The sequence below is a fragment of the Halichoeres trimaculatus genome, unplaced genomic scaffold (genome assembly GCF_033239565.1).
Source record: "Halichoeres trimaculatus isolate MK-OKI-2021-1 unplaced genomic scaffold, fHalTri1.1 fHalTri1_scaffold_17, whole genome shotgun sequence".
Classification (NCBI taxonomy): Eukaryota; Metazoa; Chordata; class Actinopteri; order Labriformes; family Labridae; genus Halichoeres; species Halichoeres trimaculatus.
In genome coordinates, this window is record NW_027437195.1 from 31,413,972 (window position 1) to 31,552,993 (window position 139,022).

The following is a 139,022-nucleotide window of genomic DNA, read 5'->3' on the forward strand; positions in this document are numbered from 1 at the left end:
TTTGGGTTTTATGACTGAAAGTCGTCCCTCTGGAGGATGTGTTTATGGATTTACTCTAACATCTCCTGGGCTTCTGTGAGCTAGTCTGACTGTGACCACGTGCAGGATCTCTGGCCTCTCAGAGGCAGGAGAAGCTTCCTGAGCTGAGTGTCCTGTTTGATGCAGAGCAGGTGGACTCTCACCTGGAGGATCAGCGTCCTGCGGCGGACTCAAACACAGATGTTTGTGTGTGAGTGCCTCTTGTTTTGTTGACCCTGCTTCCTGCACTGCTAACAACAGGGATTAGGCGTTATTGGATTGGTTACAGGTGACGTGGGGAGACATTGTTGGACAGATTTGGATCCGTTCCCGAGTCAGCATGGACGCCGTGACGCCAGCAGACGTAGGCAGAGAGAACAAGACGTGCGAAAGTAGAGCAGGAATAGACTCAGACCTGGACCCACGTGATGCAGGTCGGAGGAGGTTTCTGCTCATGGTTTACCTCCTCTGTGGGTTATTTTCTTTATTTCTCTTGTAGAAAATGATAAATGTGGATCTGTTTTTCCTCTTGTAGAGATCCAAACTGTGGGGATGTGAAGGAGATGTGATCAGAGCCCTGACGCAGAGGTCGCGCCCTGATCTGAAACGAGCCCGGCCTAAAGTCACGGTGAAATAAATAAAGAAAAAGTGTTCAGATAGTTTCCTTCAAACCAAAACACTCAACCTGAGACACACACAGTGACTGGAGGATGTGGAGCTGACTGGTAGGACTCGTCCCTGACCTTGACCTTTGACCCCCGTCTCCCTTGGAGCACAGTGTGAGGCAGTAAGCTAAGCTCTGAGCTCCTGTTTTTATGAATGGAGCGACTTAATGGCGTTGGGGTAGTAATAACTCATAATAGGCTATAAAAGGAGGAGCTTATCAGCGCTGAACTCCTGCCTTCAGCCTCCTTAATGAGCCTTGGAGGCGGTGGAGGAGTTGTTGTTAGCATGAGATAGGGATAATCCTTTTAGGCAATGCTTTACCAGGAATAAGTCCGTCAACGCTTCCTCCCTCAGACTGGAGCGGCTCGTACAGCGAGACACACACTGCTCAGCTCCACTGGGAAGGCGATACACACCCATCGACTTTGCCCACCAGGAGATCCAGATACCTGCGTCCTTCAGGGGGGAGGAGGGGGGGGTCTGCCCGGGATACGGAGCGAGCCTGAAGCGAGATGGAGGGCTTCAAGAAGGCGCTGAACGGCGTGGTGTCGCTCAAAGTGCGGGAGTACGTGAAGGACTACTGCAAGAGGAACGGCTTGCTGACGCTGTCGGTCATCGCCGTGGTTACGGGCTGCGTTCTGGGATTTCTCCTGAGGTCGCTCAACCTTTCCACTCAGGTATGGATGGAGACGCAGGTGGAAACTCAGAGGAGGCTGCAGTAATCTGTTATGTAACGCTGCAGCAGTGTTTTCAGCTTTTTACACTTTAGACTCTTTAACTTCACTTTCAGGAGACGCAGGAGCTCGAGTCCCGACAGTGATTGATGTGATGTAGGAGAGTTTGAGCTCTCAACAGTTATTTTATTTTAGTGGAGAGTGAACTTCACGTCAGGTTACGACAGGCGTCAATCCAAAACTTCCTCCACCTCCTCTGACGGAGGAACCAGTCATCTCGTAAAGCAGTCGACCAGCGTCTCATCAGTTTCCCTTCACAGAGAGCAGAGTGATTTCACCACTTTAACCCAAAGATCAAAGATAAAAACTGAAACTTCAGATTATTTTGTGACATCAGACGGTTACTGTTCAAAGCTTTTTGTCTCCTCCAATGACAAAGTTGTGTCCCGCTCTGACTCTGCCTCTGATTGGTCCAGACCTTAACGAGGAAACGCAACCAATCAAAGGATTTACATCAAGGACGTTTGTTTGTTGTAATTGGATTGAACTGTGCCACCATCACAGGGCACAGAAATCCAGCTACACCGTAACAAAACTCAGAGAGGCCTTTTTCAGTCTAACGAATAAAAACCCTGATCTTTCCCTCCAGGTCACAGGGTTAAAAGTCATCCAGAGACCCTCTGATGTAGATCTTGGCTGATCAGCAGCAGATGACGTGTTTTGGCAGAAACAGGATCGATGGTTAGTCTGTGTGCTCGTTGTGACGAGAGCAGTGGATTAAACAGCATCAAACTGCAGAAACTGACAGTAATCTAACTCGTTCTTGGCTCTTTCTGCGTCATGAAGGAAGATTACCAACGTGTGGAAAAAACATGTTTACTATCTGAGGACAGACAGATCCAGGGACCAGAAACATGGTTTATGAAACAGTTTGAGGTCTGAGGTGACTCTACAGCCACAATCAGACAAAGAAAGGGGTGTTTGGTTTTAACTAATGAATATTTCAGTCTAAGTCAAAGAGAGCGACTAAGAGACGATCAGTTTGGGAACAATGAGTGTAGAGACGTCATCAAACTGGCTCAGGACAGTCGCTCCTTCAAGCCTCCCTTTCTGAGATCTTCACCTTTAGCGTGGGCTGAGATTGATCTGCAGCTAAAGTTTGGCAGAAAATATAAAGTTATCAATCAAGAGGATTATTTTTTACTAATCTAATTCTCTGTTGACATGTTGTGTCTGAAACTGGAGCAGGAAAAGACGTCGATTTTTGTTTTGCAGAAGTTTTCTTTGGGACGTAGAAACTGGACAACCAGGGCTAAGCTAAGCTAAAGGAGCTAATCGACGATAAACAGGATTTAATTTTTATGCCGTCGTTTGATGAGACACAGGAGGTCACAGCATTACATCAGACTGTGATGGATGACCATAAACCTGCCTGTACGGTCACCTCCTGTGAGCCAGGGGCAGCGCTATGGGTGGGTCCAAGGGTCCCAGGCCCTCCCACTTTTCTTATTTTAAACTTTACTTTTTTTAATAGTTTTTTAAAAATCTATCGGCAAAACTAAATAAATAAATGATGATCAAGACAGTTATGAATATCCTGCATCAGATTATATGGGCGGGATTTGAACAGGGGGGTTGGTACCATGGAGAGCAATCGTAGGTAGATCATAAAAAACAGTCAAATATTAAAGATGCAAAAAGAAACCAAACATGAAACCTGAAACCTTGGCTCCGCCCCTGCTGTGAGCTAACTATCAATAATCCAGATTACAAAGATCTGTTGTTGAGATGCTGATGATAGCTATGAATTATTCCCCAATCTGTAAAAATGTGTTTTGAACCAAAAAAGGAGGAATTGAAAAATTAAATCTGTTTCCTGTTTTCATGTCAGTGAGTGGTGGTGCTCATGGGAAATGTAGTTGTATTCAGTGTAAACATGAAAACTCCTCACGGTGCCTTCACCTTAAACAGCTTTCTGAGGGCTTCAACATGAAGGACATGAACTCGTGTTCAGCTCTCAGCTGCTCCGTGCTCCAGCTGTTTCAGACAATAAGATAAACTCTGAGAGATGAACTTTAATAAACTCTAAGTTTGATTTTTTCTCTCACACAGGCTAAAATCTACTTCTCCTTCCCCGGAGAGCTGCTGATGAGGATGTTAAAGATGCTGATTCTGCCTCTCATCACCTCCAGGTGAGTTTCTAAAAATCAACTCAGAGTTAATTTTCTTTATAAAGTTGTTTTTAGTGTTTTTGAGCATTTTGAGTTTTTTTTTTTTCCTTTTTTTTGGAATATTCTTTTCTTGGAGGTATTTTCACTGATGATGTTGATGATTGGTTGATATTTTTGCATCCAACCCTCTCGGTAGATAACTGTTTCACGGACTACACGACACGCTAATGTTCACATGAGAACAAAGAACAGAAATAAAATAAACAGAAAACCACAGAAAGTGAAAAACTTAACGATTTCCTCCAGTTTCTGTTAAAGTCTAAAACAGAGTTTTTTAACTCCTGGATCAGTCCGATAACTCTGGTTTTCTGCTCAGTCTTATGTCCGGCCTGTCGGCCATGGACACCAAGGCCAGCGGTCGGCTGGGCGTCCTCACCATCACCTACTACCTGTGGACCACCTTCATCGCCGTCATCGTCGGCATCGTGCTGGTGCTCATCATCCAGCCCGGCGTGGGCTCAGAGATAGACGGTCACCACGCGCACTCAGGGCCCGTGATGACGTCGGCTGACGCTCTGCTGGATCTCATCAGGTTAGTGTCCACAGACACAGACACAACCACTGTGAAATAATCCATAGACCACTCCAAAGAGGTGTACACGCGACTCTTCCTGACCGCTGACACCACCAACACATCTTTCCTCATGTCAGAAACTCAACACACTAGAGATGCCTCCTCTGGGGACCAGGAGTGTCTACGTTATCAGACGTTGAAGCTGCTCCTGGGTTTTTCTCTGAGTATTTCCCGTCTCTTAAAGCCAGATTCAAACTCAGAGCCTTCCTGGTTTATTCTCTGGGGACCATAACTACGCTTACACATATTTTTATGGTTATATATTGAACAGTTATGGAACCTGGATCAAAGTCTGGGACATAGAGATGAGTTTTCTGACAGCTGTTGATCAACCAAAAGTATCCTAAGAGTGTTACCGTCCTCCAGGCTAAAGGTTTAAATCCTGCAAAAAGAGTAAGAAGTTTGTTTTGTTATATTTAAGAGTATTTTAAGACCTTTTAGTAAAGAGAGGAGGAATGTCATCCTTCAAACACACCTGTGACTGAACATGAAGCATCCAGGTGAGCGGCTGTGAGGATGCAGCAGGTTAACGTCCTGCTCTCCTTTGGAGGTTTTGGTGCTTTTCTCACACATCTTCATGAAATATTGCCTTAGAAACTGTTGGCTATGAGACTTCTTTCCTTTCATGCAAGCTCACATGGTGGGAAAATGTCTCACAAGCTGTGTGCAAAGTCTGAGAGGTAGAGACGTTCAGACCTGACTGGAAAGTGACCCAGGAAGTGGCTCACGAAAGACACTAGAGGAAGGTTGCGAGTTGGGAATATTTTGCACATTAATGTAAAAAATGAGCAGATACTGAAGCCAGGTTTGAGATGAAACCATGCAACGGAAGAGTTGATTTTCTTCTGTTGCCTCGAGGCGTCTGAGGAAACGATGCTGCTTCTGTGACGGGGACTTCCTGTGTTTTTGGATTGGCATCGTCCCACCACCTCAGGACAATCAGGCTCTCTGCTCTCTGGTCTCTTTCACTCTGAGGGCCCAGGCTCCTGGTCCTTGATCTATTACAGACGTAAGATTATCTCCAGCAGCTCAAAGTTTGTCAGCGCTTCAGCTCCTGACCGTTTCATCAGGAATGATCCAAAGCCGTGACTTCCTGGAGTCCTTTCTATTTCCAAGCAGGATCCCAGCTGAGTCTTTCTCTTCCATAACGTGGAGGAAATCCCCCCGTGATGTGGGCTTTTCCCAGGATCCAGTAGCTCTGAGTAACTGACCAGGATAACCAACCCTCCATAAGCTGAGCAAACCCAGTACAGGCTGCGGACAAAGTCAATGGTGCAGACCAATTAGACTAAATCCAGACCTTGTGACACTGCTTCAGGATCAGGACGCTCAGTGACCACAAAGACTCTGAGGATCAGTCTGAGCGGACACAACAAGGCTTCACTGAGGAGGCAGGAAACAAGGAACCACCAGCAGGGAGTAGAGGAAGTCTCCTACAGATACAGATGATTTTATTCTGTTTCCTGAAAATAAAACATAAATATCAGGACGTGTCGATCAGTCGTCTTCCTTAATGACACTGATGAATCTGAAACCTCGGAGTCTGAGGTCACAGACGGAGGATTTCCCCCTGAATAAAAAGCCCACAGAGGGGAAACGCTCCTGTTAGAAAGCTGCAGAGTCACTTCACGGCGCCGGTCGGCCAGGAACAGGAAGACACTTAATGTGATCTGTTAATCTGCACTTTCTCAGAAGCTGCTGCGAGCCGTGCCGTGTTAGACGCACTCTTCAGCTTTCTACGCGGCCATTCATGTCAGAGATCTACTTATACCTGCTTCTTAAACCTGATTATTGCAGCCAGAGGTCAGGTGTACGTTTCAGTCCTGTTACGTGTTTGACGAGCTTTGTGCGTGGCTTTACAGTCCCTGACGTGTGCTGTATTTACAGAGACGCTGTCTGCGCCGAGGGAACTTATCGTGCCTCGATCTGCTCCTCTGTGACCATCCATCAGGGATTACAGCAGAAGTTTAATCTTTATTTTTATTCACATGTTACATGTAAGAATAGAGTGAGCACTAAACCCTGAGAGCACAGAGTTCACAGTCAGTTATTATAAGTTTGTTTTTGTTCTTTTTTCAGGAAAAAATGTTTTATTAGACTCGTTACGAGCCACATTTACATGTCGAAGGAAAATGTCTGATTTTGAGATCTCAAAAAAAAATTCATGGTTTGAACAGGCCTCCAGAGGGCTGACCAATCAGAGGGAAGGGGGCTTGTAAACTGGGGGGCCTTAAAGAGCTGGTAGCTAAAACAAAGTGTTGAGCTGAACATCAAGTAAAGATACTACGGGGGCACCAGAGGGACAAAATAAAGACTTAAAAAAAACAACACCCTGTCTAAGACAAATTAAAACCTGCTCATTTTCCTTAAAAAGCCACTGAACATGGGTAATACGACTCAGCAGTTCAGCTTCATCTCTGACTTTGGTTTCTGTTTTTTTAAAGAAGTTTTTTAAAGAAACTTTGTGTGAAAACGAGGACTGATCTGATCCTGATCGTATCCTGATCTGCTGGATGATGTTGTGTTCTTCAAGGATGAGTTCAACCTTTGTTGGCCCCTTTAATTAACTCCTCTTTCAGGGACACAAGGGACAAAAATGTCCTCTACAGAAAACCTTTGCAAAAACATGACAGATTAATATTTTTTCCTCCTTTTTCCTCAACTCTTTCAATCAACTTCAGTCCTATCCATCCTGTTTTTGAGTTGGAATGAAGTTGATTAAAAGATCTGGAGGAAAAAGTTAAAAATATGTGTCTGTCATGTTTTTATTTAAGTTTTTGGTTAAGGATATTTCTGTCCTCTATCATTCTCAAAGGTTCATAAATTTGTCCCCAGTTCATTGGCTAAAAAAACTTCTGACTTTAAAAAAAAGCTTGAGGTTAGAATTCTAAGACTTTTATTTAAAAAAAAAAACTTTCACGTGGAAAACAACAATCAAAACTACGCCCAAAAATAGAGCAAAAAACAACTCGAAAGGACAAAAATGTCCCTGTTTAAGTTAAATTTCTTTAAGGGCCTGAAATACTTCAGGTAGAGGAGACGTGACCGAAGAAGGAGGTTAACCTGAGGTCAGCTGAGGAGCTGAATGTTCGATTATATTCATTGTTTGGATACGGAGGGTTATTTGTGTGAATAAGTGAATGAAAATGTCTTATTAGATTTTAACGTACTGAGATTATTCTTTTCCCCAAGTACAGCATCAGTAATTCAATTAATGTAATTTAAAGAAAAATCAAAGGTTTATGATTTATAACAAGCTGAGGTTACACCATGAAGAGGAGAAAACATCCAACAGACGATCCTTTCAGTCCACTAACCCTAAAAAATGTCATTTAACGGCAGCAGTAAAGTGTGAAAGGGTCAAACTGTCTGAGGACCGACTGATTCAGAGACGCCAATCCTGGTCCTGGTCCTGGTCAGATCCAGTTGAAGCTCGGGGCTCATTCTTTAGCTCCTCTGTGCTCAGCGGCAGCTCTCACAACAACTCTGATATTATCTGAGGCCACGTTTACACGACAACGTTTCACCTGAAAACGCAAAAACGCAGTGAAAATAATCTTAGTCTTGTCCAGAAGCAGCTTTAGGTAGATCTCCTCTGAAGTAGAGTTGATCATCTGGTGTGTTGGTGAATGCTACGAGCAGAAGTGGAGCAACAGATGCTCATTTTGTTGACAGATAGTCACAGATCGAGCAGCACGAGCACGGCATCGTAGTTTGTGACGATCGTAACAACATGGCAACGGTGTTTCAGACAAATCCCACTCCGGAGGCCAGTTTCAAAAGTTTGTAAATGTGTGGCTGAAACGCAACAAAACTTTTACGTTTCACCTTAAAACCGTTGTTGTGTAAACGGCCCCTGAGAAATTAAAGCTCCTCTGTTCCTGCTTCGACACGATGGGAGTGAAAATAAAGTTTCTGTCCTGGAGTAAAATCTCTGAATGAACACGATGTTCAGAGTGAGTTAATGAATGAAGCACTGATCCAAACAGAGATAAACCGTAGCTGAATGAGTCGCTGCAGACATGATCTGATAAATTCTTCTTCTCGTCTTTTCCAGGAACATGATCCCATCAAATCTCGTTGAAGCTACTTTTCAGCAGGTGAGTCCATATCTGTGAATAAATCATTCAGTAACACGATGACTCTTCCCTCAAACACTAACAGATCTCTCCTGTCTTCCCTTTGACCTCTTCAGTATCGAACAGACCTCGTTCCCATCGTCAAGAGCACGGACATGAAGGAATCCCAGGCCAACTATGTTTACGTCATGCCCGACTATCACAACCCTCAGCTGGGCCACCCGGTCTTCCTGGAGATCACCCCGGCTCCTGACATCAAGTACAAAATCGTCCCGAGCACCAGCAAAGGGATGAACGTGCTGGGGATCGTTATCTTCTCGGCTACAATGGGTGAGTGACGCTCCCAGCTCCATGTGGAGAGTTAAACAAAGATAAACTTTATCTAAAACTCCTGGGGGGAACTTTCAGTCTACGTTGATTTTGGCGCCTCCTCTGGATGAAAAGGAAAATGTTCAGAAGACTGTTTTAATTTTAATCCTGTGTTTTGTTTTTAATTTGGTGATTAATCCCATCTGCTCCTGTCAGATAGATCAGGGGAAATGATTTTCACATTAGTCGTCTCTGAGCTTTAAGAGTAAAGGTGGTGATTTCTGCAGCCACGGCTCCAAACGTCCTGATCTTCTCAGGACGACTCTAACGACAGAAGCAGAATTAGCCGTGTCAGAAACACGTGTGAACGCTCTGTCCATCCTCAGGGCTGCTGCTGGGGAAGATGGGAGAACGTGGAGCGCCACTGGTCAACGTCTGTCAGTGCATCAACGAGTGCGTCATGAAGATCATCAACGCAGCGATGTGGTGAGACGGCACTCTGACACACACCGTCTTAAAATAAGACAGACCACACACACACACACAGCAGAGCCAGATTAGAGCTAAAAATACTCCTCAGGGCACAACTCGAGGAAGACTCACTGCTGGCACCTTACGTGTCCTTTCCAGGGAGCCAATACGTCCAGGAGAGGATTGAGTTTGTGTGAATGGAGCGTTGTCCTGAGGACGCCGCGGTCTGAACGGAACATTTATCAGAAAGATGATGAGAGCGTGTTATTGCGTGTTGACGACACTTTAAACAGCAAAGAGAGGATTTTATCACCCTCTGCACAGGTGTATCAGCACCAGGGTCTAAAGCAGGCTCAGTCAGGTCTTTGCAGAGAAGAAACTCGACGATACTTTCTGTTTCTGTCTGTTTTTAACGGTTCAAACTGTGTCCTGTTCCTTCACAATAACCAGAGCTCTCAGACTCCTGTTGGAGATTTTTCTGGTCGATTCTTGAGATAACTTTATAGTGACCTGAACTCCCGTCCGATCTGAGTCATGCTCATTAATCTCTTTCTGAAAAAGCCTCAGAGAACATTCAGCCCCAGGAGCCTCGGCGAGGTCAGGCACTGACGGCAGGGAGGATAGATCAGGCTCACAGGCGGCTTTTCCTTTTAATCCCAACGCTGCTCATTGAGCTAAGATCGGGCCAGTCAAGGTCTCAGCCCCAAACTCGGGACACTTTTCTTAATGGAGCAGGCTTTGTGTATTTATAAAGAGATGTGCAGAGAGCCAAGTGAAGTGATCAGGCTTTATTATTCAACAGGATGAAGAAACAGACGCACTCTGGCTCACTTCTTTTTTGGAGCATACACACATGTTCACCGCTCTCTCCTCCGTGCAGGTACTTCCCCTTCGGGATAGTGTTCCTGGTGGCCGGGAAGATCCTGGACATGGACGACCCAGCTCACCTGGGGGAGAAGCTGGGCATGTACTTCATCACGGTGCTGTCGGGTTTGTTCGTGCACGGCCTCATCTTGCTGCCTCTCTTCTACTTCTTCTTCACTCGTAAAAACCCTTTCCCCTACATCCGCGGCCTGCTGCAGGCTTTGGTCATCGCCCTGGCCACGTCGTCCAGGTGAGAGCCCCGCCCTCCTGATCCTTCTCAGCACCTGAGCGCGTTTGTGACTGAAGCTTCATGACGTCTCCTTATGTCCTCTGCAGCTCGGCCACGTTGCCCATCACCATGAAGTGTCTGCTGGAGAACTGCGGCGTGGACCGCCAGATCGCTCGCTTCGTGCTGCCCGTGGGAGCGACGATCAACATGGACGGAACGGCCTTATACGAGGCAGTGGCAGCCATCTTTATCGCACAGGTCAACGAGTACGACTTGGACTTTGGTCAGCTGGTCACCATCAGGTGAGGTTACACTGAGTTAACGAGAGGGACTGGACTGAGACCAGTTCACATCTCTAACACCTGGTTCTCCTCTCTGCAGTATAACCGCCACAGCAGCCAGCATCGGCGCAGCTGGGATACCTCAGGCAGGTCTGGTTACCATGGTGATCGTCCTGACCTCTGTGGGGTTACCGCCTGCTGACATCTCTCTGATCGTGGCGATCGACTGGGTTCTGTAAGTCCAATGTTTAGTTCAGAGCACAAAGCATTGTGGGAGATTTTAGGGGCAGAGTGTGACATACTTCCTGTTGTTACAGCGATCGCTTCAGGACCATGATCAACGTCCTCGGTGATGCCTTAGCTGCTGGGATCATGGCGCATTTGTGCAGGAAGGACTTTGAGAAAGCAGCGACTTCCTCTCCGGCTGCTGCCACCACTGCAGCGGATAACGGCGGCGGCCCCCAACGGGTGAGAACAACACAGACCACCTTCAGGGGACTTTCATGCTTTGGACACATGGGATTTGAGCACATTGTTGCTGATGCAGAGTAATGAAGCCAATCGTTGGCGGGGCCATGTTCGTTTTGACGCAGGTTTTGAGCTTCCTTTCTAACAGCTATTGGGCGCCTGTCACTTGACCTGAGCTGTGTCTCTGATTGGACAAACTTCCTAGTATCTTCTAAACCATTGAGTCAGAAAAACATTCACTGTCGTTCAGAGTGCCTCGATGGAGAAATCAGCGTTTCAGACCAAAGCCTTTTTTGAACCAGGCTGTAAACATGTTTTACTGCTGTTAAACTCAGTTCTTTTGTTTTGTTTTGATGCATACGTGGTTTCTGATCTTTCTGTAGCCAGCCTCATGCGGATTCTCAATGAACAGCAACTTTTAGCACTCCCACATAGATTTCATTTTCCTAAATCAGGTGTTGCCCCTTAGCTTTAACCCTAGTTACTTTCTTTGTGAACTACAGCCTCCTCAAACTCAACCTCAGAGAAAAATCAGCGCTCTAATGTCTATTTGTTCATGCTTAGAAACCACAGGAGTAACACTTTCTGTATGTAATGTTAGCTGTTTCAGGTGAGGTTGGTGCTGTGTGATGGGCGTGGACAGGCAGGAAAGGAAGGTGACGTTAGAGGAGGATCCTTTGTAAAGCAGACCGTCTCAGGGTTTGTTGGGCCTGACTGGTTTTTGCGGGCCTCATCGAGGCTGGGTCATCTGACGGCTGCAGCAGTCAAAGTGGATAAAAATGTTTCTTTTGAAGTTGTAAAAGGTCACGGCAGTTTTCTGAGCAGAATGCTAACAACAAACTTCATCACATTTTACTCAGAGATTTTTGATGACAGCTCCATCCAAAGAGAAACTTTGGTGTTAAACTGTGAATCACATGAAAATTATAAAGTTATAAATAAATAAAAATTCCTCTTTTGTCTGAGCTGAGTATAACAATGTCTTCCTCTCCTCCACAGAGGGACACGGTCATCTCCTTCGGGAACCAGAGCGTGGCGTTCTCTGACGCTCCTCTGATCTCACACCGCTGTGATTACGTGTTCGAGGTAGATGGAGACAACGTCCTGGAGAGACCTGTGGCCTGCTACAACCTCTGCCAGGTCTAAGAGCCTCGCACTGAGCCGACGCTGAATGAATCTGCCTTCTACAGAACAAAGACTCGCCTGACCCGGGTCCAAAGGGACCAACGCACGACGCTCAGCAGGAAAAAACAAATCCAGTCTGAATAAAACCTGTCAGGGAGATCAACGACGGAGTGGTGTCAGGATTCAGCCGCTCTGATGGACTTTACCTGTGCCATGCTCAAACTGAAACCTTCATTACTTGATATGTTTGTCTCCACTCAGAGGAGAAATCCTTTCTGCTTCACGTGTAACCTAAACGTTGAGAGTGGCTCTGAAACGTGCAGAATCGATGATGTTAGTTTGTCACTAGAGGTGACGTTAAATCTCTCACAGGCTGCACTGACGATGTTTGATGGCAGGTTTAGACTTCAGGTTCGGAGTTGCCTTATCATGATCTCAGTGATTCTGGGAGGATGAAAGATTTGAAGTTAAAGAAATATTGAAGAAAGCAGATTTTCTTGAAGTGAACCTTTATCCATGTTAGGCATTGAATTAATGTGAGAATGTTGATGTAATTAGGTCCTAATTTTTTTTTACCTGTGCTTTTAATTCATTTCTTCATTTTTCTTATAAAATCCTGCAATACACAAACTATTTCGTGTTTTTCATTTATTTCTAACAGTGCAAAATGTGCCAGACGATCTTTCAGGGCCATTTTTGGATTAGTAAAGAGGGACCTTCTATTCCTACAAATATCTTCTTTTATTATTCACATTGTTTTTAGTTTGTTAGTGCCCTGATTGGGTCAGGACCAGATTGATTTCAAGTGTTCATCTAAGTCTCGATGACAACGTCACGCCAGCTGATGAAGTTTAGAAGAGAGGAGTGTTATCCGTGTTTTTCTCTGCTGAAAACGATTTCTGTGATTAATTTTGTAGTGATGGTGGACACTGGAGCCTAACTGTCAGACAGAAAAAGGACAGAAGAGCAGAAGAAAGAGAAACAGGAGAGAGATAGAGCATGAGCTAAAGGCTAATTCACAAGCTAGAGGCTAACACACGGGCTAAAGGCTGAAACACAGGCTGAAGGCTAACAGACAAGCTAAAGGCTAAAAGACAGGCCAAAGGCTAAAACAAGAGCTAAAGGCTAATACATGAGCTAAAAGCTACAACACGAGCTAAAGGCTATCAAATAGGCTAAAGGCTAAAACACAGGCTAAAGGCTAAAACAGGAGCCAAAGGCTAATACATGAGCTAAAGAGTTAAAAAATTGAATATAGGCTTAAACAGGAGCTAAAGGCTAAAACAAAAGCTAAAGCCTAAAACACAGGCTAAAGGCTAAACCCAGGTGAATGTGTTTTTGCTAATGTTGTCTCCAACCCACAGTCAGCAGTTATTCTGCAGTGGTCTGTTCAAACTTGAGAGTCTATCAATAAAATGAAGAGCCAGGTTACATTAGCTCTGCTTGGTGAGGTTGGAGTTGGTAGATGAGCTCTGGTAGGACAGAACCAGGATTCACTAACGTTACATGTTACAGACACGTCTCAGAGCACCGGGCTGTGAGGAGAGAGAAATATAGCAGCTGCTAAGCTACGCTACAAACTGACAAAGTTAGCTTGTTGTCAGGTTTCAAAGTGTAGCTCTACCTAACTGTTGATAAATACCTTACCTTGTGGAGCTGGATCTGGGAAAAGGAAAACAAATCTGTCTCACTGAGTCACGTCTTCACAACCGTGAGCGCGAGACTCCAGGCTGAGGGTGTTGCTGAAGTCTACTTAAAACAGATCTTCCCCTGAGCCTCTTTGATCCAAAATAGTGTATTCAAATATCCACACGCTCAATATGTCACATATCTAAATATGAAAGAAAAAGCAGTCAGAATAAAAACTCATTCAAACCAAACATTCAATGAAAATACAGCAGACGTAACATCAAATGCTGAAAAATTCATGTGTTGTTTAGCTTCACCTCTTCTTTTCACTACTCTCTGAACTCTGGGAGTGACATGTTGACCCATTGTTAACTGATACAGGATTTCAGTTCCACACACAAGGTCTCCTCTGTTTCATTTCTCTTCCTATTCTGTGCTAAATCATGATCCAGCATCCAGGATTTCCAAAAAGAATGTCTGGGTCAAATATGGATCCATATCTCGAATGGGCTCAGGTGCTTCCAGGCTTTCTGAAAACCATAGAGATATAATGATGATAATTATACATATACACAACTTATTTAGTGCTTTTCTAAATCCTCGAATTTGGGCAACACTTAATGATCATTTTTTTAATGTCCGAGTACGTTTGGCTGAGAAAGAAACTTCAAGGTGGAGTTTAAGTTTGAACAGAAAACTGTGATTCAACATAAAAATAAGTCTCTCTCCAAAAACATCACTACAAAGTCCAGACACAGGAAATCCTCCTTCTCTTCCTCTGATATTTGATGTAACACCGAGCGCACACTGAGCTGAAGAGCTGATACCTGAAAAATGCAGACGTGTCTCCCCCATCTGGTCGGAAAAGGTAATGACATGGCAGCCGTGGTCAGCTGTACGCTACCAAGTGAAAAGTAAATAAAGTCATTGCATAACATCCACAATCAGATCTCCATTTTGAAAGCCACCATGTTTTTATTGAAATGATCCAATGTTAGCAGACATTTAACGGACTGTAGTGTCCTAAAAAACCAAAAGAACAAAAACTAAATCCATTAAAAACACTCCAATAAGTCACAAGTATGAACATTTTCAAATAAATACTGCGCCTCTCCCGATGTCGTTACATCACCCAGACTTATAAATTAAGGCAGAATGCAGTTTATTCTGACTGCCTCCAAAACAAATTCACCTGCATCTTTCATGCAATTACAACAAGACTTCAGAGTTAGGCAGTTTACTGTAGTAGAAAAAAGGAAATTATAAAAAAAAGAGATGACAGTCCAAGACAAAAGATTTCAATATCCTGCTTTTGGCAAGTCATGAAATATTGCACAAAGATAAGGATCATGAAACAGAGAAATCAGAAAGCACTTTGAAGATCTGAACACTCCCTTCAGGGGTCACATGGATTAAAGAGGCCTTTAAGGAAGCGATGATAAAAGAAGGTTTCAGTTAGTGAACGCTAAAGAGTGCGAGCAGCTGCTGTCCTCCCACAGATCGTGACGCTCCACGTACGGCTCAGCTCCACTCTCACTGCAAAACAGAAACCTGCCTCACCTTGATCTTTTCAGGATGGAAATAAAAAGTTTTAAAGTAAACCAAAGTTTTTTAGGAGTTATGAGTCAGAGCAGAGAGATGAATGTGTTTGGATCAATAAGTGAAGTGTGTATATACTCACTGTGGAAACAAAGAAAGAACACTACAAATGCACAATAAATCTAGTTTCACTTTACAAAACTGCTCAAACAGACAAATCACATCTTATCTAAGTGTGCGTCGTCTCCATGGAATAGTAGGAATTTTAAAAGCTTATAGTCTTATCTAGATGTCAATAAATAAGTTTTATATTTAAGTTACAACTGCTGAGACGACAACAGTACCAAAAGTGAAACACACTGTACAGCTTTAACTTACAACTACTGTGACTGATGAGTGGTTTTACCTCCCAAACGCTGCTTCATGAAACGTCTGTCAGACCGCCGCTCTCCTTTTGGTGTCTGTGCTCAGGTTAAATAACTCAACTAAAATTGGTCCAAAACGCTGAGACAGAGGATTATCTCACAGAACGAAACCAAACTCAGTAAAATCTGAAAACGTTAAAACTAAAAAAAGAAACAAACCAAACAAAACGCTCGGCAAAAACAAATAAAATTTAATGTTTTATGCTCAAAGTGAAACAATCAAAACAAAAGAAAGGAAAAAAAGAAAAGAGAAACTGAAATCATTAACAAAGGCCATGAAATCACAGAACTTGAGCTCAGCACTCATTTAACAAGTTTGTGATGAATAAAGAAACAAATAAAAAGCTACGCCTTCAAAAGGAGAAAATAAATCAAATGAAAGAAAGACAAACTAAGCCAAAGAGATGCTGCTCTAAGTGAGAGTAAATATAGACTTAGTACCTTGTCAACAAAAATCACAAAATAAAGTCTAAAGGTTTAAATTTACCTTCTGAAATCTCCTCTTTTGGGTCAAATCCCTCCCTGCCTTCCTTTGGTCCATCTCAATCCCTAATCTGTGACTGGGGCTCACACTCAACAGGACCCTCCTGAAACACAACTTAAAACAGACGACACTCAACACAAGGATAACTGAACTAAAGTTTCCCCCAGACCATGTTTAAAACTGATGCTCCAATGAGAGGGCACGTCCAGGTTTACAGGTGAACAGGAAGTGATATTCAGAGTAACCTAAGACAGATTGAGGAAAGTGCTTCGCTCTTAGACTACAGACTGTGAGTGGTATTGCAAGTTGACGTGTCCACTGGATGATAAATTAAGGCATCTATTTCTACTGATGATAAGGATCCAGAGCAGAGCACGGCGTTCTCCAAACCAACCGTTCTTTACAGTAAAACACTGAGATCAGTGAGCAGGGTTTCCTTGTCTGTTATATTTTCAGTGCACCATTAAAACCATTGGCCTCCTTAATCTAATCCCTACGTTTAAACATGCAACACACATGGACAGTATTTTTGTTTTGAAATCAATTTCAAAAATGTACTTGGGGGTATAATGAGACTTGACTCTCCATCTCCTGCCTAAAAAAAGACACTACGCAGTTTCTTTAAGCCCCAAGCGTCAGTAAAAAGATGGAAACAAAAAAACAACCCCTCTTTTAGACGAGTAACAAAGGTGCAGAGTGATCTCTCGCTGAACTCTTTAGAAACTAAAACCCAAACAATGTGCCAGACTTTTCAACCTCTCCACTCTGCTCTCTGCACCAAAAGCCAAGCACAGGTCACCTCCCCTCCTCCACACCTCCTCCACACCTCCACACCTGATTGTCCTGAGCTCTCTACTTGTGGCCCTTGCTGGTCTTGAAGGACACTTGCAGCATCTTGTCTCCTAGCCGGTAGCCGTTCAGGCTGGCGATGGCCATTGCTGCCTCTTCGTAGTTTGTCATGGTGACGAAGCCGAAGCCTTTGCACTTGTTGGTGTTGAAGTCTCGGATCACCTTGACGTTGGTGACGGCGCCGAAGGGGCCGAACATCTGCCACAGGATGCTCTCGTCTGCATCCTGGCCCAGGTTGTAGATGAAGATGCACCAGCCGGAGGTGGAGTTGCCGGGGACACTGACGCCGCCCATGCTGCTCATGTGGTCGACGCCCATGGGGGAAAACCTGGAGACACGTGGGCAAAGAAAACTCAGCTCACAGTTTCTTAAAACACCAAGAGCTGAGCACAAATAAGATTCTGTTTCCTGTTCTTCAGTTAAACCTTTAACTCCTGGCTCACGTCTCCGTACCTGATCACACTAAAAGAATGTAAACATCTCGTGTTACCTGAACCGCTGCGCCTGGTGGTGTAGGGGTCCCCCGAAGCGTCTGGACTGGTTGTGGTAGAGCTGAGAGATGAGCTGCGTGTTCTTCACCTGGTTGGGGTTGGCTGCGAACTTCACTGTGATTGGTTCAGCAGCCCCAGGCGGCTTCTGGCCATTCAGGCTCTTGACCGCTTCCTCCGCCTCTGCTCGCTTGTCAAACCGAATGAAGGCGACCCCGCGGGATGCACCTGGGAAAGAGTGAGCAGCTTGTGACCACCTGTCCACCAGCGCGAGATTTACTGATCTGATTCTCTATCATTTTCTACTAATGAGCATTTTTGAAAGCAAGGAAGTAATTCACCTGTCGTACCTGAGGCCTGGTCAACAAGTACGCGTGAGTTAATGATGTGTCCGAATCTGGAGAACATGTCCTCCACATCCTTCTGGGTCATGGACTTTGGCAGGCCGCTGATGTACAGGTTAGCATCCTTTATTGTATCAGAGCTGGGCCGAGCATATGAAACCTGACGAAGGCAGGAACACGTCAAAGATTAAAACTTTACTGACACACACGAGCAAGACAAAATAACAAACAACTTTTAAAAGTAGAGTGTAAAATATCAAAGAACTATGTGTTTGGATTTAATCAGATTATATCAGAGATATTAAAGTTACAGTTTGGGCTCACACATCTGAGATGTTGTCTCTAACTCATTAAAAACAAAACAAAACAAAAAGCTGTCTAAAGAAAGCCAAATGAAGGATAATCTGACAACCACCGTGTCAGCTCAGTGGTTTTAGACACAAATCTTCAGTCTGAGCAAAAATAAATGTCGTCCAAAGCAAACATGAACACTACATAAAAAATAAAACAAAGAATGAACGTGAGCTAACTCAAAACATACTTTAGAAAACAAATACATTCAATTGGACAAATGCGCAAATAATAAATAAAACTTAAGTCAAACTCAACAGACATGTCAGATAGGGCGTTAAGTGAGCTGTGAAAGCAGAATCACTTCCTCGGGCTGACATGTACTAGCTAGTTAGCGGACAGCACAGGAGAGTTATATGACATGACATCTTTGGTTTGAGAATTGTAGAACACCTTGTTGCACGTTACCTTGATAGTTTTGGACTGTAGCCTTAGTCCATTCAGTGTACTGATAGCTCTGTCTGCATCACTAGGGTTAAGATAGTTAACAAATCCGTACCCTAAACTGTGGCCTAGAGAAAAAAAAAAGGAAAACAATAAAATAAAACAAAAAAACGGTGTAAAGTTAAAAAAAATCTGCAAACAAATAAATATCTAAAAACAAAACAAATCTTAACATTGCATGCTAGTCTAAACAAACAAATAAACAAACAAACTGTCTGAAGTTAAACAGGGCTGGACTGGTTGGGCTAAACAAACACGTCTATGTGGTCAAAAATACTTTCCAACTCAGGCAGGAAATCAGTTTGAGAAATCTTTCAAAATAAAAGTTACATTCTGAAATTACATGTGGAGAGTGGAGCCTGAGAACAGGTCTTTAGGAGATATCCTGCTAAAAAAGACCAGAGCAGCTGAGAAGATGTGGTAGGCTTACTCATTCTCTGACTCATTACACTCCTACGTTAAGATCAGTTTGGCTATGGCTGAAACACAATCTGTTGCCTCTTTTAAAGAAATCCTGAGTTCACGTGTCGAGCTGGTTTGTATCATGACTAATTAACACTTTAGAGTGGAGCGTACCTGCGACTTTGTCTCGGATTAGCTTGGCAGACTCCACCTCTCCGATGCTGCTGAAGAGGCTCCGCAGCTCGTCCTGCGACATGCTCTGAGGCAGGTAGTTCACAATCAGGTTGGTTTTGGCGTCCTTCCCCTCGTCCCCTCCCATGTGGTCTTCATATCCGTTCGACATGTCATAAACCTCCTGCAGCTCAGCCAGGTGGGCAGAAACACAAACAGCAAGGTAAGAATGTGGCATACAGAGAGACGAAACCATCAAGTGAAACATTTATTAAATAACCTGTCTGTCTATTGAGCTGTCTGTTGAAATACATTGGGACTCTTAGAAGAGGATTTCCCCCCTGCCCTCTTTTTTGAAAAGAAAGAAAGAAAGAAAGAAAGAAAGAAAGAAAGAAAGAAAGAAAGAAAAAGTCTGGTTTAAAAGTTCCTGGTACTTCTTGTTGTAGTTCAAAGCATCACACAGTCACATAACAGTAACTAATAATAATTCATGTGACAGGATTTAGGCAGCAAACTAGTCTCATTGTCGTAGCTTTAACAATGCAGTGAAAAGGCTCTGTTACTGTGGATTATCTTAGTCGTATGACACTCTGATAACCAGCCTAATGAATGTGGGATAGGGCTAGTGAACAATCAAAAGTGCCTACAACGAAATGAAGCCAGATTTCAAAATAATTCAGCAGAGCGCGTCCTATCGGACACATTTGCTGGCAGCTGAAATAGGATCAGGCCTGAAAAGGGAACTGGTCCAGCGGTCAACCTGACAGAGGTCTATTCATGCAGGAAAAGGGTTGTGATTGTGTATTCTGGTGGGTAAGATACATGGCCTGGGAGGATGAATGAGAGTCCTGTATCAAACCAGTAAACACAGTCATAGAGAGTGGGCGCTGGCAGCAGGCGGGTATTGATTTCTCTTCATGCTCTCTCCTTTTCAGAGATCACTGAGCCATTAGCTAAAGTATTATTACACTGGGTGTATACTGTGTCATCTTTTGCACTAACTGAAGAAATGTCAATATTATCAATTTATTCAATAAAAATATAAAGTGCACTATGATAAGCTTATAACATATACTCACTTTCAAGTATTTAATCTGTCCTCGACGAACTGCCATGAAGACACTTCACTGCTCCTGAGGCTGGGTGGGAAACAGACAGAAACAAACAGTAAATAAACTAGACATAATCTATATGTTATAGTAAAGCTGCAGTGTATTCATATAGCTTTCAAAACACATTTACCGATTGCTTCAAAGCAAAAGTACAAACAGGCAGGATAAAAAAAACATTTGGAGCAGGACCTGCGCTTTTCATTGTTCAAGCAAATTTAAAGGACTGAATATGAGACAAACACCTGACAAATCCACTGATACCGATATGAGAATGAAAAATGGAAATCAACCTTCCAAGATCTTTAAACTTATTCTGAGTATAAAAAATCAATAACCTTTTTTATACACATTTGACTGACGATAGCCGATTGAAAAAGGGCGTAGTTTGTGTTGATGTTACCAAAACAAGCACATGGATGATAACGGTACCTCCTAACATTAACATGAATGGGCGACGGATGCGTTTACATCACTATTCGTGTTACGCCAGAGGTTTTAACAACAGAACAATAATAACAGAGTTAGGGAGGCATGAAACACACAGCCTGTCTCAACATCACACCTGTGTTTCCAATACACGTCGACAGCTCATCACTACAGGAGCTCTCTCCATCTAAAACGTGCAGAGGCCTCGCTAACTAGCGTTAGCATATGCTAGTCAGCTGCCTGCTATCTATTTCCCCTCGTTACACGAAGATGCCTGATAAGGATTACGAATATATAACACATCTAACTTTTAGGACCTTACAAAAATGAAATTAAATTAAAGATAACATTAAATGAGTGGGATGAGAGTGTGCGAAGGTCTGTTGCCGTGTAGCTCACGCGAAGCCTCGGTCTCCTATTTTGGAGAGCGTCAAATGTTCGCATATCCATCCCAGGCGCCTAAACCACAGCGGCCTGCTAGGAGCGGCCTGCTAACAGGCCCCGGAGGCTAACGTTAGCCACAGCGAGCTAATCACGATTCAAAGACCCGCGAAAGAGATTACATTGCAGAGGCTAAGTCAAAATAAGAGTAAATGTTTAAAACCTCACCAGCTTTTATGGGATAGCTGTAGTTAATTCTCTCTTTTTGGATTTTTCCCGGTTAATTAACGACGTCTACTCCACGGTTAGCCGGCCTCACGAAGATGAAACCGAAGAAAGAGCGACGTGACGGTCCAACCACGCCCACTCGTGTGCAGCCACGCCTCTGCAGGGGTGACTGTGGTCAGCATCCACGGTTACCAGATCACCTTCATCATAGATCACCTTCATCATCACCATATCACCTTCATCACCAGATCACCTTCATTTTCATCACATCACCTTCATCATCAGATCACCTTCATCAGTTAGCCTTCATCATCATCAGATCACCTTCATCATGTAGGTGCAGCTAAATACAGATATCACACTCCGGCAGGTTAGTCTGATGAGGTACATCAGAGTTTTGTCAAATGTGATAAATGTTGGAAAGGACAGAGTTTATTAACCATCGAGCAGACTCCAGGTAAAGAGATTTAGTTTTGTGATTCCCCTGGTTCTGTGCCCCACACAGACTGTTTATTTATTTATTTTTAATCAGTTTGTACTATTGGATGTACCTACTTTGTGCTTTTTTGACATGTTGACTTTTGATAAAGACAGAAAAGGAAAAAAGAAGAAAAAAAAAACCTTTTTTGTTATGTGATTCAGAATATGTTGAAATATTTTTTTAATTTTGTGTTGATCATGTGGCTTTGTCTTGTCCAGGTCACTCCTGTAAAAGAGATTTTTAGTCTCAAAGAGGTTTTCATGATGTAAGTATAAATGGCCCTGGCAAGACATTAAAGTATCAATAAAGTCAGAAGAAAACAGTCAATAAAAGACATTTTTTTGCAGATTTATTATTATTATTATTTTTCACAATCTGAAGCTACAGTTTTTAATTTTGCATCAAAAACAACTACTAGCGCCTAAATTGAAGGGTGTCATAGTGTAAAACAAACACGATTTGCAAAGAAATACAGTATTTAGTGCAAAAAAAGATCTTAGTTACTTAGTTAGTAGCAAAAATGAATCCAGATGAATTTACAGTGTGTTTATGTTTTATGATGTACATAGTGTTACATATCAAGTTTTGTGGTTAACTTGTATTTTACTTGAGTAGGTAAACATACTGAAGTATTACTCAGGAGTACAGTGTCGTCCCATACGGTGTCTTTACTTTTCAAGGAGTATATTTTTCATAACCAAATGACGACTGACTGATCATCAGGTGTCCCATCATCACCAACAAAACCACCTGCAGAGGAAGAGAGAGGAATGGAGAGGAAGGGTGTTATCTAATAAAAGTCATTCAATGCTGCTCATATTACAGATAACAATGAATAAAATATGAGCATGAACCATAAATATATACGTATAATTTAACCCATTGGCAGTTGTTTTTGCTTTTTACAAGAAATTCAAGTACCAATTATGCCTTTTAATATCTTAAATAAACTGGACTGGACAGGTGAATTTGGCTCTTATCAAGTCTAACAGGAATTTTTTTTCACAAACCAAAAAGATTTAAAAAAAAAAACATTCCTTCATATCTGTTTATATCAGATCCAGAAACAAAATGAAGCAAAACAAGTCAGTGTTCACTTGATTTGTTAAAATGCAACTTGCCAAACTGTTTGCATCGAGCTCTTTCAGGGCGATGTGTTCAACCAAAGAAACAAAATGATGAATGCAACTGTAGGTAAATACTGATCTTTAATGCCTTTAAAATAATCAGGACCTTTTTTTATTTAATTTTTTAAAATTTATTTATTTATTTTCTATAATTTTTTTTTCTTTTTTTCTTTTTTTTCTTTATTTTTTTAAGAAAAAAAGACAAAGAAATCAGGACCTCAGAGATTCAGAGATTTCATTCTTTAATGAATGAATTTGTGTTTCCTTACCTCCACCAGGAACACAGCTGGAAAGCACCAGAGGATTACACTCAGCACAAACTGTAAGGCCGTCTCCAGCCTCACCAGGCAGCCCTGATGGAGACACACACCACAGAAACAGACAGGTTGAAGCAGGTTGGCCGTTCACACTGAGCTCTTATGATCAGACATGTTGGATTTATCTGAAGGTGAATGAAGGTGATGGTCTACCTGTGAATAAAGCTTCCAGGGCTGCTCCACTGTGCCGTTGCAGGAGGGGAAAGACGAGCTGCAGCAGCTCTGAGGAAACGACCGTCCTCCTGTTCTGTTGAACCAGGGGGTTTGAAGCCAGTCTCTGGGACCATGAACGCCACAGCACTGCAACTAAAGGAGAGGCAGACCATTTTAAAAGTGAAAAACATCCCCAGCAGATCTGGGATTAAAATCATGATCAAATCATCTCATTAGATCAATCAGAGTTGAGCTGCAGAAGGATTTGCTCAAAGAATCGATAAAGAGATCATTTTGGAGAGACTGATTTAAGCCTTGTGAGGCAGAAATAAAGTGTTGTAAATAACTATACTTTGAGTTTATGACCAGTGACAAGTGACTGGAGATTTTCAACTGACGGGGCGCCACCCAGTGGCAGTAAAACAAAGTACATCTAACTGCACAAACACACCCAGCTGCAGGTGTAGAGCATCTTTTTTTCTATTCGGTAACTTTTCATGGGCAAGCTGCAGCTTTTGTTGCTTTATTTTCATTTTCCCACATTTTCCACACTGGGAACAAGAACTATTACAGTATATGTATCACCAGCTGATGTTTGTGACCCAACACACCTCTTCCTGTGTAGCGTCCACAGCTTGAGAGTCAGGGTCCTGGCTGTCACCTGTGTACGCCTGAAACGCTGCACTGAGAGGAGCTAAGTCTGAATCCAGCTGAGTGAGAAACACAACACACACATCATGTGAATACGAACTTTTGTCTCTGGAGAGTTTTAGAATAAGGAAGAATGAGTTTTAAACCACTTTTTGTACCTTTGTGGAGTGAAAATACGCCAACGCTGACGCCGTGCTTAACAGACAGAAGACAACAACTAGAAGATAAACAAACTGACCACAAACAAAAATAACAGTATTCAGCATCCAGACATTCATAACTGTACGTGTATTAACACACACACACATACACTCTCACACACACACGGCCGTACCAGTCCCTGGAGGAAAGGGGAATCTCTCTTGCTCTGACAGGAGCCCAGGAAGCCGCTGACCACCAGGACCCCAGCGCTGCAGAAGGAGAGGACGGCTGGCAGGACGATGTAGGAGTGAGAGAAAAATACGATGCTCTGTCTGTAGCTCAGCAGCAGATAAACACCACCGAGGATCACCACCAGCCCCATCACCTGAGGGAGGAAACCAGACGATTGTTTTTACCCAGGTTCAAAGGCACAAACTCACATTTCTTCACAGTTTAAAAAGAAAATATGCAAACCTGTGAGCTCCAGATGGAAAATAATGAACTCCTGCTTTAAAAACTGGCTTTTTGAAAGAGTGTGTGTGTGGTTTCTGGTGTTTCTGCAGCCAGCCTCTAGTGGACACTCCGGGAACTGCAGCTCCACCAGCTCAGTTGAGGTTTTTAAATCATTTTTAAAGACTCACCTCTTCTCCCTGGCTTTTAAAATTAAACAAAGTTGAGTGCACATCTTAGTTTTTGTTTTTTTTTAATTCAATTTTTATGTGTTTTAATGTATTTTAATGAATACAGAATTTTGCTTATGTTCTAGATATTTTAAGCCATATGTGTTGTTTGTGCACTTTGGTCAACTTTGGTTGTTTTAAATGTGCTCTATAAATAAAGTTTGAGTTGAGTTGAGTTGAGTTAAGAAAAGACTTTATATTTCCTTTTTTCCTCTTTTTTTCTTATCTTTGTAATTATCTTCATATCTCAAGCCTGTCGTTACTTTTTATTTCTCATTTGTTGGCCACTGACACCAAACTGGTTACACAACACCAAGCTGGTTACATTTCCAGCTGTGTTTTTACTATTTTTGCTCCTACGTGTGTCCAGAGAACCTATAACCAAAGTTGCGTTGTTAACACACAAGATTTCAGCTGTTAGCAGCCTGTAGCGTGATGATGCTAACTGGTGCTAAGACATATGTTCCCCATGAGCTGAGGAGAAGGAGATAAGAAGAGATAACATGGATTTGTCTTTCAATCCATCGTTATTGGGAACATAAGCTCTATCTCCAATAAGATGGACGAGCTAGCTGTGCTAACCCAGCAACAGAGGGAATACCAGAGGGCAGAGTAGCATCATGCTATTCACAGACATGGCTAACGGAGCTAACACAGGACACCAACACCACACTGGAAGGATTTCACCTGCTTTTTTTTTTTTCCAGCTAACACATATCATACTATTCTAATGTATTCTTGACATTTACTTATTATTCTAGCACAGTGCGTCTTATTTGTAGCGTACAGCGTGTCCTTGTGTCACCCCTCAGTAGTCTCTGACCTGGTTTGGCCCCTGCAGCTCTGATGATACAAACGACACTTTGGTTTGGGGAAACCAACACTGAGCTCATGAGGAAAGATAAAAAAAACAATGAATAAAATAAAATCATTTTCCTCTCTCAGCTTTATGACCCTAAGTCTTGGCTGAATGTATTTACACAGCTGGAGTGGATTTGAAGCACAAACAGGCAAAAATCAAATGAACCACAGCTCTGTCGTTCAGATGGAGAGCAGGGCTCCTCCTGTAGCTCAGCTCACATCATTTAAATAGGTTTAAAGATCATCAGTAATAATATTTAGAGTCAGAACAGAAGCTCACCAACGTACCGACAGCAGGTTACTGATCAGCTGAATGATCCTCCTCAGAGCTCTCCTCCTCTGCTCGCTCATGTTTGGGCTTGAAGAGCTGAAAGAGCGCGTTATAACTGATGAGACCATGTTTGAACTGAACCATGAACCACTGAGGGACACTTTAAAGATGTGGGAGGGCGTTGGTCTGAGACGACTGTGAGCTCTTCTTCCGCAGTGGCTCAGGACTAACTTCCCCAAAAAGAGGCAGAAACTATCTGTGCTTTGACTTAACGAAGCTTTAAAACAGTAAAGAGCAGCAGGTTGGAGGAGGAAGCAGCTCTGGGCTCTGTCTGTGCAGAGGTAAAGACATGAGATCCTGTAAATCAGCAGAGACAGTTTTTGACTGGACCTGAAATCAGGTGGATTCCTAACGTTTGTCAGGGAGTTATGGCCTTAACAGCTCGTTTTACAAGAGTGAGAGTGCAAAGCTCAGAGGCTCATGTTTGTTACGACTGTCTCTTTGGTCACATTGGTGTGACAGATGATGATTGTATAAATGAGTCAGTATTTTTGCTGCTTTCTCTGTGAACTCTGTGCTCAGCGCTCTGACTTCCTCTTCAGCAGCTGCGGTCACTTCCTGCTGTCACGGCTCGAAGTCTGTTTATTTCATGAAAACTCTGACAGTAACAAACTGCAGCGTCTCCAGCCTGAGCCCCGCTGATGGTCAGAGCGGCGTTCACTCTTTGTCTGACCAAACGTGAACTCTTGGGTTGGTAGTACAGGTAAGGGTGACGGTGGATCCTGGAGTAAACGTCTCCTCTCTGGGCTGAGTCACGGTCACCTGACTGCTGCTTCCTGCAGACAGAAACAAATCAGGAGCTGGTCCTGGTTTCTGAAGGTACCAGCTGAGATCAGATCCCCCTGTAGAGAGTCCCAGTCCCCCTCAGACTGACAGACTGTGATTTCTCCCTCTGAGTCAGAAAGCTTCAGCAAAAGCCTCTGAGGAAAAAGAGGAAGAGGAGAAAAGTTTGATGAGGAAGAAAAGAAAACAGTGTGAGGAGGTAAAAACAGAGGAAAGTGAAGACAGGTCAGACTCGGATTCAGCCTCTCCCCCTGACGGAGGAAAGCCATCACACACACACACACACACACACACACACACACACACACACACACACACACACACACACACACACACACACACACACACACACACACACACACACACACACACACACACACACACACACACACACCTGTTGGAGAGGGAGAGGGAGGAAGAGAAGGAGTCCAACCAATCAGTCGTTGAGGAATCAACCAATCAGATTCATCCTCAGCTCTGATGAAGCTTCACTGGAAACTCTTCATGTTTAACTCAGTCTGCTTCACTCTGCTGCCATCATCACTGCTCTACAACGCCCCCTGCTGGCAGGATGCATCAACACTGGTCTTACTCTGAGCTGACAGGATGTCTGATTCATTATAAATGTTCAGGATGAGGGAGAGTAAAACATCTTCATACAATATATCACAAAAAAATCATTTTGTATACTTATATACTTCTTTGAGGTAGGTGATTCACTCATATTTTAGTTATTTTTATTTTTTAATTTAATAAATACTTCTACTACTACTACTAATAATAATAAAATAACAAAAAAAATCATAATAATATTAATTATAATAATAATTATTATGATAATAATAGCAGATGATAATAGCAGTAATATTAATAATTGTAATAATGATATTAAAAACAACAGTAATAATTATAGAGGTAAAAATAATAAAATAACAATATCAAAATAATAATAAAAAAATAGAAGTAATAATGATAGAAATAATAATTAAAATTATATTAATAATAGCAATAATAATAACGGTAATATTAATTAAAGTGATCATGATATCAAAAACAATTATAATAATAACAATAGAATAATATTTTCAAAAATAACACTTAAAAGAAAAGAAAATATCAATAATAAATAATAAATAAATCTGGGGGCCCTTTATTGAATATATTAAAAAGGGGAAGGAACAGTCTATAAACTGACAAAGTATGTTTATTTTTCTGTTGTACTGTGAGGTTTTGATTATGTGTATAAATGATGTAACAGTTATTGCTTCATGTATCTCAGACAAGGTCTTCCTTTTTGGAATCTATACTCGGACTTTGGACTTGGATCTTCAATTTAATCTTGGACTTAAGGACTGTACCTTCATCTCTTAGAAATATCAACTCTGGACTGGCATTGATTTTGTCCTTTTTTATTATTGTACTGTTTATGGTAGTGTGCATACTTGTTTGTTCCTTTTTGTTTGTGCTTTTTTGTTGTTGTTGTTTTTCTCTCCTTTCAGTCTCTTGTTTTTTTTGTATCGTTAAACAAAAAAAACTATGAATAAAATTTCTTGTTAATAAATAATAATATCAATAAATAATAATAATAATAATAAATATAACAATAATAACAATAATAATAATAATAATAATAATAATAATGATGATGATGATAATAATAATAATAATAATGATAATAATAATAACAATGATAATAATAATAACAATAATAATAATGATAATAATAATAATAAGAATAATCATCATCATCATCATCATAATAATAATAACAATAATAATAATGATAATAATAATAATAATAATAATAATAATAATAATAATAATAATAATAATAATAAGTCCAGTAGGAGCTGAACGGTGTGATATTTGGATGGTGTGTGTTTCCAAACACTGACAGACGTGGTGGATATTTTAAAACTTTAATATACAGTGCTTCATAAATCATTACTAAAAACACAGGTGGTAAAAATCAAATCAAAACAAATAAGTTACACTGTAGTAAAAAGCACTTGAGATTCCTTTCTGTTTTCATCGTTTAGTGTGAACCCCGTAGGAAAATAGCATAGAAAGTCTGCAAACAGCATTTCATTCATATAGATTTCTAATCTTTAGCTAAATAAACACTTTGTCCCCTTTAAATTCCCTTAACCACCTGGATGAAATGAGGAAAGTTTACAGCTGTGAGTTTGTGTCGTGGCCTCTTTCTTTAAAAACCGACCCCAGGAGGGAAATATAAATTAACATACCAAACGAGAACAGTCAGGTTTTTTCAGCCACTGGCGTACAGTTCAAGCTCTCACACATACAACAACACACACTCACACACACACTCACACACACAGTCGGTGCATAGACCCAGGTTTTAACTCCGTTTCTCACTATAACCCCCTGAACCCAAACTGCTCGTTGTGTTTGTCCTTCAGAGGAAAACGACCTTTGACCCGTTTGTTGGGATGGGAACAGAAGCTGGAGGGAAAACATGACGCATCACAACATGACGCATCACAACACGCCGCTTCCTAAGCTGCGTTCAGAGATGCCGCGTTCGGACGGAGAAAAGGACTCAACTTAAAGGTTACAGATGGTTTCTCAAGTCAGCAGAGACACTTGACATCAGATCCAGCCTCGTCTCTAATGAAGCCCTTTGTTCAGTCTCTGTCCTGTTGGTCTCACATCAGGTCAAGACCGTTTGTTATCAGCGCCATCAGAGATCAGGAGCTTCAAGATTAAAGTCTTTCCAAGAACGAGAGTCTGCTGCAAAATCGGACTTCTGAGATATTAAAACGCTGTTCATCAATATTTGATATCTGAGACCTGAAAGCTGCAGCTCAGGTTGGGTTTCCAGCTCAGTTTGCCTCCTCAGTCTGTGTTCGTGTGTTTGTTGCTGACAGTAAAACCATCAGTGGCGTGCTGACAGTCCCTGTAACCATCACGGCCTCTTTAAAGATCAGGACGGTCACATGACCTGTGTGTGAGGCTCTGATTTCTGGTTTGAAGGAGGAGAAACGTTTGTCTTGAGACTGGATCTCCTCAAGAAAAGTCTGGGTCTGTGACGTCTAACGGTTTCTGCTGCCTCGGAGCATGATGGGAGAAATAACCCAGCTCCAGTGTTGGCAGGATGTGTGTGAACGGTGTGTCCGGTGAGTTGTGCTGTTTGTTCTCCCTCCTCTGAGTGTGTGTGCGTGTGCGTGTGTGTGTGTGTGTGTGTGTGTGTGTGTGGACGCTCGGGTAACGGGGTCGACTTGTTCTATTGCACATACGTCTCTGCCTTTTCTTCACGTCTGTCTTCCTCTAACGTCTCACAGTCTCAACAGGCAGCAAGTAGCATCACTCAGTTAAATAAAAAAGACACGTAGAGAAAAGCGCTCGATGGATCGCAGCCAAAAACAGAAGATAGTAATAAGATAATAATAATAATAATATTAATAATCATCAACGAGAATATTCACAAAACAAGAACAAGAACCATATATAGCTACACAGGCAGAGAAGTAACGTTTACCTGCATATTTATATATATTCATAGATATACTTATATAAAAAACACAACAACAACAACAACAACAACAACAACAACAACAACAACAGTGTAAAATTGATTGTCATTTCAGATAAAAAGCATCAAAACATCCAAGGCATCAACAGTGAGGGAGCAAACTCAGAGCAGGAGGAGACCAGGGAGGTGCCGAGGAGGATCCACAGAGCGACGCACAGAGAGGAGGAGGAGGAGGAGGAGGAGGAGGAGGAGGAGGAGGAGGCAGCAGCTCACACTCAGTCCGTCCGTTTACCCGTCCATGGTCCGCCTCCTTCGCCACGCTCCCGTCCTCTGATCTCCAAACTCTCTGCTGGGGTGTGGCGTAAGCGTTGCGCGTGCTTGGCTCAACGAGAGAGGAATAAAAAAAAGAAGGAACGACAAGCGCCACGCCCGGGGAGGAGCGCAGGGCGAGACTTGAAGTGCTGAGGAAGGCCGCGGCCGGGTGAGGACAGCAGAACGGCGCCCAGAGAGGCGGCATGGCTTCGGTTTGACAGAGCCCTGTGACCAAGAGAGGTAACTCTGAAAAGCTTTTCAGGCAGAGTAAAGGGGCTGTTGGTGAGTTTGGTACACACACACACACACTCACACACACACTCACACTCACACACACACACACGGGAGTCCACGTGTCCCTGAATGTGCCGAGCAAACCAAGTCTTCTTGTTCCACAGATACTCAGAGTTCAGAGGGAGGGACTTCCTGTTTGCGCTGCGTGACGCAGTCCATGAACGCCGCCCCTCACTGCCAGTCCTCGTCGTCCTCATCCTCTCCGTCTGACGAGTCGTCGTTGGTGCTGTCCCCGCCCACCTGTCGCGTCCCGTTCTGCTGGCGTGCAGCGAGGATGGCGGCGGCCTCTGCGGCTGCTTTGGCCGCGGCTCTTTCCTCGGCCTCCTTCTGGCGCAGCGCGGCGGCCTTCTTCTCCTGCTCGGCGTGGCTCTTCATGTGGGCGCTGCGGCTCTTCACTTTGTAGAAAATCCTGAGGAAACAGAGGAGGAGGAGCTTAATGTGGACGCTGTGAAGTAACCACACGGGGCTCAGGCTTCAGGGAGACGAGTGCCGGGGGTCTCCCTGAAAACTGGATTATGTCCAAAATCACAGGTTTCCTTTAGTGTTTGGACATTTTCTTCCTCTGAGCAGTGGGGACGGTACATGTGTAAAATATTTATGTTATTGATGATAAACTGCATCAGAAAACAGAAATTATCTCATTGAAGAAAGTAAAATACTCCGAAGCACTTTGTTTTTACTTATATCCTGTAATATATTTTTGTTTTTGATTTGTTTTCATGAGTAACTTTAGCATTTAACCTTCAAATTTATCTACAAGTATTGTCTGTTTAAAATGAATCCTGCATTATTGTCATGTATTTATATATTGACGTGTGCTGCTAACGTCTTGGCCAGGTCACCCTCGGTCTCGATCTCAGTGGGTTTCTCCACCTGGTTAAATAAAGGTTATTGATAAATAAGAAATAGTGACCTGTATATTGGATTCATAAAATCATTATTTTTTCCTTTTGCTTTGAATCTTCTGACCATGTCCCAAAATATCTGAATGTTTCTTTCCAAATTAAGCAACTAATTCCAAGCTATATCATAACAAATGAACTTATTTTTAAGTTTTTATTCACTTGTTCATAAGAAACCCAGTGAGGGCCGGATGCTCCCAGGAAATAAAGGAGGTCAGCTGAACAGTATCCTCAGAAAAAAAATTATTATTTGATGCATAAATTTCCGTCCCAGGGTTTCTGATATTGTCTCGTATTTATGGGGTTATATTTGTGCCATCAGAAACTGAATTTGAATTAAAACATTGAATTTGAAAAGCATGATGTGTACTGAAAATTAATGTTTTGAAAATGAATTTATTTTTTTTATTGAATTATTTTTTTAAATTGAATTTGTATTTTGCCAATGAAAATTTAACTCTTTTTATACTTGAATTCAACTTTTTTTTAACTTAAAAATAAAAAACAGTTAAAAAAAGTTTTTTAAAAAAAGTTGAATTCAAGTATAAAAAGAGTTGAATTTTCATAGGCAAAATACAAATTAAATTTAAAAAAATAATTCAATTTGAAAAAATAAATTCATTTTCAAAACATTAAATTTCATTCAACATCATGCTTTTTCAAATTCAATATTTTAATTCAAATCCAGTTTCTGATGGCACAAATTTAACCCCATACATATTTTTCAGAGTTAACAGACTCATATGACCTGTACTGCAGCTGGCCACCAGGGGGCGCTTCATGTTTGTGAGGCTGCCATCCTGAGGCCCTTCAGTCAGATTAAACTCAACCCTCCATCAAAGAGGAGTTATTAACCCTCTGCAGCTGAACCAGAGAGGGCGCCAGGAGCCCCTCGGCGTGCAGCGAGTCCGTGGTTATTTCTGACTGAGGGCGGGCAACGGCACAGGACACCTCACCCAGAGCGTTTGTTTAGTTTCACACACAGAAACAAAGAGAGGAGCAGAGGTTGAGGAAAGCACACCTGCACGTGTCACCTCCAGCTCTGACTGGACGTCCTGCAGCATCACCTGATCTAAACCAGCCCGTGGGGAGCAGGAGGCTGCTCCACGCTGAGTGGGGCCCTCGCCATGTCCCCGTGCAGAGCTGCAGCGAGGAGAGGCGGGATGTGCAGCATCCACTCGGTGTGTGTTTCTGTTGCTAGGACACAGTTGGCAACAACAGGCCCGGTGTTGCTGGAAGGCAGGCTGTTACTTAATCACACCACCACTGAACGCTTCAGTTCTTCAAATGCCACGAAATACTCGCCTTTATTTACCAGAAGCTCACTCCAAGTGGGCAAGAGCAGGAGAAATATTTCCTGCAGAAACTCTCCTGAAAGCTGGCAGAGCTCGAGGCGGCTTATGTAAGTGAAGCGACCGCTGCTGTCAGCTCTCAGCACGTCAACAGAAGCTGGGCCAGCGTCTCCGCAACAGCTGCAGAGACCGACGAGAGGACAGGGGGACAGGGGGACGGGCGGGTCTCTGATCACTGACCTGCCACATTTCTTGCAGGGGAACTCCTCCTCCTGACCGGCGCCGCCTTTGGTGCCCGTGGAGGGGCTGGTCCTGTGCACGGTGCTGTCGTAGCGCGGTTTGGAGCCCGGAGGTGGAGGATGAGGAGGGTGGATGACCCGGGGCAGCGTCTGGTCCCTGGATGAGTCCTCCTGACCCTTCATGATCAGGACAGTCCCAGGCTGCAAGCACGACACAGAGGAGGAAGAGGAGCAGTGAGGAGGAGAGAGCTTCATCACAGTTAGAGAGCAGAACACACACACACACACACACATACACACACACACACACACACACACACAGCTCATCATGTGTGTTAAACCTCGTCATGTAAACTGAAAAACACAGAATTCTTGCTGAGTCATTGTTTGCAAACACACATAATGGGGTTACACAATCCAGGAACTCGACACCGTGTGAGACGACCAGCAGGGGGCAGCAGCTCCAGCACCCAGCACCAACAGGACGAGTCAGGCAGAGTTCAAAAGGACAAACATGTCTGAGTCTGGTGAATCCAGCAGAGACCTCAAAGCGGGTCAGAGCTCCAGTCCAGAGAGGAACCAGCTTTACTGAACGTGTTTCTCCTGCTCGGGACTCTGGACTCTGATCTCTAACCCTCAGTGTGAGCTCTCAGGTCTGTCTGTGCCTGAATCACACGTTTTATTTCTAGCTGCAGATTTTTCAACAAACAGAAACAGAAAGGAGGAAATAACTCTCAGGGCTGGATCAGGTTTTGTCTGATCTACAGTAACGCTCTAATATCAGTTTCATCCAGACGCACACAGAGAGCCGAGCGCCGTGCAGAGTCTGTGAGTCAAAGGAGGAAAAGATAAACGTGGAGGAGACGCTGGAAACACTGGACCAACAAAGCGGACCGTCAGGATCGGGGTCTGCTACCTTTACTTTCATAGGAGCCGGTTAGCCTTTAGCCAGTTAGCCTCAGATACCCTAGATTGAAGTCTTTCAGGAGCCACAAAACCTACTCACCACCCACCATTAAGATAAAAAAGTGAATTAAATTCTATACAGAGATAAAAAATTATGTGAAAAATTACCTACATGATTTTTTTAAATTTATAAAATTGTACATATAATGTCTGTTTATTTTAATTCCTTTGAAAATACTTAAAAAATTAAATTAGAAATATATTAAAAAAAAAAAAAGAAAATAAAAAAATAAAGTTTGAAAAAAAATTCTTGTTCTGTAAAATTTTAAAAAATTGCAATATTCTCAGATATTTTTGAAATTTAATTTATTTGCATAATTTCCAAAATTTTCGAGATTTCAAAAATTGCAAAAAACTAAATTTTTGAAAGTTCACATTCTTTTTCTAAATTAGAGAAACACTGATGAACCTCGACACCACCTCAGCATGAAAACACAGCCTGATATCAAGTTTTATCACTCCACCCAGCTCCACCTGTGGACACCAGCTCCACCTGTGGACACAGCTCCACCTGTGGACACCAGCTCCACCTGTGGACACAGCTCCACCTGTGGGCACAGCTCCACCTGTGGTCACCAGCTCCACCTGTGGGCACAGCTCCACCTGTGGACACCAGCTCCACCTGTGGGCACAGCTCCACCTGTGGTCACAGCTCCACCTGTGGTCACAGCTCCACCTGTGAGAACTGAGCCCTGGAGACAGGGTCAGGAGCCTGAGTACAGCTGCTGCTCCTTTGCATCCTCAGGAGTCAGTGGAGGAGGTTTTAGTGAGGACACCTCCAACAGGAGGAGACCCTGTGGCCTGAGACAGACTCATCTGAGGGATTTAACGTCCCACCTGGTCTGGGAGAGCCTCAGGACTCTGCAGGAGGAGCAGGAGGAGCTGGAGGAGATGATGGAGGGATGGGTTTCATGCTCTCAGGAGGAAATCTGACTCTTTCCTCTGAACACAAACATTACCAACCCACCAGACGCTCAGACCAGCTGGACTTATTTCCATAAACTCTCCAGAAAAACTCTTCAGGAGGTTTCAGCAACGAGAAGACAGAGGAGGATCACTGCAACACGTCTGACAGGAGGGAAAAGCTGAACCACAGAAACAGACACGCTCCATGAAGAGATCCTGTGACTTCATCAGGACTGGAAGGAGAAAAGTTTAAAGTCTGAAAAGTTGAAATCCTTCAGTTCAGGAACAGAAAAGTGTGTCAAACACAGAGAGGCCGAGTAACGAACACACTGTTCCCCCTGCTCCTCTCTCATTGGTTCCTCCTGTCACATGGCTCCTTTCCCACACACACACAGCTGCTTGGTGATTTCACACTCACGTTCTCCGTGGACGGCAGCGCGTGTGTCACCCTGGTGGGTCTGACATCCTGTTTCCTGTCAGCTGAGCCCTCCCACTTCCTGCTGTCCTCTTCCTGCTGCGGCTCCAATCTGTGAGAGCCCTGCTGGGCCGGAGAGAGGAGCAGAAACCAGGAGTAAGGAGGTGTAAGGAGGTGTCAGGAGACGCAAACGCAGAGAGCTGCAGCTGCTCAGACTGTGATGATCTCTTCATCTCCTTCAGTTCAGGTGTGAACGTGACCTCACCTTGTGGTCTGTCTCCTCCTCCGTGGTCCTGCTCTCCACAGGCTCAGCCTCGCCGTACATCAGCGTCCCGTTGCGTCCGATCTTCACGTGTTTCTTATACGTGTAGTAAAACTCCACACACTGAGCCACTGACTTGGTCATCACCTGAAAAACACACACAGGTTCCTTTAGAGGAAGTGTTTGCTGATGATGGGAAAAACACTCGACACAGGAACAGAGTCTCACAGGAAGTTACCATGACGACGCGCTAAAGTCTTTGAAGCCGCACGGTTAAAGATCTACTCCTCTCTGAGACCTCAGTCCAGGTTTTCAGGTCTCTGCTGACTCTCTCTGATGTCCACGACAAACAGGTTTAGGTCCACGCTTTAAGTCATGCTAACTTCTTCAGAAAAGATGGCACTGCCCAACTGACCAATCACAGGGCTCGTAGCATTGTTGAATTAAAAAGGCTTCACAGACCTACAGCAGAGGTTACAACCATCATTTCAATCATCTTAAAATGAGGGCATCACAAAAACTGCTCCCCCTGGTGGCTGGCTGCAGTAAAGGTCAAAAACTCTGTCCCCAGTCATTCCAGATGGGCTGTGGTCAAACTTTACAAATAAAAACACCTGATAAAAATGTTTCTCTCGCCTTCTTGTTGAGGGAAAATAAAGTTATTATTGGGCTGTGTTGTGTTCCAGTCCTCGTTTTTTTCTGAAGAGTTTTTTTATTTGTTATCAGAGGTTAAAAATGAGGCTTTATGTCACGTTCAACGATGATCAACAGCCGGCGCTTTGTGTACTTTTTTCAGAAATAGTAAAATAAACTGAGAGAGAGAGCCAAACAGAGATTAGACTCTTAAAAGAAAAATGTTTTTTGATTTAATTTGACTTTTCTTATTTCATCCTGTCAAAAAAATCAAACATTTAACACAAAAAATAGAAATTACAAATAAGAATGAAAAGGGAGCAGAAAGAAGAACGTCTTCCTCTTCCCTCACAAAATATCATTTACAAATCACTTGGTACACAATTAAAAAAGCTGCAGACAAACACGACTTATTACACCTCATTTTATCTCTTTACCTCCCAAAAACAAAAAACAAAAAAGCCACAAAAAAACAAAGATCCATCAAAGATCTCTCTGTAGACTTCCCTTATTTCCACAAAACAAAAATCAACTTTTATCTCAAAACTTATCCTCATATTTTCTTAGTGTAGTAGCTGTGATGATATTTTTAAAGACACACTTTGATTTTGCTTCTTTTGTGTCTCTTTCTAATAATTTTAAATTATAACAGCTTCTCTTTTTACTAAATGATCCTGGATGTCTTTATTTTTCTCACCCAGCTCCACTCATGGTCTCTGCTGAGCAGACTCTGGCGCCTGTGACGGTGAAATTACAGCTTCAAAACCGTACGAAGGAAAAGGTGGAGCCATGCTGTCCACTCTATACTCAGTCCATGGAGTCTGACGCAGGCTTTGCTGAGATATTGAGCTGTTTGTAACTGTACGAGCAGTGAAGGGAGACTCTGAAGCTGACAGTAAGACGTAAACTGAAATGAACGGCGCTCTCAGCAAAGCACGGTCTGATGATCCTGCAGCGTCACTTTCAGAGGAAACATGTCGTAAAGATGCTCTAACGCACGCCGTGAAACCAACACCTGGATTATCTTTCTAAGAGTAAACAGGTAGGAGACTCAGATAAACATGCAGTTTTCAGAGGTGTGTGTGTGTGTGTGTGTGTGTGTGTGTGTGTGTGTGTGTGTGTGAGCTGCAGGGATGAAGGATTCGTCTCACCTGTTTCTGCACCATGAAGAAGTCCTTCTTGTACGCAGTGATGCCTTTGTTAAACTGACGTCTCTCAGCGGCGCTCCAGCTGTCCGATCCTGAGGAGGAGGAGGAGGAGGAGGAGGAGGAGGAGGAGGAGGAGGAGGAGGAGGAGGAGGAGGAGGAGGAGCAGAGAGACACACAGCGTGTTCAGAGTCTGCTTCCCAACTCCTTCAACTCCTTCAACACTTCACACAGTTTATGGACTATTTCTGTGACACATGAAGCCCTACCCCCACCCTCCAAACACACACACACACACACACACACACACACACACACACACACACACACACACACACACACACACACACACACACACACACACACACACACACACACACACACACACACACACACTCACACACTCAAATCACTCCATAAACAATGGCTCTCCTGTCCTCTGCTGGGATTAAGCACATGCAGTAACACACCCTCCCCTCTCTGCCTTCATCACAGTGACCCTGACAATCCTCCACCCCCCCCCCCCCCCCCACACACACACACCACACACACACACACACACACACACACACACACACACACACACACACACACCCTCTGCCTGCAGCTGCCCTGAGCTCAGAGTTACAGTAACATCATTAAACCTGTGTCTCTGCTCTAAAATAATCATGAGCGTTTGTTTCGAGCACCCTGTGAACCAGACGGGTGGGGTTTAACTGATCAGGAGAAATAGTTTTTTCAGGATCCAGACTCTTTCAGCTGAAATGAATCCATGAACCATGAACCAACAGACTGATCAGCTGATGGCGGGAACACTGAAGGAAAACTGGACTGGTTTTAGTCCTGGTGACCAGGGATGCACGGAGCTCTGACCCGATTTCTCGGCGTCAGTATCGGTAACGGCCGATATTTACTCATTAGCTGCTGCCATCTTCAGAGCATCTTAAACGGTCTTTATGACCCAAATAATCTTGTTTTCTATGACTCTGCAAACACCAAAACTACTCCAAAACTTCTGCTTTTGATCTTAAAAACAGACAAAACAAACTTTTTTTTAGTTTAGTTTAGTTTTTGATCGTGTCCATCCTGGGCGCTCCATCCTGTGATCCCCTCCATGGTCGTCTTTTCTCACGATCCCGCTGCTCTTTCTCTCTGAACCACCTCGATACATCATCTATGTCGAGGTTTCTTTCTTTTGTTTTGTTTTTTACCAATATTTATATCAGTAAATATCGTTATTGGCCATAAAAGCAACATCAATATCAGTATCGGCTCAAATTTTCGTATCGGTGCGTCCCTGTTTCACGACGTTAAATCCTTGTGTGTGTGTGGGTTGGAGGAGCGCGCTCAGTGTGTAACGTCACGTTTACTGGAGCAAAAGTCAAACAAGACGCGGGCTGGAAACAACCATCACTGCTTCTTCCTGTTTGTTTACACCGAGCTCAGGTTTTACTCCCTGAGATTTTGAACATTGAGCGAGCAGACCCTGATCCTCTGCTGAGGAAGTGTCAGTGTGTGCTCTCTAAGTGTGTGAAGGTTTGGAGAATCCTGTAACATTCAGGATCAGTCTTGATGGTTTCAGTCGTGACAACATGACAACATGAATGAGTGAATCGTGCAGACTCACCTGAGTAGTGGTAGCCTGCCAGGTGATGGGACTTTGGGAAAACTGGATTCCTCAGCATCAGGAGCGAGAGCGCCGCCTGTGAAACAAACATTAAGCCTTGTTTTAATTTGATGATCCTGAAGCTGGAGTGGAGGTTAGAAAAAGAAGTTTAGGGTTTTCTGCTCCCTCGGTCTGAAGTTAACGCAAACTAAGATGAAACTGAAGGAAGGTCAGATCTGAAATCTTTGTTCATCTTTGTGAAGACTTTAGAGCTTGTCAGTCGTTTCATTCCCTGAGGTTTTGCTGCTGGATGTCTCCGTCAGGTCTCCCTTAAAACAGAATTTTGATCTTAACGAAGCCAATCTGTTGAAATGAAGCTTAAATAAAACGATATCTGTGACCGAAGCGAGCTAACTGTTCCTGTTGCTGTAAACCTCAGAGCTGAGCGGAGGCTGTGGAGCCTTCAGACAAACTGACGCTGCTCTCATTTCTTATTTCTGAGCTCCTGAGCGAGTCCTGGTTTTCAGAGTGAACTCTTTGAGGAGAAACCTCTGACTGTGCATGTATGTTCAAACACGGCAGTTTGATCCAGACCGCCGCCGCCACCGCTGCTGCTGCTGCTGCTGCTGCTGCTGCAGAGAGTGGGCGCCTCCACCCCCCGGCCCCTCCACTCTTTGTTTCCTTGACAACGTTGGACCAGCGCTGGTCGCTGGGGCCTAAAAGTCTCCACCGGTGTTTGAAACCCTCAGATTAAAAGTCAGCGTTTGTTAAAAGCGTCTGATAACTCACTCAGAGCGGTTTCAGGTCTTTCTCTCACTTCATGACACCCACTGAACAGTTTCCTGATGAAGTTAAAAAAAATGTTTTTTTTCAAAAATCCAAAATACTTTTAATTTCATATTGTTTATCCAGTATTGACATGATCAAAGATGTAATAAATCCAAAGAAATAATCCACCCGTCACCTTTTTCAGGGGAAATCACACATCCCCTGTTTTTCCCGTTGATAGAAATGTGATTTCTATTGACAAAAAAGCTAAATAAACATACAAAATAAAAATTATATATATATAATTTTCATATCTATGGATAACTCTAATGTTGCTGAGAATTTGAAGCAGTGATAGTTAAAAAACAATGTGGATTAATTCATTTTTTTTATAGCTCTGCATTGAGGGTGGCTATTTGTGTCCTATAGTAGTAAGGTAAAAATCTTTCCTTTTAAATCCTCCTTGTGCAAAAAGTAATGATGCATTTAAACTCATATTGTTATATATTATTGACACAGTCAAGGCTGTAATATCTTGATCATAAGTGTTCAGGTCTGCACATTTTTTTTTGAAGAAATCACATTTTTTCCATTTTTCTTGTTTTTAAAATCACGTTTTTTTATAACAAAAATGCCATAAAACAAAAAAATTATCAAAAAGTTATATAAAACTTTATATTTTTAGATGGGTCTGAAGTAGTTAAAAAGATTTAATGCTTTAAAAGTTCAAAAAAATATGGATCAATTACTTTTTTATAGCTTGATATTGAGACACGTAGAAAATGCAATCACTTCTGGGGGTTAAGTTTTAGGTAAAATCTGAATATTTTTCACTTCTCTGTTTGATATCCCAGAATCCTCCCTGAGTGGTTTGTCTCTTCCTGTCCGACAAATACAACGAGCGCAGCCTGAACTGATGACGAGGAAGAGGAAGAGGATGATGATACCAACAAAGAGCTCCAGTAACAGCAGGAGCAGATCTGATGATGAGCTCAGATGTCAGCAGAGGTCTGACCGTGATGCAGGAGGATGTATCATCACTGCAGAGGGGGCGGGGCTTAAATCTGACCATCTCTGAGAGCTCCTCTGAGGGATTCAGGCTCAGTGAGCGATGGATCCAGGATCCCAGAAACACAGAGAAGGGGCGGGGCTTCCGGCTGGAACCAACCAATCAGGTATCAGCACTTAAGGTTCAGGCTGTCACGCTGACGTTTGATTGGTTTAGCAAGCGTCAGATCAAACCGTCAGAGAGTGACGCCTGAACACGCGGAGCAGGCATCACTAATCGATCACTGATCACAGGAAGAGTAAACGTCTTAAAGAGAAACGAAGATAAAAACTTATCTACACTTTCAGTCACGGTTAGAATCTGAAACGGCTGAAATGTCAAACCCTGAGGTTTCATTTTGGTGAGAGTCTGACTTAAAGACACGTTTCTGTGAATTTTCCTCGAGGACTGAATTTTTTTAATCATGCTGATGCCACATGATCTCTGCTTTAATCCAGTGATTATTTTTCTGATTAATCTGTCAGTTAATCTGTAAATCTGGAGGAATTATCTCCTATTTTTAATTAAGAATCTACCGTGGAAAAAAAAGAGGATTATCTTTTTCTGATTTTACTTTTTGACAGTTTTGGTCTTGGTGTCAGGTGAGGATCCTTCCCTCCTTTAGGAAGGGAGGAACGATCAAAGCTGACGTTTTGTTTCACGTCGTGCTCTGTGATCCTCTCTTCAGACGAGCAGCTGATGGTTTGAGCTCTGCTCTTTGTGCAGCTCCTCTGCTCTGCAGCGCGGCGTCTCCCTGCCGCTGGCTGAACAACCCGACCTTTGTCCTACCTCAGTCGTCTCAGGCCACCACAGAGTCCCAGAGCAGGGCGCTCTGAGAGTCTTTAAATCAGCCACTTCCGCTCAGTGAACACAGAGAGCTTTAATAAGGGCGTCCAATCAGCACGCCCCGTCACCAGACAGAGGAGGGTCAGAGGAAGACCTCAGTCCACATGGAGCGCTGAGGGGACCCCAACAACAGGTCTACATGATGAGACACAAAATCCCCATTTGAATTAAATAAATAAATAAAAACAACATTTTTAAATAAAAACCATTTTGATAAGTAACAGAAAAATAATTAAATTGTCAAATATAGCACTATTATTATGAAATATATTTTATTATTCTTTAATATGGAATTATTATAATTAAATATTTTATAATTATCATTAAAAAAACATTTTTTAAATAATAACTTTATTTTTTTCCAAGCTTTTATAAAATAAAAAAAATGTTTTTTGCAAAGTCATTCTGATGAAAAACCACATTATGAAATAAAAATTAAAACATTTTACTAATTTTATAAAAGCTTGGAAAAAATTAGAAAGTAATTATTTTAAAAAGTATGAAATTGTTGAAATAATCTTTATTAATTATATAATTATAATAATTAAATATTAAAGAATAACAAAGCATATTTTTTTATAACACTGCTGTTTTTTTACAATTTATTGGTCATCTTCTACATTTTTCTGTTTATTTATTAAAATGTTTTATATTTCTAAATGTTGTTTTCATTCATTTATTTATTAAATTATGAATCCTTTGGGGCTCCATAGCACAGGTCACATATCACCGACCCGTACCGTCCCACTTTTTGGTTCCTGAAACACTGCAGTCCACTGATTGGTGGAAAAACTCGTCACTTCATGTGCGACAGTGGTAATAAGGAACGACACATAACCCTGCCATGTTAAAGGGAGTTTACACGACAACAGTTTTAGGATGAAACAAAGTACTGTTGGATTTCAGCCTCTCGTGTTTACGTCGACTTAGAACAGAAACTTTTGAAAACGGCCTCCAGAGTGGATTTTTTCTGAAACGCCACAGTAAGACGGTTTTCAGTGGAAACGCTGACGTCACCGATCCAACAGCCCTGTTGTTAGGAAAACGAGCATCTGTTGCTCCACTTCTGCTCTTAGCATTCACCAACACACCAGATGATCGGCTCAACTCTACTTCAGAGGAGATCTACCAAAAGATGCTTCTGGATAAGACAGTTATAGCGCCACCTACAGGCCTGGCATGCTTCCTACAGCGTTTTCAGTGAAAATGTTGATTTTTTTCACTGTGTTTTTTTTTATTTAGGTTGAAACATTGTCACGTGAACAGGACCTCAATCTCCAGTCAACTTTGTGAAGATAACTTTCTTATGTTAGGGAAATGATGTGAAACTGCTGTTGAAACCAAACTGTCGCGTTTTTCTTCTTCATTGGATTTATTAGCAGGGTACACTGTCATACACTACTATGCCATCACGCTATCGTGTAGCTGATGTGGCTATTAGCATCTGGCTAGCACGCTGCCTGCAGAGAAGGGCACAGTTGGCTGTGGAAAGACAAACAGGATCAGACTTCACTGATCCAAACTGGACCACTTGGTGGGAACTGGTCTTAACATCAGGACAGTGTCACAGAAATATGAACGTGGGAAATAAAAGCACAGACTGAGGATGAATCTGGCCCCCTCCTCTCTGAAGTGAGGAAGAAAAGCCTGAAGCCCGTTTGTTAAAGCTCCTAACACTGCTCTAACTGACAGGAAACGGTTTCTGTGAAGGAGAACGATCCACTTTAAAAAGATGATTTTAAAGCCTGGAGTCAGAGCAAACACAGGCTGAGAGAGTGTGAAGGGATCTTTGAGGCGCTGCAGGTCGGTGTGTGTGTGTGTGTGTGTGTGTGTGTGTGTGTGTGTGTGTGTGTGTTTGTGTGTGTGTGTGTGTGTGTGGGTTAGAGAGAAACCTGCACAGAGCTGAACACAGCCTGCGGCTCATTTACAGTGTTCCCTGTGTGTGTGTGTGTGTGTGTGTGTGTGTGTGTGTGTGTGTGTGTGTGTGTGTGTGTGTCTCACCATCACGTCCCCTCTGCTCTGGTACAGACAGTGGTGGGCTAACTCCTGGTTGGTTCCTCCTCCACACAGAGCGCTGGAGCAGGCCAGGTGCATCAGGTTCTTCACTGAGAGACGAAACACGAGGAGGAGACGTTCATCGCTCTGCACACATTCACACGTTCATTCTGACTGTTTGAGTGAGTGAATGGAGGGGGCGTGGCTTAGCCATGGGTCAATCGGAGCCAAAGATAAATTTCTGTTTTTACTGCATCTATCTGTCTATCTATCTATCTATCTATCTATCTATCTATCTATCTATCTATCTATCTATCTATCTATCTATCTGTCTATCTATCTATCTATCTATCTATCTATCTATCTATCTGTCTATCTATCTATCTATCTATCTATCTATCTATCTATCTATCTATCTATCTATCTATCTAGCTAGCTAGCTATAGTGATTGAGCAATTGAAAGGAGCACATGTAGAGAAGAGAAACTGAAACTGAAACTGAAACTTAAGCATCAATCTCATCAACACTGATCCCAATGTTGGCATCCATGTATAAATATTTTAGACTGATCAGCACACCACTACTCATGACAATATCTACAAATATATTTCTATGAACGGATTGAAGAGCCACATATCGAAAGGTGAAGAGCCACATGCAGCTGGCGAGCTGCAGGTTGGCCACCCCTGCCAAACATCATTTCTGTCTCTTAATTTCTTTAATCAGAGATTTTTCTGGACTTGTCGGGTTAATGTGGCTCAGATTAAGTCAAATAATTATTTCTTTTTCTAACACTGGAAAAACTGAAATCTTATTGAGTGTTTTTGTCTTGTTCTCAGTAAAAATGTCTTTTTAGACTTAAACTAAATTCACCTGACAGAAAAATGTCTCGGAACAAGAGAAAAGTTTCTTGTTTTAAGACATTATTCTACTTTTAAGCAAATTTTCTAGTAATTTTCTCTCGTCCCTTTGGCAGATTTTTTTTACTTGTTTCAAGCAATTCAGACCTCATTTTGTCTTTAAACAACATAAAACAATAATTTTTTGACTGGTCAGGTGAATTTAGTTTGTTTTAAGTCGAAAAAAAAAATTTTCTACTGGAGATGAGACAAAAACACTTCATAAGATTTCAATTTTTTTCCAGTGAAGAATAAACAAAGACTTGGTTAAATTTCAGTTTTTGCAGCGTTATCCCCAAAGGAAGTGAGATCAACAGTCCATAAAGGTAAACAGAGGAGGAAACCTTCCTTTTTAACATTGACTGGTTGCTTTAGTATTTTTCTTAAAAGAAATGTACTGTACTCCTTTTATATAAGATGAGGAGACAGTAAATAAATAAAAAAATCTTCATTTAGATTTAAAAGATCAGATCTACATTAACCTGACAGATTTCTTCACTGTGTCTGCCAACGTTCATGTTCTCAGGTTCAGCTCACGCTCTTATTTTGAAAATCCATTTACCTTTCTCCTGGAAATCCGGTTTTTCCTCCAGTTCAGTCAGAGGAGCCCAGACCAGCTCCGCTCGGTGAGGATCCAGCTCCACAGCAGACCGCTGCCTCAGCTCCGGGACCTCGGCCTGGTATCGTGACCCGATGTTTATCCGTCTGAGGAGGAGTCAGAGCTTTCAATCAGGACGTTTCACTCACATGTCAAATATTCCCTGATGTTTTGTTTCAGTCCTCTCAGCTCGTGTTTCAGTCGCTCTGATCTCTCTGTGGTCCTGGTTTAACGCTCGGGGAAACATGTTGAGGTTTGTTTTATTTCCCTGCTCTCAGCACAAACTTTAAAATCACCGCGCTCTGCTTTAACGAGGAGTAACTGGATCCTCGGCAGGTGAGGAGAAAAGGTTACGCTCAGGTACAAAGGAAGTGTCTCTGAACAATAAATGCAGGTATCAGTGTGGGCTGAAATGCCAGCTGAAAGCAGATCCCTGAGAGCCCCCCCTCCTCCCCGGCCTCCCCTGAGGGCCTGCAGTGTTTCCACAGGAGTGTGTGTGTGTGTGTGTGTGTGTGTGTGTGTGTGTGTGTGTCTGTGTGTGTGTGTGTGTGTGTGTGTGTGTGTGTAAGCTGCAGGGATGAAGGTGGGCTGTTAAAGTCCATCATGGATTGGGATCCAGTGTTTGTTGAGCACCAGGCACAGGGAGCAGGATTTGTGTGGGGCCTTGTGGGCCTGACCCCTGACTAACTGTTCAACAGCTCGCTCAGTGCTGCCCCCGGAGGCCACAGCTCTCTGAGGACGTGGGAACAACACGCAGGAATTTTTAACTGAGCGTTCAACGGAAAACTTTCTCCAGCATCTCTGTCCCTGATTCTCCTGAAAACGATCCTCTTATCGTCATGAGAGCTGTGGACTCAGGATCCTGGTTTTCAGAGTCCTTCTTTGGTCTTATTCAGCTCCAACTGACACATGAGCCCGACTTTATGATCAACACCCATTTTTATACTATTTACCAACATTTCCGATGTTATAAACCATAGAAGCGTGTCTCTAATTCTTCTCTGCAGGATCTTCCTAAAAATGAAACATAAACTTCATCAGGAATGATCTGCTCAATTGTCTCCTCTGGGCCTCCGTACATGTGTGTGTCAGTGTCTGTGTCAGCCTCAGCCCCCTCCTCTGCCTCGATGTTCATGTTTTGGTTGTATCATGATGTTTCTGGGTGGAGGGTAAACGTGATTACATCAGCCAATCACAACACTCCCAGTGTGCAAGCGACTTTGTGTGTTGATTAGCGAGTGGAAGAAGCTAATCTAAGCAGCTAGCATAGCAAACGTAGCACGGAGGAAGAAAAACAACCAAAGTGAAACGAAACTCCAAACAGATTAAACGTTTTCCTAAATGAGAGCAAAGCTTTCAGGAACTTGGAGAGCAGCACGGGACAAAGAGCAACGCGAGTTAGCTTTATGCTAACCCGGTATGAGTCAATTACCTGTGATTAGCTTGTGCTAACATGCTAAGTCAGGTGCACAACTCTCGACTCTCTCCCAAGCCTCTAGTGGGTGTGTTCACGTCGTCACTATCTAAAGCTGTGGGTGTGTGCTGCCGCTGGCACTGAGCCAAGGGGGAGGAGCCAAGTCTGAATGTTGTGTTTACAAACAGGTAACGAAAACTCCTGCAGACCCAAACTTTAAGATTCTAAGTTTGTTTTTAAATATTTTATTTTTAAAAATTAGCATTTTCTTCTCCTTTCAAAAAATTGAAACATTTGTTTCTAGATTTCTAGTTAAGTTAACTTCCTGTTTAGAACAATCATCTTATTAGTTTTAAGATATTTTCTTTTCATATTTAATGTTTTAATCCTGTATTCAGGCTCTTTTTGCTGCAGACACAGCTGAGGGTTTTGTGAATGTTGGAGTCTGGACACGTTCATGTATCATTTTCTGAATTATAACCTAAACATCCATGTTAGACCCAAACCTGCTGCTTCATATCATCCCTCAGGTTTCACGTCTTAAAGCATAAAACTGATCTTCGGACACCTGGCAGGATGCTTCTTCTTCTTCTTTGGTTTTCGTTGACAGCTTTCAGAGCAGCTCCAGCCTCCATCTGCTGCTTCATCACGCTGCAGTCAGGTTCACGTCAAAAACAACCTGATTCCTCCTTCAAACATGAGACGGGAGTGTTGCTGCTAATCGCTCAGGGCTCTTTGATTCAGAGGAAACCTGGAGGAGATCAGCGTCCTGACACACGACAAACCCAGTGAGGCTCAGCGGTGCCAGACTACAGCCTGAGTCCACCAACAAACCGACCGACCAGCAGGCCGTTCCTCTGCCCAAACAAAGGAGGTCTGTTTGGCTGCAGCGTGCAGATCCACCAGTTTCTCTTCTTCTGTTGTGTTTCTGACCGAGTCTCTGCTCAGTGAGTCCTGGCTGTGATAGGAAACAACACGATGAGTCCACAGAGACGGCTGCAGGATTCAGAGCTCGCAGAGTCAACGCTACAAAATCAGTTTGTCTCTAAATGCCATTAACCCCTAAACCTCCACAGCTGAGCTTATCTTAAATGTTTCATACTAATGACTGTGCTCCAGCTGCACCACTGTGGTCAGAGAGACGTTAGCATCAGAGCCTCTGTCCTGTGAAATACTGAGTTTACATTTTGATTTGTATCCGTCTCATGTGAGGAAATGTGCAGGAAGCATGCAGACGCTGTGTGTGTTTGTCAGAGAGGACAGAGTCTGCTGCACGAGCTGCTGCACGAGCTGCTGCACGAGCTGCTGCTGGATGCTAAATGCTGGGAGGTTTTATTAGGACGCTGATCTGAAGCTGTTATGACAGGATGCACTTAAACCGAGGGAGACGCTGGACTGCACCGTCACATCAGAGGACGCACGCCGGCGCTGACGCTCGCCGTGGATGACAGGGCGAAGGATTCCTGTGGCGACGCTCTGAGCGATGGTTTAGACTTTAAGAAGCTGTGTTTTGGTTTGAATGATGGAGATGATGCAGAGCTGCAGCTTTGATATGAGAGAGTTTTATTATCCTGAGCCGACTCAGGACGACCTTCTCTTCCACAGCGACCAATGAGGATGGAGTGTGTGAGTGTGTGTGTGTGTGTGTGTGGGGGACACTCACGGCTCGATGCTGACCGGCGTGGCCTCGCTCATAGCAGACAGGACCGGCGGCGTGATGTCACAGCTGTCTGAGGAGGAGCAGGAACAGACGCTCTCAGTGACATGGCGCTAATTTAATCTGAAGATGAATAATCTGCTAATCTGAGCGTGGAGGAGATTCAGGAACATTCAGGAACTTTCTTTCTTCACTTACTGGAGCGTAACAGGCTGCGCGTCGCAGACTTGGGCGTGGCAGGAGGCGGCAGGCCCGTCCCGCCGGCTGCAGCGGCGGCTGCTGAGGACAGGAAGGTGGAGAAGTAGAGTCCGGAGCCCTCGCGGACCGGGCTGAGGATGGGCGGCGGCGTGTAGGGGGGGATGGTGAGGGGGTTGTCTGCCAGGCGAACGGGGGAGCGAAGATGGCTCTGATAGGGCGTGATGCTGGAGTAGACCGGCGGGGCGATGAACAGGCCCGGTTTGGGCGGCGGGATGAAGAGCGGCTCGGGCCGGGGCCGCCGTTTGGACTTTTTGCCGTCATCGTCCCTCTCTGCGTCAGCGCCGTTCTGACAGAGAGAGAGGAAAAGTTTTAAAAGTTTTAAAAGTTACAGGAAGTTGTGTTTGCTCTGAAACAGTCAAACCAACATTTTCGTCCCTCAGAGGGAGACGCCCCCCCGTCCCCGCCCCCGACCCTGTGGTCACGGTACGTGTTGTACAGTACGGCTCTGCTAAACCCTGATAATCTGCTGATCTGGGGCAGACCAGCTCAAATCCCCCCAAACGCAGCAGAGAGAGGAGGAGCAGAGAAAGGAGGAGCAGTGAGGAGGCTGATGGGGGCAGGGGAGACCCGGGGCAGAGCGGGGGAAGGGAAAGTGCCTCGAGCGTGAGGATTTAAAGCTGCTGCTGGAGGAAACGCCGTCACATGCCCTCAGATCAAACCTGCGGACAGGAGCTGATCTAAAACTGTCTGAGTGAAGAGGAAACCTGGACTCACCTGGTCTGAGCTTTCCGTTAAGGAGTTCCTGAGCGAGCGGCGCCGCGTGACGATGACTGAGGGCTTGTGGTCGCTGCGGCCCAGCTCCTGCGGGTTGGTGGGCCTGGGGGGCCACAGGGACGCCGGGGTTTCCTCGTCTCCATCAGGAGAAGACGGATCCTGCCGCCGCACAGGGACGGAGACAGGGATGACGAGCGGGAGGAGGCTTTCGTCTCGTGGTCGCTTGGCGTTCAGAGTCTCGGACTCAGACGGACTCCACGGCCGGTGAGGCTCCTGAAAGAGACGCAGGAAGAGATCAGACCTGATCCAAATCCACAGTTTCAGAGTCTTAGAAGTCAAGTCAAGCCGCACCGCCCGTCCAATCACAGGGCTTCAACCTGCGGCGTTTCAGAGCACGGTCACATTTTGATGGCGTACGTCAGGCTGAGCAGCAGGTTTCTGCCCTGGGACAGAGTCAGCAGATCTACACTGTATGAAGCACACTCTGTTTAACAAACCCAAACATTCACGCTGCTGAACGCTCCTTTAGTGGAGTCTGATTCATCCTGTCAGTGTCCACAACCTCCATAAACTCCACAACCTCCATAAACTCCACAACCTCCATAAACTCCACAACCTAGCTCGTATTTTAGCCTTTAGCTTGTTTTTTTAGCTCAAAGCTCGTGTTTTAGCCTTTAGTGCGTTTTTTACCCTTTAGCTCGTTATATAGCCTTTAGCTTGTTTTTTCTTCTTTTAGCTCGTTTTTTAAGCCTTTAGCTTGTGTTTTAGCCTTCATCTCGTGTTTAAACCTTTAGCTTGTTTTTTTAACTTTAAGCACGTTTTTTAGCCTTTAACTCCTGTTTTAGCCTTTAGCTCGTGTTTTAGCCTTTAGCTACTGTTTTAGCCTTTAGTGCATTTTTTACCCTTTAGCTCGTTATATAGCCTTTAGCTTTTTTTTCTTCTTTTAGCTCGTGTTTTAAGCCTTTGGTGTGTTTTTTAGCCTTCAGCTCGTGTTTAAACCTTTAGCTTGTTTTTTTTCTGGTTTTAGCTCGTTTTTTAGCCTTTAGCTCCTGTTTTAGCATTTATTCCGTTTTTTAGCGTTTGATCCCATTTTAGCCTTTAGCCCATATTTTTTGGCCTTTAGCTCGTGTTTTAGCTTTTAGCTCATTTTTTAGCCTTTAGCTTGTGCTCTATCTCTCTCCTGTTTCTCTTTCTTCTGTTCTTCTGTCCTTTTTCTGTCTGACAGTTAGGCTCCATCACTACAAAATTAATCACAGAAATCATTTTCAGCAAAGAAAAACACAGATCTCTCTTCTCTCTGACAAACTTCAGGGATCATGGTGTTGTCATAGAAGAGAGTTTTTCAAAATCAGTTAAAAAATCCTCACAGTGTCTTTAAGTCTATCAGTTATTCAGTTTAAAGTGTAGTTTTTATATTTTCTGATAGTGTTGGTCGTCATTAGTGTGTACATGTGGTCTGAGGAAGCTCTATTTTTGTTTACGGTGAAAGAATAAATCCAAGTCAGAAAATGTTGATGAATCACAGATTTGTGCCTGATCAAGTTCGATCTACTGCAGTAAAGATAAGAATTAAAAACAAAGGACTGAGTTTAAAGATGTCAGGGTCGTTTCAGTGAAAGTCTGTGCGTTGTGTCCTTCCTGCAGCATCAAAGTGACAGTGAGCGTCCTGAGGAGCATTCTTCACATTTTTCTCCGAGTGGTTGAAACAGACGCCTGAGAGCAACCTGAGAGCAGCGTCAGAGGAACCACATCACAGACCCTCCGTCAGGTCTGCGAGCGTCTGCAGGGCCACAGAGGCATGCAGCGCCGCGCTCGTGCTGGATCTGCTCTCATTACTGCTGGTGGAAAACTCCAGCTCCTACACAGAGATTCTGCTGAGCTCTGCAGCAGGCCGCGCAGCATGCACCCCCCGCCTCCCCATCCCCGCGTGGGGGGAGGGACAGGGCAGCCGAGGCCAGGCTGGAGTTTCTCTCCTTTGATGGGCTCGGGGGGGAGGTGTGCAGGCATGTAACCAAACACAGAGTCCGTATGAAGAGCAGCGCTGCGAGGCGAATCCAGGGCAGCGCCCGCTGAGCCACAGACACACTGACTGACTCACGGCTGTTTGGCAACGCAACGTGTTGCACAATCGAGACTTTTAGCACAGAAGCACAGATCAGCATATGACTTCACATGTCACAGCTCCTCCGGCTCCTCCTCGCCCTGAGCCGCTCATTTCTGGCTCCGAACTTCACCGGGTGTTGATCACACTCAGCCTCTCCTACAGAAACACCTTCATCACAAACAACACAAGTTTTGGCGCAGTTTTCTGGCAGTTGCCTTCAGCAGTTTGTTCCAGTTCCTGCTCCTGTCAAGGGAGCTCGAGTCCCACTGCAATTATCCCCGGATCACACAGGGAAGCAGTTTCTAGCTCCTCCTCAGATACTCACAATTAAGGTTTCCAGCTCGGTCCAGGAATAAGCTACACAGCTCACAGTGCTCAGTGTGCCTGTGTTCAGAGGTGTTACTGAGGATAAAACAGCTGAGGAAGAGAGGAGGAAGAGGAGGAGACAGAGAGGAGCAGAGAGGAACCAAAGATAAAGAACCAGGTTTTACCTTGACCACGTGTGAGGGCAGGGACTCCATCTCTGACGCCTTCTGAGCCAGAGTCTCCAGGTTCACCTCCTGGGACACCCTCCGTTTCCTGCGTGTGCTCTGGATGACGCCTGTGGGGGCCGCCTGGATGTCGCGCGCCCCGTTCTGGGAGCCCTGAGGCCCCGGGGCGGACTGGTCTGAGGGAGCAGAGAGGAAAGGGTTCTCGGACGGGGCCCCTCCTTCCTTTGAGAGCCGTCGGGATCTGCGGAGCTGCGTCTGGGACTGGAGCTGGGTCTGGGGCTCGGTCTGGAGCGGGTCTGAGGGCCCCTGGGGCTCTGGGGTGATGTCCTGGATGATGGGCTCCTGGATCTTCGGGGGGCCGGCAGCAGAGGCCTCCTGGGAGTGAACCACCACGGGCTGCGGGTGCTGGTGGGGCTGAGCGTTTTGTGGGCCGGGGTAGAAGTTGAGCACATGAGGGTTTTGTTGTTGCAACTGCTGATGTTGCATTTGCTGCTGGATCTGGAGCTGTTGCTCTTGTTGCTGCAGCTTTTGTTGTTGCTGCTCGTGCTGGATGTGTTGCTGCTGCTGCTGCTGGAGCTGCTGCTGGACGTGCTGTTGGTGCTGAAGGATCTGCTGCTGCTGCTGCTGCTGCATTTGTTGATGGTGCTGCTGCTGGATTTGCTGCTGGATGATGTGCTGCTGCTGCTGCTGCTGCTGCTGCTGCTGGCGCTGGATGTGCTCCTGCTTCTGCAGCTGCTGGATCTGGTGGGGGGCTTTAGCCTGCGTGGCGTAGATGGGGGGGTTGGGGAGGGTCGTCCTGTTGCCCTGGAAGGCCTGGTAGTAGGCCGGGAGGTGCTGCTTGGGCTGCCCGAAGGCCAGCTGGAAGGGCTGCAGCACCGAGCTCCCTCCTGGGTGCAGCGAGCTGTGCTGCTGGGGGTTCAGCGCTCCGGGTTTCAGGGTCTCCTGAAAGGCCTGCGGCGGCGGCGGCTGCTCCCACTCCAGCCCTCGCGCCTTCACGGCGTCTCTGTAGGCGTCAGCCGCCGGGTTCGCCTGCTTGTCTGCAGCTCTGTTAGCCGGCTGCAATCCGGACGCGTCGTGCATCGGCTTCACAAATGCATTCTGGGACCTCGAGTCGGTGACGTTGACTCCGCCGATGAAGTTGGCGATGTTCTGGCCCCAGTTGGTCAGGCTGCCCCAGGGCGCGGCCCTCTGCTGCTGGGACAGCGAGGGCTGCTGCTGGCTGGGCTCCTGGTGGGCCCACTTCATGGGCACGGTCTGCTGATAGTGGCCCCGGCTCTGGTCCCCTTTGTCCGGGCTGAAGATGACAGAGTTCAGGTACATGTGCGGGCCCTCTGGGTTGGAGGTGACGGTGCTTGCGGCCTCGCTCTGTCCGGGGTCCGAGGCGGCGCCACCGGGGACGTAGAAGGACCCCTCAGGGAGCTGAGAACTTTCCTTCATGGCGGCGCTCTGCTCATTGAAGAAGGTGATGCGTTTGCCCGTCCTCTTGGCGCTGGGTTTCTGCTGGGCTGGTACGCTCATGACGGGCATGAATCCACTGAGCCAGGTGAGCGTTAGCAGCCGAGCCAGGTGAGAAAAGTCCACTCAGAGAACAAACGACTACAGGTGAGTGTCTAAACGCCGTGACCCCACAGAGACGCAGCTCCTCTTCCTCTCTGCTGCTCTCCACGGTCCATTCAGGGGCCTCTGGTCTGAAGGAGTCCACGTGTCGGGCTCATTCATGGGCGTCACCCTGCATAGAGAGAACCAGAGAGAGGTCAAGCATTGAGCCGGACCAAAGGGGTCCCCGCAGGGAGGGGGTCTCATTATGATCCTGCCTCTGTGGTGTAAAAACCTGCTGTTTGCTGTTTTAACAAAGGACCTGACTGAAAGGTATCTGCTGGGAGGACGGGGGGGGGGGTGGTCACATGACACAGGGATCAGGTCCTCCAAGCAGCCCAGCATGCACACCTGACCCCAGAGAGGTCACCAGAGTTCAGCTTTCACACATCACACACTCCTCTCGCCTCGGCGTGGACGAAGGCCGGGACGATTCACTGCTCTGACGATTTGATCGTTTTACGATTTTTGAGGTTAGATTATGATTCTTTGGTATTTTTCTGATTCTAAGTTTGTTTTATTAACACCAGACGATGTGAAAAAGTTTAATGATGATGATTATAATGTCCACAGACTATATCAGGAGCCATATTTCCCCATAAAATGCTCATCACGTGAGTCAGAGTGAAACATTTCGCCCTCTGCTGGAGAAAAGTGGAATTTTTTTCCAATCCACTTTATAAACAAAGCCTGAAATGAAGAATTTGAAAAAAAAAAACAAGATTTTATTGACACAGAATCCTGAATTTAATATTGTCAAATAAAAAATCCTGATAAATCCTATTTTTTATTTTTTTCTCCCACCTCTTTTTGCATCATGCACTGCAAAAAAAATAAATCTAATCAAGTATTTTCTCTTATATTTAGAATAAACTGTCTTATCATCCTTACTACAAGCCACATTCACCTAAGCAGTCCAGAGAAAAACTCTTATTTCAAGTTATTTAAAGACAAAAATAAGGTCTGAATTCCTGTAACAAGTAAAATAAATCTGCCATTGGGGTAAAAAAAATGAACTTTTTACTTTACTTTGACTTCTTACCCCATCAGAGCTCATAAATAACTTGACATGAGACATTTTCCTGGACTGCTCAGGTGAATGTGGCTCATGTTGAGTCTAAAAAGACATTTTTACTGAAAAAAAGACAAAAACACTCAGTAAGATTTCAGTTTTTGCAGCGTGAGTTATCCTCTGCTTCCTCTGACCTTTGACCCCTCTGAGGTGAGGAGAAAAGGGAGCTCTGCCCTCTGAACTGACTCTCAAAACATGCAAACGTTGGTGACCGAGGATGAGTCACGATGACACAATCATCCCAGGAGGAGCAGAGAGAGGAGCAGAGAGAGGAGCACAGAGAGGAGCACAGAGAGGAGGAGAAAGTCCAAACGGCCTTGCGGGCTCAGATAAACAGGATTTTGATGATCGCCATGGTAACCTGTGCTGATCATTTAAAAAAAATGCCGATCTGATGCCGAGGCTTTGGAGCAGATTTTGACACAGTGCAGTCTGCCAAGTTACAGGATGCACACAGATCCCGACTGTTTCTGTTCCTGCTCCATCTGCAGAGAATTAAAATCTTGTCACATTTGTGCAGCAGCCCAGAAAGCCCTGAAGCCTGCTCCTCTGCAGCTCAAAGCATGAAACACGGTGAATGCATGAATCAGAAGAGGGATCTGCGACCTGGGAAGTGAGTGACACTCATCACCCTTTACTCTGGTGGCCCAGTAAAACTCGGGCTTCCTAAAATAGACGCTGCAGCTGTTCACATCCTGCACAGGCTCAGAGGCACAACACGGCGAGCTGGGACAGGAGCCGTGCAACGTGGCTCACAGAGTGTGTGTTTGTGCATCAGCCTCCCCATGTGATGCTGCTCATGTTTACAGCCGGACTGAGCGACATGCACGGGGACCAAGCCCGGATCCTGCTGCGGTGCTGCAGAAACACGCTGCTGCTGGTCACGGAGCGACCACGCTCCTGTGAGCTGATCATCGTGACGCATCACAAGTGCAACCTTACACAAGCCCGGGCTTTAGCCCAATAAACAAAGCAACACGTTAAATTGGCTTACAATAAATGTCAAGCGCCATTAGCCGCCCTAATCCAGCGCTGTTTCCTGATTTAACGCGGCCCGTGTGGCACGGCGAGCGCGCACCGTGCAGCGGGCATCCGAGGCCTGCAGCGTGGGGAGACCACGTCAAGACAGCACGCTGAGCCCGACCATGACAGGACTCCTCCGGACCTCCCTGCTCCCTCCACAGCAGCCCCTGAGCTCAGCTAGCTCCGCGCACATTAGCAGAAACGCTCTTTGTTGCAGGGACGGATTATCCAGGCACGACGCGTCCCGCTGCATCAAAACAAGCCCACGGTGCAGAGGGGCTGACAGGACCAGACACCCACCGAGGCTCGCTCCAACTTGTCAACAAGCCTGATACGTCACATGTCTGGTCCTGGGCTCTCAGTCGGCTTGGACCGAGCCGTGGTAAACAGGCAGGGACCCGCGGAGCAGGAGCGACCCTCCGGGGGGAGCGCGCCCCGCTCGGCTCCGCGACGTAAACAAAACTTTGAGAGCGGAGCTGAGCGCTCAGTGAGGGAACAACAACAGCCTCAGCCATCGACACACACGGCTCGGACCCCCTCCTCCTGTACTCACCGTGTCCGTCATGAAGCTGCTCCTCACGGCAGCTCGGCTCGGTTCGGCCCGCTCGGTCTCAGCTCGGCGCAGCTCGCAGCGGGCCCGCACGGTTCAGAGCCGGGATGATGACTGCATTCATCCCCAAGGTTGACTCATGCTATGCTGCTGACCTCACTCACGGGTACTTTTTCCCCTGACCCCCTCCTCTCGCCGTGGAGTCGGGAGGAAAAGCGGCTCTGCGTGGAAACACGAGTTCTCTCCGACCGGAAGCGCAGCGCTAATCTGCACAGTGCGCCTGCTCGCTGTTGCACATTATTGCACTACGATTGCACAAAAACTCACTTGCATTGCGGCCCTTTGCTGTACATCGAGTCTCTCCGTGCCTCTGCCTGTCTTGTGACCCCCCCTCCTCCTCCTCCTTCCCCCAGCCATCAGCTCGCTGGCCACACCCACTTCCGTGCCCTTATAAGGTCTTCCTCTGAAACGCAAGGCGCTGTAATTTACGGAGCAAGATCCCTCTCAGTCCATGCGGGAAATTCCGACACACATGGGAGGACGGAGGGGCTGGAGGGGAAGGGCACACCCCGAGCCACACTCACTTTCTGTCCGGCTCACACACTTCCTCTCCGTGGGGAGGAGCTGCGTGTTTCTGCGTGACACAGCAGCAGGCTGACTGATGGAGGCCCAGGGGTGGAGGATATCTCATTTTATTCATATGGAAGCTTCAGAGGGCTTTAACAAAGTGAAACTACTTCACAGTTATCTGCTCATTTCATGATCAAACTGAACATTTTCAGTCCTAACATCTGAATAAAGAAAAGTCTGAAATGAATAAAGTGAAAGTGAAACAGAGTGAATGAAGGAAACTGTTGGTTTTTATCTGTAAATCTTTAAATATATGAAACTGGGAGCTTCAACCATTTGGTTTTTAAAGACTGAGACTTTGATAAGTCAATTACAACTTATTAATTACAAAAAAATTAATGGATTTCATCACAGTTTATTATTGTCTTCAATTCTAGCCTCAACTTTCACCTTAGTGTTCCTTATGGAGGAGCGCATGAAGATAAAAGATCATATATTTTGATATTCTACACAGTTAAATAAGACAAAAATAGAAATGATGTAAACATAAATCAAAATATTTCTCAAAATCAAAAGGATCAAAGAAAATATTGATGCTCAGTGCAACAAAAACAGACATCATAAAGTTTAATAATCAAATATTTTAAACTTTACTTTCAGCTAGACTTTAAGATTATGTTTATTTTACAATCAATTGGAAACTAACAGAGTAACAGCTCTCCAGCGCCATCTACTGCAGTGGAGGTGCGTAGGTGGTATTTCACTTCCAACTCTGCTTAACATAAATTTTTAGTTTTGCAAAAATATCAATATTAACAGTTTAATATTAATACTGTATTGGAGGTCAAACTATCATGGTGTATTGCCGTATTAATATTTTTTAACTTTTTTTTTTTTTTTACCTCTGTGGCCGTGCATTGGGCCTCATTCACTAACAGCACATACGTTCATATGTGCTAAAACTGTGTGTACGTATATCTGAGGCACAAATCTTTGATTAATCAACATTTTCTTACTTAAATTTAATTTTACTAACCTTCTCAGACCATGTGTACGCACAAATGATGACGACCATCTGTCTCAGAAAATGTAAACACTGACTCTTCTAACGAAATCCCTGACATATTAAAACTACTTTCAGCAAAAGAAAACCAAACATTCAGTTTAAAATTAAAAATATGACAATGTTCAGATTTTTGAAGCTAATTAGCTCATTGTTAGCATGCTAACTGCAGGTCGTGGGCACCCACCCTGTTAATTCAGAATCATTATGATTTACTAACACACTGTTAATAGGATTACATCAGTGCTTATTTACTGTAAATCTAACACCTTTTTTATTTTATGACCCTGTTACATCTTATTCCAGCTGCTGTTCCATGTAAAGAGTAATGCTAACATCTCTCTGGGATTAATGAATTGGCTGATACACACGTGTCATGAACCCAGCTGTGATTTTGTGTCCTCACTTATTTTGTGCAAAACATTTTATTCATTTTTTTAGTGAATGAGGCCTGTTGTTTCTAAAAAGAGAAGGAGACAAAGTCGCTCAGTTATCGTGGTGCCGATGGGTTGGTTGTTGGTGTTCTTGTCTATTTATATTCAGCCAAAAATATTTCGTTCACATTTTTAATTCTTAGCACTTTTAAAGAATAAATGTTCTGAGTTTTGTAGGTTTAACGTTTGAAAATACTTAAAATCTCAAACTTATTATTTCTAAGTCTTGTGAAGATGACCTGCTGAAAATGCAGAAATGTTCCTTTAACTGAATTTTATATTCAAGTCCAAAATAAAAGTGAAAATAAACACGATTTACTGTTTGATCTTATGAACATGTTTATTTACTAGCCAGTAACTGGCTGTTAGCTGGATGAGTACAAACTAGAGGTGTGAAAAAATATCAATACAGCAATATATCACGTTTCTTTGACCTGTGATAAAATCAGTATTTGAACTTTTAATATCGATATTTTTTGTTAAAATTAAAATTTCTATTTTAGGCGAGTTGGAAGTACAATATGTCTCACACCTCCACTGCAGTAGATGGCGCCAAAGAGCTACTCTGCTGTATGTTCCCTATAAACTGTGTAATAAAATTAATCTCAAAGTTCAAAATATTTTATTCCTAAATTTGGTGATGTGGGGTTTGATTCAGTAAAAAATGTTTTCTCTCTATTTTTGGGTTAGTTAGTTTAAAATCATTTGAAGTTTATTTTTTACAGTGTAGTAGCCTGATAAAATAATAATCAGTCATGTTTGTGCATTAGATTTTTTTCATCATCAGTTTTACTGTCACATTCGTTTTAGTGACAAAGTTGATGCACTTTATGTTTTCAAGTTATGTGTTCGTATGAAACACTGGATCTGACTTTTATTATTCAAACACAATAAAACAGAAAAGTTGTTTCAATCAAATAGTTTACTTGTTAAAATATGACAATATATTACAGTTTCAGTGTCTTATCATGATATTATTGTATCATGACCCAGGTATCGTGATGCGTATCGTGATGCGTATTGTATCATGAGGTTTTCAGCCCTGGTGCAGAGGCATCTTATCGACTTATAAGTCATTTTGTGAGCTCACTTTATGCAGCTTGTTAACACAGGCACACTGCTAACTTGCTAATATTGAAAACAATTTAAAAAATATATTGGATAAAGTTCCTTTGTCACTAAAACTGCATCATGCTTCTTTGCAGAATGATGTTTGTTGACTGTGGTCAATAAAATGATGAGTGTGGAGCAGTCTCACAGTTTGACTCAGCATCTTTCTGGTTCCCTCAGTCAAAGAGAAAGAGGATATTCCTGTTTTTCATACATGCAGAATAAAAACTTCCCTTAGAGCTTTGAGCAGAGTTAACCCGACACAACGACAGCATGGTCTGAGTTCAACGGGTCGACAAAGCTTCCAACCCGTCCGTGTCAGGAATGATAGGATTTAGACTCCCTGACGTCCTCTTTAGTCCGTTAGCGACGGCCCCTTTAAGACGTCTTATAGCATCAAAATTCAAACTAAGTGACTGATCTGAAGTCAGAGAACAAACCCTGACGGTGTCTCAGTGACCACACCTCTAGATGTTCCCATCAGAAACCCTCAGAGGACGAGAGGGAACAAGAGGAGCAGGAACACAAACTCATTCCCAGGTTTACGACTCATTGTGTCACAGGTCACTGAGACACCTGAAGACACCTGAAGACACCTGAAGACACCTGAAGACACCTGAAGACACCTGAAGACACTGAGGCTGGTTATGATCTGGGTTTGAACACCTGAATACAAAAGAAGCTCTGAGAGGAAGTCAAACTGCCTCATTTGTATAAACAGAGTCAAACAATCATTGCTGTATCAGGGCTGGGAACAGGACCAGGCTCAGGACTCTGCAGCCGCCCCCCCTCCTCCAGTCCTCAGCCGGCTTCAGAAAAACCTGCGTCTGACATGTCTGCCTCTGATGAATCAGTGTGAAACCCACAGAGCAGTCAGCTGATGGACAATCATCCATTCACAAAGTGTTTGATCAGAAGACTTTCATCAGAGTGTGAGTGAAGCAGCTCGTGGAGGGACAGGTCTGATGGTTTCTCTCCTTCAGTCGGTCTGAACAGAGAAACGTTATCACAGCTCTGCTCTAACTTCTCCCCTTCTGTCACAAAGTCCTTCCCCTTACATGGAAATCAGTAAAAAAGTCCTTTGTTTTAAAGAAAAGAGGAATTTCCTGTTTTTATAGATATCACAGCTATGGTAATTTCTGAGCCAGAAGCTAACGTTTACGATCAACTGAAGATTTGGGAGACCGTGGAGGAATTACAAACAGATTTTTGGGCCAAAATTAATCAGTTTATAACAAAAACAGTTTACGCTCAGTTTAAATTAAAGACAGCATTGCAGTTAAAACAGGTTGGGCCATGGATTAAAAACATTTAATAAGCAGCTGCAGAAAATTCTCCCATCTTTTTAAGTCAACAATCAACAGGTTAGTAACATGACTCAGATTAAGATACACAGGATTTATTCCTTTTCATGCAGTAATGTCTGATTTTTGGCACATATAATTTAGTCACCATGAAAATTAACATTCTGGATCATAAAACTTAATTATTTTTAACTATTAGGCTGAACAGCTGTGTTTACTGCATGAACACCTGAAATGATAATGTGATGTATCTGTTGATTTTAGTCTGTTAACATCAAAACTAATGACAAATAAATTAATTAAATAATTTAACACTTAAAAAATACAATTAATTACAATTAGTTTTTCGTTTTTATTACTATTTAGTATTATTATTTATCATTATTGTTATTATTTTCTGTTATATTATTATTATTATTATTATTATTATTATTATTATTATTATTATTATTATTAATTTATTCATTTTTTAAAATATTTTATTCATTATTATTATTTTTCATTTTAATTAATTAACAAAATTAATCAAAATTTAATAAATAAATTAATTACTGAATAACTAATAAAGGCATATCTTGATAACGATCTGAATACAGGCACCACTGATTATTATGAATGGGAAATAAGGTGTTTGGTGTGTGTGTGTGTGTGTGTGTGTGTGTGTGTGTGTGTGTGTGTGTGTGTGTGTGTGTGTGTGTGTGTGTGGTAGTACATGCACAGACAGCTCCTGTGCTCAGTTAGTTAATGCTAACTGCTAACTGCAGACCCCCTGAACGCTGTCTGTGCAGTTTTTGCAGTTTTTGCAGGTTGTGCAGTTTTTGCAGAGTTCCTCCCGGTGACCCCTGCTCCCTCTCACAGACTCTGAGTAAACTAACAGACTTTTAATCGAGTCCTCTTTGCAGCACTAACCTCACAGCCGGTCCCCCCATGGCGCACAGGTCTCCATGTCCCTGGTTGAAGATCCTCCTGTAGCTGTGAAATGATCCCACTATAACTTCATTTCCTCCAGTTCCTCCTCTTCACTCTTAACTTCCACTTTAGCTAACCAGCGACGCTGCAAACTCTCCCCGGAGCTCAGCCCGTCCCCGGACTCTGCGGACCAACGGCTGCATCGCTAACGTCGACAGTAAACACACTTTCTGCTCCGGTAACGGCTGAGCTGTGTCAGATATCTGCAGCATTGATGATCCGGAATATTAAAATAGCTTGTCTGGGGCGCATTCCGTTTTTTGGTTGGCTGAAGCCGCCTTAACGGCCCGGAAAAGATCTTCTATTTGAGGCAAGAGAGTTCACTTCACAGGAACTCGGGACTGAGATCTCTGCTTTAAGTGCCACTATCACTGAGGAGGTTTCATAGGGAAGGAAAGAGAGGGTGTTTTATTGAAGTAAAATACAGCTTTTAATTTGAGATGATTCCTTTAAACCTTGGGCTGCATTATTATTATTACCAGTATTATTTTAATAACAACCTTCCAATAGCATTTGTATTTTAATTTTTGGGGAATGTAGTTATTATTATTATTATTATTATTATTATTGAAATGATATTTGGTTCATTTTGTGTTGTTTCAATTAATTTGATTTGATTTGATTTTGTCTAAATACTTTTTTTCTATTTAAATTGTTTGTAAGTCATTTGACTTTTAATAATTTTATATTATTCTTTTACTTTATTGATTTTATGGTACCCATTAGTTCTTACTACATGGAATTTATTTATAATTTTAAGTATTTTATAGGACCCTTGTCATATATTTCTTTTATTGATCGTCCATTTTAAAGCACATTTGGCTGCATGTTTGAATGTATGAAAAGTGCCACATTTATTTACTGTTGTTTCTTTTTCTATCTCTCTGTTTTCTGTAATTATATTAGTTATTATTTACAAGATATTTTGACAAAAGATGATTTGTGTTTTGATATTTATTTCACTTTAAAACTCTCAGTATTAAGTCTTGTACCTACTTATTTGCATACTTATAAAAATTGCTAAAAGCACTTTAAATGTGATTTTAATGTATTGTAAAATGTTTTATTATGATAATGTTTCTCTGTTCTTTCTTTTCCTTAAAAAGAAACAAAACAAGAAGAACAGACTCCTTTAAATATTATACTTGTATTTTATTTTATTTTTTTTTAAACCTGTTTGTTTTTATATTTTAGCTGGGGGGACTACCAATGGAAATTAGCTTGGTATCTAGATTTGGGTACATTTACTTTTTTTTTTTTTTAAGTGTGTATGAATGTACATTGTCCCTCCCTATAAAATAAACTAAATTGAAGTGAAATTGAAAAGAAAAAAACAAAAGAAAGTGTGCTGTTATTTGTACAACTAAAGAACAAGTTAAAAATAATCAATGAGAATGTAATATCTATTGTTTTTATTAGAAGTAGTAGTAGAATTATTATCATAATTTTCACAATAATAATCATAATAATAATAATATTTATTATTACTATTATTATCATTATTATTATTATTATTATTATTATTATTATTATTATTATTATTATTATTATTATGATTTTTATTATTATGATTATTATTATTATTATTATTATTATTATTATGTAATTTTTTTAAAAATTCCATTGCACTGAATGTTAACTTGAAACACTGATAAAAGTAAATATGGTTGTAATGGAGTGAAATAGCTGAGCTCTAGAATTACTACGCATGCGTAATATGAAACTTCCTGCAGAGAACAATAATAATAAGATATGAATAGACAGTAAATGTAACAAAAACTCGAGGTTAGCGTCATATTCTCAAACTGTATCAGGTCGGAGGACAAGTGATATAACTTGAGCAGCTAACGGACTCTTGTAGATGATTTAAAAACGTTTCAGTGTCCGTTAGCGACTGCAGGCGAAGGCGGAAGTTGGTGTCAGTGAAGCCTCTCGCTGTGTTGACTTTCTGTTAGCTTCCCGTGTAAACACAGGGTGTAGAAAGGTTGTAGCAGCTTGTTCATTAGTTTGAGTTTTGTTTTAACGCAGATAACTCAAACCTTAAACAGTTTGGACCTGTGAATCAGGGAGAAGAAGGTTTGTTGGGTCTTATCTAAAGAAATATCAAAGTTAGCGTAACTCTGTGAGGATGCAGGTGCAGAGAGTCGTTCTCCACTCACGACCTGGTAGGAGAAGAAGTTTCTGTTTCCTCTGATGATTACAGAAACTCTGCTGCTCTCCTGTGTTATCCCTCTGAACCTAACTGTCACCTGCTCCCAGGTAACAACGGGACTCCTGCTCCTGACAACTTCCGGCTGGAGGAGATAACGTTATCACCTGAGCTGACAGATGGAGAGCTGCTTGTTCGGACGCTTTACCTGTCAGTGGACCCCTACATGGTAACAACACAGGGTGCGCATGCGTTAAACTCTGCACTGTTATCAGAGGGATCAGCTCCACAAACATCAGTTTAAGTTTTCATCCAAAGATGAATCAAGCTGCTTCCTGTCTCTGTACTTTAAGTGTCTACTCTCCTGTGTGTGTCTGTGCTCCACAGCGCTGCAGGATGAATGAAGACACCGGAGCAGAGTACCTGACCCCCTGGCAGCTGTCCAGGTGTGTGGATGGTGGAGGTGTCGGCCTGGTGGAGTCCAGCTGCTGTGCTGGTTTCTCTAAGGGGGATGTGGTCACGGACTTTAACTGGCCCTGGCAGACCCACGCGGTCCTGAAGGGCGGTGCCGTACAGAAGGTTTGTTGGATCAGCGCTGTAGCAGTTTGACCTCTTTGACCTCTGAGACGTGTCAGAGTGAGCCGTGGCGTTGACTTTCATCCATCACAGGTGGATCCACAGCTGGTCGACGGACGCCTCTCCTACTTCCTGGGTGCAGTGGGTATAACGGGTCTGACAGCCCTGCTGGGTGTCAGAGAGAAAGGTCACATCACCACAGGAGGGAACCAGACCATGGTGGTGAGCGGAGCGGCGGGCGCCTGCGGCTCCATAGCTGGACAGGTGAATAAACCACGTTAAAAACAACCTGAGAGACGCTCTGAATGTGTGGAGACAGATTCTTAAATTTGAGTTTCCAGGTAGAGACTTGGCTTGAGTTAAACCCTCCTGAAGGTGGAAACAACAACCTGAAGATGAACTTGTGGAAACCCTGATAGTCCAGGTGATTAATTACGCTAAGTGAAGTGACTTCCTGTTTGTGTCACCTGTCCACCTCTCAGATCGGCCGTCTGGACGGGTGTGTGAGGGTGGTGGGTATCTGTGGCTCTGAGGAGAAGTGCCGAGTCCTGGTGGAGGATTTGGGCTTCGATGCAGCCATCAACTACCGTCAGGAGGACGTCTCCACCAAGCTGAGAGAGACCTGCCCTCATGGGATCGACGTTTACTTTGACAACGTGGGAGGAAGCATCAGTGACTCCATCATCACACAGGTACGGTCAGTGTACGGCTTTGTGGCTGCAGATTATGCTGATTTCTGAGGTGTTAGTGAGCTCTGCGTTCAGTGTTTCTGCGTTCAGTGATTCTGCTTCCAGCGTTTGCTAAACTCAGAGTCTGAACTCTGCATCCTTCTCCTCCAGCAGCGAATCGTTTCATTTTGCTCAAATCGATGCCAAACGTTGACCTGAGCCTTCTCTTTATCTCCAGATGAACAGTGGAGGTCATGTGATCCTGTGTGGGCAGATCTCTCAGTACAACAAGGACGTGCCGTACCCTCCCCCCCTGAGCGAGGAGACGCAGGAAGCTCTGCGCAGGAAGAGCATCACCCGGGAGCGATTCACCGTGCTCAACTACATGAACAAGGCGGGAGAGGCCCTCTGCGAGCTCAGCACGCTGGTTAAATCAGGACAAGTCAAGGTGAGGAGGACGACGTGAGGAGGACAGGGTGGACTGAGCCTCTTTTCTTCTGTTAAATCTGAACCTGCTCCTCTCTGCAGGTTCTGGAGACCGTGGTGGACGGGATTGAGAATATGGGAGGTGTGTGGATTATATATCTGACATTTGACTTCATCACATGACTCCTTTTGATAACTCAGTGATGTTTCTTTGTGTCTCTGCAGATGCATTTTGCTCCATGATGAAAGGAGGAAACGTTGGAAAGCAAATCATAAAGATCTCAGACTGAAGGAAATCCTGCTCTGACCGTACGCTGTGAGGAATAAACACTAACTCTTCCTCTGTTATTAACACTGATGAACTGTGAAAGGTGGTGCCTTGGTCAGCTGACAGCAGCTGCTTAGATTAAACATTAATACATTAATAAATGCAGTTTGAAACAAAGTCGCCCAGAGATGTGAAATAAAATTTTCCACGCCATTGGTGGTTCACTTCTTTTTATCATTTCCATTAAAAGGTTTAAAAAAAGTATAAAAAAGTATTTCCCCTTTTATAAACTTCATCTTTCCTTTCCAGTATTCAGCAAATTTTTCACTCTCTGGTCTCAAAATCATTTTTATAGATTAAAAATTTAATAACCTCATTAAATCAGTCTGTCAGTGTTATAGACTTGTTTTGTACAGAGGACCAAAAGTGCCAAAATTAAAAATAAATAAAAGTGAAAATTAACACAAAATTAAAAAACTATATTTTCATAATTCAGTGAATAAAAGTAAAAATAAATAAATGTGGAAATAGAATTAAATATCAATAAATTAGTAAATAAAAGTGCTCTGTTCTTATGTTACTACATAAAATAAATAAATAAATATGAGAGCAAAGCGCTTTTATTTACTTATTTAATGCTATTTAATTCTATTTCAACATTTATTTATTTTTTATTTCTCCACATGGATCCTCCAGAGCTCAGCCACTAATGTCTGGGTTTATGATCTGAACCTGTTGATCTGTTAGTGTGTGTTTCTTTTGTGTTTGTAAGAAAATGCTAATAAAAATATGGAGGAAAGAAAGAAAAAATAGAGTTACCCTTAAAAAATCTGCTACCTTTTGCAGTTTTCTCCACTTCATCACCTTTAGGCTTCATCTCCAGATCTCATAGAAAGACGAGCTCAGACACACACACAGGAAGTGATTTGGTAAAAAAAAAAAAAAAAAGCAGAGAGAAGCGTCTGATTTACTGTAATGAACATTTTATTTCACAGCACTATAAACCATTAATAAAATAAAATAGTGGTCGGCTCTAATTTCAGTTGTCACAAGAAAAATATGTGGCAGGTGTAAAATCATCATCAATTCATTCGTTTACAGAAGTGTGTGAACGGGGGGGGCGGGGGGGTGCAGTGGACACCAGTAACCCACTCACAGTGGACGCCTGGTGGAGGAGGAGGAGGAGGAGGTGTTGGAGGAGGTCTGCTTGTTTTCCTCATGAAGTCAGAATACAGAACAGAAGGGTGGAGCAGACTGATGGAGAAACAGACAGTGAGCATCGATAATCCATCGATAATCCATCGATAATCCATCAATAATCCATCAATAATCCATCAAACAGCCTCTGAGACAAACGCTCGGTGCTTCCTGCAGAAAAACCAAAGTAACACGCTGAAGGAGGAGGAGGAAGTCTGATTCAGTCATCGCTTGTTCCCTTCGAGTTGAATCAATACTGCCACCTGGTGGACACATCAAGTTTTCAATGACAAAAATCCATCAGGTTCATACGGAGGAGGACGAGGGCCACTGGAAAAAAAAAGGGTTAATTTTTTTATTTTTAAATGATCATTCTAATATTAAATTCATAATTCTGACTTTTTTTTTTAAAGAAATTATGACTTTGATCTGATAATAATAATAATGATATAACAAAAAAAGCTTGACCAAAAAAAAAAAAAAAAGGGAAAAAAAACAAAATTACGCCCTTATTTTTTTTCACTTGTTATTCTGAGATTAATTCCAGACTTTTTTCTTAAAATTATGACTTTGTTCTCAAAATAATAAAAGTAACAAAAAATAATAACCACAAAATAATAAGGCCAAAAAACTCTTTCTGAAAAAATCAACTGTAAAAATTACCGATTTTTTTTCTATTGTGCTGAGATTAAAGTTTGAATTCTGACTTTTTCTTAGAATAGTTATAACAAAAAATGCTTGACCCAAAAAAAAAGAAAAAAAAAATGGAAAACACAATTATGTTTTAGCTTTTAACCACTTGCTATTGTGTGATTAAATTCAGACTTTTCTCTTAAAATTATGACTTTTCTCTCAGAATAATAATAATCATAATAAAAAAAAATCATAATTATTATAGTAAAACAACAAAAATCAGGCCAAAACATTGTCTTTCTGAAAAAAAGCAACTGGAAAAATTACTGATGTGCTGAGATAACAGTTTGAAATCTGACTTTTTTCTTGGAAGTCTGATATTTTTTCCCAAAATTCAGACTTTTTCTCAGAATAATTAAAACAAAAAATGCCTGACTTAAAAAAAAAAAAAAGGTCTTACCTTTTTTTTTTTTTACCTTTTTATTCGGAGATTAGGGACAGATTTAATTTTTTTTCTCTCAGAAATCTGACTGTAATGTCAGAATAATAATGATTTAAAAAAATGGACTTAAATTAGTTTTTTTTTTGCCGATGGCCCTAATCCTCTTCTGTAGTTTACTTTATGATGGAAATACACAGTTTGTTTTTGCCCCCATGAAAACAATAAAACACACTTTCCTGTGCACAGAGAGAGGAAGCTGATTGCACGTCTGCCGGCTCGAGAGCACGTCGTTTCATCTCCAGCAGCCGAACACTTCCTCTGCTCTCAGCGCAGGGCTGAAAAATCTCTGCTTGTTTTCAAACACTGGATGAACGTGGTCTTCACCTGATCAGGGTTTTGTTGAATCACATTATTCTGGCAGAATCCAGCTCCTGCTACTACAGACCAGAAAAGTGAGAGTGCAAACAGACGCCTTCACAGAAAATGAGGAATCATCACGTCCTCACGCCAACGTGAAGCTGGGAATGCTCGATATCTTCCTGACTGAGCGAGCACGAGGCCGGCGCTTCAGATTTCATCTAACACGTGGGGAAAAGTAACCACTCAGTACAATCAGAATCAATAAATTAAAAAACAGCATCTTCTCTTCATCTCATGTCATCACATCTAAAACACATTCAGTTTCTAAGCGACCACGCGTCTGTCTGTGGTCCCCACGCGGTCCGAGTTCACTGAGCTACTGTGGAGTATAAAAACGTGGTCCTGAAGACTTCTGGGACCAGCCTGACGTTTGGGTGCTCGCGTTCCTGAGAGACAAACAGCTGCTTTCTGTGTTCACGTTTGGAGGAGCACAGAGTCAGGCCGGCTCGCTTCGTGTCAGAGTGTGTGTGTGTGTGTGTGTGTGTGTGTGTGTGTGTGTGTGTGTGTGTGTGTGTGTCTGATATGACTACTCGCTGAACTCTGAAGTGGCAGTCGAATAATCTGAATGACGGTGGATCTACAGCACGCTCTGATTCCCTTCCTGTGGTTTCCTGAAACATGTGGAGGAGAAACGGGGAGTGTGGTCTCCTCTGAGGAGGCGCTGTCAGTGATGAGGAGTCAGGAGGAGCCCAGCATAGGCCGGGGCTCCTCTCTGAGGGTGAGCAGGAGGGTTTGGCACGTCTCGCCTCTCAGTGAATGAAATGATTTCCAGAGGGAAGAATAAACGTGAATCTGTCCTACTCATGGTTTGGCAGTGGTGGAGTGGCGTCGGGCCAAGGCAACACTTCCAAAAAGTGCGAAAGCTCAAGTAGACGAGTCAGCTGAGTGCGCCGCACACGCTGGGCGGTCCTCAGAGTCCCCTCAGGTCTGCAGGGTCGAACTCTGTACACGGCAAGATGAGTATGGCCAGAAATGTGCTCACCAGTGCTTTACAACAACATGCATATAAGTAAAGGATCCTACCTACAGAGGAGGGAGGAGGAGGTGAGCTGTGAGGAGGAGGAGGAGGAGGAGGAGGAGGAGGAGGAGGAGGAGGAGCCCAGAGAGACGCAAAACATATCTGTGAGTCAGGCTGGAGGAGGGGGGGGGTGCTCATGGTGTGCAGTGCAGTTACTGTCAAGAGGAGGAGACGCTCTTGCTGTGGTCCCCGAGGAGGGGGGCGGGGCCTGTCCAGGCGCGGTACACCAGCACGAGCCCGAGGCCCAGCGCCCACGTGCGGACAGGAGACAGGAAGAAGGCCATGGGGCCGTACGTCTCCAGGAGGAAGTAGCAGGAGTGGGCCTGCCAGGAGAGCAGCAGCAGCATGAAGACGTGGACCACCAGAGTCCGCCAGCGGCAGCCCGGCCGCAGGAAGTGGGATCGGAAGGTGTTGCCGCGGCAACGGTGGTGAAGGCTCCAGCACAGGTAGGAGGTGAGGGGCATGTTGAAGAAGAGCAGCTACGGGACAGGAAATGATCAGCACACACGCCTCCATCACCTCCATCACCTCCAACAGGCGGGTTTCACAGACTCTTTCTCACCTGAACAACTCCGACCACGTAGGTGAGGCTGCCCTCCAGGAAGTGTCCGTCGATGAAGACCCCAAAGGCGAAGCAGGCACCGCTGTGGCCGTCGATCATCTCGCCGATGAACCACGGACCTGAGAGGAGGAGGAGGGACAGACGTCAAGCAGAGAACCTCACGCTCAGAGCGTGTTTCAGGGGCGGAGCGGCCGACCCACCTAAGGCCGTGCACAGGTTGAAGAGCAGCAGAGAGTAGAAGAAGGAGTCGACGGAGCTGACCAGGTGCAGCGCCATGCAGGCCTGAGAGTACACTCCTGTGGATGACACGTCACAGCTGTAACACCTGTCTGCAGACTCCAGCGTCACCTGTTCCCCCCATCGCCCCGCCTCACCTCTCCTGGAGGGAACGCCCAGGAACCTGAACGCCAGCAGCACGCCCACGTTCAGCAGCATGACGCAGACGAAGGCCACGCGGCCCAGGATGTAGTGGTCTGTGAGGAGGATGAAGGACTGCACGAAGCCGAAGCTCGGGGTCAGGTCGTCCTCCAGAGTGAAGTGCTGCTCCCGCACTGACGACCGGCCCGCCGCGTCCTGACACACACACACACACACACACACACACACACACACACACACACACACACACACACACACACACACACACACACACACACACACACAGAGTCCCATTCAGACCCATAAAATCTTCAACCCTCCAAACAGGTTTCAGACTCAGAGGACGGACAGCAGCGCACTGACCTCCACTTTCACTCTGATGGCGTGCAGTCCGGTGAGGTAGAGAGACGGGTCCCACAGCAGCACGTACAGAGGACCTCCAGCTGGGTCACACTCCCCCAGAGGCTCCCCGTCCACGCTGACGTGCACGGTGGTGATCGGTGCCTCTGAGAAGGCCAGGATCCTTTAGAGACAGAGGTCATTCGTTTATTTAGCTTCAGAAAGAGCTGAGAGCGCCACCCAGAGGACGCCGAGTTAGAAATCACCCCTGTCAGAACTGGAAGCGTCGTCTAACCCCACACATCAGACTGAGGCTCTGCAGCCTCATACGGCTCCTTATAGCTTTAAATTATAATTAGTGAAACACAGAATTTTTATTTGATATTTTTTTACAGCTCTGGGAAGATAACTACATCTACAAAAAGACTAATCTGGAAGAAAATACAGATTTTAATTCTGTGTGGATGTACTTTTTTTTTGCAAGTTAACATATTTATTCCTCAATATATACACTTGAAATGTTGTGTTCATGTCCAGCGTGGAAAATCGCCTACTATTTTGCTCCCTGAAGGTTACAAGGATGCATTTAGGTACCTAAACATGGAACCTTTTAATTTTTTACGAACTGGTACCCAGTACCTATAAAAGTACCTAACTAGGAACTCATCCATTTTATTAAACAACATAAAATGATGAGTTGAGCAAAAATATCGATATGTGTAATCAAATTCAAGAATTTTTTTTAAAAAAATTGAAATTTTGAAAAATGTTATAAATTTCAATTTTCTATTTGTTGAAATTTTTTGCAAATTTCCTTTTTTTTTTTTTTGCAAATTTATTTTTTTTCCCCTTAATTTGTGCATTTTTTAAAATTAAAAGCCTTTAAATTTTTTTGCAGTTTTTTGTAATTTTTGGACATTTTAAAATCTTTTGAATATTTGCAAAAAAAGTTTTTGAAATTTCAAAATTTTTGAAAAATATTCAAATTTCCTTTAAACACAAATGCCTGTACCAGTACTGGTACAGGCATTTTTCCGGTGGTAAAAAATATCAATTCGTTTGTACCCATCCCTATTAGCAAACAACTAAAAATGATGAGTTGAGCAAAATTATCAATATGTGTAATCAAATTCAAGTATTATTTTTTAAATAATTGAAATTGTGAAAAATGTATTAAATTTAATTTTTTTTAATTGTTGAAATTTTCAGCAAATTTTCATTTTTTTTTGCAAATTTATTTATTTTTTTCTCTTAATTTGTGCCTTTTTTAATGAAAAACTCTTTTGAATTTTTTGTAATTTTTTTATTTTCTGTTTTAGAATCTTTGAACATTTGCCAATTTTTTTTAATCATTGGCAAATTTCTTTAAAATTAAAAAAAACCTAGGCATTACACGTTTAATTTTAGAAATTTAAAAAACTTTTTTTGGCACAATTATTTCTCAGATTTTTAATTGTTGAAATTTTCAGCAAATTTTCAATTTTTTTGCAAATTTATTTATTTTTTTCTCTTAATTTGTGCATTTTTTTAATGAAAAACTCTTTTGAATTTTTTGTTTTTTTTTTATTTTCTGTTTTATAATCTTTGAACATTTGCCAATTTTTTTTTTAATCGTTGGCAAATTTCTTTAAAATTAAAAAAACGTAGGCATTACACGTTTAATCTTAGAAATTTAAAAAACTTTTTTTGGCACAATTATTTCTTAGATTTTACCCATATTCAGAATTTAATTCACTTTATCTTTAATGTGACGAAAGTAGATTTTGTGGCTCCTGAATGAGCTGAGGCTAAACGGCTCCTCTTAAATCAAAGTTTTCAGACCCATCATCAGACGGTTACAGGAACAAATGAAGCTTATTTCAGTCTGATGAGTCTGACGCTGATGTTATAAAAATATCAGGGACATGTATATGTGTGTATGTGTGTGTGTGTGTTGTGTGTGTGTTGTGTGTGTGTGTGTGTGTGTGTGTGAAGGACATCAGAGGAGCGCGGCATGCTGGGAGCATGTGTGGCAGAGCCGCGGCGAGCCTCAGGGATCAACAAACACAGAGCGGGCACCTGATGTGAGTCGACCTTCGTATCCGACCCAGCGGCTCCACTCCGGGGTGCAGGTACTGCGCCTCCTTGGGGTTGGTGATGAGCACTGCAGGCCACTGCTCGAACTTCAGGTCGGAGAAACTCAGTAGGTCGTGATCGAAGGCCAGGACTCGGTACCTGGAGACAGATTCAGGTCGCTTTAGAGACGTATTGTTTTGGACTAGACTGATCCTTCATGACACCATGATATGACCCAGTTATGTACAATCAGTATAATCTGAAACAATTAACTCATCCAAATCCAATTAAGACGGAGCCCTGCCCATCCTGAGTCTCTGAGCGGATGGTCATCACACTGCTCGTAATCTCATGTTTTCCAACAACGCTCAGAGGAAATCAGATCATCCTAAAGACTAACGTCATAAACATCAGTCCCAGCCCGTCTTTGGAGACTGATTAAGACCTGAACACGCCCCCAGAGACACCTGAGAGGCTGGGGGAGTCAGAAAACACAGGTACCTTCATCCACCTTTCCTCCTCCTCCTTACCTGCGGTTGTCCATCCAGTCTCCCAGCTCCAGCTCCAGCGTCCCTTGGGGGTGTCGGCTGTGGAGGACGGGCATCAGGCCGCCCAGCGTGTGCAGGTGGCCGCACAGGTACGCCACGGCAGATCTGAAATCAGACATCCAGCGTGGAGTGAATGTGAGCAAGGAGGGGCTGTTAATCTGAGGATTGTCTGACGTGCAGGTCAAAGAGGGTGAAACACACGCCCAACAAAAAGCAGGTTTATCTCCTCGCTACGAGCTCCTCTTACCTCATCACGTCCCGAACTCCAGGGGAAGGGGAGACTACGGTGGAGGTGGTGTAGTGGCCAAACCAGATCGACTGGTTGCTTTTCAGACTCTCAGCTCTGAACGTGTCCAGCAGGTCCATCTGAGTCTGTCAGTGACGACAGAAACACCGAGGTGAGACGTCATCGTTTCACCGTCTGTTAGCTTTAATCACATTTTTTAAATGTTTTGAGGCATTATTATGCTTTTATCGGCGAAATGGGGAAGTTAAACTTTACTTTAAGGATTTTAGCCCCCTACATGGGGCGCATAGCTACAGGACTAAAGCAGCGCCACCTGTTGGTGTCCTTTCCTTATGTGTATCCTTCTGTGTGTCCAGAGATCCTACATGTAACCACGGTTGCATTGTTTACACATGATATCAGCTGTTAGCAGCCTGTAGCGTGCCAATGCTAACCGGTGCTAGGCCCATTGTTCCCTGTGAGCTGAGGAGAAGCAGGCCAGGACGCCGTGCTGGTGCTGCGCTGTGAGCTAATAAGCTATCGACCTGCCCTTCTATCCATCATGGGGAAAGTAGATCTATCTCCAATAAGATGGACAAGCTAACCATGCTAATCTGGCACCAGAGGGAATACCAGAGGGCAGAGTAGCATCATGCTATTCACAGACATGGCCACATTGTTTACATGTGAAATCAGCTATAAGCAGCCTTTAGCATGTCAATGTTAACTGGTGCTAGGCCGGATGTTTCCCACAAGGTGAGGAGAAGGAGGTGAGGACGACGTGCTGGTTCTCAGGTGTGAGCTAAGAAGTGACGACATGGACCTGTCCTTCCATCCATCGTTATTGGGAACGTAAGATCTATCTCCAATAAGATGGACGAGCTAGCTGTGCTAACCCAGCAACAGAGGGAATACCAGAGGGCAGAGTAGCATCATGCTATTCACAGACATGGCTAACAGAGCTAACAGCAGACACCAAGGCCACATGTGAAGAGCTTCACCTGCTGTGAGCAGACAGGATCCAGGAGACAGAGACTGAACAGACTGCTGAAGAAGCTCAGTCCTGGACCCTGTGGAGGAAGTGGACTGGAGACTGATGGTTTGCACTTTATACTCTCTTTTATTGCTGCAGCGACTGAATTTCCTCTCGGGGGTTCATAAAGTACATTCTATTCTATTCTTTTCTATTCTATCCTATTCTATTCTTTTCTATTCGACTCTGATCAGAAACGGGGTCTGCAGCCTGACCTGTGTCAAACCTGGACCTGCAGCCGTACCTGGTTCAGTATCCCAAAGAAATTGTATGGCCTCTTGGGTCCTGGAGTCAGAGTGGCGTCCGCGCAGACGAAGGAGTAGTTTCCAAAGGGAGTTTTGTGAACGTAGTGGAAGGAGCCGACTTTCTGATTGGCCGAGTATTTCCTTAAAGAGGGGGAAGGAGGAAGAAGAGCCAGCGTGAGCGTCTGAGGTCTGGGACGGAGCCAGCAGCTCCTCTCCTCTCCACTGATACAGCCCTCAGATAATTTAAAGCTTTTTAAACACATCGATAAATACAGCAGGCTCAGGAGGAGACAGGCTGCGTCTCGCAAAGGATGACCACAGCATTAAAAATATTAGGCAGATGAAAGATGCTTCAGCTTTAACGGAAGCAGCAATAAAACACAATTTGTGTCAGAAGACGAGAAGAAAGACGGCGTCTTCGTGTAGTTTCTATTTCTGTCCTCAGGAGGCGCAGATCACCTGGATTACTGTCAGTAAATAGGGTTTCAGAAGTTACTACGTGATCTCAGAGCAGACGGTTACTGACCGGTAATAGTTGTTGGTGCTGTCCAGGGACATTATGTTGAAGGCATCTGTCAGAGAAAGGAAAAGGACAGAGACATTAATCAGAGTAAATCTATAAGTGAGTCGTGATTCATCCATGTCCCATACAACAACCCCCCCTCCCCGATCAGAGCACCACATCATCTCCTGCTGATCAATAAGAGCTGTCAGAGAAACTCCAGATCACATAACGAGCTTTCTGTATCTGACACTTCCCACTATCTCCTTTCACGTCTAATAGCCTGGGATCCAATAACAGAGGAGCGAGAGCAGCATTACAGAGGAGGGGCAGAGCGACTTCCCGTGCGATGCTAAAAAGCACCGCAGTTAATGGACTCTTCAGAGATCTTAATAGTGTACTGGCTGCTGTGGGTGGGAGCTCTGGATGAGATAACAGAGAGCTGAGCTTTATTACCGTGATTCCCACGGATGTCTATCCACCGCGTCCGCTCCATCACGCGGGACCTCTTCAGGACGTTGTGGTAGGCCTGCCACTCCACCTCATGCTGCAGGGAGCCCACCTTACTCTCTGTCTTAGCATCCGTCAGGTCCCCTGTGGAGAAGAGGAGGGAGGAGGAGACACATGTGGATCAGCCTGTCCTGTAGGGACCACACCCACAGACTGCCTTTCAGGAGTAGTTTCTGTACCTGTTGCCAGCACCAGAGCAGGTTTGATGGCTTCAACTGTGTCAGTGCAGAACTTCTCAAAGTCTGGGATGCGTCTGGGGTCGTGGAAGCGGCTGATGTGGATGTCGGACACCTTAAAGCAGACATGAAGAGCTCAGTCAGAGACAAACAGGACACAGGAGCAGGGGCGTAGCTACAATTAGGCAAACACAGGCAGTTGCCTGGGGCCCCAAGATTCCCAGGGGCCCCCAAAGCATCTCTTAAAAACTGATTTATGAAGTTCTCTTCAACTGAAAGCATTTCTTTTTTCTAAATCTTACTTCACATGCTTCAAAATCCATCAAAGGCTTAATCTGTGATGATGGTTTTGGCTCCTCCCCCTCCCTTCTTATTCAATGGGCTATTCCATGTTACAACACATCTGAACATTTGATTCAGGAAGAAAGTGGTAAAAACACTTTTTACATTTTTTTCTTCTTTTCAACCAAGTGTGAAATAAAACCAATGTTGCTCTGAGATCTGAGATAAACATATCAGACTTTTAGGATTTTAAGGACTTTATCTAGCCCAGGAAACAGGATCATTTTCTCTAAATCAAACTTTTGGAGTTGGTGATAAACATTATTGTATAAATCTCTTTTTTTGGAAACATAACTCACTGGACAGGGGGTCAAATAAAAATACATTCACTTTAAAATAATAGAACCAAAAAGTATGGTAACTGTAAATATCACCTCTTTCAGTAGATTGTTTTCCAGTTTGATGTTGTGCTTGATATTTACATATTTTTTCTTTACTAAATTATTTTTTTCAATATTTACCTATTGTAATGTTTTTCACTTCATCCTTTCTTGTTTGTTCCTGTTACTCTGTAAATTCCCCACTGTGGGACAAATAAGCTGTCAATGGACCATAAAAGATTTCAAATCCAGGACAAAGTGGACTAAATGATGGATTCACTTTTTTCTAAATCAAACTAAAGTACAGAACTTGAGGAAATGCATTTAGTTGTGTTAAGTTAGCATGTACAAGATTAGCACTGTCTCATGCCTTGATTCTGGGAAAGAGACAGTGGACCCAGGGAAGGCCAGTCTAGCTCTGAGGAAGAGGAGTTACAAGGACATGGAGGGCCCCACTGACTGGGTTTGCCTTGGGCCCCCAAACCACTAACTACGCCCCTGCACAGGAAGTGTCTGCTCTGCTCCTCTTTCTGCAGACAGCTGTGTCTGAGCTGTAAAACACTCACAGAGTAAAGTCTGACTCCACTGGAGATGGTCTGCTGAATCATTTCTACCTGACAATGACACACCTCAGTGGTCAGTGACCCCATTCAGTCAATCATTCAGAGAGGGTTCAGAGGGTGAGCAGCACAGCTAGCCTCAGTGAAACACACAGGTCTCCTCTGAGTCCTCCTGTCATATATGGAGCTGAGCAATGATCCCTGACACAGTCCAAACACAGACAGAGACCAGGACTGGATCCCTGAAACCCACCTGTATAAACCAGAATATGTTGCTCAACTCGCCGCCGGGGTACGGAGGAGAGCTCCCCGTGGACCCGTCTCCATCCGCCGGGTGCTGGACGCTGCGCTTGGGGTGCCAGGCCGTGTCATAGCTGTCCAGCACCCAGGAGGTGATGCACGCCAGGGCCAGTCCGAGGATCACCAGCACACCGAACAGCTTCAGCATCCTCCTGTAGTGGCGAGAGAGGGGGGGCAGGCTGCTGTCTGTCTGTCCCGGACAGAAAAGAGCTGGCTACTGGAGAAAGAGCTGAGGGAGCAGGAATCACACTAACATGAACTACAGGTACAAAGATCCCCCAGCTACATGACGGATCTATGGAGCTATGAGTCAGACCGTGTCTGTCGCTGCCATCGTGGCCCCCGGAGCTGCATCGATGTTCGGGTTCATTCAGGACTCCGATCAGCTGCTCCTCCGGCTCAGCAGGTGAGCTAACAGATAGCCACCTACAGCTACCAACACAGCGCTCTGATTGGACGGATACGGGCATCGGGAAACGTCACCAGCAGATATGTGTGCGGAAAGAGCTCCCACTCTGACACGTTTTCCGGGTACTGCAATCGCGCGCAATCTTCCCGCTTCTTAGATCGCGAGATGTAACGGGAACAACGCGGACCCTGCAGCGGTCAGAGGAGGAAGAAGAAAATGAAATTTAAAATTCAATCGATTAAAATGATTCATTTATGCTTAAAGTAAGAAATTAGGGACACAGACTTAAAACTGCCCTAAAGAGATGGAAATTCATGAAACATTTTGGGTGGCTAGCAACAAATTATTATTATTATTATTATTATTATTATTATTATTATTATTATTATTATTATTGTTATTATTATTATTGTTATGAAAGTATGTGAGTGTGTGTAGTGTATATGTTGTTTATGGATGTCTACATTGTGTTTTTACTTTCTTTTCCATGACGTATAACAAAGTCATGTAACAGACTTGATTCATACCCTGTTTGCTCAAAAGATTATGTAAAATAAAGTTCTTTTTTCTACGTTTTTATGTCTTATTTTTGATTTATATACTTGGAAACAACAGAACAAGAATTAAGGGCTACATAACTTTGCTACAGATGTGTATTTAGGGTCATTTCAGTTGTTTATTGAAATACACAGCTAGTTTCTAAGACTAAAAACAATGTTATAATAAATTTGTTGGTTAGATTATTTTTTCAGTATTGGGTTAAGTTACAGAATACATAGAAGACTCAATCACTCTCTCTCTTAAATAGTTGATTTCTGGATACATTTCATTTAAATACAATTTCAGCAAAAAAAAAAAAAAAAGTGGTTACACACCAAAAGATTTCATATCTAGGTGATGAATGCAGAAAGTGATGGAGTAGTTTTTTTTTCTTTACATATTTTATTTAAATATTTTTAATTTCCAAGGACAGTTGAGAGCTATTTAACTGCACCAGAAATATCTATGATCTAATTAAATAAGGAGTCTGAGCAGAAACAGAGTCAGAGCCTATGTTGGTTGACGTTGATCAATCTTTTTTTTTTTTTTCTTTTTTTTTTTTCTCATTATGACCTGGATAAAGAAAGTTTCACACATTCTGCTTCCACCTTTTTAAATAGGCCATCAGTGGCTGGATGTCGCCCCCCAGTGGTCTTCCTCGGAAATGTTTTTCAGACGATGGCCGCGTTCCAAACAAATCAGTGTCTCCTCCAACTAAATCAAAATACAATAGTTTGTAACATTATAAAAGTATGAGGTGTAAAACACGTGTTATTAATCAACGAGCTGATAATTAACTCAAATATTTATAAGAACTTCGAACACGAAACGTAAACGTAACAACTCTGTGCCGCGCGCTCCTGAGGTGAACCCACGAACGAGCTTTAAAGACCCCAGCGCGCGTGCCCGAGCTGTTGCGAGGGGTGATCTGACGGGCGCGCGCGCGCAGTAAGGCTGATGATCATTACAGAGTCGTCACGTCACGTCACGGATCCGCAGCGAGCGACAGAGATGCTGAGGTGACAGGCAGAAGGAGAAAAGGGACGATCACATTCAGACACGGTCACAGCTGATCAAAAATCTGAGCCCACGACACGAAGACCTCCTCCGCCTCCCATGGACGGCCCGCCCGCGGTGGGACTCCGCTTCATGTCGTCCCCTCCGCCTCCACACGTAGAGGATTTTCTGTAACCACACCCGGCTCTTCTCTGGATTCTGGACTGGCAGCACAGACCCGAGGTAAGCATCCTGAGGCAGAGGGCCGTGATCCGCGTCCGCCTCGGTTTCTCTCGTGTTTTCAGTCACCATAACAACCCTTTTCCACGCCACTGCTGCATGCACCCGGTTTGTCAGTCTGCGAGCTGTCAGCTCTCAGGAGGAGGGGTGCGTGGCCTGTGGACGGCCAGGGTGCGTGGACGCGCCTGAGTAAATCTGCTGTGGCAACCAACTCACCGTGCAACAGCTACGAGGGGCTGGAGCCCACTGCAGGGGCGGCTGGGCCCACTGGGCAGGGGGGAGACGGACTGGGGGCTTCACAGAGGAGGTTTCTGCTCCGTCCTCACTGTTTACTCTTTAAAATGACAAACTGAGGCCTGAAAAACTGCTCAACCTGCTGATCCTCTGAGGGTCACACGCCTGCTCCCACAGCTCAGGTCAGTGATTCACACATCGTGGTCTGACAGGTTCATCAAGTGGTTCAGTCTGACTTCTGTTACTCTCAATACAACAAAAATTTAAAAAAGAAGAAAAAATGGGTTAATATTAATTTATTTAACCAGGGACAGCGTTACTCTTTATGACTTTGGATGCAGATGAATCTCAGAGTCAGGGGCGTATTTAGTGGTTTGGGGGCCCAGGGCAAACCCAGTCCATGGGGCCCTCCATGTCCTTGTAACTCCTCTTCCTCAGAGCTAGACTGGCCTTCCCTGGGTCCACTGTCTCTTTCCCAGAATCAAGGCATGAGACAGTGCTAATCTTGTACATGCTAACTTAACACAACTAAATGCATTTCCTCAAGTTCTGTACTTTAGTTTGATTTAGAAAAAAGTGAATCCATCATTTAGTCCACTTTGTCCTGGATTTGAAATCTTTTATGGTCCATTGAAGCTTATTTGTCCCACAGTGGGGAATTTACAGAGTAACAGGAACAAACAAGAAAGGATGAAGTGAAAAACATTACAATAGGTAAATATTGAAAAAATAATTTAGTAAAGGAAAAATATGTAAATATCAAGCACAACATCAAACTGGAAAAAAATCTACTGAAAGAGGTGATATTTACAGTTACCATACTTTTTGGTACTATTATTTTAAAGTGAATGTATTTTTATTTGACCCCCTGTCCAGTGAGTTATGTTTCCAAAAAAGAGATTTATACAATAATGTTTATCAGCAACTCCAAAAGTTTGATTTAGAGAAAATGATCCTGTTTCCTGGGCTAGATAAAGTCCTTAAAATCCTAAAAGTCTGATATGTTTATCTCAGATCTCAGAGCAACATTGGTTTGATTTCACACTTGGTTGAAAATAAGAAAAAAATGGTAAAAAGTGTTTTTACCACTTTTTTCCTGAATCAAATGTTCAGATGTGTTGTAACATGGAATAGCCCATTGAATAAGAAGGGAGGGGGAGGAGCCAAAACCATCATTACAGATTAAGACTTTGATGGATTTTGAAGCATGTGAAGTAAGATTTAGAAAAAAGAAATGCTTTCAATTAAAGAGAACTTCATAAATCAGTTTTTAAGAGATGCTTTGGGGGCCCCTGGGAATCTTGGGGCCCCAGGCAACTACCTGTGTTTGCTTAATTGTAGCTACGCCCCTGCTCAGAGTGGCTAATCAAAACTGCTTTTTGAAATAGTTTGAATCACACACTTTGGGAGAGCCAAGCTGAATACAAAAACATTTATCATTATTATTTTATTAAAATAAAATGTATTGTTGTCTAAATTCCTTAAGTTACAGGTCTTTTCCCAAGTTGTTCTTCATTCAAAGCTGAAAGTAAATATTAGGAAAGTGTTGAAAGGCTTCGTGGTAGAAATTAGCATCCTACTCCTGAGATAATTGATTGTTGCATGTTGTTTCAGCTTTAAAAGGTAAACCATGTTTTATCAATTCAGGAGGATTTTTTTTATTATTGAGCCGACATGGACTCACTGTGGTTACAGTTTCAGATCAGGAGAGTAGAAACGTGCTGCTGAAGTGTTACTGCATGGTTGACATGTGAATAATCGTTGCACGTGTAGTTTGATGTGTTGGTGATGTTGTGGTTTGTCCTGAGTCGACTGTAGCAGCAGCAGGATGTGGTGAAGGCCTTTCAGAGTGACGTCTCCAGAGTTTAGCGTGAAGTTTTGAAGCAGGTCTTTCTTACGCTTTGACCAAAGGGCAGTGACGAGGAGGAGCTGCAGTCAGCACATGGAGACGGCACTGCACCACCGTAGCTATGGAGACACAGGAGGGTCAGAAAGCCTGGTTTATGATGAAGTGGGAGCTCTTTATTCTGCGTTGAATGGTCTCATATTTTGGTGCTGCTTTTCTTCAATGATGCTGGTTTGTATCTGAGGAGGAGGATGAGGAGGAGGAGGAGGAAGAGCAGGGCCGCGCTCCTCTCTGAGGTGTGAGATTAGTCACAGTGTGAGACAGCCAGGCCGTGCAAAGGTGTGTGCAAAGGTGTGTGCTCTTATGTAATGTGTGTATGAGTTAGTGTGGAGGGCATGGGGAGCAGGATGGCATGGCGTGCAGCGCTCGGGCTCAGGTGGATAAAAACAGGATCTCATGGCTGCCTGGATGAGTCCGGTACAAAGACTTCCCCTGGTCGTCTCCTGGTCTCAGTCAGGGGCGGGTGTTGCTCTCTCTCTCTCTCTCCTTGGAGGATTTTAACCAGTTCAACGAGCGTGAATGAGAGCTGGGACATGAGGAGAGCTTCTCCTCCCGTCAGAGGAGGAGGCAGCAGAACAGGAGGTGACCTTGAAGTGGTGACACAGCACTCGCCTCCTCTCGTCTCTCAGGGTTAAACTCTGTGCTGCACGTTCCTCTGGTTCCTCCCTGACACATGCAAACCCCCTGTGTCCAGAGAGGAGGAGACCTGCTGCAGCTTTGTTTGTTTGACGTCTGCTCCTCCTCGAGGATCTCTGGGTTTCCTCTAGTTTTTGTGCAGAACTTTGATAACTGGCTTTATTAGTTTCCTGCAGTTTCTCAGCTGGTTTTAAATGTGTGTTTGAGACAGTTTGGTGTAAAAACATCCATTACTCCCTGCTGATTATCATAAAGACTCCAGGTAGGCCCCGCCCCCTGATGGAGGTGATTGATGAAGGATGAAACATTTACTCTTTCTGTGAATAAACCTTTCCTCCTCCTGTGTCAGAGCTCACATCTCTCCACCTTCATCCAGTCAAACCACGCTTTGCCCTTTCCCATCACCCGTCTCCTCACCCTGGTGCATGATGGGATTGATTGCCTCTTGATGTCTGGATCATGCCCTGTAACCAGATCGTGTTTTGAAGGCTTGTTGCGTAAGCGTGGATGCCTGGGCGCCGTGTGCAGCATGAGAAATGGAAAGCTGGGGTTTCTGCTGGGTTTGCTCGCAGCGTTTGAAGACAGACCAAAGGAAGTTTGCAGCGCGTCCTCTCCAGGGAAACGCTCATCTCCGACTCTGACACGGATGTTGTATAAGACAGGAGAGCATGCTCAGTTCATCCAGGAGGAGCCTCTCTGCGTCCTTACTGTCTGCACAGTCTGTGGTTAATGCTGAGGAAGCTTCATGATGGTGTTTATTTATGGAGGATGTGTGTGTGTTGTTATATGGACTCATCATAAATCATTTACAGATTTAAGGAGGTCAGAGACTGTTTGGTTCATCGTTACAGCTCCTGACCTTTGGGCAGTGAGTTACGGCAAAAAGAAGAGTAGAAGGAGGATTTTATCTTTGTCTGAAAACCCAGATGTTGGTTAAATATCTGAGGAACTAGTTCAGAGTCAACTTCAAAAGGCAAACCCAAAACTTTTAGGAGGTAGAACTAAAAAGATGCTGATTCAGATTTATTTCACACCATCAGCTGACCGTCCTCAATTAACCCCATTTCCACCAAAGCGTTAGTTCAGTTTGTCTCGGTACAGCACACATTTTGTGGCGTTTCCTTTGACCAAAACCAGGACAGATCCCCAAATCACCGACCCGTACCGTTCCACTTACTGGTTCCCTTCTGTTGGGGGGTCAGACTAAACCGACCCAACCCCAGAAGGTGGAGCTAGAAACTCTGCAGACCACTGATTGGTAGAAAGAATGGTCACTTCCTGTGTGACAGCGGCTGCTGTATTATTATTTTACTGATCCAGCCTGTATAGGGATGGGCATTGATAAGATTTTATCGACATCAATGCCCTTATCAATTTTTCTTATTAATTCAATTTTTTATCGATTCCTTCTTTTTCAAGTGAATAAATGTGTAATTGGTCACTGGATCTGAATATCTCCTGGTGTAAATGTAAAGAACTAAGTAAAAATTGCACGTCACGTGACGTTGATGTACAGTTTTGTAATATGTAATTGACTCAAGTAGGACATCTAGTGTCTCGAAGTGGTTATAGCAATATTCTCAGTTGTTTGGAACCTAAGCTAACCATGAGCCTAACTTTTCTTTCCTTTGCCTGAAAAGTTGATGAAAGTTGAAATTCTTCTCTAAAGCCAAAGTTGCACCGATGTATGCTAACCGCTAGCGTATCAATGCAATTTCCCATATACATTAGCATCAAGCTAGCGCTATTTTGTTTATTTTGAATGTACTGAATAGGACTCTCCTGTGAGAGAGTAATGTAGATTTCTGTGTTTAGTTCGTCAGTAAAATTTCAAGCTAGAAATCCTTAAACAGGGTTTCCTTGGGAAATGTTAGCTAACTGCTAAGCTAAGCTAGCTGCGACAGACTAGTCACATAAGGTCCTGCAGCTCTGGAGTAGTGTAAAGAGTCAATAAGAGAATCATTAAGCACAAAGGCTAACGATATTGATGGATTGAAACATTTATTATCGATTCTCAACAGGAACCTGTTTTTGATTCCCAACCCTAAGCCTGTACCAAACTGTGCTGATCCAGACCACATGGTGGAAATGAGGCTTATTCTGCCCCCCAGCTGTGCTGGTCTTGGTTTAGTTCCCCCTAACCAATGGTCTTTGAGCCTGATGGTGTGAATGTGTCTCTGTCAGCTCCTGGTGTTCCAGTTTAAAGAGTGACCCTGTAAACTGGAGACCTTCAGCTGAACGTGTCAGAGGAGATCCAGGTTACAGCAGCTGCTCAGACACAGAGGAAAACCTGGGGAAGTCATCCTGGTTTACTCTGATAAACATGTCATAACCTGCTCATCAGACCAGGATTTAATGAGGATATAAAGCTGTTTGAGGAGGAAGCATTGTATTTGTGGCAGAAAGTGCTGCTTTAAGGCACCACAGAGGGCGCCAAAATCAACTCATGAGATCTAAAGAAATTTTAATGTAATACAGCAAACTGTGATTATATATATATATACATATATGTGTGTATATATATATATATATATATATATATATATATATATATATATATATATATATATATATATATATATATATATATATATATATGTATATATATATATATATATATATATATATATATATATACACACACACACAAAGTGTAGGTTAAAGCTAAAGCTTATTAAGACCTATCCCTCTTATCTCACAAAACAAAGAAAAAAAAATTTATAACAATAGAATAGAAAAAAGAAGCAAAGTTAATATTGTTGTTGACAGTAGTGTGAAATAAGTGTATAATAACACAAAAATATTGATTAATTTTTTCCCATGGTGTATTTCAAAATTAAGTGTTTTGTGTTCAGTATTTTTAGCCTCTTTAATGCACCACATGTTTTTACTTCCTCAGAGGAGGAATTACATAAACTGAGCCCTCTAACCCAGTGTTTCTAATCCTGGTCCTGGAGGACCCCCTGCCCTGCATGTTTTATATGTTCCTGACTCTAACACACCTGATTGAAATGATCAGCTCGTCATCAAGCTCTGCTCCAGCCTGATAACGAGCCATTCATTTGAATCAGGTGTGCTGGAGTCGGGAACATCTAAAACATGCAGGGCAGGGGGTCCTCCAGGACCAAGGTTGAGAAACACTGCTCTAACCAACTGACAATAAAGTTTGATAATTGTTCGTATCTTTGGTTTTTGGAAAATGAATGTTCCCCTCAGACTGTACTGATTTTCAGTGTAAACAGCTCCTGAATGCTTCATGGTGATTGAGCAGTGTTTGCTTTATACATTTTGTGATATATTGAACTAAGTCTGTAAATTTTAGAGTCAAATTTTACATTGAATTGAAAAAAAAAGGACTGGTTGGTTCAAGGTGTTTTTTTTACTTACAATTTGTGTGGGGTTTTTTTGTAACAGAAAAATAGTGTGTGCATTGGTTTTATAGATAATTCCCCAGACCATCTACACAGTTTGTCATGTATGGGGCAATATATATGATATATTTGATATATACGTGATACCAGTAACAACAACATACTGTGCTACAGCCTATAGAAATGAGAATATTCATCATTAGTTTAACTGGCTGGTGAATCTGGCGCCAGATGTTGAGGAGTGAAGTCGTCACATTCTGTTGTTGTGTTTGTGCTTTAAACCTACAGCAGTTAACGTGATTATCCAGTGATGATGTTTCTGCCACAGCGCAGCAGAAACGTCTGATCCCAGAGTAAAGTTAGGATGAACACAGCAGCTCATTACATCTAATGAGACTGTGAGTGTTTTCTGTGACGGTTTCTCTGTGACCGTTTCTCTGTGGAGGTGCTGCTGAGCGTCACTCTCTCATGATGAATGTCTGCAGAAATGATCCTTTCTGTAATCTAAGACGCAGAGATTTACTGAGTTTGTCTGGAAGCAGCTGCTGGCAGCAGGTGCAGCAGGTGCAGCAGCTGCAGCGATGCTCGGGTGTCTGAGGGTTGATCTGTGTCAGCGTCATGTGTGGTTCAGCTGAACCGGCCTTGGCGTGGAGATCTGTAACACGCTTCATGAGTTCTCCTAAATAATCTGAGTCCAGCTGAGCGTCCCTCCTCTCCTCTCATCGTCTGTTTCCTGCTTTCTTGGCCTCCAGGGTTCTCCGTCGACTCTAGAGATGCCCGGCCCGGTCTGAGGATCCTGGTCACGGGGGGAAGCAGCGAGGACAGCGTCCCTGGTCCACAGACGGGATGAGCGGGGGAGCGGAGCAAGCTGACATCCTGAGCGTGCTCTCCCTGGTCAAGGAGCGATGGAAAGTGGTGAGTGACGTGTTCTCTGTCCACAATAGACCTTGTGTTTCTCCAGATCCATCACGGCCTGTCCCCCCACCCAGCCCCGCCCCCCTCAGACAAACAGCTCCTCTTTGTTTACAGAGCAGGCTCCTCCTGCTGCTGAGTCCTGCTCCTGTCCTGAGTCTCTACCTGAGTCTCTACCTGAGCCTGGACAGTTTGGGGTCATGTGTCCAGCTCGGCCTGCTGCAGCGTGTCAGCTCTAAAAATAGCCGTGGAGCTATTTGCAGCAGTGCAGTGGTCTAAAGGCGGCAGCAGCAGCGGCAGCAGCAGCAGCGCTCCCTCAGGGCCCGCGGCTCTCCGCTCTGCTGTGCCAGCCTGGGCGCCATGTGAGCCCGTTAGTCCTCGCTGGAGCCTGGCACCACTTCCTGTCTTCTGAGGAGGGAGGTTACATAACAGCGCCGCAGCTAATCCACCACGCCAGCTCCCAGTGCCACAGATCCTGAGTCAGAGGAGGAGGGAGGAGAGGAGAGGAGGAGGGAGGAGAGGAGAGGAGGAGGGAGGAGAGGAGGGACAAGAGAAGGAGAGGAGGAGGGACAGGAGAGACAGGAGGACAGGAGCAGGAGAGGAGGAGAGACAAGAGGAGTACAGGAGAGAGATCAGGAGGGAGGACAGTAGGAGGAAAGGAGGGACAGGAGGACGGGAGTGAGGACAGGAGAGAGGACAGGAGGAGGAACAGGAGGGACAGGGGGAACAGGAGGAACAGGAGAAGGGACAAGAGGGGGGACAGGAGGACAGGGGGGACAGGAGAGACAAGAGGGGGGACAGGAGGGAGAAGAGGAGGAGAGGAGGAGGAAGGACAGGAGGAGGGACAGGTGGAGGAAAGGAGAAGGAGAGGAGGAAGGACACAAAGGACAGGAGGGAGGACAGGAGGAGGAGGGGGGAGGGAAAAAGTCTTCTTTCTAAAAATATTCCTGCTCCTAATCCTCACTTTTAAACAGGATTATCGGCACTAACTTTTTAAAATTGGTGTGTATGTGGTGTCTGCTGTTTCTGCACACAGCCCCTAGTGGACACTCCAGGAACTGCAGGTTGAACACATCCTTCTGGCTACATGTTTAAAGTCCCTGTGAGGAGTTTCTGAGTGATCTTTAAAAAGTCTCTCTTCTAGATATTTTCATGATTCTGATAGTTTATTCCTGAATGTTGTTTCTCAGCTTCCTGATCGGGTCGAGCTGGACCAGATTGATTCACGGCACGTCTAAGTCTCTATGACATCATCACGCCAGCTGATGAAGTTTATCAGAGAGAGGAGAGATCTGAGTTTTTCTCTGCTGAAAACGATTTCTGTGATTAATTTTGTAGTGATGGTGGACACTGGAGCCTAACTGTCAGACAGAGAAAGGACAGAAGAGCAGTGATGAATACTTTGAAACTTTTGAAAACATATTTTTTTTATTATTAACATGGAAAGTGTGCCTCTGAGCGCTGATATCAGAAAACTTATAAAAACACTTCCTGAGTGTGATCTAACTGAAAGATCTTCTTCTTTCTTCACCTCCTCCTTACCTCCTCCCCTCCAGGTGAAGAAGATCGGCGGTGGCGGGTTCGGGGAGATCTACGAGGCGGTGGACCTGCTGACGCGGGTCAGCGTGGCGCTGAAGGTGGAGTCGGCCCAGCAGCCCAAACAGGTGCTGAAGATGGAGGTGGCCGTGCTGAAGAAGCTACAGGGTGAGTCCACATGGACCCAGAGGATCTGGTTTCCCTCTGAGGCGGGTCGATCGATCCTCCCTGACTCTGTGACCCTCTGACGGCGCAGACCGTGAACAGAAGCTGAACGTATCAGAATTTTTTCTCCTCCTAACTTTTGGAGGAGCAGGTTAGAAACGTGCAGCGAGTATAAAAAGCAGAGACGACCTCTGAGCAGCTCTAAAAACGTCTCCTCTGTGGCCTGGTTCAGATCAGATCTCTGGAAACACCATGTGGAGCAGAGTTCGCCTCAGTTTGTCTCCATCAGACCAGCAGAGATCAGGAAGACAGCGACACAACAGGAAGTGTGTGTTTGTGAGCGCGGCGCTCTGAGCGTCCCCCAGCAGAGTCACATGACACCCTCCTCTGGGCCGTCCTCCACTTTTCCTCCTTTCTGTCCTTTCTTAACCACGTCCCCTCCTCTTTCCCTTCCTGCCCTTTGACCAAACGCTCCTTCCCCCTCAGAGAAAAAAATCAATGAGCTGGGATCATGTTCGCTGTCTAATGGCTGCAGCCGGGGCGTCGTGGCTTTGCTGCTTCCTGAGGGAATCAGCCGGTAACTTTAGCCGGACTCAGCTCCCGTCCCCCAAACACAGCTGACCATCGCAGAGAGGACTAACGGGTCGTACCCAGACAAAAACTGATCCTTAGTCTGGATCCTGTCAGAGCAGCAGCCAGGGGAGGATAGAGCTTTAAACAGGAGGAGGGTTGATGAGGAGAGTTTGATGTGTGTTCATGGGAATGAGTGTGTGCCACTGCAGCCACACACACACACACACACACACACACACACATGCACAGAGACATGTGTGCACCACATGCTGTGCCACATATCTCTGGAAACAGCTGCAGAGTCGTGATGGAGGTTTGTTTTGGTGCAGCTCTGCAGAGAGTGAAGCAGGAAAATGAGAGCTCCTGATTGGTCACATATGACCATCGAACGCTGCAGCTGATGTCACATGACTGCAGTAACAAAAAAACATGTGTCTGTGTCTGTTTCCAGGTAAAGACCACGTGTGTCGCTTTGTGGGATGCGGCCGTAACGACAGATTCAACTACGTGGTGATGGAGCTCCAGGTTGGTCTGACTCTGTGAGATATTTACGCAGCTCCTCTGCAGAGCCTGCTGTGACCCACAGGGGGCACTAAATCAGTTTCCTGAAGATGAGGTTGTGGTGTTACAATGAAGCGTGCACTGTGATTCCTCAGGGTCGAAACCTGGCTGACCTGAGGAGGAGTATGACCCGGGGAACCTTCAGCATCAGCACCACGCTGCGGCTCGGCCGTCAGATCCTGGAGGCCATCGAGAGCATCCACTCAGTCGGCTTCCTGCATCGGGACATCAAACCGGTACATCGCAACTTTAACTGAGCAGAGGAAGCTTCTTCTGATTGGCTCTTTTTCACCACCTGACACCTTTCCTACCTCTGTATCCCAAAGACAGGAGGGATGTTTTTTAGGGTCTGAGGCCTGAGCTGAGGGCACTATTGTATTCAGTCTGTTTCTTTCTTATTCTGCACTCCAGTAAATCGCTTATAAGAGACCCTAAACATGCTCAAACTCACTCAATTTATGTTTGATACCAAACATGACCCCCGACATCCCATAATAAGCTCTGTACAGCAAATAGGGCACACAAAAACGTCCCTAGCTCGGGCTAGGAATGTCGTAGAGAGATGAAACCAACACCAAAACGTTCAGCTCATTGAGACGCAAAAATCACACACTGATACCCCTGACCCATCTCCAACAGGAAGCTGGCAATTTGCCTTTCAAAATAAGATACTTTTTTTTTTTACCCTATCTGCAAAAATTATCTTCTCCAAAACCAAAAATGGAACAGGCTTGAAAATTGGCTCACATGACAGACCAGACCCTGCTGTACAAAATTTATGTAGGAAGTTGTTATTTGGGGCCCGGTTTTCGAATGGCGAGCCCTCAAAGTCGCCGACCGCTTTCGGCCTTCTCCATGTTAACAGATGAGGAGAACACGTTTCAGCTCCACAAACACATTGTCCTAGTGCCGCATTTTGGCCTCTAGACAAAGAAGTAAAAGTCATACACCTTTAAAAATGACATGGTTGAATTCCTGACAAAATTTCCTACAAAAATATCATATTTTTACACAGATTAAGTCAACATTCTGGTCTATAGGACAAGTAGTTTGGAATTTTCTCTAAAATAAATCCTCTCTTTTCAGCACTAAACACCAGGTTTTGTGATGTCACTCAGCATAGCAGAGGATATGTTACCATGGTAACAACTGACTCCCCAACATCCCATAATATGCTCTCACCATCCACGCACACTTAAACAGCCATAGCAGCCAGTAGAAATGTCCTAGAGAGATGAAACCAACGCCAAAACGTTTGTCTCACTGAGACGCACGTCATGACAAACCAGCAAAAGACCCGAGGACCTGTCTAACGCTGCTTGCAGCTATAAATATTTCTGTTGTCTGAGGAGTTTGTGATTCTTCTTTTTCTCCCTGAGCTTCATTAAAGTTTTCTTTCTTAAAGCCTTTTTTATATTTCTAACCTTTGCTCTGTCTTCCTGCTGCAGTCAAACTTCGCCATGGGCCGCTTCCCGAGCACCTGTCGAACCTGCTACATGCTGGACTTCGGTTTAGCTCGGCAGTTCACCAACTCCTGTCAGGAGGTCCGACCTGTAAGTGTGCCTGCCCTTTGAGGGATTAATTAGGCAGCTAGTGTCTAAATAAAAGCTCAAATCTTAATTTGGAGGTTTTTTTTCACTTTTCTAAACAGGAAATGAAATGCTGAGTGTGTTTATGTTTTTATCTGCCTCTGACTCTGAAGCAGCCTGAGTAAAAAGTGAAAAATGTTTGTGTTTGTCAGCCTCGTCCGGTGGCAGGATTCAGAGGAACAGTCCGCTACGCGTCCGTCAACGCACACAAGAATAAGGTCAGCCTTCATCCTCCCTGTGCCTCAGTTTTCCCCCTCCTCCTCCTTCTGGTCTCCATGGTAACCAAAGCTTTGCTCTGATCCTGCAGGAGATGGGTCGGCATGACGACCTGTGGTCTCTCTTCTACATGCTGGTGGAGTTCCTGGTGGGTCAGCTGCCCTGGAGGAAGATCAAGGACAAAGTGGGTTAATCCACCTGTGTGTGTGTGTGTGTGTGTGTGTATGTGTGTGTGTAAGTGTGTGATGACACAGGTTTGTGTGTTTGCTCCCAGGAACACGTGGGGAAGCTGAAGGACACGTACGACCATCGCCTGATGCTCAAACACCTGCCAGCAGAGTTCGGCGTCTTCCTGGAGCACATCTCCAACCTGGACTACTTCACCAAGCCGGACTACCAGGTGAGGGTTCACAGAGCGCCGTCGACCACCTGCTGATGTCACTTCCTCTCTGGAAATCAACCCAACAGGAGTTTAATGATCCATGTCGTTCCAGCTCCTCATGTCGGTGTTCGACAACAGCATGAAAACCTACAACGTGGTGGAGAACGACCCGTACGACTGGGAACGCACCGGCACCGACGGCACCCTGACAATCAGCGCTGCAGCCACCACGCCGCAGCATCACACCCGCCTCACGCCGGCTCACCTCGGGTACGCTGCAGTGGCGTGACCGGGCTGTGCTCAGACCCTCAGACCCTCACAGGAGGACTAACTCTGACCCCTTTGTGTCCGCAGCATGGCCAACGCCTCCCTGATCCCCGGGGACCTGATGAGGGAAAACACGGACGAGGTCCTGCAGGACGAGCAGCTCAGCGACGCGGAGAACAATCCTGCTCCAGAGCGCCTCCCCGGGTCTCCTCTGCACCCACACCGCAACCAGGAGGCCGACGTCTGGGAGGAGCTGGACCGGAACAGAAACCGCATCAGGACCGCGGTGTGGAAGGTAGACCGCCGAGAACCAGTCCAGTCGTTTTAGATCCACCAAGAGCCGTAAGTTACCGTGAACCAGCCGCTAACAGCTGACTGTGTCTGATCCGAAGGCGGGCACAGAGGAGGAGCACAGCAACAACCAGGGTAACCACGGAAACCACAGCCCCTACGCCGGGCCCAGCCTGGGGTCCCCCGTCAAACACCCTGAAGGGGGCGCTGCAGACCGCGATGGCCCCCTGCTGAGGAAGCTCCGAAACATCCACAGCTTTGAGCTGGAGAGGAGGCTGGGCCTGGAGTCCAAGCCCAGTCCAGACCGCTTCCTGGAGGGCAGGTAAGTCCAGAAGGAGCCGGTTCAGGTTCCTGCAGGTTTTCCTTCAGACGGTAAAACTCTTCTGTCGGTCCGTCTCCCCAGCCCCGCCAAGCAGCCCCCCCAGCTCCAGGAGAAGGAGGCCGACGGAGCCGCCATCATCCCGGTCACTCAGGGCCAGGCCGGACCAGTCGGGGAGCGCCCTGACAGGGTCTGGCACTACGACGAGGAGTTCAGGTCTGGCGGTGCGTCTCCTAAACCAGCGTCCTCTGGGTCTCTGGAGCAGGGGGAGGGGGCGGCGGACAGCGGGGGCTTTGTGGCCCTCAACCTGAGCTCTGGGAGGCAGGACGTGGACTCAAAGGAGTGGGTCATGGTGGAGCGGCCCTGCGGCTCCCCAGGAGCCAAAGTGACCTCCAGCCCCTCAGAGGAAGAGGAGGAGCCGGAGGTGCTCCACCCGGGGGACCAGTCTCCGGGGTGGGACAGGGGCAGCCCCAGCCCCCACTCCAAAGCTAAGCAGGAAAGTCTGGTCTCCTCCAAGGGGAGCGCAAAGCTGGACAAGCTGGAGCTCAGTGTGGGCCCTGCAGGGGCCCTGCCCCCCATCACCCCCACCAGCCCCGCCGAGGCCCTGGCTGAAGGGGTCCTGACCCAGGTAAAGGCTCTGATCTTAGCGCTCCTCCTGAACCCTAACATGAGACATGAGACTGACTGTAGCCAGCGTTTTTACTCAGTGAAAAAGCTGCTCGAGTTTTAGCCATTGAGCCTCAATGCTAATGTCCTGACAGTGAGAGATCACCAGCTGCATCGTGTTAGCGTGAAGCTAGATGTTACTGCTCTGTGTCCTCACGCTTCTTTGCTCGTCTTAGGAATATTTCTGTGTCACTACTGCAGAGCTGTTACCAGATCACAGCATGGGGGGGGGGCGCTTACGGCTTCAGACGCTCTTTGATTTGCTCAGTCATTCATGGTTTGATCTCCTTTGCAGTCATTGAATCTGTTGCTTTCATCTACTTTAAAAGCTCAATTATTTATCCACAACTTCTGCTTTTGTTTGGTAACTCTTTGCTTCTTATTCAGTTTATATAAATCCCTCCAAATTAGCTCCAAAGTCATGATCAGCTGTTTCTCTGGTCGGAGAGCGGCTCCCTCTCCAGACTCACCCCACCTCCCTCTCCATCAGGTGTCCCCCTGACCCAGGGGTCTGCAACCTGCAGCTCTTCTTTGCGGTGGCTCCTTGTCACTTTATTAAAAAATATTAATAAAATAAAGAATAGTTATTTTTCTTCCAGAGGGTATTGATGATTAAAGACACTGACACTAAATAAAATCCTGTGTTAACATTTAGTTGAACTAAATCCTCATCCCATCTGTCAATAAAGCCTGCCACCGCTCTACTTCACCTCCTACAACATCAACAGCCCACCAACTTTCCATGCACCTGTGGCTAACCTCAAGTTTTACAGCCCTGGGAAGAGAACTACATCTACAAAAAAGTTTTATGCATTGTTTTATTTTTTCACAAATTGTTGAAATAACAAAATATTTAGTATTCTTACATGGTTTAAAATTTCCAAAAACATTTGCAAATTTTCAATATTTAAAAAATTGGGGCATTTTTTGCAAATTTTGACATTTTGAAAATGTTTGTATTTTTTAAATTTTAGCAAGTTATTTGAAATAACAACATTTTTTACATTTTTTAAATTTCAGCAAATTTTGGACATTTAAAAATGTGTGATTCTTTTTGCAAATTTGTTATCATTTTTAAATAAATGTATCTATTAAATTAAGCAAATTTTGAAATTTCATTTTTGATTAAATTTATCCTTTTTAATTTTTCTTTCGGAAATTTTAAAATTTCATGATTTAATTAAATTCTTAAATATTTATGTCTTTTGCATTTTTTTTGCCAATCCTTTAAATTAAAATTTTATTTTTTTTTGCATTTTCTAAACTTTAGCAATTTTTTTTTATTTCAAAATTTTGTGATTCTTTTGCAAATTTGTTGGCATTTAAAAAATGTATATTTTTAATTTAAGCAAACTTTTAAAATTTGATTTTTTAATTTTTTCTTCAAATATTTCTTCACATTTTTAAAATTTAATTATTTAATCACATTTTTTTTATACATATGTATTTTGCAAATTTTAACTTTACAGTTTTTTTTATAAGTTTCGTAAATTTCTTTAAAAAAAACAAGATTTTACCTGTATTATTTCATGAATTCCAAAACGTGTCTCATTTCAATAATTATTCACCACATTTTTCTCTGTACAGACTTTAATAAACAGTTTTTTCTTAATTGTGAATTTAAAGTAGATTGACTGAATGACTCTAATCCAGCTAACGCTCCTATCACAGTAGAGGTTGCAGACCCCTGACCTGACCTTAGAGCACCTCGTTGTCGTGCCCCCCCCACTCTCACCTGAGTCTGCCTCACCCCCTCACTGATCTCACCCCCTCCTCTCTTCACCTCCTCTCCTAGCTCCCCACCTCTCCTCCGTCCCTGCCCGAGGAGGTTGCGATGCGGACGTCCAGCCCCCTCCCTCTGCGCTCTCCCAGCCCTCACACCCTCCTGACCACTTTCTCGGACCCGCTGCACCTTCGCCAGCCGGGCGCGCTGAGGCGCAGCCAGTCTGCTGACCAGCAGCCGCAGGAGCGTCCCCCCTCCTCCTCCTCCTCCTGCCACGCCTCCCTTCCACTTCCACCAAACCCCGCCCCCGGCACCCGCTCGCCAAACCGCCGGAAACTGCCGGCCATCCCGGCGGGCGCTGCCAACACCAAGTTCCCCTCAGTCATACGCATCACGCGCGCCCAGCTGCAGCAGGTGACGCCCCGCCCCGCCCCGTCCCGTCAGTAGAAACTCTGCTGTCATCGCTCGGCTCGCTGCTCACTTTGAGTTGCTGGTTCAGCTCCTCTTTCTGTTGCCTTGCTCTTTGTGTTGCTGTGGGGCAGAGCATGGGGCGGGGGTCCGGGTGTGTGGGTGTGCTCTGTGATCTGGTTAGGGTGTGTGTTTGTCAGGTTGTGGCATGTGTGTTTGGAATGTGGAGTCATGACTTCAGGTCGCATGGTCTCTTTTGTTTCAGATCGTCTTTGTCCTCTCTATCTTCCTCTTCCTCTCACTCTCCCTGTACTTGTTCCTCACCCTCTCCTCGCTGAAGCCCCCTGCCAAGTTGCGTGATCGTTTCCTGTCCTACTTGCTGGTTTAGTACTCACAGCTTGACTGACTCTGCCATAGCACTTTGTGTGTCTCGGTCTGGTCATGGTAGCTATGGTTCTGCATGCTGTTGCCAAACTAATCACCATTTATTATCCCACACTCTCAAATTCTGCTCTCACTCATCTGCATCAGGCTCTTGCTGCAGACCTACAGCACAGCTCCACATGTTGTAGTCTATCAGCAACAGGCCTTTGACTCTCAGCATATTTTCCTCTGCTGGCGTTTGCCGCCTGATAACGCCTGTGTGTGTGTTTCTCTTCCCTCCCGTGTCTCCGCCCCCCCCTCCAGCTGACGGCTCAGCGCCCCTCTGGGCTGTCCTCACAGTCAGGATCAGACAGCGCCCCACAGTGCCTCCTGCTGGAGAGGCGAGGTGAGGCTGAAGCTGAGGCTCAGCACGTCCAGGAGCACACGGCGGACATCAGCTCCCCCCAGGACAATGTCCCCACCCAGCCGGGGACGCCCACAGACCCCCTGGCCGAGGCGCTGATCAACGGGAACAACCACGCCAAAGCTCAAAGCCCCGCCCCCAGCCGTGCGTCTTCTCCACGCTCCCCCCGCTCTCCACGCTCGCCTCCCCTGCGCTCACCCTCCTCACCCCGGTCCCCTCGGTCCCCCCGCAGCCCTGTGTTCGCCAACGGCCACCTCTCCCCTCCTGTCAGCGGCCAAAGAGACCCCAGCACCGGAGCGTCCCCCCAGCTGAAAGACCCTGAGACTGACCCTGGACCCCCTCCACCCGCCTCAGAGCCGGCGCTGAAGGAAGGTGAGAGCACAGAAGTCAATCAAGCGCCAGATCAGAGCAGTGGGCCGGCTTCCCCCTCCCCTGGAGCCCCTCGCAAAGACCCCACCCGCAGGTTGAGCCGCATCCCGGTCCTGGAGCCGTCCAGCCTGCTGGAGCCCCCTCCTCCAGGGTCCGCCAAGGAGAAACTCCTGCAGAAGAAAGCCCACCACCAGGGCCCCGTCCCCTCCCCCACCGCCTCGCCCTCGCTGTCTGACAGGCGGGGCCCCGTGGTGGCCTCGCTCGCCAGGGACCCGCTGTCCTCCACCTCAGACCGCTCCCAGGAGGAGGACTCTCTGATGGGCTCGCGCTCAGACCGCCAAGGAGATGAAGCCCCGTCCCTCTCCTCCTCCTCCAGCCCCCTGTCCCGCAAGAGCCGCATCCCACGACCCGTACACGCTGCTTCCTCTGCCGAGCAGCTGGCCGCACAGTTTGTGCCCCGCCCACCGCCTGGAAAACCGCCAGGTCGCTCCACCGTGGAGGGCAGGTAACGAGTCCATCACTTTACTCCTGTTTACAGTGTTTGTTCAGTCAGGACGTGGCGTCAAACTCAGCCCAAACCAGCTCAGAGCTCAGGGTCAGATGGAGCCTCACTGGTGCTCGCTCTGTTCTGGAGCTCAGGGCTCCTTGCTGATGCTCTCCCTGCCTCAGGCTCAGACAAGGAGCTCCAGAAACAGAGCCATAGCCCCAGGATTTAGTTGTGGTCCTCACTCAGATTACGAGGTAATTAGCTTAGCTTAGCATTACTGACAGCTGCAGGGTTTGGGTATTTGTACGGTTTATGCTTTAATCAGTGCTGTTTCACCTTCTTCCAGTCCTTGTGCTAAGCTAAGCTAACGAGCTGCTGGCACGGCGGTGACGCTCTGACTCAGCTGATTCATCACCTTCTGCTGCGCTGAGCGTTATGGGACCTGGCTGATACTCCTCCCCTCTCTGTCTCAGGCTCAGGCGTTACCGTATCCGGGCGGGCAGCACCAGCGACTCGGACCTCCTGTCCTGCCTGGCTCAGCTGATGCACAGCTCCCGAGGCTCCCCCCTGCACCACCGCTCCTCAGCCCAGCACGGGGGCTCCAGGATGGGCATCTGCAGCCTGACCAGCTCCCCGCATCACTACCGCAGCTCCAGTGCTTCCCCGCGCAGCTCCTCCTCCCTGCAGCGCTCCGTCAGCTCCTCGCCCTCCCGCCACGAGCACCGCGGCAGCGGGGGCGTGGCCTGCCTGGGCCGTAGCCGCTCCCCTCCCAGCTTCTCAGGCTCACCGCCTCCTCGCCGCTTCTACCCTCATCACCAGGACACCTGCTGCAGCCGCCAGGCCCGCACCAGCCCCTTCCACCTGTCCCGGGGGAAGGGGTGTAGCCGGGAGGGCAAGTGCTCCGGGAAGCTGAGCAGATAGTCGCCTGGCAGGTGGAGCTGGAAGGCTGAGAGGGTGAAGCAGTCAGGGTGAAAGCCTGAGTCTTCCTGTGCAGTCAGACAAATTAACGCGCCCCTCTTCCCTCTGTCAGCGCAGCCTCCCTCCTGCTGGCAGAGTCTCTGCAGATTCAGAGAGGTCACTCCTCCGCTCCTCCGTAGCAGCTCCTGCATGATGACGAGGATTTGAGAGACACATTTCACCAGGAAGGGTTAAAAAAGTCTGTGAAGCTGCAAAAATGATGGTTACTACATTTCCCATCATGCAATCTAACTACTTACACACCCCAACCCTTCAAACCTCCAGTTTAATCAGAGTCTGTTGTTAATCTTAGGTCGCAGGCGATGACTTGTAAAATTAGTGGAATGCCCCTTTATTGCACATGCTCAGAGGAGTGATGCTGGCGTTTCTGGATCCTGGTTAATCTGATGATCATGTGATGATCTGAGTAAAAAGCTTTGACTCTAACTAACATTTCTGGATGCAGTGCGGCTGAGGAGCCCCGGGTGAAGCGGATCAGTCGGCGTTTGGTCTCGTTTGGTCTCAGACTGGGTTTCTGGGCGTCGTGTGGAGGCAGCGAGCAGGGTAGGACTTTAGTTTCTGCTCGGTGGTGGATGCTGGAGGCAGACTTTGTGTACAGATGTATTTATTGAGATATTTATTTTAGCGCTTGGCCGTGCTGACCCTCGCCCTCCTCTGCGTGGTCGTGGATGTACCGTGTGTGTCGCTCCATTCGTCCTGAATCAGAGGGTCGCCCTGACGTCAACCTTTTCTACAATCAATCATGTAACGTGTGTGAGGACACACACCTTTTTGTGCCTACTGTGTTGCTGAGGGGTCAAAGCGTGGGCGTAGTGGAGGCGTAGACGTAGCCGTAGTGAGCTTAAACAACACGAGGTGCATCACTGAGGGGTGGTGTTCAGATGTTGGTCTCAGCGTGTGCCTTGGCGCTTCGGGCAGCTCCAGGATTCACTTCCTGTCTATGGTCAGAGGAGCCAAACAGGAGGCGTGCCAGCGGTTTGGAGAAACCCTTTTAACTAATCCTCTTTCTGTAGGAGCAGTAGCAACACAGCGTTTCTAAAGCAGACAGCGTTTCAGCAAGTGTTTACCTGAGGACAGTAGCTAATAACAAACACATTAAAGGACTTAAAGGACCAGTCCGTCACATTTAGCTGGATCTTTTCACCGCATCAGTCGCTGCACGAGTCCTGAAACTCTCCCACTTTATTTACAGAGCAGATCTAACGTTTCCTCCTCTGACAAACCAGCAGACCTGGTGGTGCAAAACAGGAATATAGTCTTTGATAGTTTTAATGTAGCGACAAGTTTCTCTGATGACCTTCAGGATGACCTTCAGGATGACCTTCAGGATGACTAACAGAGAAAACAAGTTTTAAGCTCAGAGCAAAAGCAGATGAAGACTCCTCCTCTTTTACAGAGCAGTGGGTTTAATCTTAAATCATTTAAACTGAATGAAGCAGATTTATTCAAAAAGTGACGTCCAGGACTCACCGGCTATGTCTTCAGTCCGGCTCTGCTCTGGATCAGATACACAAGCTTCTTGTTTTTACCGGATGTTGGAGCAGTGATGCGTCAATTTGCAAAAAAAAAAACAAAAAACAGACTGAGCAGGACAGGAAGTCGTGGAAACTACCTAAAAACACGCTGTCAAAATAAAACAAAGAATTTCCAAACCAGATGATATTTATCTTGACTACAACAACAAACAGACTTAATGAGCAGAGCCAGACCAGGAGCCAACAGGTCTGAGGTTTTACAGCGTCATCGGGGTGGGGATACAGGGCACTCCTCGGTCTGTGACTCCAGCTGTCTGGAGGTCTTGATGTGAGCCGGACTGAATAAAGAACCTGAGGAGAGAGCATGTAGTCCAAACACATCAGAGGTCAGATTTGGGGAGCGTGCAGCGTATATCTGGCGTTAGTGTTATTTTACCTTACATCCTCCTCTTGATTCTTACACACGGCTGAATGGTAGAGTTGAAAATGACAGTCAACTTTACATCTGCGTGTTTAGTCTCTTTTTCTGGGACAGGTATTAAAAACCAGCTGGTAAGCTGATGTCTCAGTTCCCACGGTTACATGAGGAGTTTTTCGTCTTTCCGAAAAGAATCTTTCTGAATGACTTTATCGAAAACACAAGTAAACATGGAAAGGAATACTGCAATCTCTGGTCCACATGCGCCGCTGTAATCAAACAGAATAGTGTTAAAACTGCAGTTCCTGAAGTGTCCACTAGAGGCTGCCTGCAGAAGCTGCAGAAACCACATACACACTCATTTAAAAAGGTGATCTTTTGAGCAGAAATCATCATGTTTACAGTTACTCTAACAAGTTATTAAGTCATTATGCTAAAAAAGCGCAATTATTGTCATATATATTTTAGATCTTGATAATGAGAAATGTGTTTTTATGAACTTGAAAAGAAGCCAGAGACCATGACCCGAGACATTGACCCATAGGGCTGAGTCATCTGGTCTCCCAAAGGAGGAGATGAAGGGAGCAGGTTGAGAAAATAACCACTAGATGCTACTAAATCCTACAGACTGGTCCTTTATCCGTCCTGTAAATACACATCCAGTTTATAAATCAGGTCAGTGTTGGAGAGCACTCATCATATGTGAATCCAGACCTCAGCTTGTAACAGAGAACAGAGGCCACGTGTAGAAATCTGTCTCTGTCTCTGTCTCTGTCTCTGTCTCTGTCTCTGTCTCTGTCTCTGTCTCTGTCTCTGTCTCTGTCTCTGCAGAGCGGCGCTCCAGCCTCCATGGAGCGTGTGTCCTGGTGTCTGTTCCTCCTTCAGTGCAGATTTCTTTAAAGTAGTGACACTTTAAGAGAGTGAATCTGATTTAGTTAAAGTAAGCTTCCTCACTGACACACAGACCACTCCTCCTCCTCCTCCTCCTCCTCCTCCTCCTCCTCTGCTTGTAAGATACTGTAAAATAACTCTGGCTTCCTCCCAGCGCTTCTCTCTGCATGCTCGACACATAAACACAGAAAAAACAACGGCTGCTGAGTGAAAAGGACACAACACGTCACGTTGAGTTAACCTGGTTGTGGCGTCTTCAGCTGCTGGATGAGCAGGTTTAAGGTGTGTGTCCAGTTTCTGCACTGAGCCTGTGTGTGTGTATGTTTTCTAACAGTGCAACTCGCTGCGATCCTAATCCTGAGAAGCTTTGCTGCGTTTCATGCACTTGCATCATAAAAAGCATCCTGTGTGGAGCGATGAACGGCACTCCCAGCCTGCAGAGACACAATGAATAAATTGCATTGCCAAATATTTTGATAAATTTTGCAGTATGTGGTTTATCTTGAGGTGTGAGACATTTGGACGTGTATCGGGCTGAATGGATGCGTTGCTTTGTAAATATGAAGGTGAATTGTGTCTGCTTGAGTCACGCAGATCTCTCAGATACCGACGCTCGCCTCTCGGAGCAGCTATGATGACTCATCCTGAAGGCAGACAGCGTTCAGTCAGTCAGCCGCCTTAATGTCTCTCCTCTGCCCCTCTGTGCGTTACGAGGGATGACTGAGCCTTGTCTGTGCTGGAGATCATTCCCACTGTCAGGCCGAGCTGCGGCGTGCTCTCGTCCAGGTTATCCCTCAGATATCTGCTGTCAGTGGGAACGCTCAGCTCGCAGTGATCAACGTGTGTTTGTAAAAGCTGCTCTGCACCAGGAGCGCGCGCCTCCTCCAGCTGCCAGCAGCCTATCTTTGACTCCTCCTGTTTCAGGCTCCAGATTTCTCCAGAACACTGCTGTGCAGACTTTTCTAACGTATAGCTGTAAGATACTCAGAATGATCGTTAAATAATAAACCTTGTAGAACCATAACGTATACGCTGACAGGTGTGACTGAAGGACGAACCAACACTAAACTGTGCTGCTGGATTAAAAAGATAATCAGATATTTCTCCTCATCTTTGGTTTAGTTATGATTGCACATACGTGGTGTGTAGCTGTAGTGTAGTGATATCTTTCAGGAGAGGTTTACTTTGCAGAGCGGCCTGCTCTTAGAGATATTTATCGTAGCTTGCTGATATTTGCAGAAACAGATACTCGTAGGCCGACTGAACAAATCCAGCTGTTATATTTCCTTTGAAGAGCTGAAACTAATGAAAGCTTTCAGTGTGCACTGGTACACTCCTCATATCATGACACCACATGTTTGTAACTTATATCAGAATTATTTATTGTAACATTTGCTTCTCAGCCCATCCATCATTTTGACTTCTATCGTTGGGATTTTTTAATGGTTGATATTTTTGTGTTGTAACGTCTGTCATGTTTTTGAAATGTAACTGTACAGTCTCATGGAAAGAATGTAACAAATGGGAGTTTTGCATTGTATATACCTGTAATTATTTATGTTTATCTATCATTTGTACCATAACAATGCCCTGTACAGTGTTTTTTTTTCTTTTTTGTTTAAAATTATTTTGTATTTTATTTTTATAAACTGGTTATAAATAAAATACTCATTCCGCATGCAGTTAAAATCTTGTACAGTGTTCCTATTTTGCATCTCTACCACACAGAGAGAGCCCAGGGCTAAAATCCTTACATTAAGATTAAGCTTTAAATTACCTTATTAAAGAATCAATCAGACTTAATTTTCATACAAAATACTGTGGTACACAAAGTGCTGAATAATAATAATGATATTAAAAATAACAACAACAACAATAATAGAATAGAATATTCTTAATTGATGCCCCTTGGGGGAAAGTTTTTGTCACAGCAGCTCACGAAGACATGCAGTAATGCAACAACAATAAAAAAAGAATAATGATAATAGAATTTTAAATTTTAAATTTGAAGAAATTTAAAGAAATATAGAAAAGTAGAAAAAAATTACTAGGACACAGGAAAATAAAGACTATAAGATCACAGCAGTAAAAGAGAATTATATGCTACTTTAAATTTAACTATAAGGTTTTAAAGACCTGATAAAGGATTAAATGAATATCTTAAAATATAAAAAAAATATTTAAAAAAAAACGACCAATGAACTTAAAAGATTGTAACCTCTATTATTATTATTTATATTATTATTGATAAAAATAATAATAATAATATCATTATTATCATCGTCGTTATTATTATTTTTAGTAGTAATAGTAGTGGTAGTAGTGGTATTGTCAAGAGAACTTTCTTTTATATTTCTTTTTCCGTAAAATCAATTTCCTCCAATGTTCCTTTGTAAATCCAAGATGTTTTCATGAAATGAATGTCTCTTAGAAGTTAAAACAAATCACATCATGTCTTAGAAAATCGTTTCTAGATTTTTTTAAAATAAAGATTTAATAAATGACATGAATTATTTCTAAATAATTAAGAAATAAATGTTTAATTCCCTTTGTGAACTTTGAATGAACAACATTTGTACAAATGTATAAAGAGGGAAAATAAAAAATGGACAGAAATCATAACGGAGAGCTACCTCATTTGAATACGCGTTTACGTCACACACATCAGATGCGCGCGCTACGTAGACGCTGACCCCGCCCCCTGCCCCTCACAGGATGGCGGCTCTTTTAGACTCTGTGCTGCTGCAGAAAGTGGATCTAAACCTGGTCCTGGACTGGCTGAAGACCGTCAAAGTAAGTACCGGGTAACGGTTGTCCGCATTAGCGACTGGTTTCATTTACGGTGATCCTCCTGTGTGGAGTATTATGGGATGTCAGAGCTTTAATACGGTTGTAAACAAACTTTTAGCTGTAGGGTTAGCATGCTCAGTTAGCAGAGAGCTGGTGGACTCAGAGCTTCACGTTTTCAGCTCAGTGTTTGTCAGGAAGATCTAATAAATACAACACTGAAATACAACACTCCGTTTATATTAATGTGACAGGGCAGAGCTGTTATTCAGGTTTAACTCAGCACATATTCAGCTAACGGTTGGTTAAGTTTCTTTTTGCAGTTATATCCTAATGTGTCCAACGAAAACATAAAAACTAGAATGTCCTTTTATTGATCCTCCTGGGGAAATAGCTTTTTGTTACAGCAACAAGGAAGAAACAAAGCTCAAAATGCAGTAATAGAAAAAGTAACAAAACTTAAAGATTTACAACATGTACACATTTTCAATGAGTTAAATATAAGAATAAATGTAGTTTCAGAAATCAGTGTAAAAAAATGACATGTGTGTTGTTATGGTGTGAGTCCAGCTCTGTTTGTACCAGGCTGTGCTGCTGGTGTGTTAGACTTTCCAAACATCCTCCTCTAACCCACCTCCTCCAGGGAGACCAGAGAGGAGTCCAGTCCAGAACTACCCCCCCTGACCTTCTGTTCGGTCTCTTCCTGACCCTCGATGTGCAGACCTCTTCATAGAAAAGTGCAGATGGTACCACAGTGTCTTTAACTGTCCTGAGTAGAAACCTGCTCTCTCCACATGACCTCAGTCTCTTCAGCAGGTGGAGAGGGCTTTGGTCCTTCTTGTACAGGACGTGACCAGTCCAGATCACAGATCCAGTACCTGTGGTTCTTTGTTTAACAGTCACATAATTTCTAACACTGAAGTCTGTCTGTTTTTCCTCCTGCAGGGGGATGACTGCCTGGCGTTCACTGATCCTACGCTGAAAGTCCACAAACAAGAGTTCGTCCCCTTTCTGTTAAATTTCCTGAGAGAACAGAGCAGCCAGGCCCTAACCCATGGCCCTGCCACACCAGCCAAGACCCCCAGCCGCCCCAGACCTGCCTCACAGCAGCAGGGCTTCACAGACAGGAGAGGCTGCAGGTCCGGGGGCGGTGGAGCTGGTTCTCGGAGTGCCAGCAGGGTCCAGCTGTTTTCTCCAGCCTCCTCTGTTTCCCCTGGAGCTGAGTGGGATGCAGGTAGTCAGTCTGGACCACACTGTCTGAGTGGGGTGAACCCCTTCAACAGCCCCTCCTCTACAACGTGGAGCCCGGCCTCCAGACCTGCAGGCTCTGAGCGCCGGCCCAGCAACAGGATCAGTCTGGGGGACTACATGGTCTCTCCTCCGGAGCACCAGCACAGCCCCAGCTTCCAGTCACAGAAAGGCCGCAGGAGAAGTGGAGGCCCCACAGCAGGGCCGGGCCAAGGGAGGCACGGGGGAGGGCGAGGAGGACACCACAGTGAGGACACAGGGCGCTGGGACAGCGGGGTGAGGAGGGCAGGTAGAGGAGGAGGAGGGGGGCACAGGATACATGAGCAGGTGTCACCTCCACCTGTGGAGCAGCTCAACTTGAGCAACTTGGAGGATTTCCCTCCTGTTGGAGCGTCACCTGTCTCACCTGCGTGAGTCCAGTTCATCATAACGTCACCACAGTCCCCGTCTCTCGTTCTGCAGTCTGGTTTACAGTTTCTGTCTCCTCCAGGGCGTCCAAACCATCCAGACGGATCAACCCAACGCCCGTCAGCGGAGAGCGACCACACTCCAAACCCAAGACCTGCTTCACCTCCACCCCGTTCAGCAAACCCTCCACTCCATCTGTGGCTGTGGAGCTGATGGAGGGCAGTCCTCTGAGCCTGCAGGAGGAGCGGGAGCTGCTGAAGAGGGAGAAGTAAGAGCTGTGCAGGATGATCCGGGATAATCTGACTGTACAAATAATACAGAAACATGAAAGATAGACTGACCAAAATGCAAGTTTTTGTTTCTGTTTCAGCATCTCTTTATCTCCCTCTCATTCATTTACTCTGACGTGTTTCTAGGACTAAGCGTGCCAAGCAGGTCAGCTCCCCTCTCCCAGCCCCTCTGGACCCCTGCACCCCGACCAAGTCCGGGCTCAGGACAGGATCCAAAGTCACTCCAGATTTGCAGACGCCCAGTCCCGAACCATCTAAAGTCACCTTTTCTCAGGAGCTGGATGTCCTGGCAGAGCTGTACTGTGCCTGCATCTCCGGTGAGCAGCCAGCAGGTGGCGTTGATGTGCCATCTGAAGGAAGATAACAGAAACAAACAACATTTTTAAAGATGATTAAAAAGATTAACAGTGAGATGCACAGAGGAAGTTTGATGGTGTTTCCTGTCTCACAGAAAACCTGGTGCCAAACATTTTCCTGGAGCTTTTCTTTGTGATGCAGCTGCTCACGTCTCAGTCTCCTCACACTCACGACGATGAAGAGCAGGGGAGTTTGTGTGCAGGAAATTCAGGCATGGACCAGATTATCTAAAAACTTTTACCCTTAAGCATCAAAAACTCTTATAATTAACATATTTTAAAAACAAATATTGATATTAATGTCCCATTTTGTTCTTATGTGCAGATCTCCTGGAGAGGTGTTACCTGAGGCCAGTACATAACTGTGTGTACTTTGCGGTGAAGGTGCTGGAGAATCAGTTTCAGTGAGTTGATTCTTCACTGTGGATGTGATGAACAGGCACAGAGCTGTTTTCACTGTTTTCTGTGACACTTTAATCTCTTCTGTCCCTCTGAATCCATCCCTGACCACGTGCTCTCTGCAGGTTGGTGGCACATTTGGACAAGTGCACGCTGCGTCTGCTGGCAGAAAACGAGCGCGTGGCGTCTTTCTCTCCGGAGCTCAGGGACCGTCTGACTCAGGCGCAGGACAGGAGCACAGCAAAGGTAGCTCAGCTGTGGAAACACAGTTCAGTGTCTGATAAATGGCTGTCATAATGTGTATTTTATTTTTAACTGACAGTATCATGGGCAGTATTTTAAATCCCTTTAGATTTTCTATACTTTATTGTTTTAAAGTTCCCATCTCCTGCTCCTTTCCTGCAGTTTAATCTGGATCATTGATGTCTTCATGAAATGGTAGTAACATGTTTTGGTCCAAAAAGCCAATAAATCAAGCACAGCAGCATTGTTTCCAGGCTCTCATAGCCCCTCTGTTCAGAACGCTCTGATTTAGTGGGCGTGGCCTTCATATGTAAATGAGCCACAGCTGATACCGCCCCGCTCTTCCACGTCACTGAGAGCGGCGCCACGAGCTCCGAGTGCACAATGTTTAGAAAACAGAGAAGCTCGTTTACCGTAACATTACAGGCCAAAACAACAGGCTAACTGCAGCTAAAGTTAGCATCCTGAAGCTAACACAGAGACAGGGGGGACACTGAGGAAAAGCTCTTCCATCTGCTCCACAGCACACAGCATTTAAAATACTCACATTTCCAGGGTCCCAGGTTTGTTGGAGGATGGTTGGTAATGCGCCTGGATTCAGTCTTTTAGTCTTTTATATATTTTAATATTTTTCCTTACAATTCTCTTTTACCTCTCTTTCACTTCTTCTCTTCTATTTCTTTTTTTTTTTGGTTTCTTTTATGATGTAAAGCACTTTGTAACTTTGTTTTGAAAAGTGAAATATAAATAAAGTTTATTATCATTATTATATTATTAACATCAAAAGTTTGTTGTTGGTTTTAAAGCAGGAGCTGTTTCAGATCATATTTATTTTTCATTATTTGACTGAAACTGAATTCACCTGCTCCTGGTTTAATTATGGAATAATAATCGTTGGTGTTTTAATGTTAAATGAGCCAAAGGAAGAGGATCTTTCTAACTCTCCATTTAACACCATCAGTCTCTTCCTGTTTCACAGTTTTTATTTCACTCACTGTGTTTTCCTCCAGCTCTCTCCTTCAGTTTCCACCTTCATCCACTCCGTCCCGTTCCAGCCGGCCACCGACAACCGCTCCAACTTCAGCAGTGATAAGGCCTTCCACACTTTCAAGAAACAGAGGTTTGTCGTCACGTTTTGAAGCCTCTGAGTTGGAAACTGATGCCTGAAATCTTTCTTCAGGGACTCTTTTTCATTCAGTGTTGTGTCGTTTCCTCAGAGACATCTTCTACGAGGTCTTGCGGGAATGGGAGGACTTCCACAAGGAGCCGGGCTGGAGCTTCGATTCTGCTCTCGGGAGTCGGATCAGGTGAGAGCAGCAGCTGCTGGAATAGCAGAAACTTCTGCAGCAGTTTGAATCAGAAATGACTCAGTGCTTTTCCTCTGTGTGCCGTCCATCAGGGGCATGATGAGCCAGCTGACCTCTGCAGGAAACCACTCCCACTTCAGCCGACTCTTCCTGAAGCAGCTGGTCCAGGTAGGCGCTGTGTCTCATTCACACGTACTTTCATACTTTGAGTCAGGACAGGGGTTAACCAACAGTTTCCTGTAGATGTGTAAAGGTCCTCGAGTGAACAGCTCCCCTGCAGAAACCCCCGATGCTGACCTGCTGGGCATGCTGGGAGCAGACAGCCTGGGCCGTCTGAAGCGGCTCGAGGAGCGTCTCATTCAGCCTCACGGGGTGGTGGGTCCATGTCCTCCTCCATCCTTTCCTGGACATCAGGAGTTCTTCAGGGATTTCCTGCAGACGGCCAGCTGGTAGGATTACCGTCCACATGCACCGTTTGATGTGAAAACAGAGAAATGACACCAAACACTCACATTTATATCAGTCATGATCAGAACAAACCTGACATCAACTAAAATCTGCAGCGTTAGTTTGTCTTTCTGTGATCTAACAAACCTGATCCACCGTGAACCAGCTGTCAGCTGAACCAGCACCTGCAGGACAGCCTGTGTCAGCAGCTCCTCCAGCTGGACGAGGTGTCCATCCTGAGCCCCGCTGCTCCCATCAGGGAGGGCGAGGAGGAGGGGGACGGGGACATGGAGCAGCAGGTATTCAGTCAAACATGGATCGTAGATGATGGACTGAGATGATTTAATGTCTCTGGGGAAATGTCTCAGAGTAAATCCTGCAGTTTACTGATTGTTTCTCTCGTTTCTCTTGTTTCCGTCCACCTCATCAGGATGAGAAACAGCGCTTCACCTCCGTGCTGCTCCTGGCTCGTCTCCTGGCCAAGTTTCTGGGCTTCATTTCCTTCCTGCCGTACCAAACGGCTGAGAGACCATCCAGGGAAATCCAGGAGGCGTCCATAGAGCTGCGCAGTAAGGTGGGGTCAGAGACGAGTGTTTCTGGATTAATTAAGGTTACCGGGCGTGCTCAGTCTGCCTCTGCCATCAGTTTCCTCCTCGTTAGCTCAGGAAGCGTCTCCTCTCTCCCTCAGAGCGTCCCCGTGCTGGACGTGTGTGCCGTGTTGGCGAACAGCGTGAGGAAGAGGCGCACCATCCTGACCGTCCCCTGGCTGGTGGAGTTCCTCTCCATGATGGACTTCATTGGTCCGGTGCTGCTCTGCTTCAGGACTGCTTTAGGGACCCTGCTCCTGCTGTACAGGTGCGCCTCCTCTTCTCAGACTCAGAGTTTCATGCTGAGCTGTTCCTCCTTCCTCCTCTAACCGTCCCTTTGCTCCTGCAGGAGGATGCTGCTGGGCAGATGTGAAGAGATGTGCTACCTGAACAAGCTGCTGCTGGTTTCTGTGCTGGGTTGGCTTTTCCAGGTGAGACACGACGTGTTGTTGTCTTTACCTTTTGTGTTTCCTGATGAGCAGAATCAGAGTCCAGTGTCCCCTTTGACTTTGTCTGAAAGTTTCTGTCTCGTGTTTTTCTGCAGATCCCAGTGATTCCTGAAGACATTTTCTTCACTAATGACTTCACTGAGGTGGCGAGTCTGGAGGACTGCGTCACAAATACTGCAGGACTCGTAAGTCACATAGATTTATTCAGGCAGCTCAGTGTCCTCTGCTTTTCTGGAGCTCCTTTTTTAACACTGAAGTTTCTGTTGTTGTTTTTTTTTGTTACTTTATTTTTTCTGCTTGATTTTTGTAGTTTTTTTTTTTTTTTGATGGATGACAGTTGCTTTTTGATTCTTTTTTTTCTAATTTATTTTTTTAATTTTTTAAAACTTTTTTTTCTAATTTCATTTTTGTCATTTTTTTAAATGTTTAATTTTTTTTCTAACCTTATTTTTTTTCTGCTTTATTTTTGTTGTTTTTAAATTTATTTTAGTTTTTTTTTATTTAATTTGTTGTTTTTTCTGCTTTATTATTTTTTTCATTTTTATTTTTTTTACTTTACTTTTGCTTTTTGTTTTACTTTATTTATGGTGTTTTCTTTACTTTATTTTTGTTCTGTTTTTTTTTTTACTTTTTTAAATTTTATAAATGGTGTTTTTTTGTTTTGATTTTTTAATGTATTTTTGTTTTAACTTTATATTGTTTTTTTATTCTGCTTTATCTTGTTTTTCTACTTTACTTTTGTGTTTTGTTTTTACTTTATTTTTATTTTTGTTTTTTTAAATTCATTTTTGTTGTGTTTTAACTTTATTTTTGTCGTTATTTTGCTACTTTAATTTAGTTTTTTTGTTTTACTTTATTTTTTGTTGTTGTATTTTTTCAAATAAAGCAACAAACATAAGAAACAATAGAGTAAGTAAAGTAAAGTCAGAGTCTGGTTTATCTGGAGGTTTAATTTTCTTATTGCAGTCAGCTCGAGTTTGTAAAAATGGGGAAAAGTCATGTTTTTAAAGCCATAGGATTCAGACCAATTGTCTTTTGGAGGATATTGAACAATAGGACGTGACAGCGGCTTCAAACCGTCTCTGAAGTGATGCTGATCTTCATTTTTTTAACCACACATTGAGAGAAAATTTGTCCTCTGGTTTAAAGTATTACAGCCCGTCTCACAAAGATTTTTCTACCCAGTTTTGATGGTTATAGAAAATTCAACAGTGAAGTATCTGTTTTTGTTGTTTTGCAGGACGGCATCTCCCTGGTGGATCAGCAGCTCCTCTACACCTGCTGTCCGTTCTTAGGTGAGTGATTAAACATCAGTGGATATACTCAGAGGTTTTTATGTGTTTTTTTTATGTTAGTTTGTGTTGAGTCTTTAAGCAGATCAGCCTTGATAACTCTGCCATATTCTCTCATAATAACTTGTTTTTGGGGTCAAGGTGAGTTTCGTAAGCTTCTCGCTGCCTTCGTGTCTGGGAGCACGGCCAAAAGCGGAGGAATCATTCGCAAGATCACGCCCACTTCTGCTGAGCCCAAGGACACGGTGACGGCCAACAGGTCGCAGCAGAAGCTCCAGGTGAGTCCAGGGGAGGACAGGTGGATTAAAGTGTCACTGTGTCAGTTTTAACTCCTTTCTTCAACGCCACAGGTGGATCTGGAGCAGGCCTTCTTCCACAACCAGCCCCCGTCGCTGCGCCGCACCGTGGAGTTCGTAGCAGAGAGGGTGGGGTCCAACGCCGTGAAGCACATGAAGTGAGTATCACCGAGCTGAATCACGCACAGACGCTTTTAACTATCCCCAATCAGCCGAACCTGTCAGATCTTTTTCTCCGAGCTCCAGCAGCCACAGCACGGCGTGAGGATGGAAACCGACTCAGGGAACAGGAGTTAATAAGCCGCTGACTCTGGTTGGTTTCCTCCCTTAAAGCTGCTCAACAGGCCGAGGTTAACAGCTCTGAGGACGAGGAAGCAGCGTTTACCCCCGCTGTGGACGCTTTCAGATGGAGAAATGTGCTCACGTCTCTCTGTCGACCCCCTCAGAGCCACGCTGGTGAGTGAGCTGGTGGACAGAGGCGAGCAGATGCTGAAGAGCGGTCTGAGCTCTCCGAACTCCAACCCGTCCAAACTGAACGACTCCATCTGCGCCCAGCTGTGTGTGGCGGGGCTGGAGGCTCTGGCCAGAGCGACCAGGTACACGACGGCTTCATTTCCCTTTCCCTCTGATCCAAGGCGAGACATTAGCTTTGAGCGTTTCCCGTCTGTGTGGTGATTTGTTTTCTTACTGTAATCTCTTTCTAACGTGGTTTTTCAGGTTTTGCAGTGAGAAGAGCCCTGAAGCCATCCGAATCCTGCTCCCAGATGAGACGTCTCCAGCTGTGAGTCCTGCAGACATCACGCAATGCCAAAACACAAACACACATCCAAAATAAAAACCCCCTGGAGGCAGGTTTGACACAGATTTCTTTCTTTGAACGGGGAACAATTGTCACTCCAGCAGCTTGTGTTCACGTCTCTGTGTTGTTTCTCCTCCAGGTGCTGACGACGTCTGAAAACATCACCAAACGGCTCGCAACCGAGAAAGCCTGCAGCTGGCTCTCTGCTAACATCACAGGTAGGCTTCTCGATTTTCACTTCTCGGGGCATATTTTATCTTTTAGTCGGTCGTTTTTCTTTTAAAATGATGGTTAAAGTTTGAAATCAGACAAACTTTAACCATCATCGTGTTACCTCACATGTCAGATAGCTTTACCCTGAGGATTTACTCAATATTCACAGATTGTTGTTCAAAAAAACAGATATCAGGATATTTTATATCAAGCTACTCAAGTTGATTTTGTAGATCTTAGCTTTGTTGTTACAGTTACTTGTGTTTAAAAAGTGTTAAAAATACAGAAAGTATAAGATATAAGATTGAGTAAAATTGAGTATAAGTCTAAAAATATAAGTTTGTACTCATGCTCCATGTATGTCTTGTTGCCAGCCTTGATACGGCGAGAGTGGAAGAGCAGGTATGAGCGTGTGATGAAGGCCGTGGGGAGCCCGGCGGCTCCAGACTCTGCTGACGTGGTCGACCTGGTCGCCAACGATCGCTCCACCACTCCCAAGAGGAAACAGGGAGGTGGTGGAGCGACGTGCTGCCCCGCAGACTGCAGCCACCGAGCTTCACTGCCCTCTGACGTCCTCATAGAGATGAAGGTAGGAAACACGTTTCAGAGACTTTTTTCTGTTGGGTCTGATTCTCTGACAGAGTTTGGGGATGTTTGAGAGCTGAAGCTGCACATTTAAAGGATGAACCCAGGCTGTGGTTGATGTTTCATCTTCCTCTGAGTGCAGGAGCTGCTGAGCGTTGCAGTCGGCCCGAGGACGGATGAAGAGCTTCCCACCGGCCCTCAGATCCAGACGCTGCTGCACAGAGTCCGAGAGACGCTGGTCTGCAGGAAGGTACGGAGACACAAAAAGGCAAAGTAAAACCAAACACTTCATCCTGGAGATTCACTGACTCTGCTCTGGTTTCCTCCTCACCCAGTTTTCCACGGTGGTGTCGGACCAAATGTTGGTGAACTCCACGGTCCTGCTGGCCTGCAAACTGGGTAAGAGAGTCCAGACCAAGGGTGTTCAACCTGTGGCTCTGGAGCCTCATGTGGCTCTGTGACGTCTTCGCAGTGGCTCCCTGTAGCTTTAAAAAATGTCATTTAAATGAAAAATTTTTATTTTTCTTTCAGAGGGTATTGATGATTCAAAACATTGACACTAATTAGAAACATGCTTTTACATTTTGTTGAACTAAAAATGCATCACCTATCATAATGAAGCTATACTTTTTTTTGTAATTTTTGCACATTTTATGCAATTTTTTTGTATTTCAATTATTTACATTTTTTCAAATGTATTAAAAACGACAAATTTTGCAAATTAATTTTTTTTAAATTTCTGCAAATTTTTGAAATATTTATTTAAATCCATTTTTGTTTACAAATTCAATCATTAAAATTTTTTATTATTTATTTTTAAAAAGCTTTTGAAATGGCACTGTTTAAGTTTTTAAGAAATTTATAAAATGTTGGCAAGTTTTTGATACTTCAAATTTTTTGCACATTTTTCTTATTTCATTTATTTATTTTTTTGCATATTTCTTAAAAATGTATGTCTTATTGAAATTTCATAAATGTGTAAATTTATTAACTTTTTGACACTCGAAATTTTACATTCTTTCAATGTTTTTCTTATGATTTTGCAAATTTGATAAAAATTCAAAACTGAGACACCACATTTATAGATTTATAAACACAAAAAAACTTCTTTTAAAAGATAAAAGAAAAGATAATGATTCACTAGATTTTTACTTAGTTTAGAATTCACACTTTTTTTTTGTCTTCCTTGTGAAGATAAAGTAGATTTTGTGGCCCCTGAACGACTTTAATCCAGGTGAGCTGAGGCTAACTGGCTCTTTTGAAAGTAAAGGTTGCAGACCCCCGGTCCAGACCTTCAGGGTCTTGTTGTCTGTGGTGTGTGGATGGTTCACTCCGTGCACACTTTATTTGTTCGTCGTCTCTGTCTGTCTGAAGCACCTAAGGGTCTGTGCGTCCTCAGAGCTCAGTGTGATGTTTTCTCTCAGTGTCTGCAGAGCTGCCTCTCTCAGGGAGCAGCACAGGGGACGGGGTGGATGTGGGTCCTGGTCCTGGTTCAGGGTCAGAGCTTCCTGTCAGAGGGCTGCTGGAGCAGCTTGCTGAGCTGTGGGGAGAAGACGTGTGTTGCTCTGCCCCGCTCCACCTCCTCTTCAGCCCGCTGAGTGTCACAGCTGTGCTGAAGGCCGCCGACACCGCGGTACGGCCACCAGACTCTGAAGTTTCACTGATACTTTGACTTGTTGTAAAGTTTTATCCTCACAGGATTGAGGTCTCTTTGATTAAATTGATCATTTATTTTATCTTTGGCTGTTTTTTTTTACTTCCTGATGCATTTTGAAGATGGAAACTTGACATTAACAGTGAAAATATGAGAATGACATGAGGATAAAGTCTTAATAGAGGAGTGATCTCTCTGCATCCTCTTATACGTCAGACTCTGTTTTGTTTTAGGTGAATATGTGCTCATCACTGAGGCGTAATCCTCCACAAACTGACCTCAAAAATCGGCTCAGTCTTTTTTCACCTTTCGTGATGCGTGACTTTCTATTTTTAGTGGAAGAGCTACCTGTTCCTGGTGCGAAAGCTGGTGGACGGAGGAGTCCTGAGCGAGGCGGAGGTCATATCTCATTGGAGGAAGCTCACGGACCTGGCCCTGCCCGCGGTGAGCTTGTTATCTCTCCTTCCTTTGAAGTCCTTTCCTTCAGAGCCCATCTGACCTCCTTTGACTCCTTCCTCCTTTTTGTCTCCTGCTCACTTTGTTCTCTGGGTTTTGTGTCGTTTCAGGAGCTGATTGAAAAATTTCAGCTGCAGTCACAGAGTATTAAACCACAGATGCCTCTGGCTGAGTGTCAAAGCCACTTGGACCTACTGCAGGTCTCACAGCAGACAGTAGAGGGCGCTACATAACAGCAGTAACAGTATTTCAGTCTCCTCTAACCACCACAGTGTTTGATGTCACTTTTTTCAGTGTTTTCTCTTGAAAGTCAGACAGTTTGGGATGAGTAGCTGTTGTCTGGGTTTTGGCTCCTCGGTCAGCCTCTGCATCTTCTAGACTTTGTTACTCACCTGGCCTGGAGTCTGACCCCCTCTCTGGTCTTTGGTACGGTACCGGGTTCAGCAGGGACCATCATTTCAGACTGTAGATCTGCTCTGCGTCCGTGAAGCCGGGTCAGCGTCAGAACATCCGTTTGTTTTTGCTGCTTATCAAAAAATGTCCCTCGTTTGATCTGTAATGACTGAAAACGTTGGTTTTAATGAACTCTGGGGAGAAGGAATGTCTTATTTTAGTGAAGCACTTTGACTCTCTGCCTTCAGACCGCCAACACTAGTGACTACATGAGTTCATTCATCAACGCAACGCTGCGTTTATGGATTCCTTTTGTTCATGTTGAACGACCGCTGTACTCCCTGCTGCTTTTAAACTGAACTATTTTTATGTCTCCGTAAAACAGAATAAGAATAAAGATGTTACTGTTCAGAGGCTGGAGTTTGTGATTGTTTTCATGATTGGTGTGTCTGCTGAAATGTTCTTGGCAGTTTTATGGCTCATTAGTTCGTCAAAAAGGGGATTAAGTCTGAATCAGAAATTATTTATTTATTCCAGAGGGAGATTACAGCGGATCCAGTGAGGTAAGAACATTAGAGTAGGAATTAAAAAACAAATCAAATAAACAAAGGGATGTACTGCAGAAACTGAATGATAATGATTTCAGTCAGTGCACATGAATACGGAAGCCCAAAGAGGTCACGAGGGAATACGATCACTTTGAGAAAACAAATTTGTCAGAAAATTGGGGTCAGTTTTATATTTTCTGAGATTATTTTCTGGTTGTGTTTGGTTTAGTTTTGTGTTTTGGTTTAACCAGAAATACTTAAATTATTCCAGAGGGGGGTATCAGTTGCCTTAAATGTGGTAGTCAGAGAAAGCACAAATAAAATGAATAATTCCTTAATATAACACAATAATGTAGAAACAGAATACCAATCAGTTAAAATTAAATAACTGCCTTATTGTCTTTTATGTTTTGCCCACAGGTTTTGCCCTTTTGTTGCTGTTTTCCAATTTTGTCAGGTCGTCTGTTTTTTTTTCTATTCATGGAAAATGAAAACTCCTGATGTTATAACTGTTTGTTAAACTGAAATATTTAAACCAAAATTAAAAATATAAATAATTTTTTTTTTTTTAGTCAATGCCCAAATATAAGGAAGCCCTAGAGCTTGTTTATCTAAGTTGTTTTCTTGAGATCTCTCTGTCTTTTTTTTTTTTTTACCTCAACAAGCAATTCTTTTTCTTTTCTAAATAAACAGAAAAACAAAATAAAAAGTAAATCTAAATGTATATTTTTTTTCCGGAGAGTTCTTGGAGAAATAAATGCAAAAAAGGCTTCCATTCACTTAACTTTATGGGCAGTAGCTCGGTACACAGTCTTTAGGCTAATGATAGCAATTATTCTACTGATATGAGAAAATAAAACATGACATTTTAGGGCTTCCATACATGAAAAGATCTATGAATTGATTTTTTCTTCTCAAAGCTCCAAAACATTCAGATGACTTTTAAAATACTCAGGATAAATGCCTGGACTACAAAAGTTCCTTTTTTGATGAAAAAAATACTGCTTCAATAATAATAATAATAATAATAATAATGAAATATAATAATAATAATGAAATATAATAATAATAATAAAATATATAGTTTTTAATCAATTTTTTAAATTTGTTTTATTTATTTTTTACTTTATTTTTTTATACATTTTTTTATACATTTTTAAAAATTTTTTTTCCTGAATTTCCCCTTGGGGATAAATAAAGTATTTTCTATTCTATTCTATTTTATTCTATTCTATTCTATTCTAATAATAATAATAATAATAATAATAATAATAATAATAATAATAATAATAATACAATGTTATGATGATAACCATTTAAAACAGGAATGTATTGACACACTCTAACATAGGGTTATGGGCTCCTGAGGTATTTAATCTCAACATAATTCAGAAATCAGATCATTTCTCTTTTCTGAACCAACGAACGACCCAAAGTTAAAACCTCTGTCTGTTTGGTGGATTTGAATGATAACAGACATGCTAAAAAGGATGTAAATATGGTGAAGGAGGAGGAGGATCCAGGAGCATCTCTCCTCCCTCTCCTCCCTCTCTGCAGCAGGAAGTTTGACTCCTGCCCAGCCCGGAGTGGAGACTCGGAGGGCGGCTGAAGACACGAACAGAGCCCGGCGGAGGCGACTCCAGCAGCGGATGGCGGGACTGTTTCCACCCGCTCTGAACTTTTCCCGGATCAGATTCCCGAGGATCCAGCATGCCCAGAGAGGAGTTTCTTTTCTCCAGCTCAGAGTTGGTAAACCGCTGAGAGGAGAGGGAAGTCGTTAACATGGCAAACGTAAAAGTTGCAGTTCGAGTTCGCCCTCCTAACGCGAGGTAAGTTCGAACACAAGTTCGCTTCAACCCCCGCTGCTAGTTAACGTTAGGCTAATTTAAGCTAATTTAACGGATTCTTAGATTAACGTTAATGAGGGTAAACATTCAAACTAACTCCATAGTTTGTGCTACCACTGTTGTCGCCTACCATTGTCCTCTGACTGCTGCTTTAACTTTAACCAGTTTATCACTAACTGTAAACTTCACTTCTTCACCGTTTTCTGTGTAAGCTAATAAAATGTTAGAAACTCAGAAAGACGAACGTTAAGCGAAGCTAATAGGTTAGCTGAGGAGATAAAGTGGAGCACATGTGTTTAATGACAACTGTGACTGTCAGTACAGTGTGTGTGTGTGTGTGTGTGTGTGTGTGTGTGTGTGTGTGTGTGTGTGTGTGTGTGTGTGTGTGTGTGTGTGTGTGTGGAGTAATGTACCAAACATTGAGCTGAGCTAGGCTAACAGAGCTAATATGTCAGGAACAGTAAACTGAGGATCAGGAGTTTCAGGAATCAGGTGAAACTAGTTTCAGTCTCTTTACTCTGTGAAACTTCAGGGTTGAGCTCCTTAAAGCTCCTGTGAGGACTTTAAAACTTCAGTTAACACCACTCAGTGCCTCTTTATGACCTTTAAAAGCAAAGGAGACCATCAGAAACAAAATTAAATGGAGCTACTATTAGAGCCCAACTGATATGGGATTTTCGGGGCCAATGCTGATACCGATACAGGGGGCAAAAAAAAGCTGATATCCAATATATCTGCAGATATCCGATATCAGATATATCAGCTGACATATATAATAAATTCATTGATATACACAGGATATATACTGTATATAATCACAAATTATTATAATACCTGTATGATTCAAGACAGAGACAGAACACTATTAAATTAAAACAAGGAACTTTAATTATAAAACTGTCAACATAAGCACTGTAGTTTAAACCAATGATAAATAAGAACAAGCTGTAAACACAATAATAAATAAATAAGTCAAACTGTAAACACCTTAAATAAGTGAGTCAAACTTTAAACACAGTAAGTATAAAAAAAATTAAACATGTAAACACACAATGAGCAACTTAAACGACGTTAAAACGCTGTTCGATAGTCCTACGTTAGATAATGGTAGACATGTGAATTAACAGTAGCATTTATCTCTGTTAATCTCACAAAAAAGCAACTAACATGATGTTAAAAAGTCATTCTATAGTCTTACATTACATAATGGTGGACGGAGGGGGCGGGCACTCGGCCAGCGTGCAGACCAACACGCAGACACACAGGATCAAAAATTTTTCTAATCGGCTACATTTTGGCCGATGTCGATTAATCAGTGACAGGCATAATCGGCCCAATTAATCGGCCCTAATTGGCCTGACCGATTAATTGACCGATTAATCGGTCGGGCTCTAGCTACTATACTATAGATGCATAAATTAGCCCCAGGAAAACGATGAACAGCGTATGGATAAAAAACTTAGTATTCATAATTAGTCCGTTAAAGTGAGTCAGATATTCCAGTTTAAAACATTACAGATGATTTTTTTTTAATAATTAAGAAATATACCCAGGGTGGTTCCACTTAATCTACAGAGGGCGCCAAAACTGACCCTAAGCTAAATTCCCATACAGAAGCTAGACTGTATCATAGATGGACATGGTCTCTATGATGTCACCCATCTGTTTCTGATATGGTGTTTTTACGCATATGGAAGCATGTTGGAAAGAGGTGGGCTTTGAAGCTCCTCACTAACATTCATAGGACCCGAGACCTGTCAGTCAGCTGAGCTGCACCTCTGATTGGGCAAACTCGTGACCTGAATATCCTCGAAAACTGTCCCTGAACAGAGTGTGTTGATAGAGGAATGAGAAATTCAAACTTAAACCTCTTTTTAAACCAGCCTGTACACACGTTTGTTAATGCTTGGTGTGTATGTGGTTTTCAGTCTTTCTGCAGCCAGCCTCTAGTGGACACTCAGGGAACTGCAGTTTTTAGCAATTCTGGCTAGCTTCATTTCTCACAGCTGGAGCTTGCAACTTGCTTCAGAATGGAGGATTTAAAAGTTTATTTTCACACAGGAATAACAAAGTTTGTACATTGTAAGAGTCTAAATGAGTTTTGCTGTGTGAGATTTTTGGTTGTCATCACCGATAGATGGTATCTTCACTCTTTTTCCAGTCGGTCACATGTGATGATTTGCTGCCTGGTTACTTATTTTGATATAGTAAATGAAATGAGATGTTTTTGAAAATGTCACTTTGGATGTTGAAAAATCAGGTCATAAAAAGTTTAATTGAATACAGGAAACTGAAATGTTATGTCAGCCTTGAAATGATCTGCTTCTACTTTCTGTCAAACTCATCTTTACTGGCTTTTTCCTTCTGTTGCTAGAGGATGCATTTTTCACTTAATGGTACTTTAAATTTATGAAATACACGTGTTTTAGGTCACACTTCTTTGTAATGATACTATAACACACCATGCATCAACCATAACCCATGGATCTCTGTTACAGATTGAAATTTCGACACAGTTCGACCATTTTTGTCCCAAACCAAGTATTTCATTATAATGTAATGATGCAGGGTTTAAGGGTTTACTCCATGGCATGGGAATAATAGGAAGCAGATTAAGTCCCCTAATACTGTTCAGACCTTTGTGTTCTTCAGTGTTTTCTCCGTTCAACCACTAATCAAATGTCAGCAATACTTCTAAGACGCTCTAAACGGTTTGATACACAAAACAGGCCTAATCCTCTTTAACTCATTCTGGTTAAGCCATGTGCTTTGTTCACTCAGAGGCGTTTATGGAAACAGTTTCCCTCTGGTTTTACACAGCAGTGAAATCTTTCAGATAGAGTACATATGAGGGAAGTACGTTTTCACCCCCTGCAGGAAGCTGAGTGAGGCCACTTCATGTGAAGGCCGTAACAAAGCTTTATTCAGGCTCTGCTGGACAATGAGTCCTTCACAGTCTTCCTGCTCATCTGCATAACAAAAGGATTTCCTATACATAATGCTCACTGTCATGCAAATCTGTGCTTCCTGATTCTGGGTCTGACACTGTAACTGTCCTCGTTTATAAAGCAGCGGATGTGTTTTCTTACGACATGAACATCAGCCTGGTTAGCTGCGTTCCTCTCTTTGTTTTAGCCGTCCACTGGGATCATTCCCCCTCTCCCATGTGGAGAAAACATGCCAGCACAATAGTGTAATCACTGCTCTCAGGTTTGCTTTAAAACGCTTTATTACGAGGCGTGCTATTTTCCGACCTCAGACCTCCTCTCCCCTCCGTCATGCCCCTCTGAGCCTGAGATTGGAGCTCGGTGGTTTTGGGTTGGGCCACTGCTGGAGCTGGCAGAATGAGCCGCTGCGTGGTGAAACACATCTGCCCCCACCACCCCGACACCCCAGCACCCCACCACGGCGAGGCACAGCGAGGCGTCGCTCCGCAGGCGGCAGCAATACTCGCCGTCATTATCGCTCCTGGAGATCCAATCTCTCTCAGCGCTGTGTTGTGATTGCCTCCAGTTTCACATGTGTTGCATCAGATGTGCTCGGTCCAGCTGCTGCAGCTCACATTGCTGAGCTGACCTTGTTTTGCACACACACACACACTGGCCCTGATAACACACACACACACATACACACACACGCTGATCGTGGATGCTCTTGTGGAGAGGATCTGATCTGGGCCGTCCTTGGAGAGGAAGTCTCTGGGGTCTGTTTTCATTTGAATCTGACAGTTTCATGGATCTCTCCCACACACACACACACACACACACACACACACACACACACACACACACACACACACATTCACACACACAGGCTCATTGTGCTGCCTGTCATGTGACGGCTCTAAGTCAAGTGGAACTGGTTTAAATGCATCTGGACAGCGTCTCAATTAGATCTGCATCAGCAGAAAGACTTTAAACCCGTTTAGTCCGGACTCTGAGGGGACACTTTGTTCAGGCCTGGTCTGGTTCACATCTGGAGCTGACACAGATCAGGTCTCTCTGAACACCTGGGACCTGTGCAGGTTATTTGTCATGTTAATGTGAGATGTGACCAGTGCTGAATGATTTTGGAAAATAATCTAATTGCGATCATTTAGCATGTGATTTTTTTTTCTCCATTATTCACTGAACACAAACAATAAACCGTTCAACAAAACGAAGGATACTGTAACATATGAACAAGTCTTTCCTGTAGGCCAGCCCTATGGTGATGATAAAACGAGATGAATTGATTAGAGAAAGACTGATATGGACTTTTTGGGGTTGATACTGATACTGATTATTAGTAAGCGAGGAGGCTGATAACCGATATTTGAAGCTGACATTCGTTTGCAGTCAAAGTGAGAATATTGTTGTAAAAAGTTTTGAACAATACAAACTCCAACACTTAACTTCATTTAATTCCTTTAAGCATATGTTTATCAAACAGCTCCCAGGCTCAGCAGCATGTTTGATTAAGTTAAATGAAAACTTTAAAAAACAAATAGCTAAAGTTTTCTACAGTTAATAAAGTTTTCCAAAAATGTCTATGTAACTGAAATAAAACTGGACAGAATTGAGTTTGTGCTGCTTTTTACAGGAATGTAATGCAGCTGAATTAATTTTCTGTTTGGTTTTACATGACTGATTTTAAATTAGGGCTGAACCATTTTGGAAAATAATCTAATTGGGTTTTTTTTTTCCCATATTGCGATTTAGCATTTTTTGGGACGTTATGTTTTTCTTCTACATTATTCACTTAACACAAGCAATAAACTGTTCCACAGTATGACTAACACAACAAAGGATGAGGAACATACACACAATATTTTCATCTTTGCCTGGCCTACATGTCATGTTTACAAATAACATAAACCTTTATTTAACTATTACAATCACAGTAGAATACTGACTGATTGATTTAACTTTAGACCTTATAGACCTGTAATAAAACTATCATTAATAACCTTAAATAAAATGAGAGAAAGGAGCAAAGCACTGCAGAACAACAGGCCTGTTATGAACATAAAATATTAAATAAATATGAATCCTCTCGTCTGTGGATCTCACATAAAATAAAGAGCAGAAATGTAAATAAGACCAAATCTTTGGCTCAAACAATGAAATATGTCAACATGTGGAGTGCGCTTTTTTATAAAATGAAAAAGAAATACTGTGTGAACATAAATTTAAAAATTAATTGTATAGAAATCATACTGATCTCTCATCAGTAACAAAACACAAACTAAAGTAAATGCTCTTTAATTTTTTTGTTTTTTAAATTGCAGACTCTGCGATTTAAATTCGATTAATTGTTCATCCCTATTTTAAATGTTTGACCATCTAGGGCTTCCGTAGAGTAGACAGAGAGAAACTCTGTGCAGAGAAGCATCAGAGCCAAAACAACACAGTTTTGAATGGGTTTCATATCGGCCGTCGGATTAAAAAAAAGGCCCCAAAATGCCAAATATCGGCTCCAATAATCGGTCTATCCCTGGAATTGATGCATGGGTTGATATGAACAACGTGTCTTTAACTATTACAAACACAGCTGGATAATGACTGATTGATTTGACTTTGAGCCTTGTTGACGTGTCATACAATTCTCATAAATTTCCTTAAATAAAATCAGAGAACAAACAACGAAGCAAAGCACTCCAGAACAAGAGGTCTAGCATGAACAATAATCTGAAAAATAATAAATAATAAATATCAAATGTACAAAAATCTTACTAATCTCTCACCAGTAACAAAACTCAAACTGAAGTGCAGAAATTTAAATAAAACAGAGTTTTGGCTCAACCACTGAAATATGTAAACATGTGGATTACACTTTTTAAATGCATTTGAATTTTTTTCTTTTTGTTTAATCACAGCCTTTGCGATTTGAAGATTGCATCCTATTACATTGCGATGCTGGTTTAAATTCGATTGATTGTTCAGCCCTTGATGTGACTGATTTTCTCTCCTCACAGGGAGGGGGTGGATGGAGGCAGGCTGGCCGTGCAGGTGGAGGACAAGTTTGTGAAGATCAGAAATGTGAAGGTGAGTGAAGAAACATCCACGTCTGTGTGTCTGTGTTTGTTAGGAGCAGGGATCTGAGGTCATTTCTCTCAGAAACAGGATGTTTACAGCTCACTCGGCCTTTAACTGCTGTTTGTTGAATGTGCTGGGCTCAAACACACAGATTGTCAAACATCCTGAAACTCCAACAGAGACGTTAAACTTCACAGAAACCAACCCAACAGAAAAACTCTGGATTCCTCCTCCTCTCCCTGAGACTGAGAAGACGTGCATTAATTCAGCTTTCCATTAGGTTGAGCACATTTGGGAATAATTACAGTGTAAGCCGACACTTCACTAACCTGCTGTGTCAGGTGGTTTAAACGGACTCCTCTGATTGGTCGCCTGCTGCTGGTTTCAGTGTTGATCACGTGACTCCATGTTGAGCTCGTATCGTGGTGATGGCGCTCTGTGAGTCTGATGGAAAGTCTTCAGAGGAGCTTTCATCAAAATGTTCAGCTGGTTTGTTTACCCATGATGCAAAGGGACAGGTCAGAGAGCCCAGCATCATCTCAGCCCCTGATCCTGAAGATGTGGATCAGTTTGTGGAGAATCCTCCTCTCTGTTTGCTCTGGATGTCTGAGAGCGAGGAGCTGGGTGGAGGAGGAGGAGGAGGAGGAGGAGGAGGAGGATCTGTTACAGATAAAGTGACAGAGACCAACCACATATGGCCTCCTTCTGTACGAGGAGCACCACGACTCCACGCTGCTGTGCGTCTCCTGGGAGGGCTTATTTATGGAAAGTGGGACAGTTTTTAGAGGATCTGGGACTGGGAGAAAAACAGATTTTGAGGGACAATAAACACAGGGCTAACCAACAAACAGCAGGAAGGGAGCTTTGAAGAGCTGCTGAACTTTATTAAAAGTTTGACTAAAGAAGGAGATAAGGGTGGAGTTTGAGAGCAGTCAGTTAAACTGTGGCTGTTATCAGAGCGTGGAGCTGGGTCAGCCTCTGTTGGTTTGGTTAATCCCTTCATCATGAGGTCTGGTGTTGGACGTTGTGAAAGTGCTGAGGGGTTAAACTGTCACAATTCAGAGACGCCAACTGCTGTGAACAAAACTGAAGCCCACAGATTAGCGTAGCTTCAGGCTTCAGTCAGAGAAGTTAACAGTTTCATGATGTGATTAACTGGATTCTTCATCAGGATAATTAACTGGTGGTTTGGAATAAAGTCTGGATGAAAGATCCTCTTCTTAAATCTGACTACAGAGATCAGTTTCTCATGAAGACTTCAGAAAGCCTCCTTTATTAAGAGATAGAAACCAATGCTACCATTATAACTGCAGTAATAACAACTACTGGTGCTGAAAAAAATCAGCTGGTTGTAAATCAGTGCTGTCATCCTGTACAGTATCTTTCATTCATTTACTGTCTGTTATTGTTTTCTTAGATTTTTATCCCATTGTATATATTTATAAAAATAACACACACACACACACACACACACACACACACACACACACACACACATATATATATATATATATATATATAATTGACTTATCTTAATTTTCAGTGTATTATTTTATTATAAGTATTTTTATTTTCATTATAATCATTAATAATAATAATAACAATAAAATAATAATAAATGAATAATATTGTTGTAAATATTTATTGTATATTTATAGTATTTAAATAATTAATTATTTGTTTTTTTTTCTCCAGTTTATTTTGTTAGCTTTTCCCTAATCTATTTTTATTTATTTTTTAAATAACTTTTAATATATATATATATATATATATATATATATATATATATATATATATATATATATATATATATATATATATATATATATATATATATAATTTTATACCTTTAAATTCGAGCCAAAAATTTAATAAAAAGAGTGTGAATTTTTTTTATCCCGTATCACCTATGGAGGTTTGTAAAAAATATACAGCTTGAAAAAAAAGAAAAGAAACTTCTTGAATTGTATTGAAACAGTTATATTGTATTGTACTAAAAAAGAAAATTGAATACAGACCAAGTAAAAAACAAAAAATCTGTCTCTATAAATGATAAAGAGGGCAAATTGCTTGGAAGAAACAACCACTGGTGATATTACATGAGATTTAAATTTATACTGAAACAGAAATCAGATTTATTAGTAAGTGTTGTCTCAGATAACAACATTTTTAAAAGATTTTCTTTAAAGTTTTTGACCTCCCTTTACCTTTAAATTAAGAAAAAAACTCATGAATGAAGGACTAGCACAGGTGGTATTGATGCTAACAGCCCGACCCCGCAGGGTCCGGTGCAGTGGTTCAGAAGAGGAGTCCAGTTATTTCAGGAGTGGATGTGTCGTGCCCGGGCAGGTCCACGCTGCTCTGTGTGATTCTCCGTCTGTCAGCAGAAACGCGTTCAGAGCTGACGCAGTGAGGCGGCTGAAGACGTGGAGGAGCAGTGAACGCAGCGCTGATGAATGGAAAAAGCTTGGTTGCAATTTCACACCACAGCAGTCTCATAAACACAAGCTGTGGTACCTGGCTCTGCTCTGTCAGGTGTTGTTGTGTGGAGGCTCTGAACACGCTGAGTCCAGTGTGCTGTTAACAACGCTCATAATAAACAAACGTATGGTTCACACCAACACTCTCTCCTCTGTTTGCTCCTCACAGCTGGACGGGCGCTCAGACGGCGCCATCGACTCCAGGGAGAAGGTCCTGGAGTTTTGTTTTGATTACTGCTACTGGTCCGTGGACCCTGCAGACCCCCACTACGCCTCGCAGGAGGAGGTAACGAGCCAGGTTTACTCTGATGATCTCTCAAACTCAACTATACAGAGACTATGGAGCAATATGAAGGAGATGGGTTTTTGATTTAGTCTCAGTTTTATCATTTACACAGAAAGACACGGGATGGGGTTAATATTCAGGTTTTAGACTTTTCTGATGGAGCCTCTGTGGCTTTAACTCGTGGTAATCTGAAGAAAATGGGGTGTTGGTTTTAGCTGCTGTCACTTTAAGACTCCCAACTCCACAAGCCCACTTCACTCTGATTGGCCAGCCCTGTGGAGGGGGCAGGGCTACTATGGATCCTTAAAAAGTCTGGAAAGAAGAATTCATCTATCTAAAAACAAGGCCTTAGCTGTAGACATGCACTGAACAATCAATCAGCTGACAGACTGCTGTTGACTTTCTTAATTTTGGGGGATCAGTGATCGTCCCATCCATGAAACTGATCTTAAATACCTCCAGGAAGGTCTGACCGTCAGCCATTGTTCCTTTTTGCTCTGAGACGTCAAACTCAGGAAAAATTATTGGTTGTTAAAGTTAAAAATAAAGATTTTGTTCAGTGATTTTCAATAAAATAAGATTGGAACATTGAAGGTATATGCTGTCAGTTGTTGAAAAAATAAAATAAAAATCGATATTGGCCCAAATTAGTATCAGCAGGTCAGGGTTTTTAAAGATCAGTGATTGGCCAGGCCAGAAAATTGTGATCGGTGCACCCCTGGTTAGACGGCCTTAAAATGTCTTAAACTGATCTTTAAAAGTCTTAAAAATTAACACACTTTAGTGTGATTGTAAATGGTCCCAAATCTAAAAATGAATAGATGCTAACATGTATTTTTTTAAGTAATTTACCAAATAACTCTCGTGGTAAGATCGCCCAATCATGATAGAGGAACCAACTAACATTGATGAGGTTGCATCTGGGACTCTATTAGTTTATGTGGTGTTTTTCCATCTGTGTTGGTCTTAAATTTAACTTCAAATGGCATTGAAAGTCTTAAAAGTCTTGAATTTAACTTATCTTAAGCTTAAGAAACCCTGGGCGGAGCTAAGGGCAGACCATGGTGTTTGAGGCCCCGCTCCTCCATCGTGTCATGAAATCCTCAAGGGCTGACTTCATCATTCAGAAAGTCTGGTAAAGATCAGACATGTTCAGGGATTTCTACAACATAAAAAAAACATCCGGTGACTTTGCATCAGTATTTAAATCAGGATACACACTCTTTGAGGGAGATGCTACAGGAATAGACGCTCCTCTCACACTCGTATTAATTACAGGCTGTCTGATGTAATACGGTGTTACAGACTGAATCACTGCAGCTCGTAACGTGAGTTTAATGTCCCCAAGGAATCTTTTTCAACATTAAAGCATCATTAAAGCATTAGTTCATCCTGCTAACAGGTTATTCTGGTCGTTACGCCTGGTTAACACCCTCCCTGCATGTATTTATACTCTCCCTCAGAGACTGCAGGCGTGCCAACCCCGGGTTCATGTCACAATTTGACTTTGGGCAAACATGAAACCAGCAGCAAACAGAAAGCCCAGAGGAAACGCTGCGTGTTTGTAGACAGACCACAACAAGAGGGGTGTGTGTGTGTGTGTGTGTGTGTGTGTGTGTGTGTGTGTGGGGCTGTATGTTTTCACACAGATGGCCACTCGGGGATACGGTATCAGCTCCATCTGTTACCCAGAAGTCTGTTTGCCTCAGACATGGCATGGCTAAAGTCAGCTCGCTTTCATGTCTGCGCTTTGATTGGACGATTAGATATCGCTGCAGAGCTATGATTGGAGGGTGGTTCTGCAACCTGGAACGGGCTTCAGAGCAACAGGAAGTGGAGCAAAACTCTGCTGCAGGAAACCTCTTCAGGGCTCCTTCTTCTTCTTCTCTGTTTGTGGAGTTTTTAAGTTTCTGCAGCAGATCCAACCTCTCTCCAAGTTTGTGCTCCTGACTGGAGGGAGTTTTATCCTCCCAGACGCCTCAGCCCTCATCACAGCAGCCTTTGTGTGTTTGAGAAAGTCAGAGCTGTAACGATGGCCTACACACTCTGCAGAGCAACAGACAACGCAACTCTTCTTCCCCTGCACGGCTCTGCACGGCTCTGCACGGCGCTCTCTGCAGATTTGTGTCCAGTCACACTGAACTTGTTGCCACAAGACATTCCTCTGTGGGCCCGTGGTGGGCGAAAGGACACCAGCGAAGACCGGAGCTGCTGGGTCTGAGTCTGACCTCCTTTCCTGCCCCAGAATCCAGAGAATTGTCTCTTTAACAAAGAGGCTGCTGGACGATCACGTCAGCTGCTCCCAGATCCCTTTACAGATGAATTCAACGTTTCTCTGCTGGATTTCCAGACGCACGTCCTGCAGAAGAAGCTGGATACTCAGCGTTTGTTTGCTAGCATTATCTGAACTGTCCTTTCCTTGCTCCTTTTCCCTCGTTGGTCTAAAGTGAGGTCGTGCATTTCTTTGCTCTCTTGTATCCAACGTCAAACATTTTATCACATTAATGCCTTGGTGCTGTTGTTGCCAGCTCTGGGTTTTCTCATGGTTTTAAAGCCGACTCTGTCAGAGCAGCAGGAGGAGGAAGAGGAGGAGGAGGAGGAGGAGGGACTTTCTCTGCATCTGTCCTCCGCTGTGTCCCCATGGGATGAGCTGAGGCTGCAAGGGAAGGAAAAGAGAAGGGGATCCCAGCCCGATACTGTCCCACCACTCCCAGTTCCCCCATTTAAAGACCCCACTCCTCTGCTCCTGCCCCCCTTATCCTCCCCAGTCCAGCACCAAACCTATCCTGTCCCCGTCCAGCAGTGAAAAGTGGAGTTTCTGAGTATATTTTACCTCATGTTTAAAGTGTTTTGAGTTTAATGTGTGAAACAGCTTGTAGAGGAGGTTGAAGTGAGCAGCAGGAGGATTTCTGTCTCAGGTTTTACAGAGAGCCGGACCCGTAATGGGAACCAGCTGTTGCTGAGTGAGAGCAGCAGCTGAGGGCTGTTTGTTTAAAGCTGGTTTCTGCAGAGAGACCCAACAAACAGCTTTTCCATCATTTATTAACAACACTTATCAGTTTGTACTGCTCCTGACAATGAGCGGCATGGGAAAGGAGGAGGAGAAGGAGCAGAAAGGAGGAGAAAGTGTGGATAAATTCCTGAGGACGAGGAGGAGGAGAAGGAATGAGCAGGGGGTCCGTGGTGCCTCTGCAGCCCCCGGCCCTCGCCTGCCAAACTCAAACAGCTGCATCACTCAGTCATTTCTCTCCGTGAAGGTTCAGGCCAAAGACGTCACTGCAGAGCGCTCCTCTCAGAGCACAATGCTGGTTTTTATCTCTCACTGGGGAGTTCCCCTCCTCCTCCTGCTCCTCCTCCTCCTCCTCCTCCTCCTCCTCTGTGTCCGTGCAATTTGTGATTTCAGTGTTTCTGGGTCTGTGTGTCAGTGGTGCTGCAGACGGGGAAGAATAGCTGCTCTGTGTCCGAGAAGACACACACACACACACACACACACGTGAGCGCTGACCCCCCCCCTCTCAGTCAGTCCAGCAGAGTTCAGCTCAGTCTGGTCTGAATGAACCCAAACCGGACCCTGGTTGATCTGTCACCACGGTAACACACGGTGTGACCATATGGAAACTTTGGAGCAGCTGTGATCTAAACCTGAGCGTGCCGCTCTCTGTCGGCCCAGGCAGAGGATGAGAGACGCAGCAAACCAGCGTGGATCAGAAAAGGTGCAGAGAGCGTTTTAACTGGGCGCCATCGTGATGTCACGGAGCCGCCAAAGTTAGATCTTTGTTTATTGACTGACTGATACAGATCCAGGCGGGAGCTGTTCTCGTTTCTTTGGTTGAAATCAACCAAACTGCTTCCAACAGTTCGTCTGTATTAATCTTTGAAAATGAGGAAACGAGGTGGAAACTGTTCAGTCCTAATTGGCCGATCGATGTTTGGCTACAGTTGGTCGTCACGGCCACACAGAGCTGAAACAGATCTTCATCATCAACTCCTCCTGTCAGCTCTGTTTGTGATAAACTCTGAGTTATCTTTGATAGAAATCACCTTCCTGGATCAGGTTTCACTTCCTGTGTTATTATAACATCACAGCGTGTGACAGATCACAGACCTGGATCATGGATCATCGTCAGACTGATGGAGATAAACAGACCCAGGGTCAGAGAGTTCACATTCAAGGCTAAATCTTCACCCCTGGGTCTGCTTTGATTTGATAACTCTTTGTTTTTAGTTTGTTAGTTTACTCCTCTGTGAGTTTGTTTGCAGAATAAAGAGCACACCTGATTCAAATGATCAGCTCGTCATCAAGCTCTGCTCCAGCCTGATAACGAGCTGATCATCTGAATCAGGTGTGCTGGAGTGGGGTAACATCTAAAACATGCAGGGCAGGGGGTCCCCAGGACCAGGGTTGGGAAACACTGTGCTAAACTCTTGATTCATTTCTATTAGGATTTTTGAGGTGCCTATTTGATTTAAATTGTGATTCTTTGATATTTAGTAGGGATGTTTGATACCAGTTTTTATTCAGACCGATACCAGTATGAGTACTCCTTCTTGAGTACTCACTGATACCAAGTACCGATACTACTAGTACTTTTGATACATAACATTTCAATTAACAGTGACAGATAATTTTGATCATAGAAAGCACAGTTACTCTGACATTGAGTTTCAATAAAACACAAACAACTCTCAGAGTTATGAACTTTTTTGATCAATATTAAAAAATAGTATTAAAAGTGCACAATAAAACTAACAACTGTCAGAGTTTAAGTATTTTTAAAGTAACTAAAGTGCAAAATAAAAAAGTTTAACTGTTAACTCTTCCTGGTTCATTCATGTTGTTTTAAAAGGACCTAGCGCACATTTACTGTGGTGTTGCTGCAGCAATTAGCAGCATCTAGTGGTGAGGAGGACTTACTGATACCTGGTATCGGTATCTGGCCATCCCTAAAATGTAAAATGTAAAATTTATGTTTTTTGTGATTTTAAGTTTGTTTCTTAACACCAGACTGTGTAAAAAGTTAGATGATGGTGTTCACAGACTATCTGGAGCCATATTTTCCCATAAAATGCTCATCACGTGAGTCACAGAGAAACATTTTTCCCCCTGCTGGAGAAAAGTAGAAACTTTTTTCAATCCAGTTTATAAACAAAGACTGAAATGAAGAATTTGAACTTGGAAAATAAATAGTTTTTTTTTTTTTTACAAAGAATCCAGATTTTGATAGTGCCAAAAAAATCTTGATACATTGATTTTATGAACACTTCAGCATGTGGAATTGACCCCCCAACCTTCAGATTGAGAAGTGACACTCACCACTGAGCCACAGTCTTTCCAGCTAGCTCAGGCTCCTGCTGGACTGTTGGCCTTACTGGCCCCAAAGTTTTACCTCCGTGGGAACTTTTATTTCGTTTGGATGAGGATCCAGCTGAAAATGCTCATTTCATCTTCATAATTTTGATAATAACTTTATTTTTATAGCAAATTTTCAAAATGTGTAGCAACATGCAGCAGAAGCTGGTATAAACAGATAACTGTCATCACTAACAGGCCTCAGTGACGCTCAGATCTGCTGTTTCTGAGAGGGAGAGATGAATTCATGAGAAGAAACTTGAGCTGAACGAAGGAGTTTAAGGTCAACATCAAAGTCAGTGTTTATAACCTCTACATATCCTATCTATATATAACCTTTCTATATGTAACCTGCTGTAAGCTCAAAGGGTGATGTATTTCCTGTAATCTACAATAGGTTGGTGTATGTAGTTTTCTATGGACGGACACATTTAACATGAATCACTGAGTCAGTCACGTTTCCTCATCGGTGGGAAAACCAGGAGCATAAATCCTGCAGCTCTGGCAGAAAACCTAAACCCAGACTTCACAGGAAGTGGATCTGGAACCAGGTCAGGTCTTGACTTGATTCATTGGGGCATTTTAAACATTTTGTTTCCCCCTAACAGCTGCATGACCCTCTGGCTCTGCAGCCAATCACTGACCATCTGGTAAACATCCACCAGCATTTCTGTGAATGGGAGAGTCTGAAGGCCTGATGGAGGTTTGAGCTCCGAGCGAAATGATCAGGAACAGGCGTGGACAAAACAAGTGATCACGCATTAGACGTTTGTTATCAACACCAGTCGACAAATATCACTGTGTGTCTGTTTTAATGTGAATGATCTAAGTGGTCCCAGTCTGGTCTAAGTCCGGTCTCAGTGTGGTCTTGGTGAGGTCTTGGTGTGGTCTCAGTCTGGTCTCAGTCTGGTCTCAGTCTGGTCTCAGTCTGGTCTCAGTCTGGTCTCAGTCTTGTTTCAGTCTGGTCTCAGTCCGGTCTTGTTTCAGTCTGGTCTCAGTCTTGTTTCAGTCTGGTCTCAGTCTTGTCTCAGTCTGGTCTCAGTCTGGTCTAAGTCTGGTCTCAGTCTGGTCTAAGTCTGGTCTAAGTGTGCTCTAAGTCTGGTTTCAGTCTGGTCTAAGTCTGGTTTCAGTCTGGTCTAAGTCTGGTCTCACTCTGGTCTTAGTCTGGTCTCAGTCTGGTCTAAGTCTGGTTTCAGTCTGGTCTAAGTCTGGTCTCAGTCTGGTCTCAGTCTGGTCTCAGTCTGGTCTCAGTCAGGTCTCAGTTTGGTCTTAGTCTGGTCTCAGTTTGGTCTTAGTCTGATCTCAGTCTGGGTCCAGTCTGGTCTTAGTCTGGTCTCAGTCTCGTCTCCGTCTGGTCTCAGTCTGGTCTTAGTCTGGTTTCAGTCTTGTCTCACTCTGGTTTCAGTCTGGTCTCAGTCTGGTCTCAGTCTGGTCTCAGTCTGGTCTCAGTCTGGTCTCTCAGCTCCTCTCTAACAGGGATCATGGAGAAGCTCTCAGTCTCTTGACTCTCTCCAGATATGGTTTTATTTTTCTGGGTCTGTGCTCTGCGGTCAGCTGTCACTGAAAAATGGGAAACACTGCCACAGCGCCCCCTGTCTGTGTGTTTTTTCCCTTCACTCCCGTGCGTAGGGAGGTCTGTGTAAGGAGGAGCAGCCTCCTTATCTCTGTCTCCTCCCTCTCACGCTAACATGACCTACAAACTCCGTCCCCGTGGTTGGACCCGGGCCGAACAGCTTCCTCTCTGTCTGTGTCTCTGATTATTTCTCTGACCCTCGCTGACGGTCCTGCAGGAAGTCCAGACCAGATCTCCAATGACATTTTATTCCCTGAATCCAAACGAAGGCGTCCAGCCCTCGCTGTGGGCCCAGCTGCTGTGTTTGTGTGACCCACTTGGAAACTGGAGGACCTGGGCTCTCCCTGCAGATGCTCAGAGTTTTTGAAGCGTCTCCTTTTTATCCTCTGTCCTTTTATCGTTTACAGTCTCAGATGTTTGCATCACGGCGTCCTCTCAGGGAGGGAAGAGGCTCTGATTGCGTCAGTCCTGGCCAAAGAAATGAGAAACTCCAGTTTTTAAGAGCTTCATTCTGCTCGTCTGGCCGTTTGCCATCACCCCTGACGACATCTTACACACACTCACACACACATACACACACACTACACACACACATAAATACCTCTGCAGGCTTTAGCGTAGAGCGGGCACATAAAACACATAAAACCAGAGCAGCAGTTGGTGTTTTCCACACGCAGTGATTACAGGACTCAGCTCATTACTGAAGCTCGGCTCCGTCACTTTCCCTCTCAGCCTCGGTCTCTATCGCTCCGTCTCTTTCTTTACGTTTTCTTCAAAGTCAGAAAAAAGCTGCACCATGTTTCAGAGCTGGATCTTTGGCGTGAAACCAGCTGGATCTGTTTTTGATTTTCCTCAGAGTCACGTGACTCCAGCGTTCCTCCTGTGGTCGGTCGCCAAAGCAGAGATAACATCTCTCTCTGTGTCGCCGCTTCGGTTAAAAACGTCTGTCAGCGTGTGGACAGTGTGTTTACACTCGCCTCGTTTCTTTGTCTGATTCTTAAAGTTTCTTGAAATGTGAATCTTGTCTGAGCTTGGCTTGGATTGTAAATGTGAGACGTCATGCTTGGACTCTGGACTCTGCTGGTCTCTGGTTTCTAACCTGAAGTCCTCGTCGTGGTCTCCGTCCTCGCCCTCCGCTCTGACCCAGTAAATCTGAGCTGCATTTCCTGCAGAGCAACAACATCTCCTCTCTGCTTTTCCTCCTCATTGTCTGATTGTTGGTGCATTTATTTTCAGAGAGGGAACAAACTCTGGGCTTTGTCCTTGTTGTGGTGCTGCTTCCTCTGACACACACACACACACACACACACACGTGAGCAGGGTCTGCTGATGGCGAACACCTTCCTGTCCAGCGACATGTTTAGTCTGTCCCAGGAGTGTTTCAGGCACGCTGACTTTCTTTCAGTCCTGCTCTCTTTATCGTCAGGCTGCTGCTTCGTTTCCTCTCCCATAATGCAACCTGTCTCCTACCCCCACCGCTGTGTTGGTCCAGAAATACCCCCCAGCTCTACAGGGTGTGAAGGTGGGCTGTGTCGGTACCAATGCCTGGTACCCAGCAGTCGGTGTCAGTTCTCAAAGGAACCAATTTTCGCTACTTTAGTGTAGGGCTAAAACGATTCCTCTAATAATTCGAGTAACTCGATTACAAAAAATGTGATTTTTCTCTGCCTCGAGGAATCGTTTAATTTCAAAAGATGAAAGAATGGTTTACTTCTGATGTTGCAAATAGAGCTGAGGCTGTATTTAGTGACTTTACAGACGCCTCCTATGATATTAATCCTCTCTCCTTTAAGCAAATGACTTGTTATGCATGTTAGGGGATCACATCATTAGCGACTTATTAAACCTGTAAAACTCAGAGCTGTAGAGTGAAGAAGGTGAAAACAAAACCTTAGTCGAGCTAACTGATCAGGTGTTCAGTTTGACTCACAGGCCAATAAAGGATAAAATACCAAGTGGTGATGAAGCCTCGTGCTCCCAAACAGCAGGACCATCACTTTAGTCTGAACACTGCAAAGACTCAGAATCTTAACAAATGGTTTAATTCCTTTTTAAATTGTCTCATATCTCAACAGATCCCATTGAATTTAAAATTTATCACCCAAAGTGACTTGTTTTTCCACTTGTTTGAAACAAATGTTTATTTGAAAAACAGTTTCTCTTTAACTGAACAGAAATGTGTTTTATTCGATTACTCGATTAATCGATTAAATTTTCAGTAGAATACTCAAACACTAAACTATTTGGTAGCTGCAGCCCTACTTTTGTGTTTTTATGTCGTAAGAAGTGTTTCTGTTTCTGTTTAGTTACAAAATCTCAAAGTTTTTCAATCCAACATATTTATCTCTCAGTATATTTAAACTTGTAATGCTGTGTTCATGTCCAGTAGGAAAATCTCCCACTCTTCCTCTCCCTCACAGTCACAAGGATGCGTTCAGGGACCTAAACATGGAACTGTCTGATTTTACATGAATCGTTACAACAAACAGAATTCAGTTGGTACCTATAAAAGTTCCTGATACAGTTCCCATCCCCACCAAGGAGCCCAGCTCAGGCAGGAACCTGAGTTAGGAGGCTGGAGATGGTGTGAAGATGATGATGAAGATAGGTATGGGTACCAAATTAGATACTTTTATAGGAAATAACCAAATTTCGTCAAAAGTACGAGGTACCGATTCACAAAAAATCGAAAGGTACCATGTTCAGGTACCTAAACGCATCCTTGTTACTGTGAGACAGTGGAAGAGTGGGAAATTTTCCTACTGGACGTAAACACAGCATTGCAAGGTTATATATTGAAGAATAAAAATGTTAAAATTGAAAAAAATTGAGATTTTACTATTAAACAAAATAATATTTATTCCCACATAAACACAAAAAATACAGGAAATGGGTACCGTTGAGTACCGATACCGCTTGCCAAGTACCGGGCATCAGTACTGTATCGTTTCATATGTAAGAATGTATCGTTTCATCCTTAGATGATGATGAACAGGATTGTCAGCAGAGCTCAGTCACTCTCCGTCCTCCTGGCAGGCTGAAGGAGGTCTCTGTCCTCCTGGCAGACTGAAGGAGGTCTCTGTCCTCCTGGCAGACTGAAGGAGGTCTCTGTCCTCCTGGCAGACTGAAGGAGGTCTCTGTCCTCCTGGCAGGCTGAAGGAGGTCTCTGTCCTCCTGGCAGGCTGAAGGAGGTCTCTGTCCTCCTGGCAGGCTGAAGGAGGTCTCTGTCCTCCTGGCAGGCTGAAGGAGGTCTCTGTCCTCCTGGTTTTGCTGGGCCAGTCTTTGCAGTATTTTCAGACTTTCATGGAAACAAAGAGGAGATCAGAGCCAGGAGAGCAGATCCTGCTCTTTGTGCGGCGCCTGCAGGGACCGGCCGGCGTGTCGAGGCCTCCGTGGAGTGGGTTTAAGAGGGTGGACTTTAACGAGCGCTGTATTGATGCTCAGTGTCTGAGGGAGGAGAGGGGCCGGCGTCTGCTCTTTGAACGCTCGGATGAGGACAGGACAGGGGCGGCGCTGCTCTTTGTCTCCGTGTAGGAGCCCTCATTCAGCCCAGCAGCAGGGGGGCTCACCTGGTGGTCTGGACTCCAGGGGACGGCACACTTTGGTTCACATGTGTAGACTCATCAGGCTGCAGTTACATAACACGCTAAAAGTTTTTTACCTTCTTCAGGATTCTGTGTCATCATGTTCTTGTTGAATCATGACTTTTTTGGAGCAGAAAACAAAAACAGGGTTCAGCAGAGAGCTGGTTTGGCTTCTTGGCTTCAGTTTTTATCCCTGCTTCTTCATTCAGATCTTCATTAGCTCTCACTGCTCATCTTCGTCGAGCCCATACAACGAAACACAGTAAAAAAAACAGTTAATTAAAACCACCCAGTAATCATTTAATTAAATCTGCATAAAAAGACAAGAATCTAAAGCAACAAATAAATAAATACATGAATTAAATTAAAAATCATGATGTATGAAAATGAAAACACTTTGTTACAAACGCACTGGACCAAAAACTAATGATCCTAAAGCTTCAAACAGTAAATATGTTCAGTAAATATCAGTTTTTGGACTCTTTAGAGGAAATTCAGTCTCTGATCTGTTTCATTTTGGCAGGAAAATGATCGTCTAATAGAGCAGCATCATTTTAAACAGGACAGAGAAATGGATAAAGAGAGGAAAGAGTGTGAACGATGATAAATTCAGTGGATCTGTTACAGTTTTTAATGTTAGTCCAACAAAAAAAGCAAACCAGCAAATCAGCTGATGGTTTCTTTAAACTATTCCTGTCTTTAATTTCAGAAAACTCAGCCCAGATAAAGACAGAAACAGTGACTAATATTTGTCAGATAAAGTGAAGTTGGACAGAGTTTGTCTGAAAACAGTTTTTACTGATGCAGATTCCTGGTGGAGGATAAAGACGTCTCCTCCTGCGTCTGTGAGGAGGTTTATAAGGTCACAGAGTCAGACTGAGCTTTTACAGGTCACACGTGGCTGCTGTCTGCTGCCCGTTGTCTCGGCGACGGAGGAAGACGACAAGATGAGATTGATTGGTTGATTTATCTCTTTGGTTCGTTATTGATAACTGTCTCAATCACAGAGAAACCAGACTAAACAAGTGTTTGTGTCTTAACCTTTTATTTAAAATCATCTTTTTAGACTTAATTTGAGCCACACTGACCTGACAAGTCCAGACGAGTGACATGTTTTAAAACATTAGACAGAAATGTCCTCTGGGATGTTTGTAGCTGCGTCTCTGCACAGGCAGGCTTACTGTGAATATTCTCTGGTTCCTTGTGTCTGCTCTGACAGGAAGTCAAACATTTCGTGTGTTTTGAGCTGAAGCCGTCGTGTTTCTGAAACGATCGACCCCGGGCTCCAGCCTCAGGTGCTGGTCTACGACGGGTTTGATGACTGTAGTCAGAGTAGACCTGGTCTCTGTGAGATCCTCTGTGTCTGAGTGTAACGTTTCATGTTCCTCAGGCTGCTGAATATTAACACACACACTGATCCACACACACACACTCCCAGAGAGCACTGAACCCTTTCAGGTTGCTTTCACAAGACTCAGAGCTTTCATCCACGTCCAACCTAAACCTCTTCCTCGTTTTGTAAGCTCAGAGTCTTCTCAGGCTCAGCTCGGGGTCCTGGTTCCTCCTGGCTCCTTCTGAGGCCTCCTGAGGCTGCTGCTCACACACTTTCTCACACACCGTGTGTATGTTGAAACTGTTCGCCCGTTTGATCCTTGTGGATTGCCGTAGCTCTCCTCTGAGCGCTCACACACCGGTATCCCCCGTCTGAGCCGGAGCCCCGGGGCCTGGGTGGGGGTCCCTCTCTGATCTCCAGGTGGTGTTTTGGTTCTGGGGGGAATGTGCTGGGTCTCAGGTCTGGTCTGGATCAGGTTTCTGCCCCCCTCCAGGTATTTGTTGGCTTTGGACTTATGTAGCTTTCACATGTCGTCAGGAGCCTGATCCAGGACCAGGACTGTGACCCTCCATGACGGCTCCTGAAGGATGCTGCTGTGATGGATGGGGATTTCCAGCTAACACACAGTTTCAGTGATGATCCAAGCAGCAGGACGGGCTAACGAGCTGTTGGTTGTTATTAATTTTCTGGTCTTGTGGTTGGGTTGATTTCTCCTCTCCCCGCCCCGCAGACTGAATTAGGCCGTAAACTGTGAAAACAGGCGTCTGTGAGTGGAGCTGATGCTAATAATCTGCAGCCCCGGCTCTCAGATCCAGACG

General features: G+C 44.1%; 9 protein-coding genes across 18 annotated transcripts in view; 5 read left to right on the top strand and 4 right to left on the bottom strand.

Moving 5' to 3' along the window:
• Positions 1-834: 834 nt before the first annotated feature.
• On the top strand, positions 835-12,491 carry slc1a8b (solute carrier family 1 member 8b). Its single transcript, XM_074691386.1, has 11 exons — positions 835-1,361; positions 3,471-3,550; positions 3,906-4,121; positions 8,221-8,263; positions 8,359-8,572; positions 8,938-9,037; positions 9,903-10,136; positions 10,223-10,417; positions 10,497-10,631; positions 10,714-10,864; positions 11,864-12,491. The coding sequence occupies exons 1-11, from the start codon at positions 1,197-1,199 to the stop codon at positions 12,008-12,010; spliced, it is 1,680 nt and encodes a 559-aa protein (XP_074547487.1). The 5' UTR covers positions 835-1,196; the 3' UTR covers positions 12,011-12,491.
• A 2,082-nt stretch (positions 12,492-14,573) lies between these two features.
• elavl1a (ELAV like RNA binding protein 1a) lies at positions 14,574-21,464 on the bottom strand. 4 transcript variants are annotated; one of them, XM_074691382.1, is made up of 7 exons: positions 21,263-21,464; positions 20,195-20,254; positions 19,119-19,299; positions 18,507-18,610; positions 17,745-17,907; positions 17,406-17,631; positions 14,574-17,243 (listed from the first exon to the last, which is right to left on the bottom strand). In XM_074691382.1, the coding sequence occupies exons 2-7, from the start codon at positions 20,228-20,230 to the stop codon at positions 16,919-16,921; spliced, it is 1,035 nt and encodes a 344-aa protein (XP_074547483.1). In that variant the 5' UTR covers positions 20,231-20,254; positions 21,263-21,464; the 3' UTR covers positions 14,574-16,918. The 4 variants fall into 4 exon arrangements, with proteins under 4 accessions (XP_074547483.1, XP_074547485.1, XP_074547481.1 ...); XM_074691384.1 differs by having other exon boundaries at positions 17,754-17,907; positions 21,263-21,462; XM_074691380.1 differs by having other exon boundaries at positions 19,119-19,310; positions 20,194-20,254; positions 21,263-21,459.
• Positions 21,465-22,179: 715 nt separating this feature from the next.
• tspan37 (tetraspanin 37) lies at positions 22,180-26,169 on the bottom strand. The gene is made up of 7 exons (XM_074692602.1): positions 25,962-26,169; positions 24,326-24,517; positions 24,150-24,224; positions 23,952-24,050; positions 23,341-23,493; positions 23,140-23,223; positions 22,180-22,493 (listed from the first exon to the last, which is right to left on the bottom strand). Exons 1-7 carry the CDS (start codon positions 26,070-26,072, stop codon positions 22,419-22,421), a joined length of 789 nt encoding a protein of 262 aa, XP_074548703.1. The 5' UTR covers positions 26,073-26,169; the 3' UTR covers positions 22,180-22,418.
• A 2,521-nt stretch (positions 26,170-28,690) lies between these two features.
• mideasb (mitotic deacetylase associated SANT domain protein b) lies at positions 28,691-61,990 on the bottom strand. Of its 4 annotated transcripts, none has more exons than XM_074691897.1 (13): positions 61,680-61,990; positions 52,049-53,777; positions 49,454-49,726; positions 48,680-49,025; positions 48,488-48,554; positions 45,375-45,517; positions 43,919-44,022; positions 39,277-39,352; positions 37,656-37,744; positions 35,875-36,018; positions 35,613-35,732; positions 33,324-33,523; positions 28,691-31,298 (listed from the first exon to the last, which is right to left on the bottom strand). In XM_074691897.1, the coding sequence occupies exons 2-13, from the start codon at positions 53,573-53,575 to the stop codon at positions 31,061-31,063; spliced, it is 3,327 nt and encodes a 1,108-aa protein (XP_074547998.1). In that variant the 5' UTR covers positions 53,576-53,777; positions 61,680-61,990; the 3' UTR covers positions 28,691-31,060. The 4 variants fall into 4 exon arrangements, with proteins under 4 accessions (XP_074547998.1, XP_074547999.1, XP_074547997.1 ...); XM_074691898.1 differs by lacking the exon at positions 61,680-61,990 and adding an exon at positions 56,617-56,697; XM_074691896.1 differs by lacking the exon at positions 61,680-61,990 and adding an exon at positions 56,293-56,610.
• A 1,671-nt stretch (positions 61,991-63,661) lies between these two features.
• Positions 63,662-66,295, top strand: ptgr2 (prostaglandin reductase 2). 2 transcript variants are annotated; one of them, XM_074692274.1, is made up of 8 exons: positions 63,662-63,904; positions 63,999-64,117; positions 64,276-64,467; positions 64,558-64,728; positions 64,947-65,156; positions 65,371-65,580; positions 65,661-65,700; positions 65,784-66,291. In XM_074692274.1, the coding sequence occupies exons 1-8, from the start codon at positions 63,868-63,870 to the stop codon at positions 65,846-65,848; spliced, it is 1,044 nt and encodes a 347-aa protein (XP_074548375.1). In that variant the 5' UTR covers positions 63,662-63,867; the 3' UTR covers positions 65,849-66,291. The 2 variants fall into 2 exon arrangements, with proteins under 2 accessions (XP_074548375.1, XP_074548376.1); XM_074692275.1 differs by lacking the exon at positions 63,662-63,904 and having other exon boundaries at positions 64,001-64,130; positions 65,784-66,295.
• Positions 66,296-68,257: 1,962 nt separating this feature from the next.
• Positions 68,258-78,268, bottom strand: tmem62 (transmembrane protein 62). The gene is made up of 14 exons (XM_074692816.1): positions 77,949-78,268; positions 77,586-77,784; positions 76,114-76,225; positions 75,881-76,018; positions 75,449-75,494; positions 74,922-75,063; positions 73,666-73,790; positions 73,401-73,523; positions 72,874-73,029; positions 70,840-70,999; positions 70,473-70,671; positions 70,299-70,394; positions 70,099-70,217; positions 68,258-70,015 (listed from the first exon to the last, which is right to left on the bottom strand). Exons 1-14 carry the CDS (start codon positions 77,984-77,986, stop codon positions 69,695-69,697), a joined length of 1,974 nt encoding a protein of 657 aa, XP_074548917.1. The 5' UTR covers positions 77,987-78,268; the 3' UTR covers positions 68,258-69,694.
• A 1,257-nt stretch (positions 78,269-79,525) lies between these two features.
• On the top strand, positions 79,526-102,654 carry ttbk2a (tau tubulin kinase 2a). 2 transcript variants are annotated; one of them, XM_074692182.1, is made up of 16 exons: positions 79,526-79,820; positions 86,717-86,879; positions 88,433-88,580; positions 89,602-89,675; positions 89,807-89,947; positions 91,160-91,264; positions 91,453-91,518; positions 91,608-91,700; positions 91,791-91,916; positions 92,011-92,168; positions 92,253-92,460; positions 92,558-92,778; positions 92,860-93,403; positions 95,237-95,578; positions 96,260-97,233; positions 97,689-102,654. In XM_074692182.1, the coding sequence occupies exons 2-16, from the start codon at positions 86,811-86,813 to the stop codon at positions 98,134-98,136; spliced, it is 3,717 nt and encodes a 1,238-aa protein (XP_074548283.1). In that variant the 5' UTR covers positions 79,526-79,820; positions 86,717-86,810; the 3' UTR covers positions 98,137-102,654. The 2 variants fall into 2 exon arrangements, with proteins under 2 accessions (XP_074548283.1, XP_074548284.1); XM_074692183.1 differs by lacking the exon at positions 95,237-95,578.
• Positions 102,655-103,659: 1,005 nt separating this feature from the next.
• Positions 103,660-115,583, top strand: cdan1 (codanin 1). Its single transcript, XM_074692720.1, has 28 exons — positions 103,660-103,770; positions 104,710-105,422; positions 105,503-105,688; positions 105,837-106,027; positions 106,162-106,278; positions 106,392-106,470; positions 106,591-106,711; positions 107,719-107,828; positions 107,926-108,015; positions 108,108-108,183; positions 108,259-108,464; positions 108,629-108,761; positions 108,893-109,036; positions 109,151-109,317; positions 109,399-109,480; positions 109,594-109,683; positions 110,739-110,793; positions 110,932-111,068; positions 111,141-111,244; positions 111,533-111,682; positions 111,804-111,867; positions 112,025-112,103; positions 112,473-112,687; positions 112,826-112,933; positions 113,019-113,082; positions 114,108-114,316; positions 114,674-114,781; positions 114,904-115,583. The coding sequence occupies exons 1-28, from the start codon at positions 103,693-103,695 to the stop codon at positions 115,024-115,026; spliced, it is 3,999 nt and encodes a 1,332-aa protein (XP_074548821.1). The 5' UTR covers positions 103,660-103,692; the 3' UTR covers positions 115,027-115,583.
• Positions 115,584-117,333: 1,750 nt separating this feature from the next.
• stard9 (StAR-related lipid transfer (START) domain containing 9) overlaps positions 117,334-139,022 on the top strand; it is a 51,244-nt gene continuing 29,555 nt past the window's right edge. For both annotated transcript variants that reach the window (XM_074691703.1, XM_074691704.1), the window contains exons 1-3: positions 117,334-117,563; positions 123,538-123,607; positions 126,248-126,364. In XM_074691703.1, coding sequence (XP_074547804.1) covers positions 117,517-117,563; positions 123,538-123,607; positions 126,248-126,364 — 234 coding nt within the window. In that variant the 5' untranslated portion in view covers positions 117,334-117,516. The remainder of the gene's footprint in view (positions 117,564-123,537; positions 123,608-126,247; positions 126,365-139,022) is intronic.

What these genes read in the sequence shown, in the direction of transcription:
- slc1a8b (XM_074691386.1), top strand. Translation starts at nt 1,197, where the DNA reads ATGGAGGGCTTCAAGAAGGCGCTGAACGGCGTGGTGTCGCTCAAAGTG. An exon ending in GGTCAGCTGGTCACCATCAG is followed by an intron (nt 10,418 to 10,496) that starts GTGAGGTTACAC and finishes TCCTCTCTGCAG; the next exon opens with TATAACCGCCACAGCAGCCA. An exon ending in ACGGCGGCGGCCCCCAACGG is followed by an intron (nt 10,865 to 11,863) that starts GTGAGAACAACA and finishes TCTCCTCCACAG; the next exon opens with AGGGACACGGTCATCTCCTT.
- elavl1a (XM_074691380.1), bottom strand. Translation starts at nt 20,230, where the DNA reads ATGGCAGTTCGTCGAGGACAGATTAAATACTTGAAAG. An exon ending in ACAGATTAAATACTTGAAAG is followed by an intron (nt 19,311 to 20,193) that starts TGAGTATATGTT and finishes CTGCCCACCTGG; the next exon opens with CTGAGCTGCAGGAGGTTTAT. An exon ending in AATCCGAGACAAAGTCGCAG is followed by an intron (nt 18,611 to 19,118) that starts GTACGCTCCACT and finishes TTTTTTCTCTAG; the next exon opens with GCCACAGTTTAGGGTACGGA.
- tspan37 (XM_074692602.1), bottom strand. Translation starts at nt 26,072, where the DNA reads ATGGTCTCATCAGTTATAACGCGCTCTTTCAGCTCTTCAAGCCCAAAC. An exon ending in CCCCTTTCCTCCAGGGACTG is followed by an intron (nt 24,225 to 24,325) that starts GTACGGCCGTGT and finishes GTTTGTGGTCAG; the next exon opens with TTTGTTTATCTTCTAGTTGT. An exon ending in CGTATTTTCACTCCACAAAG is followed by an intron (nt 24,051 to 24,149) that starts GTACAAAAAGTG and finishes TTTCTCACTCAG; the next exon opens with CTGGATTCAGACTTAGCTCC.
- mideasb (XM_074691897.1), bottom strand. Translation starts at nt 53,575, where the DNA reads ATGCCCGTCATGAGCGTACCAGCCCAGCAGAAACCCAGCGCCAAGAGG. An exon ending in ACCGGATTTCCAGGAGAAAG is followed by an intron (nt 44,023 to 45,374) that starts GTAAATGGATTT and finishes TTCGTCTCTCAG; the next exon opens with TGAAGAACCTGATGCACCTG. An exon ending in TCTTCATGGTGCAGAAACAG is followed by an intron (nt 36,019 to 37,655) that starts GTGAGACGAATC and finishes TGTGTTTTTCAG; the next exon opens with GTGATGACCAAGTCAGTGGC.
- ptgr2 (XM_074692274.1), top strand. Translation starts at nt 63,868, where the DNA reads ATGCAGGTGCAGAGAGTCGTTCTCCACTCACGACCTG. An exon ending in TGTCAGTGGACCCCTACATG is followed by an intron (nt 64,118 to 64,275) that starts GTAACAACACAG and finishes TGTGCTCCACAG; the next exon opens with CGCTGCAGGATGAATGAAGA. An exon ending in GCGGCTCCATAGCTGGACAG is followed by an intron (nt 64,729 to 64,946) that starts GTGAATAAACCA and finishes TCCACCTCTCAG; the next exon opens with ATCGGCCGTCTGGACGGGTG.
- tmem62 (XM_074692816.1), bottom strand. Translation starts at nt 77,986, where the DNA reads ATGCAGCTCCGGGGGCCACGATGGCAGCGACAGACACG. An exon ending in TGCTCTGGTGCTGGCAACAG is followed by an intron (nt 76,019 to 76,113) that starts GTACAGAAACTA and finishes TCTTCTCCACAG; the next exon opens with GGGACCTGACGGATGCTAAG. An exon ending in TCTTTGGGATACTGAACCAG is followed by an intron (nt 73,791 to 74,921) that starts GTACGGCTGCAG and finishes CGTCACTGACAG; the next exon opens with ACTCAGATGGACCTGCTGGA.
- ttbk2a (XM_074692182.1), top strand. Translation starts at nt 86,811, where the DNA reads ATGAGCGGGGGAGCGGAGCAAGCTGACATCCTGAGCGTGCTCTCCCTG. An exon ending in ACGTGGTGATGGAGCTCCAG is followed by an intron (nt 89,676 to 89,806) that starts GTTGGTCTGACT and finishes GTGATTCCTCAG; the next exon opens with GGTCGAAACCTGGCTGACCT. An exon ending in TCAACGCACACAAGAATAAG is followed by an intron (nt 91,519 to 91,607) that starts GTCAGCCTTCAT and finishes CTGATCCTGCAG; the next exon opens with GAGATGGGTCGGCATGACGA.
- cdan1 (XM_074692720.1), top strand. Translation starts at nt 103,693, where the DNA reads ATGGCGGCTCTTTTAGACTCTGTGCTGCTGCAGAAAGTGGATCTAAAC. An exon ending in CACACTTTCAAGAAACAGAG is followed by an intron (nt 107,829 to 107,925) that starts GTTTGTCGTCAC and finishes TCGTTTCCTCAG; the next exon opens with AGACATCTTCTACGAGGTCT. An exon ending in GCTCTCTGCTAACATCACAG is followed by an intron (nt 112,104 to 112,472) that starts GTAGGCTTCTCG and finishes TCTTGTTGCCAG; the next exon opens with CCTTGATACGGCGAGAGTGG.